The sequence below is a fragment of the Narcine bancroftii genome, chromosome 10, assembly GCF_036971445.1.
Source record: "Narcine bancroftii isolate sNarBan1 chromosome 10, sNarBan1.hap1, whole genome shotgun sequence".
In the NCBI taxonomy this organism is placed as follows: domain Eukaryota; kingdom Metazoa; phylum Chordata; class Chondrichthyes; order Torpediniformes; family Narcinidae; genus Narcine; species Narcine bancroftii.
In genome coordinates this window covers 11641363-11760354 of record NC_091478.1, presented here as the reverse complement: position 1 = coordinate 11760354, position 118992 = coordinate 11641363, and the positions used below count along the sequence as shown (strand labels likewise).

Genomic DNA, 118992 nt, shown 5'->3' with positions numbered 1-118992 from the left:
ACTGATCCGGATTTGGTCAAATATAACCATGTAACCACTTACATCACAGAAACAGGCAGTTTGGCCCAAAATTCTGTTCTGAACATTTTCTGCCACCTTGTCCCACTGATCCGGATTTGGACAAATATAACCATGTAACCACTTACATCACAGAAACATGCCAATTTGGTCCTATTATTGCTTTTCGGACATCTTATGCCACCCTGTCCCACTGACCCATATTTGGCCAGATATAACCATGTAACCACTTATATCACAGAAACAGGCCAATTTTGGCATACTAGTCCATGCCAAACTTTTCACCCACTCAGCTCCACTGACTCGTTTTTGGCGAAATATATCCATTTAAAGCACAGATACAGGTCAGGTTGGTCCTACTAGTCCATTCTGAACAGCTTCTGCCACCTTGTCCTTCAGACCCATATTTGGCCAGATCTAACCATGTAACCACTTATATCACAGAAACAGGCCAGTTTGGGCATACTAGTCCATGCCAAACTTTTCACCCACTCAGCTCCACTGACTCGTTTTTGGCGAAATATATCCATTTAAAGCACAGATACAGGTCAGGTTGGTCCTACTAGTCCATTCTGAACAGCTTCTGCCACCTTGTCCTTCAGACCCATATTTGGCCAGATCTAACCATGTAACCACTTACATCACAGAAACAGGCCAATTTGGTCCTATTATTGCATTTCGGACATCTTTTCCACCCAGTCCCACTGACCCATATTTGGTCAAATATAACCATGTAACCACTTACAGTCCAGAAACAGGCAGTTTGGCCCAAAATTCTGTTCTGAACATTTTCTGCCACCTTGTCCCACTGACCCATATTTGGCCAGATATAACCATGTAACCACTTATATCACAGAAACAGGCCAATTTTGGCATACTAGTCCATGCCAAACTTTTCTCCCACTCACTTATACTGACTCGTTTTTGGCGAAATATAACCACTTAAAGCACAGATACAGGTCAGTTTGGTCCTACTAGTCCATTCTGAACAGCTTCTGCCACCTTGTCCTTCAGACCCATATTTGGCCAGATCTAACCATGTAACCACTTATATCACAGAAACAGGCCAATTTGGGCATACTAGTCCATGCCAAACTTTTTCTCCCACTCAGTTCCACTGACTCGTTTTTGGCGAAATATAACCATTGAAAGCACAGATACAGGTCAGTTTGGTCCTACTAGTCCATTCTGAACAGCTTCTCCCACCTTGTCCTTCAGACCCGTATTTGGACAAATATAACCATGTAACCACTTATATCACTGAAAAAGGCCAATTTGGTCCTATTATTGTGTTTCGGACGAGTTATGCCACCCAGTCCCACTAACCCATATTTGGTCAAATATAACCATGTAACCACTTACAGTCCAGAAACAGGCAGTTTGGCCCAAAAATCTGTTCTGAACATTTTCTGCCACTTTGTCCCACTGATCCGGATTTGGTCAAATATAACCATGTAACCACTTAAATCACAGAAACAGGCCAATTTGGTCCTATTATTGCTTTTCGGACATCTTATGCCACCCTGTCCCACTGACCCATATTTGGCCAGATATAACCATGTAACCACTTATATCACAGAAACAGGCCAATTTTGGCATAATAGTCCATGCCAAACTTTTCACCCACTCAGCTCCACTGACTCGTTTTTGGTGAAATATATCCATTTAAAGCACAGATACAGGTCAGGTTGGTCCTACTAGTCCATTCTGAACAGCTTCTGCCACCTTGTCCTTCAGACCCATATTTGGCCAGATCTAACCATGTAACCACTTACATCACAGAAACAGGCCAATTTGGTCCTATTATTGCATTTCGGACATCTTTTCCACCCAGTCCCACTGACCCATATTTGGTCAAATATAACCATGTAACCACTTACAGTCCAGAAACAGGCAGTTTGGCCCAAAATTCTGTTCTGAACATTTTCTGCCACCTTGTCCCACTGATCCGGATTTGGTCAAATATAACCATGTAATAACTTACATCACAGAAACAGGCCAATTTGGTCCTATTATTGCATTTCGGACATCTTTTCCACCCTGTCCCACTGACCCATATTTGGTCAAATATAACCATGTAACCACTGATATCACAGAAACAGGCCAATTTGGGCATACTAGTCCATGCCAAACTTTTTCTCCCACTCACTTCCACTGACACGTTTTTGGCGAAATATAACCATTTAAAGCACAGATACAGGTCAGTTTGGTCCTACTTGTCCATTCTGAACAGCATCTGCCACCTTGTCCCACTGAACCGTATTTGGCCAAATATAACCATGTAACCACTTACATCACAGAAATAAGCCAAATTGGTTCAATTATTGCATTCCGGACATCTTCTGACACCCAGACCCACTGAACCGCCTTTGAAAAAATATAACCACTTACAGTCCAGAAACAGGCCAGTTTTGCCCGACAACTCCGTTGTGAACATCTTATGCCACCTTGTCCCATTGACCCGCATTTGGCCAAATATAACCATGTAACCACTTACAGTCCAGAAACAGGCAGTTTGGCTCAAAATTCTATTCTGAACATTTTCTGCCACCTTGTCCCACTGATCCGGATTTGGTCAAATATAACCATGTAACCACTTACATCACAGAAACAGGCAGTTTGGCCCAAAATTCTGTTCTGAACATTTTCTGCCACCTTGTCCCACTGATCCGGATTTGGACAAATATAACCATGTAACCACTTACATCAAAGAAACATGCCAATTTGGTCCTATTATTGCTTTTCGGACATCTTATGCCACCCTGTCCCACTGACCCATATTTGGCCAGATATAACCATGTAACCACTTATATCACAGAAACAGGCCAATTTTGGCATACTAGTCCATGCCAAACTTTTCTCCCACTCAGTTATACTGACTCGTTTTTGGCGAAATATAACCACTTAAAGCACAGATACAGGTCAGTTTGGTCCTACTAGTCCATTCTGAACAGCTTCTGCCACCTTGTCCTTCAGACCCATATTTGGCCAGATCTAACCATGTAACCACTTATATCACAGAAACAGGCCAATTTGGGCATACTAGTCCATGCCAAACTTTTTCTCCCACTCAGTTCCACTGACTCGTTTTTGGCGAAATATAACCATTTAAAGCATAGATACAGGTCAGTTTGGTCCTACTAGTCCATTCTGAACAGCTTCTGCCACCTTGTCGTCAGACCCGTTTTTGGACAAATATAACCATGTAACCACTTATATCACTGAAAAAGGCCAATTTGGTTCTATTATTGCGTTTCGGACAAGTTATGCCACCCAGTCCCACTGACCCATATATGGTCAAATATAACCATGTAACCACTTACAGTCCAGAAACAGGCAGTTTGGCCCAAAATTCTGTTCTGAACATTTTCTGCCACATTGTCCCACTGATCCGGATTTGGACAAATATAACCATGTAACCACTTACATCACAGAAACAGGCCAATTTGGTCCTATTATTGCGTTTCGGACATCTTTTTCCACCCAGTCCCACTGACCCATATTTGGTCAAATATAACCATGTAACGACTTACAGTCGAGAAACAGGCAGTTTGGCCCAAAATTCTGTTCTGAACATTTTCTGCCACCTTGTCCCACTGATCCGGATTTGGTCAAATATAACCATGTAACCACTTACAGTCCAGAAACAGGCAGTTTGGCCCAAAAATCTGTTCTGAACATTTTCTGCCACTTTGTCCCACTGATCCGGATTTGGTCAAATATAACCATGTAACCACTTAAATCACAGAAACAGGCCAATTTGGTCCTATTATTGCTTTTCGGACATCTTATGCCACCCTGTCCCACTGACCCATATTTGGCCAGATATAACCATGTAACCACTTATATCACAGAAACAGGCCAATTTTGGCATACTAGTCCATGCCAAACCTTTCACCCACTCAGCTCCACTGACTCGTTTTTGGCGAAATATATCCATTTAAAGCACAGATACAGGTCAGGTTGGTCCTACTAGTCCATTCTGAACAGCTTCTGCCACCTTGTCCTTCAGACCCGTATCTGGACAAATATAACCATGTAACCACTTATATCACTGAAAAAGGCCAATTTGGTCCTATTATTGCGTTTCGGACAAGTTATGCCACCCAGTCCCACTGACCCATATTTGGTCAAATATAACCATGTAACCACTTACATCACAGAAACAGGCAGTTTGGCCCAAAATTCTGTTCTGAACATTTTCTGCCACCTTGTCCCACTGATCCGGATTTGGTCAAATATAACCATGTAACAACTTACATCACAGAAACAGGCCAATTTGGTCCTATTATTGCATTTCGGACATCTTTTCCACCCTGTCCCACTTACCCATATTTGGTCAAATATAACCATGTAACCACTTACAGTCCAGAAACAGGCAGTTTGGCCCAAAATTCTGTTCTGAACATTTTCTGCCACCTTGTCCCACTGATCCGGATTTGGTCAAATATAACCATGTAACCACTTAAATCACAGAAACAGGCCAATTTGGTCCTATTATTGCTTTTCGGACATCTTATGCCACCCTGTCCCACTGACCCATATTTGGCCAGATATAACCATGTAACCACTTATATCACAGAAACAGGCCAATTTTGGCATAATAGTCCATGCCAAACTTTTCACCCACTCAGCTCCACTGACTCGTTTTTGGCGAAACATATCCATTTAAAGCACAGATACAGGTCAGGTTGGTCCTACTAGTCCATTCTGAACAGCTTCTGCCACCTTGTCCTTCAGACCCATATTTGGCCAGATCTAACCATGTAACCACTTACATCACAGAAACAGGCCAATTTGGTCCTATTATTGCGTTTCGGACAAGTTATGCCACCCAGTCCCACTGACCCATATTTGGTCAAATATAACCATGTAACCACTTACAGTCCAGAAACAGGCAGTTTGGCCCAAAATTCTGTTCTGAACATTTTCTGCCACCTTGTCCCACTGATCCGGATTTGGTCAAATATAACCATGTAATAACTTACATCACAGAAACAGGCCAATTTGGTCCTATTATTGCATTTCGGACATCTTTTCCACCCTGTCCCACTGACCCATATTTGGTCAAATATAACCATGTAACCACTGATATCACAGAAACAGGCCAATTTGGCCCAAAATTCTGTTCTGAACATTTTCTGCCACCTTGTCCCACTGATCCGGATTTGGTCAAATATAACCATGTAACCACTTAAATCACAGAAACAGGCCAATTTGGTCCTATTATTGCTTTTCGGACATCATATGCCACCCTGTCCCACTGACCCATATTTGGCCAGATATAACCATGTAACCACTTATATCACAGAAACAGGCCAATTTTGGCATAATAGTCCATGCCAAACTTTTCACCCACTCAGCTCCACTGACTCGTTTTTGGTGAAATATATCCATTTAAAGCACAGATACAGGTCAGGTTGGTCCTACTAGTCCATTCTGAACAGCTTCTGCCACCTTGTCCTTCAGACCCATATTTGGCCAGATCTAACCATGTAACCACTTACATCACAGAAACAGGCCAATTTGGTCCTATTATTGCATTTCGGACATCTTTTCCACCCAGTCCCACTGACCCATATTTGGTCAAATATAACCATGTAACCACTTACAGTCCAGAAACAGGCAGTTTGGCCCAAAATTCTGTTCTGAACATTTTCTGCCACCTTGTCCCACTGATCCGGATTTGGTCAAATATAACCATGTAATAACTTACATCACAGAAACAGGCCAATTTGGTCCTATTATTGCATTTCGGACATCTTTTCCACCCTGTCCCACTGACCCATATTTGGTCAAATATAACCATGTAACCACTGATATCACAGAAACAGGCCAATTTGGGCATACTAGTCCATGCCAAACTTTTTCTCCCACTCACTTCCACTGACACGTTTTTGGCGAAATATAACCATTTAAAGCACAGATACAGGTCAGTTTGGTCCTACTAGTCCATTCTGAACAGCATCTGCCACCTTGTCCCACTGAACCGTATTTGGCCAAATATAACCATGTAACCACTTACATCACAGAAATAAGCCAAATTGGTTCAATTATTGCATTCCGGACATCTTCTGACACCCAGAACCACTGAACCGCCTTTGAAAAAATATAACCACTTACAGTCCAGAAACAGGCCAGTTTTGCCCGACAACTCCGTTGTGAACATCTTATGCCACCTTGTCCCATTGACCCGCATTTGGCCAAATATAACCATGTAACCACTTACAGTCCAGAAACAGGCAGTTTGGCTCAAAATTCTATTCTGAACATTTTCTGCCACCTTGTCCCACTGATCCGGATTTAGTCAAATATAACCATGTAACCACTTACATCACAGAAACAGGCCAATTTGTTCCTATTATTGCGTTTCGGACAAGTTATGCCACCCAGTCCCACTGACCCATATTTGGTCAAATATAACCATGTAACCACTTACATCACAGAAACAGGCAGTTTGGCCCAAAATTCTGTTCTGAACATTTTCTGCCACCTTGTCCCACTGATCCGGATTTGGACAAATATAACCATGTAACCACTTACATCAAAGAAACATGCCAATTTGGTCCTATTATTGCTTTTCGGACATCTTATGCCACCCTGTCCCACTGACCCATATTTGGCCAGATATAACCATGTAACCACTTATATCACAGAAACAGGCCAATTTTGGCATACTAGTCCATGCCAAACTTTTCTCCCACTCAGTTATACTGACTCGTTTTTGGCGAAATATAACCACTTAAAGCACAGATACAGGTCAGTTTGGTCCTACTAGTCCATTCTGAACAGCTTCTGCCACCTTGTCCTTCAGACCCATATTTGGCCAGATCTAACCATGTAACCACTTATATCACAGAAACAGGCCAATTTGGGCATACTAGTCCATGCCAAACTTTTTCTCCCACTCAGTTCCACTGACTCGTTTTTGGCGAAATATAACCATTTAAAGCATAGATACAGGTCAGTTTGGTCCTACTAGTCCATTCTGAACAGCTTCTGCCACCTTGTCGTCAGACCCGTTTTTGGACAAATATAACCATGTAACCACTTATATCACTGAAAAAGGCCAATTTGGTTCTATTATTGCGTTTCGGACAAGTTATGCCACCCAGTCCCACTGACCCATATATGGTCAAATATAACCATGTAACCACTTACAGTCCAGAAACAGGCAGTTTGGCCCAAAATTCTGTTCTGAACATTTTCTGCCACATTGTCCCACTGATCCGGATTTGGACAAATATAACCATGTAACCACTTACATCACAGAAACAGGCCAATTTGGTCCTATTATTGCGTTTCGGACATCTTTTTCCACCCAGTCCCACTGACCCATATTTGGTCAAATATAACCATGTAACGACTTACAGTCGAGAAACAGGCAGTTTGGCCCAAAATTCTGTTCTGAACATTTTCTGCCACCTTGTCCCACTGATCCGGATTTGGTCAAATATAACCATGTAACCACTTACAGTCCAGAAACAGGCAGTTTGGCCCAAAAATCTGTTCTGAACATTTTCTGCCACTTTGTCCCACTGATCCGGATTTGGTCAAATATAACCATGTAACCACTTAAATCACAGAAACAGGCCAATTTGGTCCTATTATTGCTTTTCGGACATCTTATGCCACCCTGTCCCACTGACCCATATTTGGCCAGATATAACCATGTAACCACTTATATCACAGAAACAGGCCAATTTTGGCATACTAGTCCATGCCAAACCTTTCACCCACTCAGCTCCACTGACTCGTTTTTGGCGAAATATATCCATTTAAAGCACAGATACAGGTCAGGTTGGTCCTACTAGTCCATTCTGAACAGCTTCTGCCACCTTGTCCTTCAGACCCGTATCTGGACAAATATAACCATGTAACCACTTATATCACTGAAAAAGGCCAATTTGGTCCTATTATTGCGTTTCGGACAAGTTATGCCACCCAGTCCCACTGACCCATATTTGGTCAAATATAACCATGTAACCACTTACATCACAGAAACAGGCAGTTTGGCCCAAAATTCTGTTCTGAACATTTTCTGCCACCTTGTCCCACTGATCCGGATTTGGTCAAATATAACCATGTAACAACTTACATCACAGAAACAGGCCAATTTGGTCCTATTATTGCATTTCGGACATCTTTTCCACCCTGTCCCACTTACCCATATTTGGTCAAATATAACCATGTAACCACTTACAGTCCAGAAACAGGCAGTTTGGCCCAAAATTCTGTTCTGAACATTTTCTGCCACCTTGTCCCACTGATCCGGATTTGGTCAAATATAACCATGTAACCACTTAAATCACAGAAACAGGCCAATTTGGTCCTATTATTGCTTTTCGGACATCTTATGCCACCCTGTCCCACTGACCCATATTTGGCCAGATATAACCATGTAACCACTTATATCACAGAAACAGGCCAATTTTGGCATAATAGTCCATGCCAAACTTTTCACCCACTCAGCTCCACTGACTCGTTTTTGGCGAAATATATCCATTTAAAGCACAGATACAGGTCAGGTTGGTCCTACTAGTCCATTCTGAACAGCTTCTGCCACCTTGTCCTTCAGACCCATATTTGGCCAGATCTAACCATGTAACCACTTACATCACAGAAACAGGCCAATTTGGTCCTATTATTGCATTTCGGACATCTTTTCCACCCAGTCCCACTGACCCATATTTGGTCAAATATAACCATGTAACCACTTACAGTCCAGAAACAGGCAGTTTGGCCCAAAATTCTGTTCTGAACATTTTCTGCCACCTTGTCCCACTGATCCGGATTTGGTCAAATATAACCATGTAATAACTTACATCACAGAAACAGGCCAATTTGGTCCTATTATTGCATTTCGGACATCTTTTCCACCCTGTCCCACTGACCCATATTTGGTCAAATATAACCATGTAACCACTGATATCACAGAAACAGGCCAATTTGGGCATACTAGTCCATGCCAAACTTTTTCTCCCACTCACTTCCACTGACACGTTTTTGGCGAAATATAACCATTTAAAGCACAGATACAGGTCAGTTTGGTCCTACTAGTCCATTCTGAACAGCATCTGCCACCTTGTCCCACTGAACCGTATTTGGCCAAATATAACCATGTAACCACTTACATCACAGAAATAAGCCAAATTGGTTCAATTATTGCATTCCGGACATCTTCTGACACCCAGACCCACTGAACCGCCTTTGAAAAAATATAACCACTTACAGTCCAGAAACAGGCCAGTTTTGCCCGACAACTCCGTTGTGAACATCTTATGCCACCTTGTCCCATTGACCCGCATTTGGCCAAATATAACCATGTAACCACTTACAGTCCAGAAACAGGCAGTTTGGCTCAAAATTCTATTCTGAACATTTTCTGCCACCTTGTCCCACTGATCCGGATTTAGTCAAATATAACCATGTAACCACTTACATCACAGAAACAGGCCAATTTGGTCCTATTATTGCGTTTCGGACAAGTTATGCCACCCAGTCCCACTGACCCATATTTGGTCAAATATAACCATGTAACCACTTACAGTCCAGAAACAGGCAGTTTGGCCCAAAATTCTGTTCTGAACATTTTCTGCCACCTTGTCCCACTGATCCGGATTTGGTCAAATATAACCATGTAACCACTTACATCACAGAAACAGGCAGTTTGGCCCAAAATTCTGTTCTGAACATTTTCTGCCACCTTGTCCCACTGATCCGGATTTGGACAAATATAACCATGTAACCACTTACATCACAGAAACATGCCAATTTGGTCCTATTATTGCTTTTCGGACATCTTATGCCACCCTGTCCCACTGACCCATATTTGGCCAGATATAACCATGTAACCACTTATATCACAGAAACAGGCCAATTTTGGCATAATAGTCCATGCCAAACTTTTCACCCACTCAGCTCCACTGACTCGTTTTTGGCGAAATATATCCATTTAAAGCACAGATACAGGTCAGGTTGGTCCTACTAGTCCATTCTGAACAGCTTCTGCCACCTTGACCTTCAGTCCCGTATTTGGACCAATATAACCATGTAACCACTTATATCACTGAAAAAGGCGAATTTGGTCCTATTATTGCGTTTCGGACATCTTTTTCCACCCAGTCCCACTGACCCATATTTGGTCAAATATAACCATGTAACGACTTACAGTCGAGAAACAGGCAGTTTGGCCCAAAATTCTGTTCTGAACATTTTCTGCCACCTTGTCCCACTGATCCGGATTTGGTCAAATATAACCATGTAACCACTTACAGTCCAGAAACAGGCAGTTTGGCCCAAAAATCTGTTCTGAACATTTTCTGCCACTTTGTCCCACTGATCCGGATTTGGTCAAATATAACCATGTAACCACTTAAATCACAGAAACAGGCCAATTTGGTCCTATTATTGCTTTTCGGACATCTTATGCCACCCTGTCCCACTGACCCATATTTGGCCAGATATAACCATGTAACCACTTATATCACAGAAACAGGCCAATTTTGGCATACTAGTCCATGCCAAACCTTTCACCCACTCAGCTCCACTGACTCGTTTTTGGCGAAATATATCCATTTAAAGCACAGATACAGGTCAGGTTGGTCCTACTAGTCCATTCTGAACAGCTTCTGCCACCTTGTCCTTCAGACCTGTATCTGGACAAATATAACCATGTAACCACTTATATCACTGAAAAAGGCCAATTTGGTCCTATTATTGCGTTTCGGACAAGTTATGCCACCCAGTCCCACTGACCCATATTTGGTCAAATATAACCATGTAACCACTTACAGTCCAGAAACAGGCAGTTTGGCCCAAAATTCTGTTCTGAACATTTTCTGCCACCTTGTCCCACTGATCCGGATTTGGTCAAATATAACCATGTAACAACTTACATCACAGAAACAGGCCAATTTGGTCCTATTATTGCATTTCGGACATCTTTTCCACCCTGTCCCACTGACCCATATTTGGTCAAATATAACCATGTAACCACTGATATCACAGAAACAGGCCAATTTGGGCATACTAGTCCATGCCAAACTTTTTCTCCCACTCACTTCCCCTGACACGTTTTTGGTGAAATATAACTATTTAAAGCACAGATACAGGTCAGTTTGGTCCTACTAGTCCATTCTGAACAGCTTCTGCCACCTTGTCCCACTGAACCGTATTTGGCCAAATATAACCATGTAACCACTTATATCACTGAAAAAGGCCAATTTGGTCCTATTATTGCGTTTCGGACAAGTTATGCCACCCAGTCCCACTGACCCATATTTGGTCAAATATAACCATGTAACCACTTACAGTCCAGAAACAGGCAGTTTGGCCCAAAATTCTGTTCTGAACATTTTTTGCCACCTTGTCCCACTGATCCGGATTTGGTCAAATATAACCATGCAACCACTTACATCACAGAAACAGGCCAATTTGGTCCTATTATGGCTTTTCGGACATCTTATGCCACCCTGTCCCACTGACCCATATTTGGCCAGATATAACCATGTAACCACTTATATCACAGAAACAGGCCAATTTGGGCATACTAGTCCATGCCAAACTTTTTCACCCACTCAGTTCCACTGACTCGTATTTGGCGAAATATAACCATTTAAATCACAAAAACAGACCAGTTTGGTCCTACTTGTCCATTCTGAACAGCTTCTGCCACCTTGTCCCACTGAACCGTATTTGGCCAAATATAACGATGTAACCACTTACATCACAGAAATAAGCCAAATTGGTCCAATTATTGCATTCCGGACATCTTCTGACACCCAGACCCACTGAACCGCCTTTGAAAAAATATAACCACTTACACTCCAGAAACAGGCCAGTTTTGCCCGACAACTCCGTTGTGAACATCTTATGCCACCTTGTCCCATTGACCCGCATTTGGCCAAATATAACCATGTAACCACTTACAGTCCAGAAACAGGCAGTTTGGCCCAAAATTCTGTTCTGAACATTTTCTGCCACCTTGTCCCACTGATCCGGATTTGGTCAAATATAACCATGTAACCACTTACAGTCCAGAAACAGGCAGTTTGGCCAAAAATTCTGTTCTGAACATTTTCTGCCACCTTGTCCCACTGATCCGGATTTGGTCAAATATAACCATGTAACCACTTACAGTCCAGAAACAGGCAGTTTGGCCCAAAATTCTGTTCTGAACATTTTCTGCCACCTTGTCCCACTGATCCGGATTTGGTCAAATATAACCATGTAATAACTTACATCACAGAAACAGGCCAATTTGGTCCTATTATTGCATTTCGGACATCTTTTCCACCCTGTCCCACTGACCCATATTTGGTCAAATATAACCATGTAACCACTGATATCACAGAAACAGGCCAATTTGGGCATACTAGTCCATGCCAAACTTTTTCTCCCACTCACTTCCACTGACACGTTTTTGGCGAAATATAACCATTTAAAGCACAGATACAGGTCAGTTTGGTCCTACTAGTCCATTCTGAACAGCATCTGCCACCTTGTCCCACTGAACCGTATTTGGCCAAATATAACCATGTAACCACTTACATCACAGAAATAAGCCAAATTGGTTCAATTATTGCATTCCGGACATCTTCTGACACCCAGACCCACTGAACCGCCTTTGAAAAAATATAACCACTTACAGTCCAGAAACAGGCCAGTTTTGCCCGACAACTCCGTTGTGAACATCTTATGCCACCTTGTCCCATTGACCCGCATTTGGCCAAATATAACCATGTAACCACTTACAGTCCAGAAACAGGCAGTTTGGCTCAAAATTCTATTCTGAACATTTTCTGCCACCTTGTCCCACTGATCCGGATTTAGTCAAATATAACCATGTAACCACTTACATCACAGAAACAGGCCAATTTGGTCCTATTATTGCGTTTCGGACAAGTTATGCCACCCAGTCCCACTGACCCATATTTGGTCAAATATAACCATGTAACCACTTACAGTCCAGAAACAGGCAGTTTGGCCCAAAATTCTGTTCTGAACATTTTCTGCCACCTTGTCCCACTGATCCGGATTTGGTCAAATATAACCATGTAACCACTTACATCACAGAAACAGTCAGTTTGGCCCAAAATTCTGTTCTGAACATTTTCTGCCACCTTGTCCCACTGATCCGGATTTGGTCAAATATAACCATGTAACAACTTACATCACAGAAACAGGCCAATTTGGTCCTATTATTGCTTTTCGGACATCTTATGCCACCCTGTCCCACTGACCCATATTTTGCCAGATATAACCATGTAACCACTTATATCACAGAAAAAGGCCAATTTTGGCATACTAGTCCATGCCAAACATTTCTCCCACTCGGCTCCGCTGACTCGTTTTTGGCGAAATATAACCATTTAAAGCACAGATACAGGTCAGTTTGGTCCTACTAGTCCATTCTGAACAGCTTCTGCCACCTTGTCCTTCAGACCCGTATATGGACAAATATAACCATGTAACCACTTATATCACTGAAAAAGGCCAATTTGGTCCTATTATTGCGTTTCGGACAAGTTATGCCTCCCAGTCCCACTGACCCATATTTGGTCAAATATAACCATGTAACCACTTACAGTCCAGAAACAGGCAGTTTGGCCCAAAATTCTGTTCTGAACATTTTCTGCCACCTTGTCCCACTGATCCGGATTTGGTCAAATATAACCATGTAACCACTTATATCACAGAAACTGGCCAATTTGGGCATACTAGTCCATGCCAAACTTTTCTCCCACTCACTTCCACTGACTCGTTTTTGGCGAAATATAACCATTTAAAGCACAGATACAGGTCAGTTTGGTCCTACTAGTCCATTCTGAACAGCTTCTGCCACCTTGTCCTACAGACCCGTATTTGGACAAATATAACCATGTAACCACTTATATCACTGAAAAAGGCCAATTTGGTCCTATTATTGCGTTTCGGACAAGTTATGCCACCAAGTCCCACTGACCCATATTTGGTCAAATATAACCATGTAACCACTTACAGTCCAGAAACAGGCAGTTTGGCCCAAAATTCTGTTCTGAACATTTTATGCCACCCTGTCCCACTGACCCATATTTGGTCAAATATAACCATGTAACCACTGATATCACAGAAACAGGCCAATTTGGGCATACTAGTCCATGCCAAACTTTTTCTCCCACTCACTTCCACTGACACGTTTTTGGTGAAATATAACCATTTAAAGCACAGATACAGGTCAGTTTGGTCCTACTAGTCCATTCTGAACAGCTTCTGCCACCTTGTCCCACTGAACCGTATTTGGCCAAATATAACCATGTAACCACTTACATCACAGAAATAAGCCAAATTGGTTCAATTATTGCATTCCGGACATCTTCTGACACCCAGACCCACTGAACCGCCTTTGAAAAAATATAACCACTTACAGTCCAGAAACAGGCCAGTTTTGCCCGACAACTCCGTTGTGAACATCTTATGCCACCTTGTCGCATTGACCCGCATTTGGCCAAATATAACCATGTAACCACTTACAGTCCAGAAACAGGCAGTTTGGGCCAAAATTCTGTTCTGAACATTTTCTGCCACCTTGTCCCACTGATCCGGATTTGGTCAAATATAACCATGTAACCACTTATATCACAGAAACAGGCCTATTTGGGCATACTAGTCAATGCCAAACTTTTCACCCACTCAGCTCCACTGACTCGTTTTTGGCGAAATATATCCATTTAAAGCACAGATACAGGTCAGGTTGGTCCTACTAGTCCATACTGAACAGCTTCTGCCACCTTGACCTTCAGACCCGTATTTGGACAAATATAACCATGTAACCACTTATATCACTGAAAAAGGCCAAATTGGTCCTATTATTGCGTTTCGGACAAGTTATGCCACCCAGTCCCACTGACCCATATTTGGTCAAATATAACCATGTAACCACTTACAGTCCAGAAACAGGCAGTTTGGCCCAAAATTCTGTTCTGAACATTTTCTACCACCTTGTCCCACTGATCCGGATTTGGTCAAATATAACCATGTAACCACTTACATCACAGAAACAGGCAGTTTGGCCCAAAATTCTGTTCTGAACATTTTCTGCCACCTTGTCCCACTGATCCGGATTTGGTCAAATATAACCATGTAACCACTTACATCACAGAAACAGGCCAATTTGGTCTTATTATTGCTTTTATGACATCTTATGCCACCCTGTCCCACTGACCCATATTTGGCTAGATATAACCATGTAACCACTTATATCACAAAAACAGGCCAATTTTGGCATACTAGTCCATGCCAAACTTTTCACCCACTCAGCTCCACTGACTCGTTTTTGGCGAAATATATCCATTTAAAGCACAGATACAGGACAGGTTGGTCCTTCTAGTCCATTCTGAACAGCTTCTGCCACCTTGTCCTTCAGACCCGTATTTGGACAAATATAACCATGTAACCACTTATATCACTGAAAAAGGCCAATTTGGTCCTATTATTGCGTTTCGGACAAGTTATGCCACCCAGTCCCACTGACCCATATTTGGTCAAATATAACCATGTAACCACTTACAGTCCAGAAACAGGCAGTTTGGCCCAAAATTCTGTTCTGAACATTTTCTGCCACCTTGTCCCACTGATCCGGATTTGGTCAAATATAACCATGTAACAACTTACATCACAGAAACAGGCCAATTTGGTCCTATTATTGCATTTCGGACATCTTTTCCACCCTGTCCCACTGACCCATATTTGGTCAAATATAACCATGTAACCACTGATATCACAGAAACAGGCCAATTTGGGCATACTAGTCCATGCCAAACTTTTTCTCCCACTCACTTCCACTGACACGTTTTTGGCGAAATATAACCATTTAAAGCACAGATACAGGTCAGTTTGGTCCTACTAGTCCATTCTGAACAGCATCTGCCACCTTGTCCCACTGAACCGTATTTGGCCAAATATAACCATGTAACCACTTACATCACAGAAATAAGCCAAATTGGTTCAATTATTGCATTCCGGACATCTTCTGACACCCAGACACACTGAACCGCCTTTGAAAAAATATAACCACTTACAGTCCAGAAACAGGCCAGTTTTGCCCGACAACTCCGTTGTGAACATCTTATGCCACCTTGTCCCATTGACCCGCATTTGGCCAAATATAACCATGTAACCACTTACAGTCCAGAAACAGGCAGTTTGGCCCAAAATTCTGTTCTGAACATTTTCTGCCACCTTGTCCCACTGATCCGGATTTGGTCAAATATAACCATGTAACCACTTACAGTCCAGAAACAGGCAGTTTGGCCCAAAATTCTGTTCTGAACATTTTCTGCCACCTTGTCCCACTGATCCGGATTTGGTCAAATATAACCATGTAACCACTTACAGTCCAGAAACAGGCAGTTTGGCCCAAAAATCTGTTCTGAACATTTTCTGCCACTTTGTCCCACTGATCCGGATTTGGTCAAATATAACCATGTAACCACTTAAATCACAGAAACAGGCCAATTTGGTCCTATTATTGCTTTTCGGACATCTTATGCCACCCTGTCCCACTGACCCATATTTGGCCAGATATAACCATGTAACCACTTATATCACAGAAACAGGCCAATTTTGGCATACTAGTCCATGCCAAACCTTTCACCCACTCAGCTCCACTGACTCGTTTTTGGCGAAATATATCCATTTAAAGCACAGATACAGGTCAGGTTGGTCCTACTAGTCCATTCTGAACAGCTTCTGCCACCTTGTCCTTCAGACCTGTATCTGGACAAATATAACCATGTAACCACTTATATCACTGAAAAAGGCCAATTTGGTCCTATTATTGCGTTTCGGACAAGTTATGCCACCCAGTCCCACTGACCCATATTTGGTCAAATATAACCATGTAACCACTTACAGTCCAGAAACAGGCAGTTTGGCCCAAAATTCTGTTCTGAACATTTTCTGCCACCTTGTCCCACTGATCCGGATTTGGTCAAATATAACCATGTAACAACTTACATCACAGAAACAGGCCAATTTGGTCCTATTATTGCATTTCGGACATCTTTTCCACCCTGTCCCACTGACCCATATTTGGTCAAATATAACCATGTAACCACTGATATCACAGAAACAGGCCAATTTGGGCATACTAGTCCATGCCAAACTTTTTCTCCCACTCACTTCCCCTGACACGTTTTTGGTGAAATATAACTATTTAAAGCACAGATACAGGTCAGTTTGGTCCTACTAGTCCATTCTGAACAGCTTCTGCCACCTTGTCCCACTGAACCGTATTTGGCCAAATATAACCATGTAACCACTTATATCACTGAAAAAGGCCAATTTGGTCCTATTATTGCGTTTCGGACAAGTTATGCCACCCAGTCCCACTGACCCATATTTGGTCAAATATAACCATGTAACCACTTACAGTCCAGAAACAGGCAGTTTGGCCCAAAATTCTGTTCTGAACATTTTTTGCCACCTTGTCCCACTGATCCGGATTTGGTCAAATATAACCATGCAACCACTTACATCACAGAAACAGGCCAATTTGGTCCTATTATGGCTTTTCGGACATCTTATGCCACCCTGTCCCACTGACCCATATTTGGCCAGATATAACCATGTAACCACTTATATCACAGAAACAGGCCAATTTGGGCATACTAGTCCATGCCAAACTTTTTCACCCACTCAGTTCCACTGACTCGTATTTGGCGAAATATAACCATTTAAATCACAAAAACAGACCAGTTTGGTCCTACTTGTCCATTCTGAACAGCTTCTGCCACCTTGTCCCACTGAACCGTATTTGGCCAAATATAACGATGTAACCACTTACATCACAGAAATAAGCCAAATTGGTCCAATTATTGCATTCCGGACATCTTCTGACACCCAGACCCACTGAACCGCCTTTGAAAAAATATAACCACTTACACTCCAGAAACAGGCCAGTTTTGCCCGACAACTCCGTTGTGAACATCTTATGCCACCTTGTCCCATTGACCCGCATTTGGCCAAATATAACCATGTAACCACTTACAGTCCAGAAACAGGCAGTTTGGCCCAAAATTCTGTTCTGAACATTTTCTGCCACCTTGTCCCACTGATCCGGATTTGGTCAAATATAACCATGTAACCACTTACAGTCCAGAAACAGGCAGTTTGGCCAAAAATTCTGTTCTGAACATTTTCTGCCACCTTGTCCCACTGATCCGGATTTGGTCAAATATAACCATGTAACCACTTACAGTCCAGAAACAGGCAGTTTGGCCCAAAATTCTGTTCTGAACATTTTCTGCCACCTTGTCCCACTGATCCGGATTTGGTCAAATATAACCATGTAATAACTTACATCACAGAAACAGGCCAATTTGGTCCTATTATTGCATTTCGGACATCTTTTCCACCCTGTCCCACTGATCCATATTTGGTCAAATATAACCATGTAACCACTGATATCACAGAAACAGGCCAATTTGGGCATACTAGTCCATGCCAAACTTTTTCTCCCACTCACTTCCACTGACACGTTTTTGGCGAAATATAACCATTTAAAGCACAGATACAGGTCAGTTTGGTCCTACTAGTCCATTCTGAACAGCATCTGCCACCTTGTCCCACTGAACCGTATTTGGCCAAATATAACCATGTAACCACTTACATCACAGAAATAAGCCAAATTGGTTCAATTATTGCATTCCGGACATCTTCTGACACCCAGACCCACTGAACCGCCTTTGAAAAAATATAACCACTTACAGTCCAGAAACAGGCCAGTTTTGCTCGACAACTCCGTTGTGAACATCTTATGCCACCTTGTCCCATTGACCCGCATTTGGCCAAATATAACCATGTAACCACTTACAGTCCAGAAACAGGCAGTTTGGCTCAAAATTCTATTCTGAACATTTTCTGCCACCTTGTCCCACTGATCCGGATTTAGTCAAATATAACCATGTAACCACTTACATCACAGAAACAGGCCAATTTGGTCCTATTATTGCGTTTCGGACAAGTTATGCCACCCAGTCCCACTGACCCATATTTGGTCAAATATAACCATGTAACCACTTACAGTCCAGAAACAGGCAGTTTGGCCCAAAATTCTGTTCTGAACATTTTCTGCCACCTTGTCCCACTGATCCGGATTTGGTCAAATATAACCATGTAACCACTTACATCACAGAAACAGTCAGTTTGGCCCAAAATTCTGTTCTGAACATTTTCTGCCACCTTGTCCCACTGATCCGGATTTGGTCAAATATAACCATGTAACAACTTACATCACAGAAACAGGCCAATTTGGTCCTATTATTGCTTTTCGGACATCTTATGCCACCCTGTCCCACTGACCCATATTTTGCCAGATATAACCATGTAACCACTTATATCACAGAAAAAGGCCAATTTTGGCATACTAGTCCATGCCAAACATTTCTCCCACTCGGCTCCGCTGACTCGTTTTTGGCGACATATAACCATTTAAAGCACAGATACAGGTCAGTTTGGTCCTACTAGTCCATTCTCAACAGCTTCTGCCACCTTGTCCTTCAGACCCGTATTTGGACAAATATAACCATGTAACCACTTACATCACAGAAACAGGCCAATTTGGTCCTATTATTGCATTTCGGACATCTTTTCCACCCTGTCCCACTGACCCATATTTGGTCAAAAATAACCATGTAACCACTTACAGTCCAGAAACAGGCAGTTTGGCCCAAAATTCTGTTCTGAACATTTTCTGCCACCTTGTCCCACTGATCCGGATTTGGTCAAATATAACCATGTAACCACTTACATCACAGAAACAGGCCAATTTTGGCATACTAGTCCATGCCAAACCTTTCACCCACTCAGCTCCACTGACTCGTTTTTGGCGAAATATATCCATTTAAAGCACAGATACAGGTCAGGTTGGTCCTACTAGTCCATTCTGAACAGCTTCTGCCACCTTGTCCTTCAGACCCGTATCTGGACAAATATAACCATGTAACCACTTATATCACTGAAAAAGGCCAATTTGGTCCTATTATTGCGTTTCGGACAAGTTATGCCACCCAGTCCCACTGACCCATATTTGGTCAAATATAACCATGTAACCACTTACAGTCCAGAAACAGGCAGTTTGGCCCAAAATTCTGTTCTGAACATTTTCTGCCACCTTGTCCCACTGATCCGCATTTGGTCAAATATAACCATGTAACAACTTACATCACAGAAACAGGCCAATTTGGTCCTATTATTGCTTTTCGGACATCTTATGCCACCCTGTCCCACTGACCCATTTTTCGCCAAATATAACCATGTAACCACTGATATCACAGAAACAGGCCAATTTGGGCATACTAGTCCATGCCAAACTTTTTCTCCCACTCAGTTCCACTGACTCGTTTTTGGCGAAATATATCCATTTAAAGCACAGATACAGGTCAGGTTGGTCCTACTAGTCCATTCTGAACAGCTTCTGCCACCTTGTCCGACTGAACCGTATTTGGCCAAATATAACCATGTAACCACTTACATCACAGAAATAAGCAAATTGGTCCAATTATTGCATTCCGGACATCTTCTGACACCCAGACCCACGGAACCGCCTTTGAAAAAATATAACCACTTACAGTCCAGAAACAGGCCAGTTTTGCCCGACAACTCCGTTGTGAACATTTTATGCCACCCTGTCCCACTGACCCATATTTGGTCAAATATAACCATGTAACCACTTACAGTCCAGAAACAGGCAGTTTGGCCCAAAATTCTGTACTGAACATTTTCTGCCACCTTGTCCCACTGATCCGGATTTGGTCAAATATAACCATGTAACAACTTACATCACAGAAACAGGCCAATTTGGTCCTATTATTGCATTTCGGACATCTTTTCCACCCTGTCCCACTGACCCATATTTGGTCAAATATAACCATGTAACCACTTATATCACTGAAAAAGGCCAATTTGGTCCTATTATTGCGTTTCGGACAAGTTATGCCACCCAGTCCCACTGACCCATATTTGGTCAAATATAACCATGTAACCACTTACAGTCCAGAAACAGGCAGTTTGGCCCAAAATTCTGTTCTGAACATTTTCTGCCACCTTGTCCCACTGATCCGGATTTGGTCAAATATAACCATGTAACTACTTACATCACAGAAACAGGCCAAATTGGTCCTATTATTGCTTTTCGGACATCTTATGCCACCCTGTCCCACTGACCCATATTTGGCCAGATATAACCATGTAACCACTTATATCACAGAAACAGGTCAATTTGGGCATACTAGTCCATGCCAAACTTTTTCACCCACTCAGTTCCACTAACTCGTTTTTGGCGAAATATAACCATTTAAATCACAAAAACAGGCCAGTTTGGTCCTACTAGGCCATTCTGAACAGCTTCTGCCACCTTGTCCTTCAGACCCATATTTGGACAAATATAACCATGTAACCACTTACATCACAGAAACAGGCCAATTTGGTCCTATTATTGCGTTTCGGACATCTTTTTCCACCCAGTCCCACTGACCCATATTTGGTCAAATATAACCATGTAACGACTTACAGCCGAGAAACAGGCAGTTTGGCCCAAAATTCTGTTCTGAACATTTTCTGCCACATTGTCCCACTGATCCGGATTTGGTCAAATATAACCATGTAACCCCTTACAGTCCAGAAACTGGCAGTTTGGCCCAAAATTCTGTTCTGAACATTTTCTGCCACCTTGTCCCACTGATCTGGATTTGGTCAAATATAACCATGTAACTACTTATATCACAGAAACAGGCCAATTTGGGCATTCTAGTCCATGCCAAACTTTTTCTCCCACTCAGTCCCACTGACTCGTATTTGGCGAAATATAACCATTTAAATCACAAAAACTGGCCAGTTTGGTCCTACTAGTCCATTCTGAACAGCTTCTGCCACCTTGTCCGACTGACTCACATTTGGTCAAATATAACCATGTAACCACTTACATCACAGAAACAGGGCAACTTGGTCCCATTATTGCCTCTCGGACAACTTATGCCATCCAGTCCCACTGACCCATATTTGGTCAAATATAACCATGTAACCACTTACAGTCCAGAAACAGGAAGTTTGGCCTAAAATTCTGTTCTGAATATTTTCTGCCTCCTTGTCCCACTGATCCGGATTTGGTCAAATATAACCATGTAACCACTTACATCACAGAAACAGGCCAATTTGGTCCTATTATTGCATTTCGGACATCTTATGCCACCCTGTCCCACTGACCCATATTTGGCCAGATATAACCATGTAACCAATTATATCACAGAAACAGGCCAATTTGGGTATACTAGTCCATGCCAAACTTTTCTCCCACTCAGTTCCACTGACTCGTTTTTGGCGAAATATAACCATTTAAAGCACAGATACAGGTCAGTTTGGTCCTACTAGTCCATTCTGAACAGCTTCTGCCACCTTGTCGTCAGACCCGTTTTTGGACAAATATAACCATGTAACCACTATTATCATTGAAAAAGGCCAATTTGGTTCTATTATTGCGTTTCGGACAAGTTATGCCACCCAGTCCCACTGACCCATATATGGTCAAATATAACCATGTAACCACTTACAGTCCAGAAACAGGCAGTTTGGCCCAAAATTCTGTTCTGAACATTTTCTGCCACATTGTCCCACTGATCCGGATTTGGACAAATATTAGCATGTAACCACTTACATCACAGAAACAGGCCAATTTGGTCCTATTATTGTGTTTCGGACACCTTATGCCACCCAGTCCCACTGACCCATTTTTGGCCAAATATAACCATGTAACCACTGATATCACAGAAACAGGCCAATTTGGGCATAATAGTCCATGCCAAACTTTTCACCCACTCAGCTCCACTGACTCGTTTTTGGCGAAATATATCCATTTAAAGCACAGATACAGGTCAGGTTGGTCCTACTAGTACATTCTGAACAGCTTCTGCCACCTTGACCTTCAGTCCCGTATTTGGACCAATATAACCATGTAACCACTTATATCACTGAAAAAGGCGAATTTGGGCATACTAGTCCATGCCAAACTTTTTCTCCCACTCAGTTCCACTGACTCGTATTTGGTGAAATATAACCATTTAAATCACAAAAAACAGGCCAGTTTGTCCTACTATTCCATTCTGAACAGCTTCTGCCACCTTGTCCCACTGACCCGTATTTGGCCAAATATAACAATGTAACCACTTACATCACAGAAATAAGCCAAATTGGTCCAATTATTGCATTCCGGACATCTTCTCACACCCAGACCCACTGAACCGCCTTTGAAAAAATATAACCACTTACAGTTCAGAAACAGGCCAGTTTTGCCCGACAACTCCGTTGTGAACATCTTATGCCACCTTGTCCCATTGACCCGCATTTGGCCAAATATAACCATGTAACCACTTACAGTCCAGAAAGAGGCAGTTTGGCTCAAAATTCTGTTCTGAACATTTTCTGCCACCTTGTCCCACTGATCCGGATTTGGTCAAATATAACCATGTAACCACTTACATCACAGAAACAGGCCAATTTGGTCCTATTATTGCGTTTCGGACACCTTATGCCACCCAGTCCCACTGACCCATTTTTGTTCAAATATAATCATGTAACCACTTACAGTTCAGAAACAGGCAATTTGGCTCAAAATTCTGTTCTGAACATTTGTCCCATTGATCCGGATTTGTCCCAATATAACGATGTAACCATTTACATCACAGAAATAGGCCAAATTGGTCCAATTATTGCATTCCGAACAGCTTCAGACACCCAGACCCACTGAACCGCATTTGAAAAAATATAACTGTGTGACCACTTACATTCCAGAAACAGGCCAGTTTTGCCCAAAAACTCCCTTCTGAACATCTTATGCCAGTTTGGTCCTACTAGTCCATTCTGAACAGCTTCTGCCAACTTGTCCTACTAACCCGAACTTCGACAAATATAACCATGTAACCATTTACATCACTGAAACAGGCCAGTTTCGTCCTATTATTGCTTTTCGGACATCTTATGCCACCCTGTCCCACTGACCCATATTTGGCCAGATATAACCATGTAACCACTTATATCACAGAAACAGGCCAATTTTGGCATACTAGTCCATGCCAAACATTTCTCCCACTCGGCTCCGCTGACTCGTTTTTGGCGACATATAACCATTTAAAGCACAGATACAGGTCAGTTTGGTCCTACTAGTCCATTCTCAACAGCTTCTGCCACCTTGTCCTTCAGACCCGTATTTGGACAAATATAACCATGTAACCACTTATATCACTGAAAAAGGCCAATTTGGTCCTATTATTGCGTTTCGGACAAGTTATGCCACCCAGTCCCACTGACCCATATTTGGTGAAATATAACCATGTAACCACTTACAGTCCAGAAACAGGCAGTTTGGCCCAAAATTCTGTTCTGAACATTTTCTGCCACCTTGTCCCACTGATCCGGATTTGGTCAAATATAACCATGTAACCACTTACATCACAGAAACAGGCCAATTTGGTCCTATTATTGCATTTCGGACATCTTTTCCACCCTGTCCCACTGACCCATATTTGGTCAAATATAACCATGTAACCACTTACAGTACAGAAACAGGCAGTTTGGCCCAAAATTCTGTTCTGAACATTTTCTGCCACCTTGTCCCACTGATCCGAATTTGGTCAAATATAACCATGCAACCACTTACATCACACAAAAGGCCAATTTGGTCCTATTATTGCTTTTCGGACATCTTATGCCACCCTGTCCCACTGACCCATTTTTCGCCAAATATAACCATGTAACCACTGATATCACAGAAACAGGCCAATTTGGGCATACTAGTCCATGCCAAACTTTTTCTCCCACTCACTTCCACTGACTCGTATTTGGCGAAATATAACAATTTAAATCACAAAAACAGGCCAGTTTGGTCCTACTAGTCCATTCTGAACAGCTTCTGCCACCTTGTCCCACTGAACCGTATTTCGCCAAATATAACCATGTAACCACTTACATCACAGAAATAAGCCAAATTGGTCCAATTATTGAATTCCGGACATCTTCTGACACCCAGACCCACGGAACCGCCTTTGAAAAAATATAACCACTTACAGTCCAGAAACAGGCCAGTTTTGCCCGACAACTCCGTTGTGAACATCTTATGCCACCTTGTCCCATTGACCCACATTTGGCCAAATATAACCATGTAACCACTTACAGTCCAGAAACAGGCAGTTTGGCCCAAAATTCTGTTCTGAACATTTTCTGCCACCTTGTCCGAATGATCCTGATTTGGTCAAATATAACCATGTAACCACTTACATCACAGAAACAGGCCAATTTTGGTACTATTATTGCTTTTCGGACATCTTATGCCACCCTGTCCCACTGACCCATATTTGGTCAAATATAACCATGTAACGACTTACAGTCGAGAAACAGGCAGTTTGGCCCAAAATTCTGTTCTGAACATTTTCTGCCACCTTGTCCCACTGATCCGGATTTAGTCAAATATAACCATGTTACAACTTACATCACAGAAACAGGCCAATTTGGTCCTATTATTGCGTTTCGGACATCTTTTTCCACCCAGTCACACTGACCCATATTTGGTCAAATATAACCATGTAACGACTTACAGTCGAGAAACAGGCAGTTTGGCCCAAAATTCTGTTCTCAACATTTTCTGCCACCTTGTCCCACTGATCCGGATTTGGTCAAATATAACCATGTAACCGCTTACAGTCCAGAAACAGGCAGTTTGGCACAAAATTCTGTTCTGAACATTTTCTGCCACCTTGTCCCACTGATCCGGATTTGGTCAAATATAACCATGTAACCACTTATATCACAGAAACAGGCCAATTTGGTCCTATTATTGCATTTCGGACACCTTATGCCACCCAGTCCCACTGACCCATTTTTAGCCAAATATAACCATGTTACCACTTATAACACAGAAACAGGCCAATTTGGGCATACGAGTCCATGCCAAACTCTTTCTCCCACTCAGTTCCACTGACTCGTATTTGGCGAAATATAACCATTTAAATCACAAAAACAGGCCAGTTTGGTCCTACTAGTCCATTCTGAACAGCTTCTGCCAACTTGTCCTACTAACCCGAACTTCGACAAATATAACCATGTCACAATTTACATCACAGAAACAGGCCAGTTTCGTCCTATTATTGCTTTTCAGACATCTTATGCCACCCTGTCCCACTGACCCATATTTGGCCAGATATAACCATGTAACCACTTATATCACGAAACAGGCCAATTTTGGCATACTAGTCCATGCCAAACATTTCCCCCACTCGGCTCCGCTGACTCGTTTTTGGCGAAATATAACCATTTAAAGCACAGATACAGGTCACTTTGGTCCTACTAGTCCATTCTGAACAGCTTCTGCCACCTTGTCCTTCAGACCCTTATATGGACAAATATAACCATGTAACCACTTATATCACTGAAAAAGGCCAATTTGGTCCTATTATTGCGTTTCGGACAAGTTATGTCACCCAGTCCCACTGACCCATATTTGGTGAAATATAACCATGTAACCACTTACATTCCAGAACAGGCAGTTTGGCCCAAAATTCTGTTCTGAACATTTTCTGCCACCTTGTCCCACTGATCCGGATTTGGTCAAATATAACCATGTAACCACTTACATCACAGAAACAGGCCAATTTGGTCCTATTATTGCTTTTCGGACATCTTATGCCACCCTGTCCCACTGACCCATATTTGGCCAGATATAACCATGTAACCACTTATATCACAGAAACAGGCCAATTTTGGCATACTAGTCCATGCCAAACTTTTCACCCACTCAGCTCCACTGACTCGTTTTTGGCGAAATATATCCATTTAAAGCACAGATACAGGTCAGGTTGGTCCTACTAGTCGTTTCTGAACAGCTTCTGCCACCTTGTCCTTCAGACCCGTATTTGGACAAATATAACCATGTAACCACTTATATCACCGAAAAAGGCCAATTTGGTCCTATTATTGCGTTTCGGACAAGTTATGCCACCCAGTCCCACTGACCCATATTTGGTCAAATATAACCATGTAACCACTTACAGTCCAGAAACAGGCAGTTTGGCCCAAAATTCTGTTCTGAACATTTTCTGCCACCTTGTCCCACTGATCCGCCTTTGGTCAAATATAACCATGTAACCACTTACATCACAGAAACAGGCCAATTTGGTCCTATTATTGCTTTTCGGACATCTTATGCCACCCTGTCCCACTGACCCATTTTTCGCCAAATATAACCATGTAACCACTGATATCACAGAAACAGGCCAATTTGGGCATACTAGTCCATGCTAAACTTTTTCTCCCACTCAGTTCCACTGCCTCGTATTTGGCGAAATATAACCATTTAAATCACAAAAACAGGCCAGTTTGGTCCTACTAGTCCATTCTGAACAGCTTCTGCCACCTTGTCCCACTGAACCGTATTTGGCCAAATATAACCATGTAACCACTTACATCACAGAAATAAGCCAAATTGGTCCAATTATTGCATTCCGGACATCTTCTGACACCCAGGCCCACGGAACCGCCTTTGAAAAAATATAACCACTTACAGTCCAGAAACAGGCCAGTTTTGCCCGACAACTCCGTTGTCAACATCTTATGCCACCCTGTCCCACTGACCCATATTTGGTCAAATATAACCATGTAACCACTTACAGTCCAGAAACAGGCAGTTTGGCCCAAAATTCTGTTCTGAACATTTTCTGCCACCTTGTCGCACTGATCCGGATTTGGTCAAATATAACCATGTAACCACTTACATCACAGAAACAGGCCAATTTGGTCCTATTATTGCTTTTCGGACATCTTATGCCACCCTGTCCCACTGACCCATTTTTCGCCAAATATAACCATGTAACCACTGATATCACAGAAACAGGCCAATTTGGGCATACTAGTCCATGCTAAACTTTTTCTCCCACTCAGTTCCACTGCCTCGTATTTGGCGAAATATAACCATTTAAATCACAAAAACAGGCCAGTTTGGTCCTACTAGTCCATTCTGAACAGCTTCTGCCACCTTGTCCCACTGAACCGTATTTGGCCAAATATAACCATGTAACCACTTACATCACAGAAATAAGCCAAATTGGTCCAAATATTGCATTCCGGACATCTTCTGACACCCAGACCCACGGAACCGCCTTTGAAAAAATATAACCACTTACAGTCCAGAAACAGGCCAGTTTTGACCGACAACTCCATTGTGAACATCTTATGCCACCCTGTCCCACTGACCCATATTTGGTCAAATACAACCATGTCACCACTTACAGTCCAGAAACAGGCAGTTTGGCCCAAAATTCTGTTCTGAACATTTTCTGCCACCTTGTCCCACTGATCCGGATTTGGTCAAATATAACCATGTAACAACTTACATCACAGAAACAGGCCAATTTGGTCCTATTATTGCATTTCGGACATCTTTTCCACCCTGTCCCACTGACCCATATTTGGTCAAAAATAACCATGTAACCACTTACATCACAGAAACAGGCCAATTTGGTCCTATTATTGCATTTCGGACATCTTTTCCACCCTGTCCCACTGACCCATATTTGGACAAATATAACCATGTAACCACTTACAATCCAGAAACAGGCAGTTTGGCCCAAAATTCTGTTCTGAACATTTTCTGCCACCTTGTACCACTGATCCGGACTTGGTCAAATATAACCATGTAACCACTTATATCACAGAAACAGGCCAATTTGGGCATACTAGTCCATGCCAAACTTTTTCACCCACTCAGTTCCACTAACTCGTTTTTGGCGAAATATAACCATTTAAATCACAAAAACAGGCCAGTTTGGTCCTATTATTGTGTTTCGGACATCTTATGCCACCCTGTCCCACTGACCCATATTTGGTAAAATATAACCATGTAACGACTTACAGTCGAGAAACAGGCAGTTTGGCCCAAAATTCTGTTCTGAACATTTTCTGCCACCTTGTCCCACTGATCCGGATTTAGTCAAATATAACCATGTTACAACTTACATCACAGAAACAGGCCAATTTGGTCCTATTATTGCGTTTCGGACACCTTATGCCACCCAGTCCCACTGACCCATTTTTAGCCAAATATAACCATGTTAACACTTATAACACAGAAACAGGCCAATTTGGGCATACTAGTCCATGCCAAACTTTTTCTCCCACTCAGTTCCACTGACTCGTTTTTGGCGAAATATAACCATTTAAAGCACAGATACAGGTCAGTTTGGTCCTACTAGTCCATTCTGAACAGCTTCTGCCACCTTGTCGTCAGACCCGTTTTTGGACAAATATAACCATGTAACGACTTACAGTCGAGAAACAGGCAGTTTGGCCCAAAATTCTGTTCTCAACATTTTCTGCCACCTTGTCCCACTGATCCGGATTTGGTCAAATATAACCATCTAACCACTTACAGTCCAGAAACAGGCAGTTTGGCACAAAATTCTGTTCTGTACATTTTCTGCCACCTTGTCCCACTGATCCGGATTTGGTCAAATATAACCATGTAACCACTTACATCACAGAAACAGGCCAATTTGGTCCTATTATTGCATTTCGGACACCTTATGCCACCCAGTCCCACTGACCCATTTTTAGCCAAATATAACCATGTTAACACTTATAACACAGAAACAGGCCAATTTGGGCATACTAGTCCATGCCTAACTCTTTCTCCCACTCAGTTCCACTGACTCGTATTTGGCGAAATATAACCATTTAAATCATAAAAACAGACCAGTTTGGTCCTACTAGTCCATTCTGAACAGCTTCTGCCAACTTGTCCTACTAACCCGAACTTCGACAAATATAACCATGTAACCATTTACATCACAGAAACAGGCCAGTTTCGTCCTATTATTGCTTTTCGGACATCTTATGCCACCCTGTCCCACTGACCCATATTTTGCCAGATATAACCATGTAACCACTTATATCACAGAAAAAGGCCAATTTTGGCATACTAGTCCATGCCAAACATTTCTCCCACTCGGCTCCGCTGACTCGTTTTTGGCGAAATATAACCATTTAAAGCACAGATACAGGTCAGTTTGGTCCTACTAGTCCATTCTGAACAGCTTCTGCCACCTTGTCCTTCAGACCCGTATATGGACAAATATAACCATGTAACCACTTATATCACTGAAAAAGGCCAATTTGGTCCTATTATTGCATTTCGGACAAGTTATGTCACCCAGTCCCACTGACCCATATTTGGTGAAATATAACCATGTAACCACTTACAGTCCAGAAACAGGCAGTTTGGCCCAAAATTCTGTTCTGAACATTTTCTGCCACCTTGTCCCACTGATCCGGATTTAGTCAAATATAACCATGTAACCACTTACATCACAGAAACAGGCCAATTTGGTCCTATTATTGCATTTCGGACATCTTTTCCACCCTGTCCCACTGACCCATATTTGGTCAAAAATAACCATGTAACCACTTACAGTCCAGAAACAGGCAGTTTGGCCCAAAATTCTGTTCTGAACATTTTCTGCCACCTTGTCCCACTGATCCGGATTTGGTCAAATATAACCATGTAACCACTTACATCACAGAAACAGGCCAATTTTGGCATACTAGTCCATGCCAAACCTTTCACCCACTCAGCTCCACTGACTCGTTTTTGGCGAAATATATCCATTTAAAGCACAGATACAGGTCAGGTTGGTCCTACTAGTCCATTCTGAACAGCTTCTGCCACCTTGTCCTTCAGACCCGTATCTGGACAAATATAACCATGTAACCACTTATATCACTGAAAAAGGCCAATTTGGTCCTATTATTGCGTTTCGGACAAGTTATGCCACCCAGTCCCACTGACCCATATTTGGTCAAATATAACCATGTAACCACTTACAGTCCAGAAACAGGCAGTTTGGCCCAAAATTCTGTTCTGAACATTTTCTGCCACCTTGTCCCACTGATCCGCATTTGGTCAAATATAACCATGTAACAACTTACATCACAGAAACAGGCCAATTTGGTCCTATTATTGCTTTTCGGACATCTTATGCCACCCTGTCCCACTGACCCATTTTTCGCCAAATATAACCATGTAACCACTGATATCACAGAAACAGGCCAATTTGGGCATACTAGTCCATGCCAAACTTTTTCTCCCACTCAGTTCCACTGACTCGTTTTTGGCGAAATATATCCATTTAAAGCACAGATACAGGTCAGGTTGGTCCTACTAGTCCATTCTGAACAGCTTCTGCCACCTTGTCCGACTGAACCGTATTTGGCCAAATATAACTATGTAACCACTTACATCACAGAAATAAGCAAATTGGTCCAATTATTGCATTCCGGACATCTTCTGACACCCAGACCCACGGAACCGCCTTTGAAAAAATATAACCACTTACAGTCCAGAAACAGGCCAGTTTTGCCCGACAACTCCGTTGTGAACATTTTATGCCACCCTGTCCCACTGACCCATATTTGGTCAAATATAACCATGTAACCACTTACAGTCCAGAAACAGGCAGTTTGGCCCAAAATTCTGTTCTGAACATTTTCTGCCACCTTGTCCCACTGATCCGGATTTGGTCAAATATAACCATGTAACAACTTACATCACAGAAACAGGCCAATTTGGTCCTATTATTGCATTTCGGACATCTTTTCCACCCTGTCCCACTGACCCATATTTGGTCAAATATAACCATGTAACCACTTATATCACTGAAAAAGGCCAATTTGGTCCTATTATTGCGTTTCGGACAAGTTATGCCACCCAGTCCCACTGACCCATATTTGGTCAAATATAACCATGTAACGACTTACAGCCGAGAAACAGGCAGTTTGGCCCAAAATTCTGTTCTGAACATTTTCTGCCACATTGTCCCACTGATCCGGATTTGGTCAAATATAACCATGTAACCCCTTACAGTCCAGAAACAGGCAGTTTGGCCCAAAATTCTGTTCTGAACATTTTCTGCCACCTTGTCCCACTGATCTGGATTTGGTCAAATATAACCATGTAACTACTTATATCACAGAAACAGGCCAATTTGGGCATTCTAGTCCATGCCAAACTTTTTCTCCCACTCAGTCCCACTGACTCGTATTTGGCGAAATATAACCATTTAAATCACAAAAACTGGCCAGTTTGGTCCTACTAGTCCATTCTGAACAGCTTCTGCCACCTTGTCCGACTGACTCACATTTGGTCAAATATAACCATGTAACCACTTACATCACAGAAACAGGGCAACTTGGTCCCATTATTGCCTCTCGGACAACTTATGCCATCCAGTCCCACTGACCCATATTTGGTCAAATATAACCATGTAACCACTTACAGTCCAGAAACAGGAAGTTTGGCCTAAAATTCTGTTCTGAATATTTTCTGCCTCCTTGTCCCACTGATCCGGATTTGGTCAAATATAACCATGTAACCACTTACATCACAGAAACAGGCCAATTTGGTCCTATTATTGCATTTCGGACATCTTATGCCACCCTGTCCCACTGACCCATATTTGGCCAGATATAACCATGTAACCAATTATATCACAGAAACAGGCCAATTTGGGTATACTAGTCCATGCCAAACTTTTCTCCCACTCAGTTCCACTGACTCGTTTTTGGCGAAATATAACCATTTAAAGCACAGATACAGGTCAGTTTGGTCCTACTAGTCCATTCTGAACAGCTTCTGCCACCTTGTCGTCAGACCCGTTTTTGGACAAATATAACCATGTAACCACTATTATCATTGAAAAAGGCCAATTTGGTTCTATTATTGCGTTTCGGACAAGTTATGCCACCCAGTCCCACTGACCCATATATGGTCAAATATAACCATGTAACCACTTACAGTCCAGAAACAGGCAGTTTGGCCCAAAATTCTGTTCTGAACATTTTCTGCCACATTGTCCCACTGATCCGGATTTGGACAAATATTAGCATGTAACCACTTACATCACAGAAACAGGCCAATTTGGTCCTATTATTGTGTTTCGGACACCTTATGCCACCCAGTCCCACTGACCCATTTTTGGCCAAATATAACCATGTAACCACTGATATCACAGAAACAGGCCAATTTGGGCATAATAGTCCATGCCAAACTTTTCACCCACTCAGCTCCACTGACTCGTTTTTGGCGAAATATATCCATTCAAAGCACAGATACAGGTCAGGTTGGTCCTACTAGTCCATTCTGAACAGCTTCTGCCACCTTGACCTTCAGTCCCGTATTTGGACCAATATAACCATGTAACCACTTATATCACTGAAAAAGGCGAATTTGGGCATACTAGTCCATGCCAAACTTTTTCTCCCACTCAGTTCCACTGACTCGTATTTGGTGAAATATAACCATTTAAATCACAAAAAACAGGCCAGTTTGTCCTACTATTCCATTCTGAACAGCTTCTGCCACCTTGTCCCACTGACCCGTATTTGGCCAAATATAACAATGTAACCACTTACATCACAGAAATAAGCCAAATTGGTCCAATTATTGCATTCCGGACATCTTCTCACACCCAGACCCACTGAACCGCCTTTGAAAAAATATAACCACTTACAGTTCAGAAACAGGCCAGTTTTGCCCGACAACTCCGTTGTGAACATCTTATGCCACCTTGTCCCATTGACCCGCATTTGGCCAAATATAACCATGTAACCACTTACAGTCCAGAAAGAGGCAGTTTGGCTCAAAATTCTGTTCTGAACATTTTCTGCCACCTTGTCCCACTGATCCGGATTTGGTCAAATATAACCATGTAACCACTTACATCACAGAAACAGGCCAATTTGGTCCTATTATTGCGTTTCGGACACCTTATGCCACCCAGTCCCACTGACCCATTTTTGTTCAAATATAATCATGTAACCACTTACAGTTCAGAAACAGGCAATTTGGCTCAAAATTCTGTTCTGAACATTTTCTGCCACCTTGTCCCATTGATCCGGATTTGTCCCAATATAACGATGTAACCATTTACATCACAGAAATAGGCCAAATTGGTCCAATTATTGCATTCCGAACAGCTTCAGACACCCAGACCCACTGAACCGCATTTGAAAAAATATAACTGTGTGACCACTTACATTCCAGAAACAGGCCAGTTTTGCCCAAAAACTCCCTTCTGAACATCTTATGCCAATTTGTCCTACTGACCCGCACTTGAACAAATATAACCATGTAACCACTTATATCACTGAAAAAGGCCAATTTGGTCCTATTATTGCGTTTCGGACAAGTTATGCCACCCAGTCCCACTGACCCATATTTGGTCAAATAAACCATGTAACCACTTACAGTCCAGAAACAGGCAGTTTGGCCCAAAATTCTGTTCTGAACATTTTCTGCCACCTTGTCCCACTGATCCGGATTTGGTCAAATATAACCATGTAACCACTTAAATCACAGAAACAGGCCAATTTGGTCCTATTATTGCTTTTCGGACATCTTATGCCACCCTGTCCCACTGACCCATTTTTCGCCAAATATAACCATGTAACCACTGATATCACAGAAACAGGCCAATTTGGGCATACTAGTCCATGCCAAACTTTTTCTCCCACTCAGTTCCACTGACTCGTATTTGGCGCAATATAACCTTTTAAATCACAAAAACAGGCCAGTTTGGTCCTACTAGTCCATTCTGAACAGCTTCTGCCACCTTGTCCCACTGAACCGTATTTGGCCAAATATAACCATGTAACCACTTACATCACAGAAATAAGCAAATTGGTCCAATTATTGCATTCCGGACATCTTCTGACACCCAGACCCACGGAACCGCCTTTGAAAAAATATAACCACTTACAGTCCAGAAACAGGCCAGTTTGGCCCAAAATTCTGTTCTGAACATTTTCTGCCACCTTGTCCCACTGATCCGGATTTGGTCAAATATAACCATGTAACCACTTACAGTCCAGAAACAGGCAGTTTGGCCCAAAATTCTGTTCTGAACATTTTCTGCCACCTTGTCCCACTGATCCGGATTTGGTCAAATATAACCATGTAACAACTTACATCACAGAAAGAGGCCAATTTGGTCCTATTATTGCATTTCGGACATCTTTTCCACCCTGTCCCACTGACCCATATTTGGTCAAATATAACCATGTAACCACTTATATCACTGAAAAAGGCCAATTTGGTCCTATTATTGCGTTTCGGACATCTTTTCCACCCTGTCCCACTGACCCATATTTGGTCAAATATAACCATGTAACCACTTATATCACTGAAAAAGGCCAATTTGGTCCTATTATTGCATTTCGGACATCTTTTCCACCCTGTCCCACTGACCCATATTTGGTCCAATATAACCATGTAACCACTTACAGTCCAGAAACAGGCAGTTTGGCCCAAAATTCTGTTCTGAACATTTTCTGCCACCTTGTCCCACTGATCCGGATTTGGTCAAATATAACCATGTAACTACTTACATCACAGAAACAGGCCAATTTGGGCATACTAGTCCATGCCAAACTTTTTCACCCACTCAGTTCCACTAACTCGTTTTTGGCGAAATATAACCATTTAAATCACAAAAACAGGCCAGTTTGGTCCTACTAGGCCATTCTGAATAGCTTCTGCCACCTTGTCCTTCAGACCCATATTTGGACAAATATAACCATGTAACCACTTACATCACAGAAACAGGCCAATTTGGTCCTATTATTGCGTTTCGGACATCTTTTTCCACCCAGTCCCACTGACCCATATTTGGTCAAATATAACCATGTAACGACTTACAGCCGAGAAACAGGCAGTTTGGCCCAAAATTCTGTTCTGAACATTTTCTGCCACATTGTCCCACTGATCCGGATTTGGTCAAATATAACCATGTAACCCCTTACAGTCCAGAAACAGGCAGTTTGGCCCAAAATTCTGTTCTGAACATTTTCTGCCACCTTGTCCCACTGATCTGGATTTGGTCAAATATAACCATGTAACTACTTATATCACAGTAACAGGCCAATTTGGGCATTCTAGTCCATGCCAAACTTTTTCTCCCACTCAGTCCCACTGACTCGTATTTGGCGAAATATAACCATTTAAATCACAAAAACTGGCCAGTTTGGTCCTACTAGTCCATTCTGAACAGCTTCTGCCACCTTGTCCGACTGACTCACATTTGGTCAAATATAACCATGTAACCACTTACATCACAGAAACAGGGCAACTTGGTCCCATTATTGCCTCTCGGACAACTTATGCCATCCAGTCCCACTGACCCATATTTGGTCAAATATAACCATGTAACCACTTACAGTCCAGAAACAGGAAGTTTGGCCTAAAATTCTGTTCTGAATATTTTCTGCCTCCTTGTCCCACTGATCCGGATTTGGTCAAATATAACCATGTAACCACTTACATCACAGAAACAGGCCAATTTGGTCCTATTATTGCATTTCGGACATCTTATGCCACCCTGTCCCACTGACCCATATTTGGCCAGATATAACCATGTAACCAATTATATCACAGAAACAGGCCAATTTGGGTATACTAGTCCATGCCAAACTTTTCTCCCACTCAGTTCCACTGACTCGTTTTTGGCGAAATATAACCATTTAAAGCACAGATACAGGTCAGTTTGGTCCTACTAGTCCATTCTGAACAGCTTCTGCCACCTTGTCGTCAGACCCGTTTTTGGACAAATATAACCATGTAACCACTATTATCATTGAAAAAGGCCAATTTGGTTCTATTATTGCGTTTCGGACAAGTTATGCCACCCAGTCCCACTGACCCATATATGGTCAAATATAACCATGTAACCACTTACAGTCCAGAAACAGGCAGTTTGGCCCAAAATTCTGTTCTGAACATTTTCTGCCACATTGTCCCACTGATCCGGATTTGGACAAATATTAGCATGTAACCACTTACATCACAGAAACAGGCCAATTTGGTCCTATTATTGTGTTTCGGACACCTTATGCCACCCTGTCCCACTGACCCATTTTTCGCCAAATATAACCATGTAACCACTGATATCACAGAAACAGGCCAATTTGGGCATACTAGTCCATGCCAAACTTTTTCTCCCACTCAGTTCCACTGACTCGTATTTGGCGAAATATAACCTTTTAAATCACAAAAACAGGCCAGTTTGGTCCTACTAGTCCATTCTGAACAGCTTCTGCCACCTTGTCCCACTGAACCGTATTTGGCCAAATATAACCATGTAACCACTTACATCACAGAAATAAGCAAATTGGTCCAATTATTGCATTCCGGACATCTTCTGACACCCAGACCCACGGAACCGCCTTTGAAAAAATATAACCACTTACAGTCCAGAAACAGGCCAGTTTTGCCCGACAACTCCGTTGTGAACATTTTATGCCACCCTGTCCCACTGACCCATATTTGGTCCAATATAACCATGTAACCACTTACAGTCCAGAAACAGGCAGTTTGGCCCAAAATTCTGTTCTGAACATTTTCTGCCACCTTGTCCCACTGATCCGGATTTGGTCAAATATAACCATGTAACAACTTACATCACAGAAACAGGCCAATTTGGTCCTATTATTGCATTTCGGACATCTTTTCCACCCTGTCCCACTGACCCATATTTGGTCAAATATAACCATGTAACCACTTATATCACTGAAAAAGGCCAATTTGGTCCTATTATTGCGTTTCGGACAAGTTATGCCACCCAGTCCCACTGACCCATATTTGGTCAAATATAACCATGTAACCACTTACAGTCCAGAAACAGGCAGTTTGGCCCAAAATTCTGTTCTGAACATTTTCTGCCACCTTGTCCCACTGATCCGGATTTGGTCAAATATAACCATGTAACTACTTACATCACAGAAACAGGCCAAATTGGTCCTATTATTGCTTTTCGGACATCTTATGCCACCCTGTCCCACTGACCCATATTTGGCCAGATATAACCATGTAACCACTTATATCACAGAAACAGGTCAATTTGGGCATACTAGTCCATGCCAAACTTTTTCACCCACTCAGTTCCACTAACTCGTTTTTGGCGAAATATAACCATTTAAATCACAAAAACAGGCCAGTTTGGTCCTACTAGGCCATTCTGAACAGCTTCTGCCACCTTGTCCTTCAGACCCATATTTGGACAAATATAACCATGTAACCACTTACATCACAGAAACAGGCCAATTTGGTCCTATTATTGCGTTTCGGACATCTTTTTCCACCCAGTCCCACTGACCCATATTTGGTCAAATATAACCATGTAACGACTTACAGCCGAGAAACAGGCAGTTTGGCCCAAAATTCTGTTCTGAACATTTTCTGCCACATTGTCCCACTGATCCGGATTTGGTCAAATATAACCATGTAACCCCTTACAGTCCAGAAACAGGCAGTTTGGCCCAAAATTCTGTTCTGAACATTTTCTGCCACCTTGTCCCACTGATCTGGATTTGGTCAAATATAACCATGTAACTACTTATATCACAGTAACAGGCCAATTTGGGCATTCTAGTCCATGCCAAACTTTTTCTCCCACTCAGTCCCACTGACTCGTATTTGGCGAAATATAACCATTTAAATCACAAAAACTGGCCAGTTTGGTCCTACTAGTCCATTCTGAACAGCTTCTGCCACCTTGTCCGACTGACTCACATTTGGTCAAATATAACCATGTAACCACTTACATCACAGAAACAGGGCAACTTGGTCCCATTATTGCCTCTCGGACAACTTATGCCATCCAGTCCCACTGACCCATATTTGGTCAAATATAACCATGTAACCACTTACAGTCCAGAAACAGGAAGTTTGGCCTAAAATTCTGTTCTGAATATTTTCTGCCTCCTTGTCCCACTGATCCGGATTTGGTCAAATATAACCATGTAACCACTTACATCACAGAAACAGGCCAATTTGGTCCTATTATTGCATTTCGGACATCTTATGCCACCCTGTCCCACTGACCCATATTTGGCCAGATATAACCATGTAACCAATTATATCACAGAAACAGGCCAATTTGGGTATACTAGTCCATGCCAAACTTTTCTCCCACTCAGTTCCACTGACTCGTTTTTGGCGAAATATAACCATTTAAAGCACAGATACAGGTCAGTTTGGTCCTACTAGTCCATTCTGAACAGCTTCTGCCACCTTGTCGTCAGACCCGTTTTTGGACAAATATAACCATGTAACCACTATTATCATTGAAAAAGGCCAATTTGGTTCTATTATTGCGTTTCGGACAAGTTATGCCACCCAGTCCCACTGACCCATATATGGTCAAATATAACCATGTAACCACTTACAGTCCAGAAACAGGCAGTTTGGCCCAAAATTCTGTTCTGAACATTTTCTGCCACATTGTCCCACTGATCCGGATTTGGACAAATATTAGCATGTAACCACTTACATCACAGAAACAGGCCAATTTGGTCCTATTATTGCGTTTCGGACACCTTATGCCACCCAGTCCCACTGACCCATTTTTGGCCAAATATAACCATGTAACCACTGATATCACAGAAACAGGCCAATTTGGGCATACTAGTCCATGCCAAACTTTTTCTCCCACTCAGTTCCACTGACTCGTATTTGGTGAAATATAACCATTTAAATCACAAAAAACAGGCCAGTTTGTCCTACTATTCCATTCTGAACAGCTTCTGCCACCTTGTCCCACTGACCCGTATTTGGCCAAATATAACAATGTAACCACTTACATCACAGAAATAAGCCAAATTGGTCCAATTATTGCATTCCGGACATCTTCTCACACCCAGGCCCACTGAACCGCCTTTGAAAAAATATAACCACTTACAGTTCAGAAACAGGCCAGTTTTGCCCGACAACTCCGTTGTGAACATTTTCTGCCACCTTGTCCCACTGATCCGGATTTGGTCAAATATAACCATGTAACCACTTACATCACAGAAACAGGCCAATTTGGTCCTATTATTGCGTTTCGGACACCTTATGCCACCCAGTCCCACTGACCCATTTTTGTTCAAATATAATCATGTAACCACTTACAGTTCAGAAACAGGCAATTTGGCTCAAAATTCTGTTCTGAACATTTTCTGCCACCTTGTCCCATTGATCCGGATTTGTCCCAATATAACGATGTAACCATTTACATCACAGAAATAGGCCAAATTGGTCCAATTATTGCATTCCGAACAGCTTCAGACACCCAGACCCACTGAACCGCATTTGAAAAAATATAACTGTGTGACCACTTACATTCCAGAAACAGGCCAGTTTTGCCCAAAAACTCCCTTCTGAACATCTTATGCCAATTTGTCCTACTGACCCGCACTTGAACAAATATAACCATGTAACCACTTATATCACTGAAAAAGGCCAATTTGGTCCTATTATTGCGTTTCGGACAAGTTATGCCACCCAGTCCCACTGACCCATATTTGGTCAAATAAACCATGTAACCACTTACAGTCCAGAAACAGGCAGTTTGGCCCAAAATTCTGTTCTGAACATTTTCTGCCACCTTGTCCCACTGATCCGGATTTGGTCAAATATAACCATGTAACCACTTACATCACAGAAACAGGCCAATTTGGTCCTATTATTGCTTTTCGGACATCTTATGCCACCCTGTCCCACTGACCCATTTTTCGCCAAATATAACCATGTAACCACTGATATCACAGAAACAGGCCAATTTGGGCATACTAGTCCATGCCAAACTTTTTCTCCCACTCAGTTCCACTGACTCGTATTTGGCGAAATATAACCTTTTAAATCACAAAAACAGGCCAGTTTGGTCCTACTAGTCCATTCTGAACAGCTTCTGCCACCTTGTCCCACTGAACCGTATTTGGCCAAATATAACCATGTAACCACTTACATCACAGAAATAAGCAAATTGGTCCAATTATTGCATTCCGGACATCTTCTGACACCCAGACCCACGGAACCGCCTTTGAAAAAATATAACCACTTACAGTCCAGAAACAGGCCAGTTTTGCCCGACAACTCCGTTGTGAACATTTTATGCCACCCTGTCCCACTGACCCATATTTGGTCCAATATAACCATGTAACCACTTACAGTCCAGAAACAGGCAGTTTGGCCCAAAATTCTGTTCTGAACATTTTCTGCCACCTTGTCCCACTGATCCGGATTTGGTCAAATATAACCATGTAACTACTTACATCACATAAACAGGCCAAATTGGTCCTATTATTGCTTTTCGGACATCTTATGCCACCCTGTCCCACTGACCCATATTTGGCCAAATATAACCATGTAACCACTTATATCACAGAAACAGGCCAATTTGGGCATACTAGTCCATGCCAAACTTTTTCACCCACTCAGTTCCACTAACTCGTTTTTGGCGAAATATAACCATTTAAATCACAAAAACAGGCCAGTTTGGTCCAACTAGGCCATTCTGAACAGCTTCTGCCACCTTGTCCTTCAGACCCATATTTGGACAAATATAACCATGTAACCACTTACATCACAGAAACAGGCCAATTTGGTCCTATTATTGCGTTTCGGACATCTTTTTCCACCCAGTCCCACTGACCCATATTTGGTCAAATATAACCATGTAACGACTTACAGCTGAGAAACAGGCAGTTTGGCCCAAAATTCTGTTCTGAACATTTTCTGCCACATTGTCCCACTGATCCGGATTTGGTCAAATATAACCATGTAACCCCTTACAGTCCAGAAACAGGCAGTTTGGCCCAAAATTCTGTTCTGAACATTTTCTGCCACCTTGTCCCACTGATCTGGATTTGGTCAAATATAACCATGTAACTACTTATATCACAGAAACAGGCCAATTTGGGCATTCTAGTCCATGCCAAACTTTTTCTCCCACTCAGTCCCACTGACTCGTATTTGGCGAAATATAATGATTTAAATCACAAAAACTGGCCAGTTTGGTCCTACTAGTCCATTCTGAACAGCTTCTGCCACCTTGTCCGACTGACTCACATTTGGTCAAATATAACCATGTAACCACTTACATCACAGAAACAGGGCAACTTGGTCCCATTATTGCCTCTCGGACAACTTATGCCATCCAGTCCCACTGACCCATATTTGGTCAAATATAACCATGTAACCACTTACAGTCCAGAAACAGGAAGTTTGGCCTAAAATTCTGTTCTGAATATTTTCTGCCTCCTTGTCCCACTGATCCGGATTTGGTCAAATATAACCATGTAACCACTTACATCACAGAAACAGGCCAATTTGGTCCTATTATTGCATTTCGGACATCTTATGCCACCCTGTCCCACTGACCCATATTTGGCCAGATATAACCATGTAACCAATTATATCACAGAAACAGGCCAATTTGGGTATACTAGTCCATGCCAAACTTTTCTCCCACTCAGTTCCACTGACTCGTTTTTGGCGAAATATAACCATTTAAAGCACAGATACAGGTCAGTTTGGTCCTACTAGTCCATTCTGAACAGCTTCTGCCACCTTGTCGTCAGACCCGTTTTTGGACAAATATAACCATGTAACCACTATTATCATTGAAAAAGGCCAATTTGGTTCTATTATTGCGTTTCGGACAAGTTATGCCACCCAGTCCCACTGACCCATATATGGTCAAATATAACCATGTAACCACTTACAGTCCAGAAACAGGCAGTTTGGCCCAAAATTCTGTTCTGAACATTTTCTGCCACATTGTCCCACTGATCCGGATTTGGACAAATATTAGCATGTAACCACTTACATCACAGAAACAGGCCAATTTGGTCCTATTATTGCGTTTCGGACACCTTATGCCACCCAGTCCCACTGACCCATTTTTGGCCAAATATAACCATGTAACCACTGATATCACAGAAACAGGCCAATTTGGGCATACTAGTCCATGCCAAACTTTTTCTCCCACTCAGTTCCACTGACTCGTATTTGGTGAAATATAACCATTTAAATCACAAAAAACAGGCCAGTTTGTCCTACTATTCCATTCTGAACAGCTTCTGCCACCTTGTCCCACTGACCCGTATTTGGCCAAATATAACAATGTAACCACTTACATCACAGAAATAAGCCAAATTGGTCCAATTATTGCATTCCGGACATCTTCTCACACCCAGACCCACTGAACCGCCTTTGAAAAAATATAACCACTTACAGTTCAGAAACAGGCCAGTTTTGCCCGACAACTCCGTTGTGAACATCTTATGCCCCCTTGTCCCATTGACCCGCATTTGGCCAAATATAACCATGTAACCACTTACAGTCCAGAAAGAGGCAGTTTGGCTCAAAATTCTGTTCTGAACATTTTCTGCCACCTTGTCCCACTGATCCGGATTTGGTCAAATATAACCATGTAACCACTTACATCACAGAAACAGGCCAATTTGGTCCTATTATTGCGTTTCGGACACCTTATGCCACCCAGTCCCACTGACCCATTTTTGTTCAAATATAATCATGTAACCACTTACAGTTCAGAAACAGGCAATTTGGCTCAAAATTCTGTTCTGAACATTTTCTGCCACCTTGTCCCATTGATCCGGATTTGTCCCAATATAACGATGTAACCATTTACATCACAGAAATAGGCCAAATTGGTCCAATTATTGCATTCCGAACAGCTTCAGACACCCAGACCCACTGAACCGCATTTGAAAAAATATAACTGTGTGACCACTTACATTCCAGAAACAGGCCAGTTTTGCCCAAAAACTCCCTTCTGAACATTTTCTGCCACCTTGTCCCACTGACTAGCATTTGGTGAAATATAACCATGTAACCTCTTACATCACAGAAACAGGCCAATTTGGTCCCATTATTGCATTTCGGTCACCATCTGCCACCCAGTCCCACTGACCTGTATTTGGCCAAATATAACTATGTAACCACTTTCATCACAGAAACAGGCCAATTTGATTATTGCGATCCGGGCATCTTCTGCCACCCAGTCCCACTGACCCACATTTGGCCAGATATAGCCATGTAACCAGAAACAGGCCAGTTTGGTCCTACTCATCCATGACAAACATTTTATGCCACCTGGTCCCACTTACCCACATTTGGACAATTGTAACCACTTATAGCTGAGAAACAGACCAGTTTGGCTTTATTAATCCGTGCCGAATATTTACTTGCACCCAATCCCACTAACCTGACTTTGGCCAAATATAACCATGTAACCACTTACACCACTGAAATAGGCCAATTTGGGATACTAGTCCATGCCAAACATTTTCTCTCACCCAGTTCCACTGACTTGTATTTGGCCAAATATAACCATTTACAGCACAGAAACAGGCCAGTTTGGCAATACTTATCCTTGCCGAACATCTTCTCCCATCTAGTCCCACTGAACTGCAAGTGGTGAAATGTAACCATGTAACCACTTACAGCCCAGAAAATGGTCAGTTTGGCCCTACTAGTCCAAGCCATACATTTTGTGTCACCTGGTCCCACTTACCCGTATTTGGCCCAGTGTAACCATGTAACCACTTACACCACAGATACAGGCCCGATTAGCTCTACTAGCCTGTGCCAAACATCTTCTCCCACCTCATCCCAATGACCTGCATTTAGCTAATTATAACCATATAACCACACAGCATAGAAACAGGCCAGTTTGGCCCCTAATGACCCTTATTTATCTTTTTTTTTAACAACAGTGAGTATTGTTTCTTATTATTTAATCCCAAGCTGCCCAATTCCACCCTTTTAATCTCCAACTACATACATTTTTAGAGTGTGTGTAGAAACCTGAGGACCCAAGGAAAACTCACTCAGACATGGGGAGAGCGAACACGCTCCTTATGGACAACACCAGATTCGAACCCGGGTCGCTGGCACTGTAATAGCACCATGCTAATCAACCGCTTCTCTAATCGTAAGGCCAGCTACTCTTCCAGCAACTTCACTCTTGCTTCAACTTGATAATATTGACATGGTAGAATGTGTTAATTGTACATGTAGAACCATAATCATTCATTCTTGCACCTAATGTATATCTGGCGAAGATCAAAGGCCTGAGACGGTTACCCATTACTCTCTACGGATGTTGTCTGACCTGATGAATTTCTCCATCATGTTTGTTTTTCTTACACCCAATGGATGGCTATTAAAACCTTGCTAATAGTTAAACAGTGTTGTCTCTGTAAAAACAAATTATTTTATAACATTTTGTCCATGTTACAAGACCTCTGCATGCCCATTCCATCTCGTGGAGTTGGCAAATATGTCAGCAAAAGATTTTTCTACCTGGTTTATATAGTGAATTTAAGGAGGCAAAAACAAAATCAATCCAATGACTTTAATGACAATGCCCTCCCTTTAAACATTATGCACAATATATTTAGTATGTGGCTTTGTCAATATTATTTGCTTCTGTACTAATCTCTTGCCTCCTCTTCCCAAGACGTATTGAGACTTGATCTCTCCTCACCTCTCTTCACAAATTACAAGTCATTGCATGAAATATCACATTCCTTTACTAAGCTCCAGAGGTGCTGAACACACCACAATGCTCCCTCAGAAAATTGACTTCAGCATTTTAAATCTCACTTTTAAATCCACAACTCATTTTTCTACCATCTCAGAATCACATAACTACATTTTCACAAACGCCTTCTTCTCTTTCTTATTTCCCAGCGTTTCTGATGGCTGTCCCTTTGGGTCATTGTATTGTCCTGTCTGAAATTTCTTTCATCTGTCCCTAAGACTTGCATCTCTTAATTTTGCTTGAGAAAAGCTTTTGCCTTCTGCCCTTCTCGGTTCTGTTGCATCTTTTCCTTTTTGCTCTTTGTGATAGTACAGATTCTATCGCCAATGTGTACATGTACAGATTGTAGTGTAGGACGACTGTGATTGGCTGAGAGTGTAGCCACACCTACTGGTAGGTCTTAAAGGATTGCTCCTAGTCAGACCTGGTCATTCTGGACTGGTCGACCTACTTGTGATATGCTCCAGTCTTTTAGTTAATAAAAGCCTTGGTTTGGATCAACAAGTCTTTGGTTCTTTCGACGCGTACTACACTCTTCTTCTTTTACTTAGGCATGTTTAGAGATTTGAAATATCGGTCAATGTTTGAGCAATTGAAGAATTATACCATCTGACTTTATTGTGTAGTATCTGTAGAAAGAGAAACAGAATTAATGCTTCACATCTGAGACATGAAGTGAGTTCTGATGAAGAATTTTGGTCTAGAAGCATTAACTCTTTCTCTTTGCATGTATCAGTGGTTCTCAACCTTTTTTTCCCCACTCACATATCACCTTAAGTAATCCTTTACTAACCACAAAGCACCTATGTCATCCTTGGCAGTGTTTCTGCAGTGTTTTTGATTTCTATGTTGCTTGGTCTTCCATTATGGACAATTCTTCTGATAAAAAAAGGGATTGATTTTTCTTTTTTTTTGCAGGAAGTCATGAAGAAGGTGGAAAAATTAGGGATGAAAGTTTAATCACCAGGTGTGCACCTAAATGCTTAAAATGTAGATGTACAGCATGGTTAAAAAGGCCCTTCTGGCCCACGAACCCATGCCTCCCCAAGTATACCAATGAACCTACAACTCCTGCTCATTTTTGAAGGGAGGGAGTAAAACGGAGTTCCCAGACAAAACCCACGAGTACATGGGAAGATCATACAAACTTCTGACAGACAACACCAGATTTGAACCGGATTCTATCACTGGAAGAGAATTACACTGACCGCATTGCCATCTGTGCCACCCACTTGATCCCAAACTCCACCCTCACCCCCCACCCCTGGTCTGTACTGAGACCTTCACTGCCTCTTCATTCCTCACACTTTGCATGTAAGGGCGGAAATCACTGTCCAATGCTGCAGTGTCATCCATTTTCCCTGAAGGCAGTGGCTTGTCTCTGGTTGATGGCAGTAATTATTTTGCAATCACCTGATCTCTCCCCACTACTCCAGACCCAGCATCATGATCTACCCAAAGAAAGCAAACTGGCAGGGAAAAGAAAATCCAGACATTGATCTAGATATTATCCTACATTTTTGCTTGTCTGGCAAAAACATTGGGTACTGTGGCCCATCAAACAAAGAGTTGGTAATGACAATAGTATATCAGTGGAAGATAGGGGCTTCTGTAGCACAATTAAATTAAAAGAGATGCATTTAAGGTGAGAGGAAAAGTTTAAAGGAGATGAGCAGGGAAAGCTTTATCCGCAGAGAATGGTGGTACCTGGAATAGGCTGTTGGGGTAGTGTTGTTTTCAAATAACTTTCAGATAGACATGTGAATATACAGGGAGTGGAGGGGTATGGAACAGGGAGTGGATGGGGTGTGGATCAGGGAGTGGAGGAGTATGGATCAGGGAGTGGAGGAGTATGGATCAGGGAGTGGAGGGGTATGGAATAGGGAGTGATGGGGTATGGAATAGGGAGTGGATGGGGTATGGAATAGGGAGTGGATGGGGTATGGATCAGGGAGTGGATGGGGTATGGATCAGGGAGTGGATGGGTTATGGATCAGGGAATGGATGGGGTGTGGATCAGGGAGTGGAGGAGTATGGATCCCCAGGGAGTGGATGGGGTATGGATCAGGGAGTGGAGGGGTATGGAACAGGGAGTGGATGGGGTATGGATCAGGAAGAGGAGGCAGAAGAGAACACCATTTGGCATGGTGTTCAGCACAGACATCATGGACCAAATGAGCTGTCCTTGTGCTTTTCTAAGTTCCAAAGGCCAGTAGGCAAAAGTTAAAAACAAGATGCCGGATTCAAATAGCAATATTCAACAAACGTTGTGGAATAAAATCCTTTAGAGGTGAAAATCCCAATATAAAGAGCAGCATATTCACAAGTTGGGATTTTTTTTTTGTTTGTTTTTCTCTTTTCCAAAACCAATTGATTGTGCATTCCAGATGCAAGGTAAGAACCCCTTCATCATATTCTTTTTGAAGGAGTTATCTGTTTGAATCTTCCTGTGTGCATGTACATTGTTTATATAAAATAGGGGTGATGGTGCATCTAATCTTGACGGGAGTAGATTCCTTTGTCAATTGGTTTAACCATTTAACTCCACCCAAAGAATGCATAGATTTTGAGGGAAATAAAAGACCAGGCTATATTTACCCCTCAAAAAATTCTCTATCAACAGGTTCATCAATCTATTTATTCTGTGCACAGACTTTGAAATGTTTACATTTTCAGAATTTTCCATGATCGAAAATGTGCTTGGCTGCAATGTAGGTTATGTCATATGGTAATTTGCTCCATGTAGCTTATCTAAGTACAGCTAGAATCTGATAACGCATACCTTTTAGTCCGGGAACAAGAAAACAACTGTTGGAAGACTCACGTTGTCTTTGAAGTGAGTTTATTTAATGCAGGACAATCCATTCCACCCTTCCACCTCAGCCAGGCACAAATAAATCATGACCAATTGGCCAAAAAATGGTTTCCTTAGCTCAAGATTGAGATGAGATCAAGATTTCTCATGGACCACATCTGAAAAAAATAACGAATTTGTAATACATTGACATCAGATTATTTAATCAAACAAGCTTTGAAAGAGTCTATATAAACAATGTAATTATGCTAACTTTGACCCTTCTTAGGAGGGTGCCAGAAATGACTGACAGATGGTATTTGAACAACTCTTAGAAGGTTGAGCAATGAAAATGCAAATCATTTTACAAGTAGCAGGTCGACGTTGCTGTATAGCAAAAGCAAGTGAAATGTTTTGTCCTATAGTTCGATGCTCAGATAAGAATTATACTTGGATTATATAAATAGTTGTCCCACAATCTGAGTTTATTAGTCTTTATTGTCCATTTTAGCTCATTCCTCTTCAACATCCTATCTGGTAGGATCTTTCAATACGAATACTTGCTTTGTGCTTTAAATCCAGTTCAACATGTATTTATCAAATTGTTCTGCAGCAAGTTATCTACATTGGTCCCTGGTGTCTTACAATGGATTCAGTATACCACAACTTAAAAAAATACTCAAATGATTTTATAAATCAAATTTTTAACCATAAATTTGAATTCCATGTTGTAAATTAAGTTTTGCACAAAGCAGTGTACTTCAGAAAAAGCAAAGGCGCCATTTATCTCCAGCAAACTTTGTGTCAGGGATCCCGTTATATCTCTTGTTTGCCTTTTTTTAAAAAATATAACTACTGATTTTTATTTAAAAGAAAGACCATTAATTTGAACTCGATTACCATTGTAACCTGAGAAAGCAACGTTGCTGACTGTAATAATAGCAGGAGCCAAAAAAGGGAAATAAAAATGCCACACAAAGCCATTGATAAAGTCGAGGAGTTTACTCATGTGTGCAACACATTTACAAAGAGTTAGATGATGGATTGATGCCTATATTAATGATGTCACTGAAATCCAATTGGACTGTGAGCATTTTCTGCAATTCTCCAAATGTTCACTGAATTTAAAATGACACATTTCAATAGTTTTATGTTCTGCCGCAAAACTTTCAAGGGTTTTGAGGCTGCTTGTGCTCAGTTAAGCGACATACAGTGTTGCCTTCTCCACCTTGTATATTTCACATCCACTGCACCCACGGAGAAGTGAGGGTTGTCTTGCTCACTCTATATGGTTTTCATTCAGTCTGACATGCTTCCTGCCTTGACTTAATAAACTCTAAGGCTCATTTATTCATGCTTCAGGCCCAACTGCTGCATATTGGGAATGAAATAGTTTTCATTAATTTTTTTCAAACATGAAATTTGACCTTCCTAACTGACACATCTAGTGTATCACTTTGACAAGATTCACAGACTGTGGTCCTGAAAAAAAAAAATGACTAAACCTGCAGCTTTATTAAGACCCTACAACCTTTTTAGCCCTGGGGCGGAGAAAGAGTCGTTTTCCTGCTGGGTTTTCTTAAATTTGAGAAGCCAGTGTGGGTAACAGGAAAAAGGCCAAGTGAAGGTATGGATGGTATCAAATGTGAGAGTATGGTCAGACTCTGCAGGGTTTGCTTATTAAAAGCATACAATAAATTAGATAATTAACTTAGCAATCAGAGAAAGCAAATGAAAATAATGGAATTTGGAATGTATATAAATAGTAAACTCTCCAACAAATAAGACAGTTAAACATTTTTGACAGATGGTTAGTATAAACAGATATTTGAGATAGATTCATCCTAGTCTGGAAAATAAAAATTCCTTTTACATTTTAGAACAATGAGCCTGCATCTTTAAGTAGTCTGATTAAAAAAATACTGAAGAAAACAAATTATTTGCACATATTTAAAAGTAATTTCACTGACTTTGACCTATAGTTTTAAAAGCTCTATAAATTTACAAGAGTAGCCTGCAAGGTTTTGAAAACTGGCAGAAAAAAAAATGTTTTCTGGCAGTTGAGCGTTTGAAACATGCAAAAACCAGTTAACCTCTCCTGTTCTTGGAGCCTCCAGATAACATGCCCACGCAAATTCTCGCACCAATTCCTCACACACAAATACCTAAGATCTGAACCGAACTTGCTGTTGGGAGGAAGGCCTACCTAAGTCATGCAGCTTATGCAGTGGGCCCTAAAGCTTTCCCCTTGTGCAATCTGGACCATGGTACATTTAGGGCATGAACACGCAGAGGCATCAGGAGCTAGAGAAGGGCACCACATACCCTTCAGTGAAAAGTATTTGCCTCAAGGTTAGATTAATAAAGCAGCCCATCTTATTGATCATCAAACAGTCTCCTGGAGTGTCAGGTGGCAGGTCATTGAGTCAGTTACAGACAACATTTGGAATTGCTCTTCCCAAAAATGTAGCTGCTCTCAGAATACTCATTAAACGGTTAAAAGATAATGTCAGCAAGTGTGTTGAGTTCCTGTAATGGAATGGAGCTATGTTATAATATTATTGTAATGCTATCATATATTCAGTAAGATCCTGCTTGGAAAAACTCCATATTTTGCTTAAGTATGTCTGTAAAACTACTAATAAATATTAACTGATAAACTGATATATTATTTAAGAGTGATTAACTTGGTTAATCCTTCATTGAAGTAGGTGCCATGGGATTTTATAGGCAGTTATCTATTCACATTGCAAGCCGAAATTTCTAGGCTTTTTTCTTCCTCAATCAATTTCCTCAGTTTACTGCTTAATCCCAGATGATAAAGAACACAAAAGGTTAAATTTTATTTTCTGCCAGTGGATCAACAACTATATCCATGTACTATGCTATCAGTCTCCTGGGGTATTGATTTATACTGTGTAATTTACATTGAAGCATTGACTTTTGCCAGTAATAAGTATTCATGAATGAATCTGAAAGTGTTTCCAGCACCTTGGTGCATGGCCATGCCAGAATGCTAGAAGGGTACTGGAAATAGTTCAGCTAGTAGGAGAGGGCAGTTTTACTCCATATTTCAGGAGAACGTTTACCTTGTCTTTGAGGACAAAGGCTATTGAGTCCATTTAAAATATCTGAAGTCCTTCTTTCAAGAGTCTATCTTACGATGAGGTCTACAGCATGGTTTTGACATTGTTGTCTCCCACATACTCTGGAGCTTAGTTGAAAATGACAGGCTGAGTAAACACTTTAAACTGAAAAAAATGTTCTAAATGGGGTTCTAACAACCCGCTAAAAATTAAACTAGGGGTTAGTCAAGAAGTCCACATAATCCAAACTTAATTTCCAGGATACAAGAACTATGCACAATACACTGTCTTGATTAGGATATAATCGTGGATTTCAGAAGGAGAAGGAATGACCACCCTCCACTACACATTAATAACTCTGTAGAGGAGACAGTGGAGAGCACCAAGTTCCTTGGAGTCTACTCAACCAGTGACCTATTGTGGACAGACATCTCCTCACTTGTCAGGAAGGCGCAACAGTAACTGATCCTCTAGAAAAGACTGAAGGGGGAAAAGCTACTGGCCACCATCATGGCAACCTTCTATAGGAGGTCTAATGACAGCATCCTAGCTGGCTGCATCAGTGTGGTACAGTTACTGAAGAGAAATGGATTGGAGATCAATCCATGAGGCCATGAGTGGCAGAGAGGATCAAGGGAGTCTCCTTTCTCCCCCCACCCCATCCCCCCTCCCCATATCGACATGATCTACCAGGATCGCTGTCTTAAGAGGGTGCGCAAAATCACTGAGGCCCCTTCCACCCTGCAAACAGCATCTTTCAGCTGCTGCTGTCAAGAAAGAGATCCAGGAGGATCAGAGCCAACACCATCAGGCTGAGGAACAGTTTCTTCCCAAGAGCAGTGAGAATGCTGAGTGACCAAAGGAACTGTCCATCCGAGACTCTCATATTTATAAAATAATATTTGTTTATTTATTTGTACTGTCTATGTGAATACTTGTCCTGCATATGTACTGTCTGACTGTATGAGAGTTATAGTTATGTCTGGTTGTGTGTCTGCATGTTTTGCACCGAGGACCGGAGAACTTGTGCAATCAGATGATAAATAAACTTGACTTGACTTGATTATCCTCAAATTGGTTAGACAATCCTTATACCTATTTAATTCAATTAAAAATAAACATGTTATGCTTTCTTCTGTAAAATAATGTCACATATTGAAAGAATTCTACCCTACAAACCTGCTCCACAAACTTCTCGACAGAGCATCACAAGTTCTCCATGAAAACCAAAGCCAAAACATTCTCATGTTTGGTGAGGGAAGGAGAAAGAATTTACGTAGAATTTACTGTTCCTACTTTGTACAGTGAAACACTCACTTTTCAACTCACATTTTAATAATTGTAAATATAATTTTAACATAACACCCAATAGAATCAGAGACAGAATTTATGGTCAGGAACATGTCGCAAAATTTGTTGTCACGGTACAGACATTTTCAGTATATAAACCCCCTTAAAAAATAAATAAAAATAGAGCAAGTAAAATTCAAAATAATGCAGGGTCTGTGGTTCTTTGCTCGTTACGAATTTGATGGTAGAGGAGAAATAGAGGCCCTTGTGGCAATAGTAGCATTAAGCATTAAACCAGATATGTTTGAAATGTTAACTCATTTCAAACTCGTCAGTTCTAATGCAATCCATCAATTTATTTTTCCTAATGTGGCTTCATATTTCCATGAAATTTCTTGGTCCAGATGACAAGGCTTTTGAAGATTCAGAACTGCTATTGACTAGAAAATGTTATCCATTCTGCCATATTCAGTTAAAACAGTTGATTGTCACAAATCATTCTGCCCGTTTTGTTAAAATTGGCACTGTAAGAAATGAGTGAAACACGAAAGTCCGCAGACACTGAGATTGTAGTAAAAGCTCACTGAAACGCTGGAGGATCTCGGCCAGTCTTTACAGTGTCCATAGGAGACAGAGGTACATCGCCGATGTTTCAGGCCTGAGCCCTTCTTCAAGGAATAAGCAGAATAAGCCAGAAACAGGAAATCTCAGAAAGTCTCAGAATTCAAACAGTGGGGGGAGGAATCTAGACCCACAAAAGTGTTAACTGGATAAAGGACCCAAGGTAAGAATTTTATCATGCTTGTGCGAAAGGAGACAGAGTGGAGAGACAGATAAGGAAAGGCGATGGGGGGATCACTCAATGCTCTCGATCACTTCAACAACCTCATTACCTCATGTTTACCATATATAACATGTAACAATTACAGTACGGAAACAGGCCATATCGGCCCTTCTTGTCCACACCGATTTAAGTGAACTATGGTCTAGATTCCTCTCCCAATTCTGAGACTTCCTGAGATTTCTTGCTTCTGGCTTATTCCTTGAGGAAGGGCACAGGTCCGAAATGTCGGCAATACATCTTTGTCTCCTATAGAAACTGAAATGACCTGCTGAGTTTCTCCTGCATTTCGGTATGTTTTTACTGTAAGAAGTGAACTCGTACTCCAACTATCTTATTGAGATCTCACACAGCAATCACGCACCTGGTGGAAAAATTCAAAATTTAAATTGTTGATTAGTATATTGTATTAAGTGACTGTTGAGTCATGAGGTTATCCATTCCAGATGTACCTTGGTGTAGGAATTGCCTTTGCCGAACTAAATAGGCATGGTCCTACTGTATCCGTTTCCCTTTGCCTTTTCATTGATCAGTTCCATTGTACTCAACAGAATGAAGCAGAAGGACTCCAAAGAGCAGCTGAAAACAAAATCACTTATATAGTGTAGGTGATCAAGACTTCAAACCAATTTTCAAATTAATTCTTACAATCAATTCAAATGAAATGACTGAAAAATATAACTAACTGAGTGCTAAATAAAGACTATAATAAAAAATGATATTCTGGAAAATAGGAAAGAAAAAAAAGGCTGACTACACAATACCATTCAACACTACACTCTGCTACACCCCACTGCACTGCCCCTCACTGCACGACACCATGCAGCACTGCTCTGCTCTACACTGTGCTACACTGCAATGCACTACTCCACACGACATTGCACCACACTGCTCTGCACTGCATCACACTAGGTTTCATTAACTGAGCAAACATTAGCGAACAGGCCTTCACTTACTGGCAGAACTTTATATCACTGCAAAGTTTAAATATATCGCCAATATGCATGTCATTGAATAATGTGTTATTTTCTGCTTATTGCTCTCAAGCTCGGGGAAGTATAACACCTGTGTGATTTTCCAGAAACTCACAGCCAGCCACAACGGATGGTGAAACACAGATAAGTTCTATTGACATCGTACAATTCAAACAAAATATAAAGGCAGTTGACTGGGCGAAGCAAACTCCAGAAAATTCAATCAGTGGTCTTTGCTTAAAAAAAATCAAGAATAATGCTTCTGTTTGGCAGTGAAAAATAGTTCAGGCAAGGTAACGGCTTAACAGTAATAAACTTTTCAACTAAAAGACAAAGCGTTAACTGCTAAACATGAGTCCCTTCATCTGACAGACTTCACATTGCTTTCTTTAAATTTGGATTGATTGATGCCCAAGAAAGGAGCCTGACCCCTTCATCTTATCAAAACCTAGACTATGTAATTGGTCAAGTAGCTACACCCAATTTAAGTTGGTCTAAAGTGACAGACAGCTTGACTTAATGCCCTTGAGTACCATCATAAAAAGATTGCAATACTTGTTTTAAGTTCAATAATGGCATACAGAGCTTTTAACCATATATTTTGTGTATTTTGCAGTTGGTGCTTATAAGGTTTCATTCTGGCTTTTATAGTTTGCTTTTTCTACTGTACTTATTTTGTTATTTGAGAGAGCAAATAAACAGTAATGTACATTACTCTCTCTAAAAGGACGTTTCTCTGACTTTCTTTTCATTCTCAGTTTGTCATTGAGCTTCCTCGACCAAGATTAAAGCTTACGACCAAGGAGATCAGAGGCTACAGTTTCTGCAAAATCAAGTTTGTGCTTGTTTTTCTTTTAATAACAGTTGACAAGTTACAGGGGTAGAAATTATAATTCTCATAAAAATTAAAATGGCACAGCCAGTCCACAGCAGTGATTTCAAAAAGCTCCGTGTGGAAGCATTATGAACCCTGAGGTCAAATTCAGTAAGTCCTGCTCGGAGTACTGATTTCCCAGCACAATTCCCACTGACGACAGCAGCCCTTGAAGGAAGGGTTCCCAATGAAAACCATCATTTCTGGCACTGCGACTGAGCGGTCATCTTTGGCCTTGGATTGGAGTGAGTGGGACACCAAGGTTATTCTCCCCCAGGATTTGTGGCACAGGGCTGTCATCACCAATAAGGGTTTCCTGCCCCACCCAAAACAAACAGCAGTCCTTATATGGAAAGTCAGTGACATCTCTTCCATCCAGAGGACTCCATGGCAATTGTAACCAATCTTGCTGGCTTCATCCTCGATAAATCTTGAACCTTCCCTGTAAGCCCTGCCTTTCAATGGAGATCTGAACATTTACTTCAGAATGTACATGCTTTAATCTAATAAAATGACTTAAAATATGGTGGCATTGTTGTATGTGTAGAAGTTACAAAGCAGTGTGTGGTGGTACACCACCAGCCTACTGCAGGGGGAAACCTCTGTACCTGCAGGAATGTAAGGGGACAGGACAACACCTGGGCGGCTGCCAATCAGTCGGCCTGAATGGATCAAGCCCCACCCGGTTGGGTGTCAATCACACTCCTGGATTTAAACCTGCACCGGCCTCCCGAGGCCTCACACAGAGTTGCTGCACCCACAGTCAGCCTGGCTCTGTGGAAGTCTTTGTGGATTAAAGCCTGTTGTACAGTCTTTACCTTGTGTGTGTCTGATTCTGTCTAACAGTGCACCACACTGTGGACTTAAATTATAATATCCACTACCACCACACCACAAATAGGAGCAATGTTTGGCCCTGGGGCCTTTCAGCCTGCCCCACTATTTATCAAAAGTACAACCGAACTATCATCTTTATTTCTATATCCCTTCATATCCAAAAATCTATCATTTCTGTTTTGTGAGGACAAAGCCTGAATCTCCATAGCCGTCCGAAGCTCTTCTGTTCCTCAACCAATATTCTTCATTCATCAGTGAGAATTTTGTCAGTTCCAGTGAACTAATCTCTCATTTTTCTAAACGCCAAAGAAAACAGGCTAATACAATCTGCTGGAGGAAGTCAGCGGGTCGAGTAGAATCAGAGGGGAGACAAAGGAATGCTATTTGCCTGTTTTCTTGCATCCATTTTGTGCAATGATCATTTTGAAAACCCAGAGCTCACCACCAAATCACATTGCCAATTCTGCTATCGCCTGCAACACAAATCCATTACAGCCTCCAAATTTGTCCATACCCTTGATAAGTTCCACGAGGATTCATATGTTTGCATGATATTCCTTTTCCTCTTTAGCGTTCTCGTTGATTTCAAGCGGGAAAGCTGGTGCAAGGTCTTCAAGAAAAGCAGCATCCCCTTCCTCATAGTTGCTTGTAGAACGCTTCATCAATGCAGTCAACAGTTTTTAAAATAGTTCTGCCATGGGGAGCCATTTTCCCACGTCTTCTCCCTACACCATCATGCCACGACCCAACCCCCCCTCCACCAGAATGCATCCTCCCAACACTCCTCTGCCAAGTGCGCACTATTACTGTCCCTAGTCTTGGCATGGATTTCAAGAAATAAGCCATAGAATACTTGGTTCTCCTACATTTCTCAGAGATGAGAATAGAAGTTCTACTTGGAAGGAGAGCAATATTTAAACATGCTGGAGAAATGCATCAGGTCATGCAGGATCCACAGGGATTAAAGGGTTAACATCTCACTCTTTTGTTCAAGTACCTGCCTATTTTTGGTCATATCATAAACATTCATTACCCTTATTTTCTATGGATGCTGCACGACTTGCTGAGTTTCTCCAGTATGTTGTGCATCTGCCGGCTTTCTTGTTGAACTGTTTGGAAGGAGGTTTGCAGGAGGCCGCTTTTCTTTCCTGGCCCCTCCTGAGCTCACAGGTACCTTCGGCAATCAGCGCTGTGGTGACTTTGAATGAGCTACACAGGGAGTGGAGCTACAGATGTGAAAGGTAAAGGCAAGCAAACATTCTGGAAGAACCTCTCTTGGAGAATCTGGAGAATCTCACTTATCTCAAAGAACATTGATGTTTTTCTCTACCTAAGTACAGTTTGAACTTCAATGTTCGTCATGGCCTTGTAGAATTACTTATTTACAAATGGGAGCACATCACAATTGACATGAGTGCATCTGCATATTCCTTAGTTGGGAATCTGGCTGCCAAAAACACCACTGTAGTGAGAGATGGCTCTCAGCAGACAAAAGTGTGCATTCACGCAGCTATCCTTGACTGAGATTATAGAATGGTTCTAATCTGCATTAATGGCTGCTATCTACACAGGTCCTGATTAAAACTGACCTTCAATCCCCAACAAGCCTCCTCATTTAGTTCCAGTGAAATGACCAAGAATCCCAAGCTTCATAAAAATTAAACCTAGAAACCATACACTGGAAAATATGCAGTGAATTGTGAACGGGTGTTGAATCAGTGTTAACCACAGTCAGAGGGCAAAGAATATTCATTCCTCTGAAATGAAGCCCAAGTACCCAGCTTTTTTGGCTTGACCTCTTATTGAAGAACGCAGAAGAAATCAACATGGGGGGGGGGGGGGATTGGCTTCAAAGCAAACAAAATCACATCAGCCTCCAGGTTAATTCAAAGAAGTTGCTGGATTAATTCATCACAATTCTGACCGTAACTGACTTCCTCATTGTTCTTGATAATGGACAAGATGGAAAGGTGAAAGTTGGATGACTGTTCCTACACGGTGTACAAGCAACGGACTCCTTTCGGCAATGCAACACTTGTGTTTATGTTCTTGATTATAAAGTTGGAGTGTGCTTAGGAAATCTACCTTTATAGTCTATTGATATTGCTATAGTTAAGACCTGTCAACTATTCTCTTTCTCTCTCTTTGGCTTGGCTTCGCGGACGAAGATTTATGGAGGGGGTAAATGTCCACGTCTGCTGCAGGCTCGTTTGTGGCTGACAAGTCCGATGCGGGACAGGCAGACACAGTGGCAGCGGTTGCAAGGGAAAATTGGTGGGTTGGGGTTGGGTGTTGGGTTTTTCCTCCTTTGCCTTTTGTCAGTGAGGTGGGCTCTGCGGTCTTCTTCAAAGGAGGTTGCTGCCCGTCGAACTGTGAGGCGCCAAGATGCACGGTTATTTTCTTTCTTTTTCTTTGGCTTGGCTTCGCGGACGAAGATTTATGGAGGGGGTAAAAGTCCACGTCAGCTGCAGGCTCGTCTGTGGCTGACAAGTCTGATGCGGGACAGGCAGACACGGTTACAGCGGTTGCAGGGGAAAATTGGTGGGTTGGGGTTGGGTGTTGGGTTTTTCCTCCTTTGCAGCAGTAACTAAGAGCAACCTCAAATAAAATGAGACATCTGCAAAATGGACGAAAGCTAGCTTAGATGCTTATCTAAAACACTTCGCCAAAGACAAGTTTGCATTCTGACATGTGATGACTGGCAATACTGCCGAGCTGCTGCTGTGGGTGTGACACCTTTCCCAGAATGACGCGGGTCCGTGAGGGCAGCAAGGTACCACATCTTGGATGGAGGTACAGCCTGCTGAGGACGACTTGCAATAACAATGAGCAGAAGCAAAGAAGGCAATACAAAACATGGATTCGAGGCATGGAATAACCTCATTCAACACCCATTACCTCCTCAAGCAGCCATCTACCATTAGTGTTCATTGAATGAAGGAAAACGATACAGCTGCCATTTTCAGCTGTTGGTGATACTTCAGCAACAAAGAAACTCATGGCTAACTCGCATCAAACAGATCTAAATGGATTATAGCTGATAATATTTATATGTTCCAGATGATATTCTTTTTCCTGAAGATTAGTTTCAACTGACATCAGGAAGATGGGTTAAGGAGATATCACTGTAGCCTGGCAACATTATGATAAGTAAATAAAATAGCCTTTGATCCAGACTGCTCACTTTAAGTGATGAGAATCCAAGGGAGTGTGTAGACACAAGAGAGATAAAGCATCCTGTTACATATTCCAGAGAACATCATGATCAAAACCAATAAGGGGTACCATGTCCCCGTCAACAGCCTATATTTAGATGTGTTCAGAAAATTATTCTTTAAAAAAATATTGAAACATAACAAGATCATCTTTATAAATGTGTCCTTGTAGATATTGATTTCCACCAAAGCAGTTTGAGTTATTGCCACTATCTTTCCAGCTTCAAACGTTAAGAAGTAAAATGTGGTGAGATTTAAGACAGTTCATGTCAAGCCTTAAATCATTAAATGTTAAAGAACATGTACAAACATTCCTCCCCAAGCTCCCCCCCCCCCCCACAAAATACTGGCATTTGAAAAAAATTAACCAACTAACAGCTTCCAGAATGGCCTTGGAGAATGCCTAGTGACCTATCACTGACACTCAACACCTCCTCATTTGTCAGGAAGGTGCAACAGTAACTGTACTTCCTGAGAAGACTGAAGCAAGCAAGGCTACCGGCCACCTTTATGTCAGCCTTCTATAGGAGCTCTATCAAGAGCGTCCTGGCTGGCTGCATCACAGTGTGGTACGGTTGCTGCAGAGAAATGGATCGGAGGTCAATCCACAGGACCATAAGAGTGGCAGAGAGGATCACTGGAGTCTCCCTCTCCCTCATCAACATGATCTACTGGGATCCTTGTCTGAAGAGGGCACACAAAATCACTGAGGATCCCTTCCACCCTGCACACAACTCTTTCAGCTGCTCTGTTTGGGAAAGAGATACAGAGGAATCAGAGCCAGAACCACTAAGCCAAGGAACAGTTTCTTACCATAGGCAGTGAGAATGTGGAACGACCAAAGGAACAGCTCACTATAACCATCCAAGACTCTTATAGGTACAGCAATATTTATTCACATGAAATACTTGTCCTTCGCATGTATTGTTTGTCTGTATGTGTTTTATGTCTGGCTGTGTGTCAGCGTTGTTTGCACCGAGGACTGGAGAACACTGTTTCGTTGGATTGGGCTTGTACAATCAGACGACAATAAGCTTGATGACATGACTTGATTATACTCTAAGTGTATCATTATATTAAAATGTATGTTAATAATAGCTCAGACATGTGTAAAAAATATATACTGGCAATATCACGTCCAATAGATTTTCAGTAAGTTTGTTCTTGGGTCGTGGGTTTGCCATTGAGGTTTGCTCTAGATTTGAGGAGAATAACAAATGACCTTATTGAACCTTACAAAATTCTTGGAGGACACAACAAGATTGATGTAGGTAGGGTCAAACTGCAGAACTCGCAATCTGTCTCAGAATAGATTGGCCACTTGGATCTGGGATGAAGGGAGCTTTATTCATTCACAAGGCAGTGAATCTTAGGAATTCTTCATGTGTGGTTGTGGAGGTTCAGTTCCTGATTTCATTCAAATCACAGATTGATAAATGTCCAGATATCAAGGGAACCCTGTGATATAGTGAGAGTTCTGGATAATGGAGTCAAGTTTGATGATCAGCCGTGAAGTTAATGAATGGCACAGTGGGGCCAAAGGACTAGTTAGACAACTCATACTCCTAACTTTGGGATTCTCATTCTTGTCCTTCCCTGGCAGGCACCAAATGATTTCTTAAACCATGCACTCGTCTGTGTCTTACTGCCAGACATAAAATTCTCTCAATTAGCCTGGCCACCCAATTATGGCAAGAGCTTTCCAATGGTCAGCAAGGACAAAGTGTGAACTCAAAGTGAAAAGGAGCAGCTTCCAGAAGCCAGATAGAAGCCATAGAAGTGGTATAAAAGCATAGCACTGAAACACCACGACCCACATATAAAATTGTGAAATAAGAAAGGAACAGGTGTTAAAGTTCAAGCCTAAATGCTATGGACCTAATTTTCATAGCTTTTGCATTTTCATCATGTAGAGACTATCATTGCACAAATGTATCCTTATTTAGGGCAAATCACATTTGTCATTGTTCAGGAATAAGTGACACAGGTGTGGCCGCTCCTGGCACAGCTGTAAACCCAGCTATGCCACACCTGGCTCATAGAGTGAGTATCAGCACCAAAACATATTGGATGAATATGCCAGCTAAATGTTGGAGTACAATCTTAAGAACATAAGAAACAGGAGCAGGAGTCGGCCATCAGGTTTGCCGAGCCTGCTCCGCCATTCAGTGTTCGGATGATAGGTTCATCTCCTGCTCCGCCATTCAATGATCGATTGATAGGTTCAACTCCAGCTCCCTGCCTTAACTCTTTCTTTGTAAAAATCTATCCAACCTTGTCTTAAATATATTTACTGGAATTGCCTCCACTGCGAATCGCCTCCACTGTGTTCTGTGGGATTTAGAAGAAAGCGAGCAGTCTACATACTGAGTTGTGAAGCTGCCAGGGCTACCAAAGTCAACAAGAATTTCCATTTGAACAATGGTAAAAGCAACAAAGTAGAACAGTGTTCGACACATTGCACCCAGATTCATCCATGATATCAGAGCTTGGATCTATGAGCTCCAATTCAGATTGCTGAAGACAGCAATGGAAATAGTGTAAATTGTGCCATAAGTAGGTGTGAGTCTGGTGCAACAGACACACTGTTGTGAATGGTGGACAGGTATAAATAATTCCACCATCATTGTTGTTTCATCAAGAATTCACGGCTTACTTCCAGGAACTACTTGGGGTTAAATGTGGTTCCAGGTCTTTTCCCCTCTGGTACTTGGTAGCTTTTCCTTGATACTCTTCTCAATGCCTTTGGTTTGTTTGCTTGCTATTGGGGCCAGTTCGCCATGAGGATGTGCGCCGCCACACAGTTTCACTTTGAGTTAGAGTAATTGCAAATTAAAGTCTGAAAATTGTAGAGTGTTATTTCTGAAAGTGTGTCAGTTAAGACTCTTAATGCTGTCAAAGAACCCAGACTGTTGCAGGAATGTTCTCTTATTTATCTCCGATGTTCTTGTGTTGTCAATGCTTCATTTCTGTACTACTCTTCTTCCCTCTCTTTAATTCCCTCTACACATTCAATTCAGTCAATTTGTCTTCTCTTTTCATTGAACAGGAGGTGGTGCAGAGCACAGGAAGGGCGGGCGCAAAGTTTCAGAAGCTATTGGTCGCGCTAAGCACATTCCCAGCCTGTCAATCCAGTGTGGGAAAGCTGGTAAGGTCAGAAGGAAGGCTAATCGAGAATTATGGCAATATTTCACCTACTTTGCCACCAAGGAGGCCAGAATAAAATTAAGCAGTAGCAGCTGATGAAAATTTGCGTATTAATATGAAGAAAGATGGCTGTGGCCTAATGAAGGCCATGGTGGAGATTTCTCACACAATGAGCTTCCAACCTCACTCATGTTACAGATGAAGCACCAGTAAACAGGTCTAAACAGTACAAAAATGAGAGGCAAACAGGTCTTTGCTTTTTTTGTTTCAATGTTTGTACCCAGTTACTCATTGGAGTGTTTAAGAAATTGGTCCTTTCCCTACAGAATGAAGGTTGGTGTCTATCTACTGCTAAACTTTGCAAAAATAATTCTTCCTGACTGATCATATGGTAAATGTGGCTTCTTTGATATTTTCCATAATAATATTGCACTTTTATACCCATTATTTATAATGGAGCTCGCTGCCTTCCAGATTGCATTTTATGAGATCATATCATTCACTTACCAGCTGTTAAGCTTAATATTTACATAGCATAATTGTACAGTATGTCAAGTAAGGGTGCAAGAGTTATTAACAGTGTTCATAACAAATATATACCTTCGCTTCAAAGTATTCATATCTAATCCTGTGCAAGGTTCAAACCATTAAGCGTTTTTATGAGCCTTTTGAAAATCATATTCTATTACTCAAGATAAAAAAATGTGAATATTAATAAAATAGGCTTAGGTGTTTTACCAAATGTGGTAACACAAGGTTCTAAAGTATTTATACTCTTATCCAAGAGCTCAAGAAAAGTCTCTGGGGGGGGTTTTGTGAATAAACGCATCTTAAAAATTAAACATCTCTCGAAAGAGCAGAAATCTGTACTATTGCTAATAAAAGATATTAATTTTAATGATCTCCTTGAACATACCACATTGCCAATAGCAGTTCTGTGGATTTAAAATTACATGATTTAAACTCAGATATAATTCATTTCACTTTTGTCAATAAGAGGAAAGTTTCTTGTCTTGCCATAAGCTGAGTACAACTGAGTGCATTTAGATATACTTATTTTAACAGAGTCAGACAGATAGAATATCTGAGAATGTCTCCAGTAGTTACCCATCTGTCAGAGTAAATGTGCTGTCACAGTTAACAGACAGGAAGTAATGAGAGCTTTGATCTGCCAGGCCATTTTTGGCAGATTTCGTTAAACCTTCTGTAGCGACTTTCCTAATCTTCTTATAGAAACAATTATCATGCCTTGAAGATTAAGGGGAAAGTTTCAACTGGCAGAGAATAAAGTAGAGCATCTGGTTTCTTTGTTGGAGAATCTGGACCTCAATCCAAGGGCTGGATATCTGCACAATATTTCCTCTTGGGCTGGAGAACGTTGGCCTTTGGGGGTCATATTTTATAGAAATGAAATCTACTGGATTGCCTTTCAAAGAATTGAGGTCATTATGTTTCAGGAAACCCCGCACAGTATTCTCTTTTATTTGTGCTAGCCTTGTGATCAACCTCATAGCAATCCAAGTTAATAAACATAAATGATGGGAACACTGCCAGTCCTTTTATGAGCTGCAAAGTTACATTGTTAGAGAAACTATCCAAATATTTAAAATACAGCCATCTTATAGCCTGGATACTAAAGATGAAATGAGGATTTAACATCTCTGTGCAGCATAATAGATACAGTTTATTTCTATACTTCTTCTTCTTCTTTGGCTTGGCTTCGCGGACGAAGATTTATGGAGGGGTAAATGTCCACGTCTGCTGCAGGCTCATTGGTGACTGACAAGTCCGATGCGGGACAGGCAGGCACGGTTGCAGCGGAAAATTGGTGGGTTGGGGTTGGGTGTTGGGTTTTTCCTCCTTTGTCTTTTGTCAGTGAGGTGGGCTCTGCGGTCTTCTTCAAAGGAGGTTGCTGCCCGCCGAACTGTGAGGCGCCAAGATGCACGGTTTGAGGCGATATCAGCCCACTGGCGGTGGTCAATGTGGCAGGCACCAAGAGATTTCTTTAATGACTTCATCACCAACGTCAAAGTACTCAAGCTGGCAGAGTCCGCAACATCGAATCCATGCTGCTGAAGACCTAACTGCGCTGGGTGGGCCACGTCTCCAGAATGGAGTACCATTGCCTTCCCAAGATCGTGTTCTATGGCGGGCTCTCCACTGGCCACCGAGACAGAGGTGCACCAAAGAAGAGGTACAAGCACTGCTTAAAGAAATTTCTATACAGTTTGAGATTCATTCGCATGGCACAAAGGAGAATTCAAAGATGCCGCTTCAAATCCAAAATCAGTAAACCAACACCTGAGAACATTAGATGAAAGAAAGTTGTGCAGGACATTCTGTTTTCTGACCCTGGTACCTTTACTGATGTAAAAACACAATGCTGGAAAAACTCAGCAGGTCAAATAGGTTGATGTTTCCTTGATGAAGGGCTCAAGTCCAAAATGTTGGTAATGTATCTTATCTTTGCTATATAAATTTTACTGTTTCACCTGCTGAATTTCTCCAGTGTTGTGTTTTTACTTTGATCACAGTGTCTGCAGATTTTCATGTTTTATAGCCTAGCAACTGGCAATCTGTGACCTTGGTGCCTATTAACTGATAATCTCTGGCCCTGGTGCCTATCGACTGGTGCTCTGAGACCCTGGTGCATATCGACTGGTGCTCTGAGACCCTAGTGGAGGTCGACTGGTAATCTGTGACCCTGGTGCATATCATCTAGTGACCTGTGACCCTGGTGAAGGTCGACTGGTAATCTGTGGCCCTGGTGTATATCATCTGGTGATCTGTGACCCTGGTGAAGGTCAACTGGTAATCTGTGACCTGGTGCATTTCATCTGGTGACCTGTGACCCCAGTGAAGGTCGACTGGTAATCTGTGATCCTGGTGCATATTATCTGGTGATCTGTGACCCTGGTGAGTGTAGAGTGTACAATATAACAGGCATGGGTACAACATTGGCAGCTCGGCGGGCAGCAGAGATTTGAAATACAGGGATCATGTTCCGGTTGGCTGGTGTTCCACGGGGGTCAGTGTTGGGATCAATTCTTTTATGTTGTGTATCAATTATTTAAATTATGAAAAGAATGGCTTTGTGGCCAAGTTTTCAGATGATACAAAGGTAGGTGGATCAGCAGGTAGTGTTGAAGAAAAAGGGAGGCTGCAGAAAGACAGATTGAGGCTGATAATCTCTGGCCCTGGTGTCTATCAATTGGTGCTCTGAGATCCTGGTGCATATTGACTGGTGGTCTGTGACCTTGGTGAAGGTCGACTGGTAATCTGTGAAGTGGAAGAGATGTGGCAAATGAAACATAATGTCAGAAAGTGGAAGGAATATATGTGCAGACTACTTTATAAACAGGGAGAAAATTGAAAATTACCAGATGCAAAGGGACCTGGGAGCCCTCGTGCAAGATGCCCTGACTGTAAGCTTGCAGGTTGAGTTGGTGGTAAGGAAGGCAAACACAACGCTGCCGTTCATGAGGAATAGAATACAAGAGGAGGGGTTTGATGCCAAGGCTTTATAAGGCCCTGGAGAGGCCTCGCTTGGATTATTGTGAGCAGTTTGGGCTTCGCATTTAAGAAAGGATGTGGTGAAGTTAGAGATGGTTCAGAGGAGGTTCACAAGGATGATTCCAGGAATGAAAGGGTCATCATATGAGGAACATTTGACAGCTCTTGGCCTGGACTCAATGGAATTTAGGAGTTTGAGAGGGGTTCTCATTGAAACATTTCAAACAATGAAAGGCATGGACAGAGTAGACGTAGAAAGGTTGCTTCGCATATTGGAAGTATTTAAGGAAAGAGGGCCAACTTCAGGATTGAAGGGCACCCGCTTAGGAGGAATTCCTGTAGCCAGAGGGTGGTGAATCTGTGGAATTTGTTGTCACCTGGAGGTTGTGGATTGCAATTTATTGGGAGTATTTAAGGAGTGATTAATTGGTTCTTGATAAGCCAGGGCATCAAAGGTTACGTGGATAAGGCCTGGGATTGGGAAAATGGATCATCCCGTGACTGGATGGTGGGACAGACTCAACGGAGTGAATAGCCTTTATCTGCTCTAATGTCTTATGGTCGTATAAAAACATATGGTACACATTGATGTCACTTACACCTTGCTCAGAAGTTCCATGCAGCAAATTAAAGTTGGCTTGCATTTGTCCTGCTCTGTTTTTTTTTAAAATGCTCTTTGCGAAAACATTGCTAGCCCGCTCGCTTCCTGAATTGTTTTGAGAACCAATTCCACATCCATTCACCCGCTTCGTCAAACTTCCCAACAGGAATGTCTAATGCCAAAATAATTTCTCCTTTTTATCTTTGCTGTGTCTTGCTCCCATCCTCCTCCTGTCTCAGTCTAATTTCAACATTTTTATACTAACTTTAGCTACTCATCATTTCGACATTGATTTGGTGAAATGAGACGTAGTTGAAAGTGATCATTATCCTTTAATCATTGCTTACGTACATTTTCCAGCGCTACCGACTTTCCAATGACCAAGAATAGAAACCTTAGTTGTCTCTGTAAATCAGTGATATTTTGATTTTTAAAAAAATCAAAAAGGATCATGGACTCAATTTGAGACCGGTCTAGTGTGTATAAATCAGTCTGTCCATTTCTCCAGCAGGACTTTGTGGAGCTTTATTCATGATATTAAAAATGGATATCAATCGTGGTTAACGGCATTTAGTATCCTGATCTTTTCAAGGCAATTGCCTGGCACAGAAAATTAAACAAAATACATTGGTGTGATGTGAATGAACCCCACCCAGTCATAAATAGATGGAATTAGATCAGCACCAATCTTCCTCCTGATCTTACTGTTGGAAGAATGCAAAATATCTTTGACCCTAGGCCAGCAATTTTCTACCAGCCAAGTCAACTTAAATGCCCCAAACTGTTGGGCTGGCATCGGTACAAAGCTGGAACACAAGCTTTGTCTGCTCATGAAAACTCTGGAAGATATGACGAGAGCGCACAGCGTTTAATACAGTACGAGCCCCATGAAAGTTACAGAAGGTTTGCGATGATGGAACTGAGCTTGATAAATTAATGGAATTGAATTGTTTATTTGTCTTGTGTACCAGGTTACGGTAAAAAGCGCAATTTTGTGCACAATTCAGGCAAGTCAACTCACAGCAGGTAGAGCAATAATAAGTGTAGGGAATAGTCTACAATTGCTCAAGTAGTCAAGTCTAGACAAGTTAATTGTCACCTGACTGCACAAATACAACCCAATGAAACAGCGTTCTCTGGTCCTCGGTGTAAAACATGCAGGCACATAACCAGACATAAACACACATACAATACACGAGCAGGGCAAGTAATTGTATATACAAATAAATAAATAAATCGATGTTGCTTTTTAGATACGAGAGTCTCGGATGGTTAGTGTGAGCAGTTCCTTTGGTCGTTCAGCATTCATACTGCCCCTATGGGAAGAAGCTGTTTCTCAGCCTGGTGGTACTGGCTCTGATACTCCCATACCTCTTTCTTGGTGGGACCAGCCGAAAGATGCAGGGTGCATGGTGGAAAGGGTCCTTGATGATTTTGCGCACCCTCTTCAGATAAATAGAGCAGGACACCATGAAAAGTTTGTTAAAAAACAGAGATAGGTCATCAGCTTTTGCCAGTGAGAGTTCAATTTTAAAATCAATGACAGAATGAAAGAAACGGTGTTGAATCTAAAGATTCATGTTTCCAGGCACATGCATCTCCTGGAAAAGGGAGGGGGGGGGGGTTGAAGAGGAGACGACCAGGGTAGAATTGCTCATTTAATATGCTAGCAGCTTTTCCGAGACAGTAGGGAGCATATAAAGAGACAATGAAGATGAGGTCCCTCTGTTAGAGGGACTGTGCTGTGTTCACAATTCTCTACATTTTCTTGTTGCTACTCCTTGTCATTAATTATTTCTACACTTCAGTTCTGCTGTCATTATTTCCGTTTGCCTGCAACTCAGTATTTCATCAACCAGATATACAATTTTGCAAGATTAAGGAAATTTGGGCTAGTAGGCATTTGCAATGATAACACAGTATCTTCAAGATAAACCTGGATTCATTTGCCCTTTACTTGCATCCTTTAAAAGCAAGCCACATGGTGGCAGGATGCAAGTTTTCAATTATATGGGAGCTAGCACAACCTCTTTGCAACATGATATTTCTAATTATATCTACAGAAGAAAAGTCAATGAAATAATGCGCTCAGTTAAATGGAGCATTTCAATAAACAAGCTTACTGATAATTAGGAAACTATATCATCCAAGCCTGTAAAAGCCTGCACATTTGAACTTATTTTTGTCTCCGCTATAATAAATGGATGAAATTCTTTGAAAGCAGCCCACTTCTTTTGGAAGAAGTTTAGTTATTTCACAGACAGAGCAAATGAATTAAAAATCTTGCTGCACTACTCTCAACTACGTTGACGATTGATATGAATTCATCTGGCTCTGTCGAGAATGTGCTTTAGGCTGCCGCACTTTGCTGAAAAGGAATGGCAATTGTCGAGAATTTTTTCCTCTGGTCACAGAATCTAGGGGGAAAATTAGCCGGTCACTTAGGACCAAGGGAAAAGAATTTCTATACTCAGAAGGTTGAACATCTTGAGAAATCTCTACTTCAGGGGACTGTGGAGATGGTGGGGTTTTTATTAAAAAAAACATTGAAGAAATCAGAGAACCCAGGATTTGGGCAGAATAGTTGGGAAGCTGAAAGACTGGATGTCAGGAGTAATCAGCTGCACCTCTACTACTTTGACTCCGTATGCTCCTGCAACAGAAAGTAAAGGTTTCTTGAGTTTGTAGAATAGGGAGTGGAGGCACATACTGAAGGATAGACATTGACTGGGCCGGAGAGAGATAGTAGATGGATGCCAACCAAGTTTATTGCACCCAAAGAAATGTAATGGTGGGTAAATAAAGGCCATGCTTTATGTGTCCCATAGAATGGGACACAAGAAAAAATTGGTGAGGTCAGATTTAGATTGGCACTCTTCCTTTCCCAGTTCCATGGGTTTCTCCTTCAATTATCAAGGATACGTTTCCCCTGCAGCCATCTCCTCATGGACTCACCAACGGCTTCCACTGGCCAGATCTGCACAAACCAGCTTTTGCTTTTAGATTGTTTCACTGCCTGCAACTTGTATGACATGGCACATCTTACAACAATTCCGCCTGGATACGTCTGGAGGATTCATCAAATTCCTGACTAACTGTTCTGCTGCCCTGCAGAAAAGTGTTTTCCACAATCTCTGATATTTTTATGATGAATAAGTATTCATAGAAGCTGGGAAGAAAACATGCTGTTTGGGGGTGTCTATCATTTTTAATCCTGTGCTTTTGGTGGCATTGTCAGAAAATTAGCATTCAATTCCAGGCATTTCCTGGAGAGATGGCAACTTGGGTCTATGTACAAATTCTTTCAACCAATCCTCCCAGTTTCTTGTGCACCCCTTGGCCCTTCTGTAAATATCACCAATCTTCACAGACCATTTGCAGCAAAATCCACGGATCCAATCCCTTCTTTGTGCAGATAATTAGGCATCGAGGGAGCCTCGGTTAGTGTAGGAGTCTTGTAAGAAGTCTAAAGAGTATCCTCCAGTTCAATATCTGAAAGTGATATTGGAAGATCGATGAAGATCAATTGGAATAAAGAAGAAAACATTCAAATACGTGTCAAAAGATTCACACAATGGTTTCACGTGCTTAGAATTTGGTCAAGTTTATCAAAAGGAGAAGACCTGAAATATGGAGAACAATTTTAATGAAAATAGATGGAAATGTTAATTATTTCCATTTTCTTTGCATGAACTGTCTTGGTGTCATTTATTTAGCCTCACCAGCAGAGGCGGAACATAGGCCAATTCTCACTGGCCACCAGTGGTGCGTACGTTACATCTCTCAAATGGTTTTAAAGCCTTTTAACTTAATTATATCAAAAGACGTCAATCCAACCTCAAAGAGCAAGAAACTGGAGGAAACCAAGCAGAATGGAACACGTGTATATCCTGATTCACTCTGGCACAGGAATTTTGGATTTTCAAAGACTGATTTATAAATCCAAAAGATTTGACCTCAGTGCTTCTGTTTTTGAAATCACCTTCAAAGTTCTTATTCAGTAACAAGTTTTAAGATGCATCATTTCTATCAGAGCATTTATTAGTTTAGATTCAATCTCCAATTCTTTATTCTTGCAATGATTGCCTCAAGCCAGTGAACCTTAGGTTTTTCACTATCCAGAGCAGTCACAACTCTTACTTTACAATGCAGAATTAGTTATTGCAGCAAAACTCAATTCAAATGGGTTGCTTAATTCTTTAGTCCATGTGATGATACCATTTCAGTTAATTCAGGCATATTTGTCATTCCCTTTGCCAACAGGTCAAATAAAATGACCTTAATTCTCCTCCAGCTGATAAGGTTGAGGCCTTGCTTTGAAGAATCTGGTGGGTAACATTCTCCTCCAAGTTAATCTTGACTTTTATGTAATGAATGCCTCTATGTTCATCAAAAAGACCTCTGAGTACTTGTTAAGGACAACTATGGAGTTGATACACTAGGTAATGGATAGAAAACAGTAGGAGAAGCAAACAAATAATTTTTGGTGTTTTTTTTCTATAACTAGTGAGGAGCTTATGATAAAAAGGTCCATTATTGTCACGTCATTCTACGTTTAGAATGTAACATCCATGAAATTCTTTAACTTTTGTCTGTCATTAGGCAGACAGAGAGTCGCCACAGTCAAGTGTCTCTCATAGAAATGAGGCTCCAGCGAAGATTGAACTCACGACCCTTTGTTTAAGAGACCAGTGCTCTAACCACTGAGCTATCAGAATGGGAATTTAAGGAAAAGCAAGAAGAATGGATGTAGACATAACAGATCAAACATAAAATGGAAAAAACATTAAGTAATCTATTAAGAAATAAAGTATTGAAAAGAGGAGTCTCTTTTTTAAAACAGAGAGAGATTGAAAGGTGTTGAAGTTCAGAGGGAGAGAAACAAGAAAGTCTTCAGGTCTCATGGAGTCTTTGGGAGGCAAAGGTATGAAACCAAAGTTTCGGTTAAGGTACGAGCAAAGAGCAGGTAGACACCTGAATAAAAAGGTAGGGGGAGGAGGGTAAGGGGGGGGGGAAGCAAGGCCAACAGCAAAGAGGCCATGGGTGGACAGAGGAGATAAAGGCTGAGAATTGATCAGGGAGGGGAGTAGGAGAAAGGAGACAGAGGGATGGGGATTGAGAGAGACAGTGGGGGTGGAGTTTGGGGGGGTGGCTGAAAGCAGGGCAATTGAAACTGGAGGTCGATGTTGAAGCCTTCAGGGTGGAGGGTGCCTAGATGGAATATGCTGTGTGGTTCATCCAATTTGCAGGTGGTCTCATTTGACATGTAGGCATAGGAATGGGCCAGGGAAATGAAATGGATTGCCACTGGGTCGGGGGGGGGGGGGTGCGGGGGGTTCTTGCTATTACAGCAGACAAAGCAAAGATGCTCAACAAAGCAATTTCCAAGTCTGTGTCCAGTCTCTCTGATCTGGAGGAGACTACAGTTGGAAATCCAGATGCAGTAGATGATGCCTGAAAATTCACACATTGATTCACTTGGAGGGACTGTTTAGGGGCCCCTAACAGTTGTGTGGAAGGTGGTGTGAGCACAAGTGGAGCATTTTCTGCAGTCACAGGGGGTAGGTGTCAGGGGACGATTGGTGGATGAGGGAGTCACGAGGGAGCAGTCCTGAGCAAGACAGAATGGGAAGAAGAGGGGAAGATGTGTCTGGTGGTGGGATCACATTGAAGGTGGTGGAAATTATGGAGGATGAAATGGATGCTGAGACTGGTGGGGTGGTAGGTGAGGACAAGAAGATTCTTGTCCTTGTGTCTAGGAGCAGAATAGGCCAGGGCAGATGAACAGGAAATGGAGGATGTGTAGATGAGGACTGAGTTGATGATAGTGGAGGAGAAGCCATTTTTATTGAAGGAGGACACCATGAATGACCTTGCATTAAAGGCTTCACCCTGTGAGCAGATATGATGAAGACGGTGGAATTGTCATAGGGAACAAATATGAGAACGTACAGTTCAGGTAACTGTGGGAGTTGGTGGTCTCCCAAGACAGAGACAGAGAGATTGAGAAAGGGGGCAAGCAACATGAATTTGAGGTCAGGGTGGAAGTTGGCAGCAAAGTGGATGAAGTTGACGACCTCATCATGGGGAGGCAGCCACGATGTAGTCGTCAATGCAGCGGAGGAAGAGTAGAGGGGCCTTTCATTGTAAAGATTCAGTTAAATGGTGTTCAGAGGGACCTGGATGTGCTTATTATATGAATCACTGAAAGTTGACGTACAGATACAATTAGAAATTTTGAAGATAAATGGTATTTTGCTTTTTATTGAGTTCAAGAATAGAGATATCATTTTGCAAATATGTGGTACCTTTGTGAAATTGGACCCGGAATATGTTGTATATCTGGTTGAAGGAGGGATATTCTGGCAATAGAGAAAGTGCAGTAAAGGTTCACCATATTTATTCCGAGGATGAGAAGTTTGTCCTAGGAAGAGAGATTAAGCTGACACACTCCTGAGTTGAGAAGAATGGGAGGACATCTCATAGAAATGTACAACATTTTTGAAGTGAGGTGGAAGAATGATTTCCCTAGAAGTGCATTTAGTTCCAGCTTGTAAGGCTTAGCCATTCAGTACAGAGATGGGAATAAATGTCTGCACTCAGGATGCAATGAAACTTTGGAATTCTCCAGCAGGAAAATAAAAAAGGTTTGTTCCTTTAATTAGTTTAGTATTGTGATTGGGGGATCAATGCACTGTCGATAATTTAAAATACTGGAGTTAAAGGATATCAGCCTTTTATTTAAATTAAACTTAAAAAAGTTATCCTGTGCTGTGATCCAGGCTTTCTGGGGAGGGTTTATTGTGTTGGAGCCTTTATTCAGAGTCAAGAGGGAGGAGCCACGGGTCCAGTCACAGAACGGTGAAGAGCCAGATGAATGAGTGTACAGCAGTTCACCACATTGTTAAAGGAATCAAAGTGTATGTGGTTACTGTTGATAAGTATCACTCAAGCAGAGGGCTAGGCATAGTCTTACTGAATGGCAGCGCAGGGAAAAAGGATCAAATGGCCTATTCCTGCTTCTATTTGTCATGTCCTTCTGTGAAATGTAACAAGGTGTTTGTAAGCCAGAGTGGCTTGTAGCTCCAGAGGAAAACTGAAAACTCACAAAGGCGTCCTTCAGGATCTGTAAACTTGGAATAAGAACAACATGACTCACAGTTAAACCTGATTCATCACATCCCGGTCTATTCGTAATGCCTTTGTCATCACCACCACCAGTAAAATAGAAACACCTCTTAAAGGAACCTCTCCCAGAGAGGATTACCGCAATTTTGTGCATTAAAGGCAATAGTAGATGTGCAAATGAGGGGTCTGTTTCCAAAATATTCTCCCTTAAGAATTCAATGAATTTGAAATCCAGAAACAAATCTCAATGCACATTCAAGTGTTTAATGCATACAACGGGGTGGATTTCCTCTCCAGAGAATTCTGATTAACCACATGTACTCCCATAGGAGATGTAGCATTCAAGACGCAACTACACTAGATCTCGAGGATGTTTTAAAAAACTCCATTCATTGTAGTCATAACAATACAGATGGAGGCCATTCATGCCTTGTTCCATGCTAGCTTCTAAGGGACCCATCCCATTAGTCCAACGCCCCTCTCTTCATTTCCCTGTATTTTTGCAACATTCTCTCCCTCTCATGCCCATCAACTTGCGTTTGATGTTTTTTTTTAAATCGTAAACCTACACTAAGCAGTAAATTCCCTTGGGCCAACAACCTTCCAGCTCACCTGGGATGGGAGTGAAAACTGGAACATTTCAGGGGAAACCTATACAGTCATAGGGAGAGTGGATAAACTTCCCATAAAATGTACCCGAGGTTAGGATCAAATCCAGGTCCCTGGAGCCCCAAGGCAGTAGGTAATCACTCAAAGTATTTCAACACTACTAAGAATGGATTCTATATCTAACATCAGCTTATCTAATAAGATATGCCGTGGCAGCCAGAAGGAAAAGTTATGAAGAATGCCCTCTTTATAATGTGCTTTTGTGTTATGGCTTCGACGGCAATGTTGTGTTTTGCCTATGTAAATATAAGGGCAAGATATTGCATAAACTTGGCAATGGCATCAAGAGGATTTAGTCAGTTCATTGGTACTGGAATGTGCAGCCTCACAGATTGTGAATATGGATTATAAAACCTCCCCCACCAAAACACAGGATCATATAACCATTTACGGAGCAGAAACAGGCCACGTCGGCCTTTCGAGTCTGCACCGGTTCACTAGAACAACTCCACTAGTTCAAATCTCCCACTCTCCGCCAATAACCCTCCAACCCCCTCACCTCCATGTACACATCCAACCTTCTCTTAAGCAAAGCACTCTACTGAAATATCACATGGGATACAATAAATCATTGTCCAGCTTGCAGCAAAGTAATTCAGGGTATCGTTCTTACAAACTCCCAAACAAGATTGTCAACAGTCTGCTCTTGGGAGTGTGGAATGGCAAAGAACAATCTATGGAAGTGGGGGAAAGTTCTGAGAAACAAAGAAGTTTTTTTAAAAAAATTCTGTTTCTCCCTACATCAATCAATCAATAAGTTCATTTAATAAGTTAGAAAAATCTAATAGAACTAAATAATTAATTAGCTTGAGTAATTTAACATCATTAAGGCTGAGTGGTCAAATATCAAAGTGAGAATGAAATGCAAACCTTGCTTTAGGGATTTTAAGTCAGTAAATATGTCTCTCTCTGAATATAATTCTTAAAGTACTGTCTTAAAGTAAATTGTGATTCATCTTTTTGTGAAAATAATATCCCATATAAATCAATTTTGTGTTAACGTTGAGGTAGTTGAAAATGTCCATGTTGAATGCCAGGAAAAGATTTCAATCCCATCATACTCAATTCAAGATGTAATCTGCTTCCTTGAAATTTGACTATTTTACATACTTTATGTTTTGAAGAAGGATTTTAATTTAGATGTACAGCGTGTTAACTGGCCATTTCAGTCCATGAGCCGTGCTGCCCAATTACACCCAATTAACCTACAACCTCCGGTACATTTCGAACGGTGGGAGGAAACCGGAGCCCCCGGGGAAAAGCCACGTATTCTCGGGGAGAATGTACCAACTTCTTTCAGACAGCTCGGGATTCAAGCCCCGATCCCGATTGCTGGCGCTGTAACAGCGTTGCACTAATCGCTACTCCAACCTTGCTACCCATGTCTTCACTCTTAATAGTTAAACAAAACAATGTTAACAAGAAAATCACTTTTTGTTTGGTTCGATATTATTGACTTGTTTTCTTTCTGAGGCCTTTCCCACCCCTTATTATTTTTCTCCTTTGTAATAAGAAGAATAGCATTAACAACAATTCATGGTCATCTCAACCAATAATGAACTCAGCAACCCACTGCAAGGGAACAGCTAAATTCACCAGGTTACATCTGTCATTAATTTGTTTCATCATTCTGATACATGGTGGATTAAAGATTAGCATAATTGAATGTATATGCCTTTAAAAAAATTATTTAAAATTCCCATTTGACCATTGCACATTTTGCATTGCCATATCTGCCAAATTCTGCAGCATCAACCGAATCCGTCAGTAAAATCAAAAAGATATGCAAGTGAGATACATTTCTTCAAAATGTTGAATGAGTAAATCGATCGCACAAGAGAAACTCGGTTACTTTTAACTATTCCTCAAAGGGAATCACTTCAAAATGGCTTTTGTGGCAAATGTATTGGGGTGGTACAGGTTATTTCTACTTAACATGGAGATGTTAAGTAGCCTTAACGTCAGCCATTTGCAAATTGAATAACCAGGCCCCATAATGTAATAAATAGTCAACTGAATTCAGTGAATAATGGGATCCTTAAGCAGTCCAAAGATTGTGGATTTTTGGTCATGTCACTTTAGATTCACATTTAGTTATTCATGGTCAGAGAGAGCTAGATTTGTACAGCATAGAAAAGCTCTTTATGTCTATGCTGTCTTTCTCGACCATCAGTAATTGAACCGTTTCCCATAATGGTTTCCAAAACCATCCACAAACATTAGTCAGCAATTTGCATTCACCATTGTCCTTGGCATAAAGGCTAAATCCTTCAAGTGTGTTTCTGAGGAACAGGCAGGTTTCAGCCGCTCCCGTTAAAGGTTTTTTCTCCAGTTAAAGCCATATTTTGCTCTAGTCAATGGATGTATTTGTGTCTATGCACATGAGTACATCTAGAATAATGAGGAGTCATTTCTAACTTTTTTAAAAAAATATATACACATCTTCAAAAGACTTACAAATTAAAGGGGATTGGGTAGATAAGGCATTGGGGCAGCACGGTTTAACGTAGCAGGGTTACAGCACCAGCGATCAAGGTTCGAATCCTGCACTGTCCTTAAGGAGTTTGTGCATTTTGCATCAATTTACTCCAGGTGCTCCAGTTCCCTCTTACCCTTACAAAATGAAGGGGTGGGGGAGTGGTCAGTTAATTGCGTACATTTGGGCGGCATGGGCTCCTGGGCCGGAAGGGCGTGTTACCACACTGCTGATGCTGTATAAATTAGTACATCGAAAAGGGGAAATGATATCCACAAGTTGAATGATGTATTTATATCACTGGCTCAAGGCCTGAGCATTATTTTAAGAGTATCTGTATGCCCCGAAAAAAACTAGAGAGGAGAAAAAAGAAAACTGATCTCAAGCTATTGGTTGGTTTGTGAGGTTTGGCTAAGGCAGGGTGAATTGATCTCAAAAAGGGCCTCAAATGGGTCAGCAGTCAATGCAAGTTGCTTTTCATGGCCCCTTGGGGAGTATCTCTGCCACTTCTAAAATAATGAATCCTTGGCCATTTTTTTTTTTTAAACCAGCCTTCTATGTTCGTTGTGACACCAAAGTTTTCTTCCTTCTTCCCTCACCCAATATATAGCTTCACCTGTTTTACAGGAAGCCAGTAGCTCATATTATAATAATGAAAAGAAATCTTACACTAATTAATGATGCCATTAGAACCCATATCTCACATCTTGGAACAGCTGAATCCTCCTATGTGAAGGGTAATCATTTCTAAGAACTATATTTTCTCAACAGCACTTTGATTTATTTTCTTTAGTTAATGCAACCAATGGCAGAGAAGATAAAATAAGGCTTAATTGCGACTGTTGGAATCGGAACTGTCTTTCAGTGGATGTTCTTCCCGTGTCTGCATGTGTTTCCCCAAGGGCTCCGGTTTCCTCCTACCTTTCAAAATGGGGTTACAGGTCAATTGGGTATAATTGAGCAACAAAGGCTCATGGGCTGGAAGGGACTGTTACCATGGTGTATGTTTTTTTTATAAAAATTACAGGTCTGATGCTCCAGTGGTTCAAAAAACAGAACCATTTTCTGTGACCCATGTGAATGTACTTCAGGACTTGTGCTTCAGGTTCAAATGCTTATGTTAAGGAAACAGAAGCAGCAGGCCACTTGGTCCCTCGTGCATACCCCAATATTCAATATGATCAAGAATCTAGACCGGAGAATGGTGTTTCATTGGGTTGTACTTGAGCAATCAGATGACAATAAACTTCACTTTAATGATCTACCTTGGTCATTTACTCTTCTGTGGCAGTTCCCTGGAGCACTCAGTTCTCCGATCTTTCAAAAATATAAACACTTTCTCCTCAAATGCCCACAGTGATGTAGTTTCTATCCCAATGAGAATTCCAACAACGCCCCAACTTGTGGTGATCCGGGGCTCTCGTCAATGGATCTCAGAGTGCAGGATGTTTGATGAAAGTTGGATATTCGAGTCCAGAGGGATTTCCAAAACTTCAATTATATTTAAAATATGGACGATAATTTCACCTTTAACCAAAGCAAAAAAGCAGAAAAATAACATCTGACCATTTGCTCAGGGAGAACTTCAGAAGGGTGAAACCTCAAAAAATCATTCTAGAACAAGAGAGCAAAGCAGTTTCCCCACTGAAGAGATAAGAAGACTTGGGGAATAAGATTTATAAAATTGGTGTTTCTCAGGTAAACTGCAAGTAAAATCTTTGTATGAAGGCCCCAATAGCTGGAAAGCACCAACATATATCGGATGGCTGAGCAGTGGGTATTGCTGAAAGAGCCCTTCAGTTTTACCGGGTTAACGTTCCAAAACAAACACAGGTTTATTTTCTACTCCTTTGTATTTACATACTTTGGCATTTAACGTTGTGTTCCTACATGTCTGACAAGTGATTAATGGCAGCTCAGGAAGAACCAAGACTGAAACAAAAGACGATTCATAACTTATCAAGCAGAAAAATAAGCAATTAAGTAATAAATGGTGCTGATACAAACGTGAAGTCTAACTGCCATTTGTGCAGGGCAAGTTCCTCTTAGTATCAACATTCCTCAGATTTGAAATGTTTATTATACAATGGATGTATCTGACATCCACAGAACACAGGATGAGAGTCAAAGTCACCAGAGGCTAGAACATGTGACATGACAAGCCATGAAAATTGCCAAATCATCAAAAGGTGTGGAGAAGTGCAAAAACAGGCGTCATTATAAGAAACCTAAAATTTAACTTTCCAAAATGCGAATTAAGCTGTTCACACTAACCGTCCGAGACTCTCATATTCACAAAGCAGTATTTATTTGATTTGTATACATGACTCCTTGTCCTGCACATGTATTGTTTGTCTGTATGTGCGCTATGTCTGGTTGTGTGTCTGCATGTTTTGCACCGAGAACCAGAGAACGCAGCTTCATCGGGTTGTACTTGTGCAATCAGTGACAACAAACTTGACTTGCATCACTAATAAGAATCCCTTGGATATATCTAGAATGAATGAATTCCCTCAAGAGGTCAATGGATTCATTATATTTCACTAAAGGTGCATGGCACTCTTTTTTTCATTGTACTATGAGCTTATCTGTTATTTCTCCCTCCCCTCTTCTGAATTTGCATTCAGCCATCAGCCAACACCACAGGGTGAAAAATAGTTTATTTTTTAATTTGCCAGGCAAAGCAATTAACTCTCATCTTCCGAAAGGTTCTAATAAACAATTCTAGGGATACTCTACAGCAGTGGCACTGTTATAATTCAGTAGTAGTCTGGATTCACCGAAGATTTGAAAGGGATCTAAGAGGTAGCCTCATCACACAGAGGATGGTAGGTATAGGGCATTAGCTTCCAGAGGAAATGGTAATGATGGGTGCAATTAAGACATCCAAAAGATATTTGGACAGATGCATGGCAAGGAAAAGTCAGAGGGTTATGGACTGAGTGTAGGCAGGTGGGATTTGTTCAGGCTGGTGACTTTCTCTGCATCGAGGAGTTGGCCTGGCGTGGCATATCTTCACGGCTCCATCTCACATAGCAGCCTCTCTCTCACTTTCTTGTCAATAATTCTGAACACAATTTGATCATGGATCATTAAATCTTGCAGTGATCCAAAATTGCATGCTCTTGCTTTCAATTTCAAGTCCGTTTTTTAAAAAAAAAGTATCAAAGCTCACTCCCTGCGGCTGTGTGCACGAGCTAAACTCATCCCTCGAGCGTTTGACTTGCTGAGTTCGTCCAGCAGATTCCTTTTTGCACCCAAAATGTTGGGACTGTGACTCTTCAAGTTTGGTTATCACGTAAATTTAAATTTAAAACTTGTACCACCAGATTCAGAAATAGTTTCTACCTCTCCATCATCAGATTCCTAAACCACATAGTCAATCAGAGACTCATTCAAGGACTCCTTACTTTGCACATTATTTATTACTAGCAGGATACCCCGCGTTGCCCAGGAAATAAAATGCTCAGTTGTTGACTACATGTTGAAACAAAATACCCAAAACACTACATGGTAATTCTGCATAAATGTATTTTTTTCCCAAACACAACATTTATATTCTTTGTTACAGAGATACACAGTTCAAACAAAGTTGACTTCTGGTAAAATGTTCAACAAATAATTCTCAGCTAAGCACTTCATAATAAACAACGTTTTTCCACCTGCAGGCCTGAGCACTGAGGTAGGCCTGGTGTGGCTGTTCTATTTCCTGCTACCTGCCCCTTACCTGCCTGGAGGCCTGAGCTCTGAGATAGGAGTATAACTGCTGTTCTGTTTCCTGCTACCTGCTCCTTGCATGTCTGGAAGCACCAAGAGTCAGGCAAGACTTGTATTCCTCGGCTGTCTCTTGCTTTCTCCTTTGTCTAACTCTACAGGCTTGTGAAAATCTTCTGCCAATGTTGCTTCATTTTTTTGGACTCTTATTGAACTGGGTTTGGCCTCTTGATTTTATTCTGAATGTACATTGATGCGCAGCCCTGTAACTAATTGAGGTGACCCTGGTGCAAGTTCAATATTTTTGTGAACTTTTGAACTTCATATGACCTTAAAGGTCATGACAGTCAGCATCAAATGTTACCCCTAATGAACCTCCTTGGACATTTCTAGAGTGCTGGAGAATAGACAAACAGACATACATGCATGTACAAATAGATATTAGATTGAATGTTTATTTTCTGTAGTGCACTGTTTGTACAACCTCCTTGTTTAGATTTCTCTCTTTGTATACATATCTTTTCTGGAGAACAGTTTTTTTGCACTATGAATAAATAAAAATTCTGCCTGGCCTACAGGAAAAAGAATCTCAGGTTGTACATGATGTCCTCTGACCATAAATCTGAACTATGAACTTTGAACTAATTGATTGAATAAACTTCAAGCGGACCTTTAAATGCAGATTGTTGGTAACTGAAATTGGTCATATGTCCACGTAATACGCAGAAGGCAGAAAATTAAAGAAAAATTCTATCCTTAGCGCTTGACTCTCCTATACTTGCATTGAAAAATTGAAAATAAATGTGGTTTTATTTAATATATTCCTGTACAGCAGATTGATCAACTATGATAAGTTTGACCACATAGAATTGGCTGCATGGACTGTGAATTGGTTTACAGATAAAGAAAGAACAAAAAAAAACTTTCTCAGTGGCCCAGGCAGTGTCTAGTAGGGTACTATAGAGATTAATGCTTGGGTCCCAACAATTCACCGACTGGGTTGACAGACTGAGAATGTTTCTCCTAGCTAGAGTCCAGAATCAGGAATTGCATTCTCAGAATAAAGGAGTTCACCTGAAATTGGTGAATATGTAGAAATGTCTATAATGAAAAAGCTCAAGAGGCTTCAGTCATTTATTTCATCCAAAACAGATCAATCGATTTCTGGATATGAACGGAATCAAAGGATATCTGGATATGGAAAATAGAGCTCAGCTATGACCTTGACAAATGATAGAGCAGGCATGAGGAGCCAAGTTCCAACATGTGCTCCAAGCCTCAAGTTAGGTATTGTGGCACATTCAAACTTTGATACACAGAAAGCATGAGAGAAGGCTCTTTCACACAATATGATTTTTTATAAACTTTAACCAGTCTGTATAACATAACTTTTGGTAGAGTCAAGAGCAAGCAAGACTGGACTGCAGTACACTTAAATGAAATGATGTCATCCAAGGGCAAACCCCCACAACCCCCTCATGATTTTCATTTTAAAACTTAATTTAGTGTTTATTATTTTTCAAAATTGATGCTGAGGTTTTAAACTAAAATAATCAATTATTGTTGTGTGTTCTAACTGAATCTTGTGGTTGGTGAATTTATTTTCTGTGGGAGCACATGGGGAAAAGGTGGTGAAGTAGGCCTTTAATGGCCAAAGCATAGAATACATGAGACTCTAAACAACAGCAGAAGGCCAGATCTGGAGCATTGGGTCACGCCACTTTAAGTGGGGTGCGAAATGTGCAGGAGAAAGTGCAGAGAAGATTCATCAGATTGGGGCATTTCATTAAGAAGACACTGGATAGACTTTTTTCTTTCCCTGGAGTGGAACAGGCCAAGGGGGTGACCTGATAGAAAGATTTAAAATACAAGAGGGATAGATAGGATGGGTGGTAAAAGCTTTTATCCCCATGGTGGGTTTGGGCTGTTTCTGACATGTTTGGAGAGTATCTGAGGAGGGATTTTTTTCACACGAAGGTTGGGGGGGGGGGGAAGTGAGGCTCTGGAATGAGTTGCCTGGAGGCGGTGGAGGAGAATAGTCTCACAATGTCTAAGAAGAATTTGGTCCAGTACTTTAATAACCAAGGAATAGAAGGCTACAGACCTAATGTAGGTGAATAGGATTTGTGTAGGTAGGTCCAATGACTGGTAGGGATGGACATGGTGGGCCAAAAGGCCTCTCATTTACTGGACAACTCCATGACCCTGTGGTAGCTTCTTCAGGTACTAGTTATCTATTGAATTTACAGTAATTTTTGTGCCTTTAATTTATGAGGTGAATGCCAGCAGTTGCACTCAGAATTTGCATCAGGAAGCAGACAGAAAGCAGGTTAGGGCAGGAACCTGTATTTATTTTTCCCTCTGTTGTTAAGCAACTGTCAAAAGGGATAATGCAAATTTTTTGAAGGCTAAGTCAATAGCCACACCAAGCTTATATTACAAAAGAGACATTAAAATATTAGTGTTTTCTGGCAGGAATCAGCAGAGGAGAAAATTGCTTGTATAAAAATTCAAAGTTGGTCAACATGGAGAAACAAAAATGCACTGTTAAAGCCACATCCTGATTCTACCTCTATTAATTCACCTGTTTCCAGCCTTTCTGGAGCCCGTTTATGGCTGAATCGGATGCTCCATCACTGAAACACTTCAGTGTGTCCAAGGTCATTCTCCTTCTTCCACTCCAACCTAACAACTAGCCTTCATTAAAAGAAAAAGACTACATACCACGCCAATAATCAAGGATATGAAAATCACAAGTCTGAGGACTCGTTCACCTTGTGGTGGTAAAGTGAAGCTCCATTGTCGCTCCAGTCAATGGAGTCAAAGAATTCAATGAGGCTGGGAAGATCCGCACACAGCAGTCGGGGCAGCTCTCTGTATTCTTCTTGAGGTGTCAGAAAGATCGTGTCCTATTTACAGAAAATAGTCACCACCTGATGCTTGCTGCAGGGCAAGATGTTAACCAAGATTTTTAGCACAGACCTAGCTCAGTGAAAACTAGCATCAAATAAACTTGTGTGTTATTGTCCCAACACCTTTGTCAATCTTTTTTGCTGCAATGTTGCACCTCACCTTCAACAATATTCTTGCGGGAATGGAACTAATCTCTAAAAGTCATGCAAAATTGTCCAACCAACTGCAACTGTAGGCATTCACTCATGATATTAAAAAACAACATGTCGTCAGTAGGTAAAACTAACTTCAACAGCTCACATGCCCTATTAGTGGGTGAACAATCCAAGACTTGGTGAATTCTGCTTTACAACAATGGGAAGAGCGCAAACTTCAATCCCTGAACCGCAGTAAGGAGATGCAATGTATGTTCCTCACATTCAGAGGCTAGATTAAGAGTGAGACAGAGAAGAGGAATGACAAGACAAAGGCCCCTCCAACTTGATGCTGTTGCACTACATTGCCCTCAAATGAAAAGGTTCATGGCAAGATCCTGAAAGATGTGGACTACTCCCCATATTTCAGGACTTACCTCTTTGCAAAGGCAATGATGAAACTCACCATTAGTACATTAGTACAAACTTGGTCATTTGACAAAAAGGATATTTAAAATGAAAACCTCAGATCTGGAACAAAACTCATGATCTCCTAACATTTCCTCCCCTTCTCAATGCTTCTGATATCTGGACTATCTAGGAAAAGGCATCCCTGGTGCTGGAAGACGGTCTCTGCAAAAGTCTCCCAAATTTCCTGGAAGCAGCAGTAACATTGTTCTCTCTCAGCCCAACATCCCCATCACCGAATCCCTGGTTACACTCAATCAACTACGATAGCCAGGTATGATGATCACATGTCCAAAACACTCAATTATGAGCTCTATCATGGGGGGCTGGGGAGGGGGAGGAGTATCAAACACGCAGTGGAAAGGCTTCAAGAAAGAGCTCAAAATCTCCATGGAGAAGAGCAATAGTCACTCTGGAATATGATTGGTCAAAGTGGGGAAGAAGAACTTAGGAATTCACTTAACACCTCCAAACCATGAATCAGGAGCTTGCAGAGGATCTGAATCAGCAGTGCCCCTCCTCACAACCTAGCTCCGCCTGCCCTCTCCATGGAATAATTTGTGGTTCCCGCATTAACCACATCAGAAACACACAAAACTCTAGTGAAAGTAAGTCCTTTTGATTCTGAGGGAGTTCCTAAGATGAGAATGGGAGGTGCATTAACTCTTTGAATGCTCTGTCCCTTTATGTCTCAATGATCTACCTTTATCTTCCAAAGTCTTATCCATACACTTTAAATTGTTGAAATCATTGAATTTTCCTACCTTTGTAACAGCAGGGCATTTTCCACCTGCTCCCGACCTTAATTCAATGTACCCTTGCAGAAGAACTTGATTGCATAGCTATAGCTCCTCTATTTAAGGACACTACTGATCATTTGCAGCTGGAAAACATTATTTTTTTAAAATAAATTAAATTGGCTTTTGTGTCCTGCTTTTCTTTCTCCTCAAAGGAAATCAACTGCCCATCATGTTCTAATTGCTTAAAATTAATCTTTAGTTTTAGTTTCAGTCACCCACAAAAAACAGAATGGAATTAAATTTAAATCACTGCAGATCATATATTGTTCAGATGCTACTGATGACGTTATTTACCTATCTCGGCTGCACCATTTCATCAGATGCAAGGATCGACAACGAGATAGACAACAGACTCGCCAAGGCAAATAGCGCCTTTGGAAGACTACACAAAAGAGTCTGGAAAAACAACCAACTGAAAAACCTCACAAAGATAAGCGTATACAGAGCCGTTGTCATACCCACACTCCTGTTCGGATCCGAATCATGGGTCCTCTACCGGCATCACCTACGGCTCCTAGAACACTTCCACCAGCGTTGTCTCCGCTCCATCCTCAACATTCATTGGAGCGACTTCATCCCTAACATCGAAGTACTCGAGATGGCAGAGGCCAACAGCATCGAATCCACGCTGTTGAAGATCCAACTGCGCTGGGTAGGTCACGTCTCCAGAATGGAGGACCATTGCCTTCCCAAGATCATGTTATATGGTGACCTCTCCACTGGCCATCATGTCAGAGGTGCACCAAAGAAGAGGTACAAGGACTGCCTAAAGAAATCTCTTGGTGCCTGCCCCATTGACCACCGCCAGTGGGCTGATCTCGCCTCAAACCGTGCATCTTGGCGCCTCACAGTTCGGTGGGCAGCAACCTCCTTTGAAGAAGACCGCAGAGCCCACCTCACTGACAAAAGACAAAGGAGGAAAAACCCAACACCCAACCCCAACCAACCAATTTTCCCCTGCAGCCGCTGCAACCATGTCTGCTTGTCCCACATCGGACTTGTCAGCCACAAACGAGCCTGCAGCTGACGTGGACATTTACCCCCTCCATAAATCTTCATCCGTGAAGCCAAGCCAAAGAAAGATTAGATTAACCTCAAAAGTCATCAGTCGTTCAATAATGATCTACCTGGTGAATCAGGATGATTGTTTTAAAATATTGCCATAGAGTCAATTCATCCATGCTGACCTGAACTAGTCCTATTTTCTTGTGTTTGAACAGTATTCTTCCTAAAACTTCCCTATCCATAATTTTTTTTAAATTTATCACACGCTAAATCTAAATTGCATTGGTATTTCTCTCTGTTTCTCTCTCTGAACATGAATTAAAAGCAATTTGTGCTCTCTGATTTAAACCTCACATCTCGTAGTGAAGATCCTTCTGTCTGATTGGTTGAAGGACCCTGCGGTAGCTTGTCCCGTCTCAGATACCCTGTAGAGGGCTCCCATAGTGGATTCATTGCCAGGTGCTCTGAAGTCTCCACAATGTTATGGGTGGCCTTCAGGAAGTTGAGCAGCAAATGCAGCTTTACCATAAATGGCTGCAAAACCAAAGCTCTGCGCTGATTTATTCTCCATTTCCATGCTTATATGTGTTTCTAAGGCATATTTGGAGTAATTATACAGTGATGGATTGAACATTCAGCAGATGTTTTGCCTGCGTTTGTCAGTCTTTTGTATTTTATAGAATACTTTGCTATACATCACTGTCAGCAGGACTGCAGCTGCCTGCTTTATTTTTTCATAGTTTAAATAGCCTAAGGTGTCTACCTATCATCATTATAACCCTGGTTCGTTTCTTAATTCTAATCATTTCAGCAAAAAGCTTGCTGCAGGCTGAAACCGACCCAATTCGTACATGAACTTGTTTCAGCAGATCTGCCTTCTGAATAATTGAGGTGAATCAAGCGAGGTGTCCATCCTTAAAATCTGCACAGAAAGGCTGTTGTGTATTGACAACACTCTTCAGTCAATGATCTCATTCGTTTGAGGAAAGACAATGCTGACGGAATGTGGCCTTGAAGGAGCGTTCTTCCTTGGCCTTTCATTCAGGTACAAACATGCAGCAAAGGGACTTTGGCTCATCTCGGGATGGAACCAATGGCTTTGCTTCAGTTCTTCTGCCATTTTAAGTCAGAAACTGGAGGGTTTAAGTCTCACTTCATTGGCAATGGAATCTGAAACTCCACTTAGAACAGGAGCCCCATTTTTAATTTCTTGGAGACAAAAATAACAATCATGTTTTTTGATTGTAAAAGCAGACAAAATGTTAACTAGTGCTAATGAATAAAACTCTTTCAAAATGTGGTCTGGAGCACAATTTGTACTGGTAGATGCTACTTCTTGTCTGTTTGTGACAGGTCTTTTCATTATTGATGATCAGATCTCCTACCAATAACCAATTTTTCCTGGTCCCTCTTACCATATAAGGCTTACTTCCACCATCTTACTTATGTCAACACCACTCAGTCATCCTCTATAACATTCACAAGCACCTTTCTCTGTTGGGTTGTAATTTTATTTTAAATTTCCTTTCTGGCCAATGAGCTCGTTCCCCCCAAATGCACTAATTAACCTACAACCTATGTATGTTTTTGAAGGGTGGGAGGAAACAAGAGCACACGGAGGAAACCCATGCAGACATGGGGAGAACGGACAAACTTCTTACCGACAGCATCGGATTTGAACCCGGGTAACTGGCGCTGTAATTTCTTCCCCATTTAGAACCAAAGAACCATCGGCCCTTTTCCCCGCCAGCATTCTGCCTTCTGGCCTGCACCCAGTCCATATCCCTCCATACCCTTCCCATCTATGTCCCTGCCCAACTTATTTCTTAAATATTAAATCTGAGCCGGCATTTCAAACTTTCTGGCCCCTTAGCCAATTTTTCTCCTTCATTCCTTTAATTATCACTGTACCATGTCCTGTCTCCTCATTCCTCATCCCTGCCGTTTGTCTGTCTACCATCCATTTTATCTTGAGATTCTGGCTAATGCTCAATGGAAGAAGGCAATTTTCGGATTTGTTACCCCCTTCATATCCCAGAGACCCATTCTTTACAAGTAGTTCTTGGTTGTAGAGCTTTGTTATGATGTGGGCCTTGTTCTGACAAGAGCACAAGACTGTGAGTCAACAAACGGATTCAATACACAGAAGTGAGGGAGAAACTCAGCAGATTACACAGCATCCTGGCAGTGACATTCTGGGCCTGAGCCCTTTGTGAGGAATCTGGGAGAAACAGGTAGACACCTGAATAACGGAGTCGGCCCACTCCACCGCTTTGCTTCATCTTACCATCAAGCAAGTTCACACATTTGTAAAATTAGTTCCAAAGTTATTTGTTTGAGGAAACATCTTAACCAATTGACTTCTTATTTAAATCAGTGTTCAAAGGAAAAATACATCTTGAACAGATCTTCCAGGATACAGCAGAATTAAATCATTCAAGTGATTTCACAAAATTGTGAGCCATGGAAGCATTTTATATTCAAGGTACAAGATTTAATTTTACTACATTGCGAAGACCCACAACATATGCTTGTCTGTGGAGTATCCTAAGATCTTATGGTATCATATCCTGGGAGTTGGAAGACGAAAGAAACATACAAAGGGAGACTTTAAAGGTTGCTTTCTTTCTACAATATAAAGCAATGTATTGAATCAATTGAGGAACATTACAACTGGTACCCTGTTTAGTGTATATCATATATCAACAATTCTATCCAAAATAATATAAATGAATACATTTTGCATGTCAGGCAATATTTGTTAAAGTTGCAGAAAAATGACGTTTCAAATCATGCGGCTGGCAATATAAACTAAGAGTCCAATTATTCACTCTAATTGAGATGAAGCATATCCACCAATATATCAGCAAAATTTGTATGCCTGGTTCATGCAATGTCTGGCATAACTTTTGTTCATAAGTGCATCTGGCCACATGAAATTGAACTTTATGAAATAGTCAAACCTATTATTTTTTCTGTCACAATTAAAAATTGCTATAACTGATTTATTGCCAATAATTCCAAGAATTCTGTGGCATTGAAAGGATTTAGGAGAGCTCGAAGAGGGCATGACAAGGCTTTGGCATGTAGAATTAAGGAAATCCCCAAGGCATTCTATGCATTTGTGAAGAACAGAAGGATGACGAGAATGAAGGTGGGGCCGCTAAAGGAGACAGCATATGCCTGAGGGCAGAGGAGGTTTAAGTGAATACGTTGTGTCCGTATTCACAAGAGAAAAGGACCTTGATCATGGCGAGGTCGAAAGTGAACTGGCCTGTGTGCTGGACAATGTGAAGATTAAAGAAGTGGAAGTGTTGGATCGTCTTTAAAAACATCAAGATGGATAAGTCCCCAGGGCCGGACATGATATATTCCAGACTGTTGTAGGAAGCGAGGGAAGAGATAGCTGAGGCAGTACCTATGATCTTTGTATCCTATTTGGCCACAGGGGAGGTGCCAGAGGATTGAAGAACGGAAAATGTAGTCCCCTTGTTTAAAAAAAGCAATAGGAGGAATCCTGGAAATTATAGACCGGTGAGTCTTACATCACTGGTGTGTAAACAAATGGAGAGGATTCTTAAGGACAGGATCTATGAGAATTTGGAGAAGTACAGTCTGCTCAAGGATAGTCAGCATGGCTTTGTGAAGAGAAGGTGTGAGGTCATGAGTCTAACTGAGTTTTTTGAGGAGGAAACAGAAGAAATTGATGAAGGTAGGGTGATAGATGTGGTCTACATGGATTTTAGCAAGGCATTTGACAAGGTCCTTCACAAGAGACTCATCCAAAAAGTCATGAGTCACGGGATCAGTATAAGTTGGCCATGTGGATTTTAAAAAATGGGCTTGTATTAAGAAAGCAGAGAGTAATAGTGGAGGGAAAGCCTGGAGGTCGGTGACGAGTGGAGGGCTGCAAGGGTCTGTTCTGGGACCCCTGCTCTTTGTGATTTTTTTTATAAATGACCTGGATGAAGAGGTGGAAGGGTGGGTCAGTAAGTTTGTGGATGACCCAAAGGTTGGAGGAGTTGTGGATGGAGCTGAAGGTAGTTGAAGGTTACAAGAGGATATAGACAGGATGCAAGAGTTGAGCAAAAAATTGGCAGATAGATTTCAATTCAGATAAGTGTGAAGTGATGCATTTTGGAAGGACAAACAGAAATCTGAGTACAGGGATAATGGTCAGTTACTTAAGAGTGTGGATGAACAGAGAGTGCTGGGGTTAACCACAGAGTTCAAATCCATGCAGCCCTCAAGGTCACCCCACAAGTTTATAGGATAGTTCAGAAGGCCTATAGGATGCTGGGCTTCATTAATAGAGGGACTGAGTTCAGGAGTAGAGAGGTCATGTTGCAACTCTACAAATCTCTGGTAAAACTACCCGAGAATATTGTGTTCAGTTCTGGTCACCTCATTATAGGAAGAATGAGGAAGCTGTGGAGAGGGGGCAGAGGAGATTTACCAGGATGTGATTGCCTGGATTGGGAAACAAGTCTTATGAGGCAAGGTTAGCAGAGCTGGGACTATTCACTTTGGAGTGTAGAAGGATGAGGGGAGACTTGATAGAGATCTACTAGATTATGAGAGGCATTGATAGGGTGGACAGCCAGCACCTGTTTCCCAGGGCAGGATCAGCAAACACCAGAGGACACAAGTTCAAAGTTAAGGGAGGGAAGTTTAGTTTAGGGGAGACATCAGGCTTGTTTTTTTTTTTACAAAGAGTTGTGGGTGCCTGAAATGCCTTTCCAGGGATGGTGATGGAAGCTGAAATATTGGGGGTATTTAAGAGACTCTTAGACAGAAACATGGATGAAAGGAAAATAGAGGGTCATGGGGTAGGGAGGATTTAATACTTTTTATTAAGAAAGGAATAAATGGGTCAGAACAACATCGAGGGCCAAAGGGCCTGGACTGTGCTGTATTGTTCTGTGTTCTATTGTACCATTCACTGGACATTTTTGGGGAATTCAGGGCAATACCATCATAGAAAGCAAAGAAATTAGAGCTACCCGAGCTTCTACTTGGATCTACAGGGATTATTGTCTGAAGAGAGTGCGGCAAATCCTTGAGGACCCCTTCAACACCGCACACGGCATCTTTCAGCTGCTCCCATTGGGGAAGAGGTACAGGAGGATCAGAGCCAGCACCACCAGGCTGCGAAACAGTTTCTTCTCACAGGCAGTGAGAATGCTGAATGACCATAGGAACTGCTCTTACTAATCATCCGTGACGCTCATATGTATGAAACAATTGTTATTGTTTTATTTATTTGTATATATGAATTCTTGACCTGCATATGTATTGTTTATTTGTATGTGTGTGTGTTTTTTTTCTGGTTGTGTATCTGCGTGTTTTGCACTGAGGACCAGAGAACGCTGTTTCATCGGGTTGTGCTTGTACATTCTGGACTTGACGTGATTTGACTTTGACTTTTTGACAGAGGAGATTAAACAGCATTCTTGAACCTTGCTCAATTCCCACCTGCACTTAAGATAAGGGTTAAAGCTTTGAAAATAAGTACTTTTCCTATTTCATGACTTGTTTTGGAAAGGACGACATTGTTGTTTAAAAATTAAATGATCAAGTTTCACAATTCCTTTCTTCAATATTGAAAAAAGGATGCAATTTTTATTCTTTTTGGATGCTTTTCAAAACTGTTTTTTGCCCCATCCTTCTAAACTAAAGCAACAAAATTGAATTAGAACCATATTTGTGGTCTGGATGTGGAGAATAAATGGTTTTGGCATATATATAGCGTATAATGGAAGCACTTCTAAACAAGCACTCGAGAATCTCGAGTTTGGCTTCATTCATCATACTGTGCCTAGAGGGGCACCGGGGTGACAATACAGCACACAATAGGAAAGGCTGCTATCCATTTATGTTGAAGGTGATTGTGGGCCAATGCAGTTGGAGTTCCTGCATTGAGACACTGTAATTCTCTATTAGTGCTTTGATCAACATCAACGCCCTTAAATGGTGACATGAACCTGCAAATGCTGAACCAAGCCATGAAAGACCCCAACAATGAAGACGCTGTTTACATCCGGTACCGCACGGATGGCAGTCTCTTCAATCTGAGGCGCCTGCAAGCTCACACCAAGACACAAGAGAAACTTGTCCGTGAACTACTCTTTGCAGATGATGCCGCTTTAGTTGCCCATTCAGAGCCAGCTCTTCAGCGCTTGACGTCCTGCTTTGCGGAAACTGCCAAAATGTTTGGCCTGGAAGTCAGCCTGAAGAAAACTGAGGTCCTCCATCAGCCAGCTCCCCACCATGACTACCAGCCCCCCCACATCTCCATCGGGCACACAAAACTCAAAACGGTCAACCAGTTTACCTATCTCGGCTGCACCATTTCATCAGATGCAAGGATCGACAATGAGATAGACAACAGACTCGCCAAGGCAAATAGCGCCTTTGGAAGACTACACAAAAGAGTCTGGAAAAACAACCAACTGAAAAACCTCACAAAGATAAGCGTATACAGAGCCGTTGTCATACCCACACTCCTGTTCGGCTCCGAATCATGGGTCCTCTACCGGCACCACCTACGGCTCCTAGAACGCTTCCACCAGCGTTGTCTCCGCTCCATCCTCAACATCCATTGGAGCGCTCACACCCCTAACGTCGAGGTACTCGAGATGGCAGAGGTCGACAGCATCGAGTCCACGCTGCTGAAGATCCAGCTGCGCTGGATGGGTCACGTCTCCAGAATGGAGGACCATCGCCTTCCCAAGATCGTATTATATGGCGAGCTCTCCACTGGCCACCGTGACAGAGGTGCACCAAAGAAAAGGTACAAGGACTGCCTAAAGAAATCTCTTGGTGCCTGCCACATTGACCACCGCCAGTGGGCTGATAACGCCTCAAACCGTGCATCTTGGCGCCTCACAGTTTGGCGGGCAGCAGCCTCCTTTGAAGAAGACCGCAGAGCCTACCTCACTGACAAAAGGCAAAGGAGGAAAAACCCAACACCCAACCCCAACCAACCAATTTTCCCTTGCAACCGCTGCAATCGTGTCTGCCTGTCCCGCATCGGACTGGTCAGCCACAAACGAGCCTGCAGCTGACGTGGACTTTTTACCCCCTCCATAAATCTTCGTCCGCGAAGCCAAGCCAAAGAAAAAAAAAGAGGATCCAAAGTGAGTATGGCAGCAGTCAACACATGGAAATTAGACAGCAAGTTCCATAGCAGCTCCATTCCAGAACATGCTAATACAGAAGAGGCATCTCACCATTTGACTGACCGTTAATAGTTCCTAATCTACCCATGGCAGATAAAAACTGAATCCAAGAAAATGAATGTTAGGCAAAGGTGGGTTCTTCTCTAAATGTCATGATTAGTCTTAATTTCCACTAAGGAACCGCCATGGCCATATTTGGTCCGATGTTAGCAGAGCGGTTACAGCACTAGTGACCCAGGCTCAAATCCAGCACTGTCTGTCAGGAGTTTGTACCTTCTCCCCATGATCTGTATGGGTCTTCCCACCCTCCAGAACATATGGGGTGTAGGTTACTTGGTTGTAATTGGCCGGCTAGAATCGTAAATAAAAATTAATGTTAAACATTTATTAAAAATACCATTGGCCATCATCAGGTCAGAGGTCAGTCTCCAAGGCTACACCTTTTGGAAATATTACCTCTGCTGTGTGTGGTGCTGAGAGAGAGGACATGCCTAAGGATCTGATAGAGTTTGACGCATTGGATAAAATTTAGAATATGACCATGTCAAGCTATTGCTAAACATCTCATGTAGAAACACTCCCATTTAGGACCTGGATATTGATGAGAATGACTTCCATGGACAACTTGATTGCTGTGTCTAATTCATGTCCAAATACTTTAACCAATCCAGTTTTATTTTTATTATTTGGACAGAGTTGTTTGATCCAAATGAATGACCATTTCAGAAGATAATTCAGAATCAACCACATTACTTGAGGCCTGATCAGGCAAGGATAGCAGGAGTTGTAAATGACATTGATGAATCAAATGAATTTTATGATTGGCCACAAGTCTCATTGTCTGTATAAACTTTGTAATCCAGTTTAATCTATTAACAATTTAAATCCCACAGCCATGATAATGGAATTCAACAATGTTTTTGGAGCTTTGTCCACTTCTCCATATTACTTGCCAATGACATAACTCCTATTTAGATAGTTGGCTAACGGGCACTCGCCGTGAAAATATTTCTACAATAGCCCCATATGTTCAAGAGCATTTGCCCTTGTAACAGACCATAAATCTATGGGCATGCAAGTCTAATGAACAGCCACTCAGAGCAGAATCTGGCTCAACAATGTTCCAAGAATTATTATTTCCATGTGTCGTGACATCTTAAATATGTAGGAGAAAATGTTTATAGTCCCACGACTTATCAGGACTGGAGAAATTGATGTTAAAGCACTCTCAGTTAATTTAAGAAATCGCTGGCCGATGCTAAACATCAGCTATTAATTATGATTTCATTTGTCAATATTTTTGATAAACTGACAGACCAGCTTTTTGTTTCTGTAATATCACTGGCACCAAAAATTGTCCTGAGGTTAAATCAATTGTGCGCAAATTCCAGCTTTTCTACTATAACATGTTTTTAATAACAATTAATTTTCAGATTTGGCACAAAGATCTATTCAAGATCATCCCAAGAACAAAATAAAGCAGTCAAAAGTTTTCAGAAATCTTGCGACTTTTTGTGGGATTTACTTTTTGGATGTCCATTATTTTGTGCTGCTCTTATGGAAAAAAAAATCCACAATGTGATGCTATGTCTTTGCCATTGAACTTGCTTCACATTTCAATAAGTTATTGGCTCTGTCCATATGGTATTTCTTGTAGAACCTAAAATAAACTAAAGCTGATATTTATAACCGTTCTTTAATACAGTCCCCCAGCCCCTCCAAAACTTCCAATAGTCTTCACTCTGCTTGCCCCCTTACCAAAACTTTCCTCCGCAATTCCTTAAATATGTTGTTGTTTCTCGAATCGAGCCTAATCTGTGCATTTGGAATCACAGAACTTGCTTGCTGATGGGTTACCCAATTTTAAATAGTCAATTGTTTATTTAATTTAGAATTTCTATTAATAAATCCAGTACATTTACATACAAAGGCAGAAAATGCAGATTTAAATATTAAATACACTGATGGTGGTCGCTCATTTCCTTGACAGGATGGATTTAATAAAATTAAACAATGAACTAGAAGATAAATAAACAATAAAGTTATTCTTTAAATCGCTAGAGTAATTAAAACAATGCACTCAGTACTTGCCAAAGAGAACCAGTAACATTTCCAAGGTCAGGAAGAATTACTGATAGAGCTTTCCCTTCTTGAAAGGTTAAAAGTACACACAGAAATATCACCATCAAAGAGGCCTAATTCTGATTGTGCAAAAACCATCACTTCTAAAATTCTGAAGGAACTACAGAACAATGTGATCAATTAACAGGATCAAAGGATGGATTTTGTACTCAATTGCTCCCTGAAGCAACAGATATCAGGTTACATTTTGCTTGCAGCAGATAAGTAATTACAAGGCCCAGAGGAACATCCCTCATTGTTGCTAAGTAATGCCAGGCCATGTTGTTTCAAATTTAAATTTGGTTTCTCAAACAGTTTCCTCACCATTTTCATCCAGGTAAATGCAAATAAACCCCAGCCCCTGTCTCTGGATCTACATGTATGGAACCTCATTAAAATAGTGACAAGTTGGAGCTATTCAGCCAATCATCAAGACCACAGATGCAAAGTGGACTGAACAAATTTAAATTAACTGCTTGAGGAATTGAAATGAGTTATTTGATCTATTAAAAAAATATAGAAAATAGCATTTATAGGAAACTCACAATGTAGGGGGAAAAAGTGTTTTAAATATTATTGAAGGAGTAATGAAAGAATTACTCAAGGATGGGTCCTGGGACATTGATTTATATGCATTTCCAGTGAATTTGGAAGATCAGATTTTTTATTTAATTTTAAATGTTTAATTTGGAGATACAGCCCATGTGTCTGCACCGCCCAAATACACCCATGTGACTACTAACTCCACAAGTCTTTGGGATTCTACAGAGCCAACTTTGGTAATATTTTCACAATGCCTTGAGATGCCTGGTCTTAGTAACCAGGTCTCAGAAGCATGTAGGCGAGCTGGGATTACCACTGGTCACTTCTTCACATTTCCAATAATACATTACTGACACAGGGACTCTGGACCAGCCTCTGTCATGGGAAGAGATCACTAAGCAGGGGACAGAGGAAAAGATCTAAGGATGGGCTCAAAGCTTCCTTGAAGAAATGCAGCATGCCCATTGACTCCTGAACTTCACTAATAATAAAGACGAGTTTGTTGTCCGATACATTGTACATTGTACAAATTTCTTATTTGCTGCAGTTGTACTTCATGAAAAAAAAACTGTAAAATAGCTACAAGCTATATTTAATGGAATTAAAGAAGACAATTTAAAAAGTGTATTTAAAATAGTGCAGACAATCCTAATGTGTTCACAGGAAGAAGCTGCAACTCCACACACAGACCACCCAAGGTCAAGGTTGAACTTGGCTCTATGAAGATATGAGTGCAAACCACTGCCAAGGCCAAAGCCAAACTGTGGCATTCCATTAGCTTTCTGATTGTACCCAGGTGTTGTGCTATTTTATTTCTTGTGAACTGGAACAACCCAGTCCATGATTCGTTACAGTTGATCATACTTAGCCCTCATAACTTAGATAAATAACTGTTAATTTGGCTTAATTAGCATTACAAACTACGCTGAAAAATAAAAATAAACCACCATAATAGTTCTCATGTCAATTTAACCAATGTATTTTAATGAGAAAGTACATCTTTTTTACAAAGACCAAACCTACATAACATTCAAAAGATTAAACAGGAAAAGCTGAGCTAACATTTGGAGGAAGTGGGTTTATTGTCATTGCCAATGTCCTCAAACCAGGGTCAATATTCTTGTTGCTTCATTTATCTTAGCAGTGCATGGCATCCTATTCAAAAGGGTTTTATGAAGAGCCTCCCACTTTCAGATATAAGGCTGGAAATAAAATGGTTTTAAGTCAGAGCACAAATTTGGTGACATTTGGCATGCAGATATGTTTAGTTGTAGTTTCATACGTCTAGTTCCACAGAAAATGGAACCAAAGCAATCCCTTGATCTAGAACAGGAAACAGACCTGAATATAAATATCTTGTCATTTTCTCGAGGGAAACAGGAAATAGACCTGTATATAAATATCTTGTCATTTTCTCGAAGGAAACAGGAAACAGACCTGTATATAAATATCTCGTCATTTTCTCGAAGGGAACAGGAAACAGACCTGTATATAAATATCTTGTCATTTTCTTGAAGGAAACAGGAAGCAGACCTTATATAAATATATTTGTCATTTTCTTGAAGGGAACAGGAAACAGGAAACAGACCTGTATATAAATATCACGTCATTTTCTCGAAGGAAACAGGAAACAGACCTGCATATAAATATCTTGTCATTTTCTCGAAGGAAACAGGAAACAGACCTGTATATAAATATCTTGTCATTTTCTCGAAGGAAACAGGAAACAGACCTGCATATAAATATCTTGTCATTTTCTCGAAGGAAACAGGAAACAGACCTGTATATAAATATCTTGTCATTTTCTCGAAGGAAACAGGAAACAGACCTGTATATAAATATCTCGTAATTTTCTCGAAGAAAACAGGAAACAGACCTGTATATAAATATCTCGTCATTTTCTCGAAGGGAACAGGAAACAGACCTGTATATAAATATCTCGTCATTTTCTCGAAGGAAACAGGAAACAGACCTGTATATAAATATCTTGTCATTTTCTCGAAGGAAACAGGAAAGAGATCTGTATATAAATATCTCGTAATTTTCTCGAAGGAAACAGGAAACAGACCTGTATATAAATATCTTGTCATTTTCTTGAAGGAAACAGGAAGCAGACCTTATATAAATATATTTGTCATTTTCTTGAAGGGAACAGGAAACAGGAAACAGACCTGTATATAAATATCACGTCATTTTCTCGAAGGAAACAGGAAACAGACCTGCATATAAATATCTTGTCATTTTCTCGAAGGAAACAGGAAACAGACCTGTATATAAATATCTTGTCATTTTCTCGAAGGAAACAGGAAACAGACCTGTATATAAATATCTCGTAATTTTCTCGAAGAAAACAGGAAACAGACCTGTATATAAATATCTTGTCATTTTCTCGAAGGGAACAGGAAACAGACCTGAATATAAATATCTTGTCATTTTCTCGAAGGAAACAGGAAACAGACCTGCATATAAATATCTTGTCATTTTCCCGAAGGAAACAGGAAACAGACCTGTATATAAATATCTCGTCAATTTCTCGAAGGAAACAGGAAACAGACCTGTATATAAATATCTTGTCATTTTCTCGAAGGAAACAGGAAACAGACCTGTATATAAATATCACGTCATTTTCTCGAAGGAAACAGGAAACAGACCTGCATATAAATATCTTTTCATTTTCTCGAAGGGAACAGGAAACAGACCTGTATATAAATATCTTGTCATTTTCTCGAAGGAAACAGGAAACAGACCTGTATATAAATATCTCGTCATTTTCTCGAAGGAAACAGGAAACAGACCTGTATATAAATATCATGTCATTTTCTCGAAGGAAACAGGAAACAGACCTGTATATAAATATCTCGTCATTTTCTCGAAGGAAACAGGAAACAGACCTGCATATAAATATCTTGTCATTTTCTCGAAGGAAACAGGAAACAGACCTTCATATAAATATCTCGTCATTTTCTCGAAGGAAACAGGAAACAGACCTGTATATAAATATCTCGTCATTTTCTTGAAGGAAACAGGAAACAGACCTTATATAAATATATTTGTCATTTTCTCGAAGGAAACAGGAAACAGTCCTGTATATAAATATCTTGTCATTTTCTTGAAGGAAACAGGAAACAGACCTTATATAAATATATTTGTCATTTTCTTGAAGGGAACAGGAAACAGGAAACAGACCTGTATATAAATATCACGTCATTTTCTCGAAGGAAACAGGAAACAGACCTGCATATAAATATCTTGTCATTTTCTCGAAGGAAACAGGAAACAGACCTGTATATAAATATCTCGTCATTTTCTCGAAGGAAACAGGAAACAGACCTGCATATAAATATCTTGTCATTTTCTCGAAGGGAACAGGAAACAGACCTGTATATAAATATCATGTCATTTTCTCGAAGGAAACAGGAAACAGACCTGTATATAAATATCACGTCATTTTCTCGAAGGAAACAGGAAACAGACCTGCATATAAATATCTTGTCATTTTCTCGAAGGAAACAGGAAACGGATCTGCATATAAATATCTCGTCATTTTCTCGAAGGGAACAGGAAACAGGAAACAGACCTGTATATAAATATCACGTCATTTTCTCGAAGGAAACAGGAAACAGACCTGCATATAAATACCTTGTCATTTTCTCGAAGGAAACAGGAAACAGACCTGTATATAAATATCTTGTCATTTTCTCGAAGGGCTGTTCCTTATCGTGTGAACAGCCAAGACCATTATTTTCCCCTACAGTTCTAGGTCCTCGGTGACTGATCCAAAACCATTATTTTTCCAAGTGGATTTTTTTCCTATCTCATAAAGTGTCTCTATTCTGAGATTTCCTGCTTTTTTTGCTCTCATTCTGCTTATTCCTTGAAGAAGGGCTCGGCCCTGAAATCTTTATCTCCTATCGACGCTGCAAGACCAGCCGAGTACCTCCAGCATTTCTGCGCTTTTACTTTTCTCATAAAGGACACAAAGCTCAACCCAATTTTGTTAATTGGCTTAAATATGATTGCCCAAACGGAGCTTTGATTCAGTCGCCTTATCACTGGAACTTTAAACTGCAGATCATTGGGGCATATTCTCATATTGAAGCTATTTATTGGCAGGTAATTGTGTAAATAACCACCATTATTTACTGATCTTATCAATGACCATCTATCTAAGTGGATATCTATATGCCAAGTTGATTGATGTCTTTGGGCCTATGCAGCTAATGGGGATGGTCAGTAAAGTGAAGACAATTTGCAAAAGGAAACTCATCACAAGCTCATCACAAGCTTAAAAGTACCATTCCCATTGTAGCCATATCATTTGTATATCTTGTAACATATGAGGAATGGTTATCCGACTGGTTCTTTCAAAGTAAAAACACAAAGCTGGAGAAACTCAGTGGGTCAAACAGTGAGAACATAGATAAAGATACATCAGTGACATTTCGGGCTTGAGTCCTTCATCAAGGTATGGTATCAAGCCTGAAGTGTCGGTTCTGTATCTTTGCTCTATAAAGGACGCTGTTTGATCTGCTGTGTTTCCTCAGCATTGTGTTTTTACTTCAACCACGGGGTCTGAAGACTTTTGTATTTAACTTTTGCTTCTTTCATATCCCAGCTGGTCTGTAACGGTTTATGACAAACCCCAATCCATTCAATGAGATTCCCAGATGAGTACAGTTTAATTTGGATTTCTATTTCAATCTAGTATTTCGGACAAAAAGAATAATTGTGTTAGTTTCCAGAAGTTTAAACCCACAATTTGAAAGTGCAGGAACTTTTCTTGTAAAGCAAAACATTAATACTGTGTGCACTTCATAACTGCGTCATAGCCATATTTACAGTAATATCGGAATGCTCAGGGAAGTTGAGATGTTTACACAGTAAATGTGGTGTTCACTGGAAGTGTGGAATCAATCCTAATGGGATATGGTAGATGACAGCTGGGGAAAAGCTGTGAGACCATGCTTGTATCTATATTTTACAGGTATTTTTAGTCATTTATTGAAGTACCTATCATGAATATAATAAGAAATTAAAATAAATTATTTTTGGATATTATGTAGCTTTTGGTACATAGTAAGTGGAATGTCTTCACAAGTAATTAATTAAACTTTATCATTGACCATATGACCCAGAATTTCCATCCAGAGAAACATAATTGATGTTTGCAAGTTGTTTTCCTCCCTCTCAGTGAATTTTTAATTTGACCGACTGTAATTATTAAACTGATAAATTATCTTAATAGGCATTATTCTTTTTTTATCTTGACAATCATCTGTCCCTGCTGAACCAAAAATAGGAGAGAATGTCCTGTTTATTTTCACCATTTATCTTCTTGAGGACCTCAGAACAAATCATTCACTCAAGACATTTTCTTTAATTCCTCAATCCAAACCCCGTCGGAGGTACTGTGGCGGCCCCTCGCAGCCCCCCCTCGGGGTGCCTCACAAAATTATCCAGCCGGCTGCACGAGGCCTGAAGCGTTGCCCTCCAATTGGCCACAACTAAAGGACTCTAACTGGCCTATCAGGGAAAGCGGATCGCGAATGCACCAATCAGTGCTGAGGGGGCTTTGACCATGCCCCCCATCTTTAGAATAAAAGCAGGGCTGTGAACCCAATAAAGCTCAGTGTTAACTACACTCAACTGGGGTTCGTGTCATTCTCTCTGAGCTAACCTGCATAAGCTATAACCTCTCCTGCGCTGTAGGCTCCGCAGAGCCACAGCTTGTAGCAGTTGGCTACAGTATCTGCTTTTCTAAAGCCCAAATGATATCACTTTTTAATTCATTTACTGTAGGTGGGCATGGCTGGCAGCTACTGCAACTATTGTTTTTCCTCAATTGTCCTCGGGATAATGACCCACCCACATGAATCTGTAATGAAACCCCTCTTACAAAAGTTATCAAACAGGAGTTTCAGAACTTGCACCCATTAATGAACAATTTCTTCACTTGTCTCAGCTAGGACACAAAATTTTGAATGAGGAAGCATTTGCTAATCTTATATATGCCTTCACAGTTTCAAGATCTAGGACAGAGTAATTATGTTTATATCCGGACCTACATTGCGATCGGATTAGCAAATATGGACAAATATATAAAAGTGCCAATGTACTCTTTTATGGAATTAATTCTTCACATGGAGAATTCCTAATCTCAGTTAAGTCACTGCAGCACCTAAGCTTGGTTTGATGATAGGGATAGGATGAAGCCAAAGAAAGCTCCATGTCCCCTAATGAGCGAGCCCTGATGTGGGTATGAGAAACATTAAACCTGTTTTATATCTATGGTTAGCAGTAATTCATACAAATCACACAGTTTTGATTACAAATCCAAAGGAATTCAAATCTACTGTTGGTTCTGCAAATCCAAGCACCCTTCTTTAATAAAGAATCCTGGATCATATTTTCTTGAGAACCCAGCCTTCATTATTCGTTCAACATCATTGTCTTCGAAGTACATTTGTGTTTCCGCTCTCGTTCAGTTTTTTTTTAGATCTACTGCATGATAACACCCGCCCCCTTCTGGCCCACAAGCCTGTCCCCTCAAATGCACTCATCACCTTCCAACCCATCTATGCTTTGAACGGTGGGAGGAAACCAGAGTGCTCAAAGGGAACCCTTGCAGACATGGGGAGAGTTTACAAACTCCTTAAGACAGCACCGGATTCAAACCCGGGTCACAGGCAGTGTAATAGGGATGTGCTGACCGCTACACGAACTGCCTTTATTCTTGCTCTGTTTTTCTTAACTATTTCTGTTAAGAAACTCCCAAAATTGAATTATTTGCATGAGTGCAGAAGTTTCAGATCTAGAATTTGCAACAAATGAAAAGTTTCCAGTGTTATACTTTTCTTATTTTGTTTGAGTTGCCCAGGGGGAAACAAACAGACTAATGCCCTTTGTTTCAATTCAACTTATGTCGTCTCCATGACTTTTACTTGTACTTCTAGGTTTGAACATGTTTTACAACTTCCTTCATACGGATTATATTTTGTGATGCTATTTTGTTGACCTTTTTCTCTTTTCTGTGAACTATGCCAAAGACATGGGCTTTGAATATTGAAAAGGCTAGTCAGAGTGAACATGGAAAAAAAATGTTTCCAATAGTGTAAGAGTCAAGGACCAGAGGACAAAGCGTCAGAATGAAAGGATGTCCCTTCATAATAGGGATGAAGAGAAATTTCTTCAATCAGAAGAGTCTCAGGGTTCTGACAATAAATCTGAAATCTGAATTTGTTACCACAGACACCTGTGGAGGCTGCCATTGGATATATTTAAAGCAGAGGTTGATTAGTTCTTGATTAGTAAGATTATGGGGTGAAAGGCTCAGCCATGATTTGAATGGTGGAATAGTCTCGATGGGCTGAATGGACTTCCCAGGTGAGAGAACCTTTGCTAATGGCGTTCATGAGCGAGCCCAGATCCTTTTATGTAATGGCACCCTGCCTTACAGCAATGCCGATTTGACACAACTGAGGCGAGGATTTCACTACATGAAGAATTCTCTCCCCAGAATACTGTTGGTATATCGCTGCTGTCCACCGCTACTCCGTTCAACTTCCATCCCAAAAGGTGAGAAGCAATGGAGCAAATCATATGTAATGTTTCTGAGCTATTTCCAGTTTTCAGTGAGATACGTAGGATAGTGCACAAGTTACTAGACCAGTTATACAGGACAAACGATCCAGAGAAAAGAGCAAAAATTAAATTGCCGTTGCTGAACAATTAAAATTCATTTAATTGAATGCATGTGTAATTAAACTGCAATGATGAAAATTGAAAAATCCAAATGGTAGAAATCTGAAATTAAAATGGAAAATGCTGGGAGTAGTCACCCAATCAGTCAGCATCCATGGTACAGAAAAAGATCAGGTTCGTGAAAAAGGATCCAATCTGAAATGTTAACTCCTTTTCTCTTTCCTCACTTCAATTTCCACCAAACTGTTTCAGTGATGATGGCGATTAATCTTTTCAGTCCAGTTAGACTACCCATCTAGTCTAGCGATGCCCTTGAAGGATGGAATGTGCACTGCATATCCAGACAGGCTACACCTGTCCAAACCAGCCACATTCTCATCCACCATTTGAAAAAGCTCAGAGAAACACGAAGACTGCAGATGCTGGAATCTAGAGCGAACAAAGAACTACTGAAGGAACTCAATGGGACAAACAGCATCCGTGGGTAGACGTGGCCAATCATCATTTTGGGTCGGTCCTTTTATTGAAGTCCCACCATTTCTACCCATAGATGCAGTTTGACCCATTGAGTTCCCCCACCAATTCTTTGTCAGCATTGGAGAAAACTTGTTGGACAACTTAGTATTAGTGCTGCCGAAGCGAGCACATTGGGCCACTTAGTCCAAGGACCATAAGTGATGGAGGTTAAAATGGGGCCATCAGCCTTGAGCATTAACTCTGAAAACATGAAGTCTGTTTTACTCTTCACACAGCTTGCCTGGGCTGCTGAGTATTTCCAGTGCTTTCTAATAAATTCCGGCCTCACCAGTCATGCCCATATGTTCCCTATGAACATCATAAAACCTTAACAATTCTTAACAAACTATGACCAAATAATCTATGTCAAGATGTTGAAGGTTATGCTCATTTGGATTGACGTGTATTAAGCTTTTGGTTGTGTTTGTTATGTTAAGTAACACAATAAATAACTCAAGAAGACGATAAATATCTCTTGCCATTGGTTTGCTACCTAAAATAAAATATAGATTCATGTATGTCAAACATCTTACCTTATCAGTAATAATGCAATAATAAAGGCTGCAGTAATTTATGCTTAAACCCTGTCCTCCTTTATGATGGGGAGAGAAATACATTGCAGATAGGTAAAGACATTAATCACTAAACTGAGATAGGCTGATGAGGTCCATAGCTTTCATTAACAACAAATCAATCAAATAAATTACGTTTCCTTACAATATGTCTCAAAACAGAAGCCTGATCTTTCCTTTTTAAATAGAAACATTAAATCACTGTAGTACAGCTGCCATTAAATTTCCTTTACATTTCACCATTCTCCAATCAATTTCTTCAATGTTAATTTTACAGGAATGAAAAACAAATATGCCAAAGAGAGAAAATACATAAGGAAAAGTATAGCAGCATTGCTTCGTGGAAGTTGGCCAAGATGCCATCTAACCGATAAAGTTAGCCATAAAAGTGAAACTTTTTGTAGCGTCATGCACTGAAAAGAATTTGCAATGTGCAATGCTTTGCACTGTCCTAAAATGCTGTAGGTTTGTCTTTAACCTATGCTGTATGGACTGGGGTTGCAATTTATAAGGGTATTGAGCAGCATGGGCTCAAGGACTGGAAGGGGCAGTTACCTTGCTGTATACCTAAAAAAAAATTAAATTAATTATAACTAAAACTGATAACAAGGTATCCATAGGAAGTAGTTAGATTAGAATAAGTTACATGGCCACAATCTAGAGATTCATGTGACAGCATGAAGTTCAAAACTGCAATTGCACTTCAGTCTGTAATTCATCTCATATTATGTTAGTTTCGTATATCAAAGTTACTCTGATGTAGTGAAGTCCAACATAACCACTGAGGCTGGCTCGATGCATTCCTGAGGCCAGGATTCCAGAATATAGGGTTATGATGGACATTCACTGCAATTGCTGGGGAAATATTCTCCCTGCTCATTCTTATCATTGCTTCTCCCACTCATATCTCTGACTGTAAGAGGCGCTTCAGGCAACTTTTGCCAATAGTGAATCTGTCTGCCTTACAGCAGAATAAAATAAATTCTGTGTAATATTGCACTGTTTTTATTACACGTCCATAAATTGAATCTTGAACCATTTGAGCTGTATGATCACTGTACAGTGTTTACATGGTTTGACAGGCCAAGTCAGCCTCTAGGTGCAAGAAAGAAAGTTTTATGATAGAGGCTCAAGATTGGTCATTTGGTACTTGGTATGTAGAAAGTGCTCACCACCTTTGATTTAGATCGTTGCTTTCACATGATCAGTATTTTTGTGTAAGATATTGAAAACAGTAGATTGAACTTGTAATAAACACAAACTAGACTTGCAACATCATAGCTTGAACAATTGTTTCCAATGGTAATGTGGTGCCTCCAGTGGAGCGACTGTCTTACAGTGACAGAGACCCAGGTTCAATCCGACCTCAGGTATAGTATGTCTGGAGTTTGCAGATTCTCTCAATGACCACAGGGAAGATGACCACAGAAGCAGAACTGCAAGGGGCTCGCAGACTGAAGGACACACAGCACACTGTGGGCTGGCTCCAGGGAACCAGGTAATGGGATCGTGATTCGCGAGAGTGCCGGTGGCGAGAATGGACCCCCAAAGAGACTTGGGAATTAACAGCTTCCTGAATGGTGGTGGATATTCAGAAGTAGAAGCTCGGGTTCACTGCCAGACTGAACAGGAGGTCATGTGGCAGCAGAGGGTGCAGGAGTGCTGGAGGTGAAACCATGGACAATGAGTGTCTCTGAAGGGATGCTCCTTTGTTTTTCTTTCTCTTATTAGTGGTGGTGCTAGGCTAGTGATACCTTTTCATGTGCCTTCACCGCAAGCAGAAGTTCACAAATTGTGGGCAAAATGTACAAGACAATAAAGGAATCTTGAACAAGTGGCAGAATGTGGGAAGAGTTAGTGAGGATGTGGATTTTGCATTTTTAAAAATGGGATTAATGTAGGATTGGCGTTCGCGGGAGGTTGATGGTCAGGGTCTGTTTCCATGGCATACCTCTCTATAAATCTTTAAAAGTGCAAAAACAGCAGATTCAGGAAATCTGAACTAAAATCTGAAAATGCTAAAACTCTTAAGCAATCAGGGAGCATCTAAGGAAAGAGACATAGAGTTAACATTTCAGACAGATGATCTTGTAATAGATATTCACTCGACAGAATGGGGATTGCTAAACTCAACCTTACAGCAAGCCAGTGAAGTTGCCCAAGGATCAAGATGCACGTGGTGACATAGTTTAAACTTCTAATTGGTATCCTTTCCCCATCCTCTTGACCTGATCACAAGAAGCCATTCTATCCGTGTTGACCTGATTAAGAGTGTGATATCCCATCCGCGTGACCTGATCAAGGGTCATCATAGCACAAGACGCCGCTGTTTCTGTAGATGTAAAACGTTATATAGAGATGAGGCTGTTGCTAGATAACTGGTAAAGATAAATACAAAAGATAGCATAAAAATGCGAAGATAGAGGAGTCACAGGAAGAAGGCACAAAAAATCAGCCTTGATCCAAGAAAGAACTTTTCTCTGAGCCTTCTTCCTGTGACCAACCACTTGTTCATCTGCAAATCATAGGCATGCTTTCCCGTCTGTGTAATCCTTTGCAGAGTTACAACCTCTGCTAAAATTTACTCCTCGGAATGAAATATGCTTCATTAATAATAATGTAACTGGGTTTAATCTGTTTCATTAGCTGGACATCACTCCTCCTTGGTTGAGACAACTTGGGACAGCTAAATCCTTCAATAGAGGAGAGAGGGAAGTTGATCTCTGCAAAGTGAGAGGCCTCACAAACTGATAAAGCAAAGTCCTGCCTTATGTTCAGGACTCTAGAATGGGTACCCTCAATATCATTACAATCTGATGGCTGAAACAATGACTCGCTACAGGTGTTGCTTAACTTGCTGAGCGTTTCCAGCACCTTCTGGCATTATACTTCGAGATGTATCCAATACTTCAACACAATTGTGGATGTACTACTCAAAACATTCCTGCCAAGTATTTGCCAGAAGAGTTCCAATATAGAGCAGTGTTGCCAGCACTGCAGAAACAGGAACATTGCTACTAGTACAGACCCAGGAGAGCAGAGAGCAGAGACACAGCACTGCTCTGCAGGGTTCAACCACCCAGCCAGCATCTCTGTGCAGGCTTTAAAAGCAGCCTGATAAAGGAGCTGACAGGTTTTTTTTTGTAAGTAAAATCCTGCAGCGGCAGAGGTCTCTGCTCAAGATGCCAGCGCCTACACTTGGCAGCGGCCACAAGTGGTTGCAGACTCCTGGGAGCAGCAGACTGGAGCAGGGCACGGGAGACGAGAGAGCAGAAGGAGAAGGCGAGGAGAGTACCCTGAAGGAAAAATTAACCGCAGCAGCGAATCAGCAAGGGGGCTTGGTGGCTGCTGGTGACTTGCGATCCGGGTCACCGCAAGGGCTGCAGGCCTGCTGGAGACTGGCCCATGGGAGCCAAGTATCAGAGTCGGGATTTGAGAGGATTCTGAGGGCAAGGAGGACTCCTGAAGAGCCTCGAATGCTGAGAACTTCCTGACCGTGTCAGAGGTTTGGATCTTGACCTCAGATTCCCGATGGCTCTTAGGTCTAGAGGCAAATGCACGGATACTCAGTGACTCGTGAGGGACTCTCTTTTGCTTCTCTGTCTCTCTTTTACTGAATGAGGTGACAGGTGACACTAATGGCAACTCTTTGCCTTACAGCCGGCAGAAGGCAATTTTGTGCAATATTTCATGTTCATGATAATAAAGGAATCATAAAATAAGTCTGTTGTTAATTGGTGCTGGGTATCTGCAGAGCCTTGAAAGGAACAGAGTCTCTGCCAAGCCTGCACTACAAGTTACATGGAGGTACGGGACCTCTGCATTTCAGTTCAGCAGAATGCCTTTGAAAGCTAGTGCCCCCAATAATGACAGTAACTTTTACACGGTATCATTAGTAGAACGTTGCAGCATAGTTCAGGCTCTTTGGTCCACGACATTGAGCTGACCTATGAAAACCTACTCCACAACAGTCTAATTTTTTTCCCTACCTCACACCCATGATCCTCTACTTTTCTTACATCCATGTGCCTATCTAAGAAACTTTCGAACATGCCTATTGTACCAGAATCCACCAGGCACCCATCATTCACACACCTGACAGCTCCCCTCAACTTTCCTCCACTCAGCTTAAACTGATAACCTCTGGTGTTTGCTACAGTAGCCTCAGGAAAAATGTGCTGACTGTCCATCCTACCTAAACCTCTCCTAATCTTATGTACCTCTATTAAGCCACCTCTCATCTTTCCAGAGAGAAAAGCCCTATCTCTCTAATCCAGGCAATATCCTGGAATATCTCCTCTGCACCTTCTCTAAAGCAGTTACATCCTTATTATAATGAGGTGACCAGAAATGAATGCAAAAACATTACAGCAGGTCATTAAGGGCTGAATCAAAGAGGTCATTAATGGGCATTATTAAAGGAAGTAAGGATCAGAGATGGGGAAATATATGGAGAGATTTGCCTTGGGATTTAACCAACAGAAGGCACATTCTCCCAATGCAGAGCCGGATTAATCTCTTTGCAGGCATTTATGACACAAGTCTTGATGATCCAGACTATCATTTTAATGTGATTTTGAAACCTGAATACTAAATAGTTAAATAGCTTTCCATTCACAGAATAAACTCCAACAACTTCCTGGAATTTCTCCTGGCTGGCCACGATAATTTCAGTGTATCACCAAAAATATCACGAAATCAGTGTTTTGTTCACCGTCATCGTAAATTGCAAAGACTGGTCTGTAAAGCTCCTGGTGCTAATGCCTTTCCATGTTCTGCGAATATTTACTTGACTTGACATCGTACAGGTATTAGCCAAAACATTCTTTCGTCATGTTAAGCAAGATTAATGAATTTTCTGAGAAATATCAGTAAGAAATGAAAATGACAGTGAATTTCTAACGGATTAGAAAGGAATTCTTCAAAGGAACTGCCCACACTAACTATCCGAGACTCATAGCCACAGAACAAAATGTATTTGTATCTATGAACACTTGTCCTGCATGTGTAGTGTTTTCTGTATGTGTGTTATGTCTGGTTGTGTGTCTGCATGTTTTGCGCTGAGGACCGGAGAATGCTGATTTGTCGGGTCGAACTGGTGCAATCAGATGACAATAAATCGGACTTGACTTGAGATTATTATTTTCTAATGAAGAAAGCCAGCATGAATTTTATTGTGGGTATAGCTCATTATGTCACATCCAAGAACTTTTTCAGATGTGATGAGAAATTCCAGTTGTACGCACAGTGAAATCTATTCTACCACCACCTCAGGATGAAGACATTTTTCCTTAACTCCCCTCTTATCATTCAAAAACTGTAACTAGTGGAAATTAAATATGTTGATTAATTAGGGATTTGTTTCAATTATCCTGAACTATTTCATGAAATTAACCGATCTCAAACTACATTTTACAGCCAGTAAGAAAATTGCTTCCTTGTTGTGCAAAAGTGCTTAGGAAAAGCCCTGGAATTAAATGTCTTTTTCTGGGCCAGAATAAATTTTGATTTCCGTTCTAAGTTCCTGTCTTAGGCAGAAATAAGATTTTTTTTTAAATAAAAGCTTTTAATTGAAATACCTTGAAAATAGGTTATCACTCAGGAGTGTACTGATCGTATACAATGCTGCAAAAAAATGCTGATAGAAATAATCTCAACACCATCCCTGATCAGAGCTGTTTTTTTTGCTGCATATAGAGTTGAGCAAGGCAATTTTGAATCAAATGGATACTTAAGCAGTTGATCACAAACCACTGATAAATAATGGTCCAAAAATGGTTCAATATGGCATGTACTCATTTCCCCTGTGAATGATAGGCAGGGTGTCAGCAGTAAAGCCGTGGGCCACTGGAAGCTTGAGCAACAAAACCCGAGACTCTGGCCCGCAGCTGATGTGGAAGGAAAATGAGCAGAGCCTGAAACTACCTGCAATTACGCGTGGCTTTCTCTTGCAAATGGTTGCACAGGAACAAAGTCTCCACATCCATCCAACTGGCTGAACTACCTAAGAATAGTAAGACTCGTTGACCTTCCAAAACTGCATCATGGCCCATAAATGGTTTGCTTTTGTTTTGCCAACAGTTCGAAATTGTGCCACTTGTTCAAGCTATTTGGCAATCTCTTTAAGACACACATTACTAATTTGAATCAACTCACATGTAATAGTTTTGAAATTAGTTTGTGAATGTACTGAACAACCTGTTTAATATAAGTAGTAATAGCTCAAAAGGAATGGGTCTAAATGATATCCATTCAGCACTGCTCAGCTGATACACTGGCCACGCTCCTGAAACTGTTCACATTTCCAAGCTCTGTCTTTTGCACATTGTGATTATAGCCAAAGGAGCAACAGGTTTGGCAGGAAGTGAAGGCCAGGAATATTCTTGCCTTTTCAGCGACTTTCCATTCCAGTGTGAGGAAAGATTCAACAACTTTACCAGCAGAGGCAGGATATCGATACTTTCAACCGACCACAAGTACCGCCCGGCGAAACAGCGTTCTCCGGTCCTCAGAGCTAGGCAAAACGTGCATACAGACAAACAAATAAACAAATAACTATCGTTTCATAAATATGAGAGTCTCGGATGGTTAGTGAGAGCAGTTCCTTTGGTCATTCAGCATACTCACTGTCTGAATTATTGTGTGAATAAACAATGGTGATCCTTAACTCTTCCTTGAACTAATGCATTTTCTTCAAGTTTTCTCAATCTTCCCATGGGTAGTCCATTTTCTGGGATCTCTGCAAATCAAAACTATCTCCTTCATGCTAATTACTGGTTAGAAGATAGAGTTCTGAACAAATATAATCTGTGCTAAATATGAATCCTGCCATCGCAAATGGAGAATCTAAATCTTGGGCTTAAAAAGAAATCTGATCTCAGTAACAGTAATCATGAAAATCTGATTCATTAATGGCCTACATTGAAAGAAATCAGTCATCCTTATCAGATCTGGCCCTTGTATAGTCCTTTGTAATTGACACTAACCGTCTCATGAGTTCAGGGGCAATTAGGGGCAGGCAATAAATGTTATTGACACCATATCCCTGTAAAAAAATAAATGAAAATAGGCTGCCCGGCCTATACCTCAACAAACTTCACTTTTCCCACCTTTGCGATACTTAAGAGACCGCTTCCATTATTACTAATGCTGGATCAACAATGCATGTCTCTCCCACTGGCGTAAGTGGTAGCTCATGAAACAAGACAAATAATTGTGGAGTCAGAGGTCCTGTAAATCTCTGAGGTGAGTATCTCTAAATTAATTGCAGGGAGCCTTTGAAGTATTGAGAGAATTTCTGGTCAACCACAGTTCTTGTGCTAGAGAGAGAACAGAAGAGATTTACCAGCATGTTACCTGAATTTGAGAACTTGAGTAGTGGGGCAAGATTGGATGGACTGGTTTGTTTTCTCCTGAGTGAAGGAGGCGGAGGAATGACCTGATGATGGTATATAAAATTACTCTGGACAACGAAGATTTTGATTCCTGAACACTTCGGAGTGTATTTTATAGATTTTGAGCTGCTGATCACAAAACTCACTTTAAAATTTTCCTATCATGTACTGTTTTTTAGATTTTTGTGATTTCTTGTCATATTTTAAGTCAACTTCAAGCATCCTAAACAATGAAGTGCAACATTTCACTGAAAATTCATTTTCTGCATTCGCACTTGGACTTCTTCCTTGCTGATCTTGCTGTGGTCAGTGACAAAGAGGGCGAAAGGTATTGCGGCCATGGAAAAGCGATATTGGGGAAACTGGAATCCATCGACGCTGGCTGACTATTGTTGGAAATTGACACGAGAGGCATCAGATGCTGAGTACAAATGCTAATCAGCGGCAGAACATTCTTAGGTCAGTTGTATTACCGCAGCATCATTATGTGATAAAACTTGCGAAATTCAATAAAAGTTCATTCTCCATCTTCCTACGTGATGCAGCAAATCTGAAATTATCTTTGTGTTCAGCTTGAAGATGTCCATAATAAACCCAGATTTTTTTTTAATTCAAGAAACAAGCCTTTTGAAAAAATTGTTGTCCAGAGAGAAAGGGTGGTGATGTCAAAAACAAGAGAGGTAATCAGTTTAAGTAGTGTTGATGGGGATTTCAGGAGAAAGGTTTTTTTTTGCACTGATATCTGGAAGTCACTGCCTGAGGTTGTGACGGAGATAGAATCACAATACTCAAAAAGTATTTAGACAGGCATTTAAATAGGCAAGGCAGAGAACATAACAGACCTCAGGCAAATGGGAAGAAAGGAGAAGGATAAGAAGGTCAGCATTGACACTGTGGGCCGAGGGGGCTTGTTTCCACGTGATACAACTCTTGCTACTATGTAACTCAACGGCTCTGTGACTTTATAAAGAGACCATTGGTATACTTTGCTTGTCATTTGGCCCTGTTAAATATTTACAAATACATGTCCATTAGAATATGCCAAAGGAAACAGATGATAATATACGACATCATGCCAACTTAATACAAAGTTGATGGAAGGAATAAAACTGTATTCTCACTAGAAAACACTACTTTTCCCTCGTTCATGAACATAAGACAGGATGAAGGCAAAACACGGCAAATCTGAAATGAAAACAGAAGATGCTGGAAATATTTAGCAGGTTTGTCTGCGTTAGTAGAAGAGAACCAGTGTTAGTGACTTTTCACTCGAGCTGACAATAAAATGAGGAAGAGAAGATGATATTGCAGTGGAAGCACAAAAAATTGTTCTATGAATTAAGTGCATTTTGAGAGAATAGTTACGTAAAACTTCCTGTTACTGTATAAAAATACAAGAAAATTCAAAATGGGGATAGGTACAAGACCTATTGCTACTTTGAACCAGCTCCACTAGATTGTCTCAACGCTGGAGGGCGTGGGGTGATGGCGCAGGGAGAAGACGTGGGAAAACCCGTTTTAAAGTTTTTTAGAAAATGTTTACAACTGTTCATTATATTGTTGAAGTATCTTATATGCAGCTATGAGAAAGATTAGGCTCAAATGGTTTAAAAAAAAGGCAACTAAATAGCCTGGAACTGCTGAAGAAACTCGGCCTACCGGACAAATGCAGCCTCCAGCGTCAATTTCGGCACAGCCCCGACCCCATCAATCATCGACGGAAAGGGTCCATACTACGCCGGCGCTGACCTTGCATTCTGCTGCGCAAGATGGCGCCGGCAATCAACATCGATCTCCCTCGGTGCAGGAATGATCAACCGCGCACGCGCACTATGCTCGAATTGGTCCAGGCTGCGGGGGGACCCGACCTCCCTCAGTCCAGCCACTCTGGACTGGTAGCAGGGGGGGGGGGGGGGGGGAAAGGGTCCGCACCCGTCGTCAGGCTGCCCCAACCTCTGTTTCAATGGAGGAAGAAGAGGAAGACGTTGCTGGATTAGAAGAGGGGGAAGAACAACTTGTGGAGGAAGAAGAAGGACTGACTGAGGGTAGGCCTGTATTGAGGTATTGAGACTGTCTCAACACCTTAATACTGATCACAATTTCCCTTGATCCTCCCAAAATCTAATTACCTCTACCTATATAGTTATTAATTCATCATCTAAAGCTTTCTGGGTTAGAATGATAACTTTGAAAATACTCAGAAGTAATTCTTCTTAATCTCAGTTTTAGAGGATTGAGGTGGCATGGCTACAGCTGTTACAGCACCAGTGACCCAGGTTCAAATCCAGCACTGTCTTTAAGGAGTTTGCATTCCCTCTGCGTGGGTTTCCTCCTACTAATCAAAATAACATACTGGGGTTGGGTGTAATTGGGTAGCACAAGCTAGTGGGTTGGAAGGGTCTGTTACTGTGCTGTATGTCTAAATTTATAATTAAATTTAAATTTTAAAATTTAAAATTGAGTTCTTAACCTGATTCTCTCTCATCTGGTTCCAGACTCCCCCAATGGGGGACACAGCCCACATTAACCTTTGTCTATGAACCCATCAGAACACTGTTTCAATTAGATGATCATCATTTTTCTAAGCTCCCGAGTATAGGCCCAATTTATCCTCATTAGACAAGCCCTGTATGTCATAACCGTGGGCGGCATGGTTAGCTTAGTGATTAGCGCAACCAGTGGCTGATGAACTACCACCCTGGCCAATAGAGTGAGCTTTAGTAAGGCTCCCCCTGACCTTGCCCCACCCTTCTTTGAATAGATTAAAGTGATGTTAAGTTACGTTAAATAACATATCAAGGGTCTCCAAACGCTCCTGCCAGGAGCCTAATGTTCCCAGTCTGGAGTCATTTTAAGGTCTTCTGAGCCAGTACATCTTCAGTAAGTCTGCCTTATTGATGAAACCAAAAGCATCTAGAGTTTCTGATGGGATTATGTGGGCAATTCCAGTAGGGTCCCATTCTGTAGGCATTGATGATGTCAGGCCTCTAATTGACTCATTTGTTAGACAGCTTAGACAGCAGTCTCCAGATTTTCACGAGGAGGGCTTACCGTGGTTGAGTGAACTCTGTCTAACTTGATCAATAGTGGGTGGTCTTTCTGGCATTATTCTTATTATATTTAAACTCCGCAATCTGATACAACTGAATGGCTTGCCCGGCCATTTCAGAGAGTGGTTCAGAGACAACTACATTGCTGTGCTGTGGGTCATTATGTTATGAAGAAATAATAAATACAGATAATAACAAGATAACAGAATTTTTATTTCCTGCAGCAAATCAGTTGGGACTTGGCCCTGTTTAATGCAATACGTGGACAATAGTTCATTGACCTTGCAGTGTCACTTGCCAGAGAGACAACTGGCTTGTTTCAATCTGTTTTGATTGTTTTCCCAGTTCCCTGTCTCTTGGGAGAGCAGCTTATACACTGCCTTCACATCGTCAAAGGCTTCATTCATAAAACAGAATTTGCAGAAAGCAAATTCTTGGCTGTTACTGCAAACAGAAGGCAGAAAATCAAGCACAATTCACAATGGAAAGGAACTGAAGTATATCTGAACTATTATCACATTAGAAGACAAACACTGTCACATGTAGAAGCTCTTAGGACCATGACATAGGAAAAGAAATAGGCTATTCAACCCATCGAGTTTGCCCCGCACACCCCCACTTTTCCCCACTCTCCCCATAGCCTTTGATACCCTGGAAAGATATGAATGCACGTCCACATTGATTCTGTTGTTTTTAAACAGAAGGATTTTTATTGGCAATAAGAAAGAATACTAGAATTAATATGTGGGTGGAAAGAAAAAGTTTGAAAACCACTGTTTTAATCGTCCAAAATTGACTCGTCATGCGCACGGTTTCATAACTCTAAAGGAAATGGGCCATTGACAATTTTTCTCAAGGAAAATATTTTAGTAACAATTAGGTCTAGAGCAGTGGTTCTCAACCTTCCCTTCCCACCCACATACCACCGTAAGCAATCCCGTACTAATCACAGAGCACCGATGGCATAGGGATTACTTAAGGTTGTATGTGAGTGGAAAGAGAAAGGTTGAGAACCACAGATGTAGAGCCTAAGAGAATATAATATTAAAATCTATAGATTTACAATTTTCATAAAAAATACATATACTTAATAAAACACTACCAAAATTCCCAGAAAAGGTGCAATAACATTGTCTGCTTTTTTTCTAATCCTTTCTAATGTCTGCTTCAAACGAAAATACTAACTCTTTCACCTGCCACAGGTACTGTCAGATCTACTGAGTGTTTCCCAAATTTGCTGTTTTTACTTCCAACATATGCAATGTTTAGGTTTTGTAATACTGCACATCTGTGACAAATCACCCACCCAGTGGACATAAACCGATGAACATTGCACAACATTTGACAATAGCCAAAGTTGTAATCTGTGAATTTGTATGGAGTGAATCTGGAGACTTGTTATAAATGCAGACTCCTATAGCAGATGTGCGGTTCCAATCATTTTCCAAAGTGGGTGGATGTTTGATTTATGTATTTGCTTTAATAAGAAAATGATTACCTTTAGCCATTGAATGCAGAGAAGAACAGCTTTAGTTACGCATTGAGGTCCACAACTAACGTAAAGCAAATGAACACACATGGTGAGCATCTGCAATATCCAGTTCCTCCTCTCCCAAACAGCAAGCTGTGTATAAGCAGCAAGATTAACACTGGCAGCTAAATCATATTTTAGAAGGTCGCCTAATCTTCAAAACTGGCTGGGCCTCCCAATGATGTCAATGAGTCTGTGGAGCAGATGACCTGACCCCCATCAGCTTTATCTGTGGTCGGCATTAAAATTGAATGATTATCTACCACCTTACCAATCTCACCATCCACCACCTTGCTAACATCTTGAAAAATACTCAGTAAAAACAATTATTTTATTTTAAAAAGCATTAGATAGCAAAGTTAACGCTGTTGCAAAGCAAATGTTTTCCTCAATGTTTAAGGTGAACTGGTTTTGTAAACGCTAAGCATTACCACTATAAACAAAGAACTGGTGAAATTCAGCAGTCTGGGCAGGATCTGCAGAGAGAGAAAGGAGAGCAATCATTTCATCCCCGTGATTTTTGAATTACTGTGAAGAAATAAAGGAAGGCTCGCCGGCAGGTATAATTTGCGAGGAGTTTGAGGAGATCCGGTATGTCAGCAAAGATTCTTGAAAACTTCGACAAGTGTACCATGGGGAGTATTCTGTCCGGCTGCATCACTGTCTGGTACGGAGGTGCCAGTGCTCAGGACAGGAAAAAACTCCAGGGGGCTGTTAAGTCAGCCAGCAACATCATGGTCACGAGTCTCAACTCCATCAAGGATGTCTACAAGAGGCGGTGTCTAATGAAATCACCCTCTATCTTCAAGGACCCCCCCCCCCCCCCCCCACCTCACCCAGGCCAGGCCCTCTTCACACTGCTACTATTGTTAAAAAAGGTTCAGGAGCCTGAAGACAAGCAACACAGCAGCACGAGGGCAGCGTCTTCCCCTCCGCCATCAGATTTCTGAATGAATATTGAACCATAGTCATTACCTGACTTTGCCTTTTTCTTGCACTATTTGATTTATTTTGAATTTTGGGAAGAAGGGTTATAATTTCTCTTTTTGCCATCCTGCCATACTAATTTTTTTTCCTGGGGAATAATCAGGCAAAATTCTTCGACAATGAGATGGAAGCTGAACTCACTGTCATCTCCTCTCAACACACAGCCCTCCTCTTCCCACCCTCCCTTCTCATTTTGACCTCAAGGCCAGGCTTTATTCCAGAGACCTGACAGCCATGGCTTGTCCTTGACAGTTAGTCCTCCAAACATTTCGACGACTGATTCCACCTGCATTGAATTCGCCCATCGTTATTGAATGAAGATCTACCGGGACCAATGCCTGAAGAGGGCGCACAAAATCAGTGAACCGGTGCGGACTCGAAAGGCCAACATGGCCTGTTTCCGCTCCGTAAATGGTTTATATGGTTAATGACAAAAAATTCTGATTCCACGGCACTTTTGCTGATTATACAAATATTTATTTAGAATATTTCTTGACAAGTGTTCTCCAGGTACAAATCCAAACATACATTCTAATCATTAGGAGTTTTTGACAAGCGTTCAACTCCCCCCCTAGCGCATCAAACGCATCCTTATGTGACTGTAACACAATCACAATTTCTTTTTTTAACATCAACTACATTCTCAGCCAAGGGGCAAGAGCTGCTATATTCAAAGCAATCCGATTATGGCCATAACATCCAACTAATAAAGCTCACAAATAATTGCGAGTGACATGGATTCTTCACGTCAAAAGCCGCTGGAACAGACTTCTGGGCAACTCAGGTTCAAACACATCCAGCTTAGAGGGAATTGCTGATGTATTAATGTCATGAAGCAGATACGTGGGATTTATCAGGTGGATGTGAATAAAAATCTATTCCCTGGTTGCAACTTTTAAAAAAGTTGTCTTAAATGTAATACAATCATTGCATTAATTTGATTTTGGAACTATATGGATATACAGAGCTATTCATTCTAACCTTGCTCACTTCATGGGATAATTGCACTGTCAGCACTGGGGAAGAGGAGATTCTTTTTTAACATCTTCTGCTCCATTTCAGGAGTGCCCAGTTCCCATAGTTTGGTCCAGGCTCCACACAATATGATTTGGAAATCAATAGTTTTAAAATTCATCATCAATTCATTGTCACCTCAAAGGCAATTGAGGATCGGCTTTTCAGTCAATGAGCGCAAGAACTTATTGTCGTACGCAGGAGTACAAGGCTCCAAAATTTTTACTTGCTGCAGCCCCTCAGGTTCACAGGACACGCCAACAATAATAGTATCAATGAAGTTACCACAATATGCCAAGAGACAAAAGAAAGATAATATAAAGGGATAAATAAATAAATATTTCCAGTTAAAAATGCCTTCAGTGCAATACTCTCACTATAATTTTTTTAAATCCTTGGAGATCTCCTTTGGCTGTCATCTAAT

At 41.2% G+C, this 118992-nt stretch overlaps 1 long non-coding RNA gene across 1 annotated transcript; it reads right to left on the bottom strand.

Moving 5' to 3' along the window:
• Positions 1–45425: 45425 nt before the first annotated feature.
• Positions 45426–116644, bottom strand: LOC138743886 (uncharacterized). The gene is made up of 3 exons (XR_011345093.1): positions 116535–116644; positions 48262–48452; positions 45426–46108 (listed from the first exon to the last, which is right to left on the bottom strand). It is a non-coding gene; the product is annotated as an uncharacterized lncRNA (long non-coding RNA).
• Positions 116645–118992: the final 2348 nt, after the last annotated feature.